The 130,923-nt window shown below is 44.3% G+C and overlaps 3 protein-coding genes across 13 annotated transcripts; all 3 read right to left on the bottom strand.

Annotated features, from left to right (window-relative positions):
- Positions 1-17,919: 17,919 nt before the first annotated feature.
- Positions 17,920-86,218, bottom strand: Gatad2b (GATA zinc finger domain containing 2B). Of its 3 annotated transcripts, none has more exons than XM_051199354.1 (11): positions 86,062-86,218; positions 38,732-39,067; positions 33,046-33,175; positions 32,285-32,416; positions 30,632-30,763; positions 28,872-29,042; positions 27,981-28,296; positions 24,835-25,037; positions 23,539-23,649; positions 23,278-23,395; positions 17,920-22,067 (listed from the first exon to the last, which is right to left on the bottom strand). In XM_051199354.1, the coding sequence occupies exons 2-11, from the start codon at positions 39,064-39,066 to the stop codon at positions 21,934-21,936; spliced, it is 1,782 nt and encodes a 593-aa protein (XP_051055311.1). In that variant the 5' UTR covers position 39,067; positions 86,062-86,218; the 3' UTR covers positions 17,920-21,933. The 3 variants fall into 3 exon arrangements, with proteins under 3 accessions (XP_051055311.1, XP_051055312.1, XP_051055313.1); XM_051199355.1 differs by having other exon boundaries at positions 27,981-28,293; XM_051199356.1 differs by having other exon boundaries at positions 28,920-29,042.
- Positions 86,219-95,371: 9,153 nt separating this feature from the next.
- Positions 95,372-110,712, bottom strand: Dennd4b (DENN domain containing 4B). Of its 3 annotated transcripts, none has more exons than XM_051199522.1 (28): positions 110,563-110,712; positions 108,352-108,691; positions 107,609-107,861; positions 107,344-107,413; positions 106,981-107,150; positions 106,664-106,908; positions 105,922-105,988; positions 105,772-105,830; positions 105,464-105,608; positions 105,054-105,229; positions 104,818-104,918; positions 103,900-104,115; positions 103,333-103,478; positions 102,871-103,010; positions 102,662-102,785; positions 101,806-102,012; positions 101,361-101,489; positions 100,336-100,522; positions 99,623-99,790; positions 98,728-99,116; positions 98,446-98,568; positions 98,098-98,267; positions 97,874-98,015; positions 97,437-97,673; positions 96,752-96,878; positions 96,495-96,660; positions 96,347-96,411; positions 95,372-96,254 (listed from the first exon to the last, which is right to left on the bottom strand). In XM_051199522.1, exons 2-28 carry the CDS (start codon positions 108,666-108,668, stop codon positions 96,109-96,111), a joined length of 4,485 nt encoding a protein of 1,494 aa, XP_051055479.1. In that variant the 5' UTR covers positions 108,669-108,691; positions 110,563-110,712; the 3' UTR covers positions 95,372-96,108. The 3 variants fall into 3 exon arrangements, with proteins under 3 accessions (XP_051055479.1, XP_051055480.1, XP_051055478.1); XM_051199523.1 differs by lacking the exon at positions 110,563-110,712 and adding an exon at positions 109,819-110,149; XM_051199521.1 differs by lacking the exon at positions 110,563-110,712 and adding an exon at positions 109,457-109,692.
- Positions 110,713-112,345: 1,633 nt separating this feature from the next.
- Positions 112,346-127,770, bottom strand: Crtc2 (CREB regulated transcription coactivator 2). 7 transcript variants are annotated; one of them, XM_051199295.1, is made up of 16 exons: positions 127,702-127,770; positions 126,819-127,034; positions 126,555-126,685; positions 119,180-119,281; positions 118,991-119,105; positions 117,877-117,940; positions 117,178-117,246; positions 116,912-117,015; positions 116,793-116,822; positions 116,578-116,642; positions 116,424-116,473; positions 116,080-116,324; positions 115,365-115,771; positions 113,723-113,986; positions 113,109-113,295; positions 112,346-112,990 (listed from the first exon to the last, which is right to left on the bottom strand). In XM_051199295.1, exons 2-16 carry the CDS (start codon positions 127,003-127,005, stop codon positions 112,770-112,772), a joined length of 2,241 nt encoding a protein of 746 aa, XP_051055252.1. In that variant the 5' UTR covers positions 127,006-127,034; positions 127,702-127,770; the 3' UTR covers positions 112,346-112,769. The 7 variants fall into 7 exon arrangements, 6 of the variants coding, with proteins under 6 accessions (XP_051055252.1, XP_051055251.1, XP_051055254.1 ...); XM_051199294.1 differs by lacking the exon at positions 127,702-127,770 and adding an exon at positions 127,258-127,389; XR_007835436.1 differs by lacking the exons at positions 112,346-112,990; positions 127,702-127,770 and adding exons at positions 113,458-113,524; positions 127,258-127,391 and having other exon boundaries at positions 113,147-113,295.
- Positions 127,771-130,923: the final 3,153 nt, after the last annotated feature.

Genomic DNA, 130,923 nt, shown 5'->3' with positions numbered 1-130,923 from the left:
ATGGTGGTCTCTTTCTTTAGAACCCCAAACTTATTTCCAGCATTAGGAACCTAAAAGACCCTTTACAGCCCATCCATGGTCAAGAGTTCATTACTTAGCCTTCTTCACAGGACTCCCCCGCCATGGAATGGCCTGCCCATAGTGGGCTGTCTTCCCACATCAGTGAGCATAGTCAAGATGATCTCATAGACAATGCCATAAACCAGCCTAATCTAAACAACCCCTCAGTGAGACTCTTCCCAAGGGATTCTAGATTGTGTCAAGTTAACAAGGGAAGCCATTACAGCGCCCCTTAGGCTAGCTCTCCTGGTTGCTCTGACTTGGTAGGCCCCTCTGGGGAGGGGCAGGAATGTTCAAGAGAGGTTCAGAGATAAGGGAGGAAGGCACAGTTAGGGAGGCTGTAAACGCATGCCTTCCTCTTTCCACAAAGGCCTAGGATGCAGACCCTGAGGATGGCTCATCTGGGAGAGGCAGGAAGCTAAGCTGGGCAAGGCTGTGAGAGATGGGAGGGGGAATGGAAGACAAATGGGGGTGAAGAGAGAGTGGAGCCAAACAGCAGGCCAGGACCAGACTAGACTAAGAAGACAATGGGATACAGAGACTAAGAAGACAATGGCCAGGCCTCCTCTGAGCCCAAAGTGTGCCGGCCGGAGCTGCATAGGCAGATCCACCTCCCCAGACACGGCTCCCTTTGAGTCACAGGCTCGGTTGGTAGCAGACAGCCCCACTTTTTGCTTGGATTAGGTGGCCAGTGGGGCTGGGATTGGAGGCCTTGGCTTTTTTCTTCTCTTTAGGATGGGGCCAGTGGAGGTCCCCAACAATCGGTGGCTGGCAGCCTCCTGACTCCAATGGCTCCATTCTGTTGTCCCGGTAAAAATAGAACAGCTTTGGGAAGTGACACTTATGAACAGTGAGCAGCTGGTCTGTGGCTGAGCTAATGGAATAATGAATGGTGTCACTCTTCCCCACCCCCAGGCCCTAGCTCAGAACCTGAGGCATCAGCTTTGCTCAGAGATTTGGGGCTTGGCACTCCTGCTCAAGACCCCTGAATTAGACCCCAAGCCACCCCTGACTAGGCCTTGGGTGCTCAGAGATGGACTTGGTAGAGCAGGTGACCCCGTCATCTGAACGGGGGTGAGCAGGAGTGGGTCTAAAGCTCTGGGGACTGTTATCATTCCTCTCCGCCCCCCTTCTGTTCTTCCTGCTCCAAATGTGTCTATGTGAGAAGACAGACAAGTCAGTGGAGGTAAGGAGTGTGGACGGGACTATGACTAAAAGCAGAGAGAGAGGCCTAGCTCCAGAGGACACAGGACAGAGGAAGCCTTAGCACCTGACCCTAGGATTTGACTCCCCAGATTCTGGGTTGGTGGGAATGCTGAAGGCCCCGGTAAGGGCTGCTTGAGAAGTGTGGGGTTGAGCGGGCAGGCAGGGTCTGGTAAGCATGGGGCTGCCCCCCCCACTATCTACTATAACGCTAAGGGTTGGGGGGAGCACTGGCTGTGATGGAAAATTAATAACTAAAAGAAGAAAGCCCATCACCAGCTGTCAACACCCCCTTGCCCCATTATCTTGAGAGAATAGACTGGTAGCCTCTAGACTTACCAGCCCACAGGTGTGCTGATCAGTCTCACCTAAACAGATGACAGATAGTGTTCTCTTTGATCCATGATAACCTTGTATGGAAACTTTGTACACTGTGAAATCTCTGTAAGAACCATGGAAACTCTGAAATGTGTGGCCTTCAGCCTGTGGTCAGCCCCTTTAAAAGCTCACCTTTATGGCTTGGTTGGCATCTCATTCCCCCACCATGGAGTGAGATCCAAGCTGGCCAGGGTAGTGCCTGTGCTATGATCTGTTCCACAAATCCAGCAAAGGCCTAGAGATTTAAATAAAAGACAAGACTGCAGGTCAAATTCGTGCAACAGGAATGCTGGAATGCTGAATGCAGTTTATTGATATACTGACTCATAGCACAGCAGAAAACAATCAAGGGTCAAGAGTGAAAGCTCTCAGGCTCAGTTCCTCCCCAGCAGATGTGTGCTAGCAAATCAAGAAGAGAACCAAGAACTACTCTGGTGCAAGCTTCAGGCTTGCTCAAGGTGCCTCGGGGGTCCATGCAGGGCCCTAAAGGCCAGCTTAAACAATAAAGAGAAACCTTTGTATTTGCATAGCAATTGTCTGACTCCTTGGGTTGGTCTGGGGCTCTGTGAACCTAGCACAACATTTTGGTTCCCTGACCGCGAATCCCAGGACCTCCCCAGGACTCCTAATCCTAAAGGTTTCAACCCCAACTGGATGGGTAAATGAACGTTGTTCTTTCTGTTTGTTAAATATATGTTGCTTTATGTGTCTCTGTCTGCTAAGGGGAGTTTGCTTCCTGTCTGTGAATCTGGTGTTTGCAAAACTCTGGTACGCTAGCAAAATCTGTAAAAAAAAAAAAAAAAAAAAAAAAAAAAAAACAGGCCAAGACGGCCTTGGCAGATATGCCTCTAAGGCCAGGCCTGGGGAAGCTGAGAGAGAGATGTTGGGTTTTGCATCTGGGGCAGAGATCTCGCTGTCTGAGTCTGAGTAGCTACAGGGGACCCAGGTCCCAGTTGGGGTAGGAATCCAGCTGAATGCTTGGGTTGGCCTGCCCTCTGAGCTCTAAGGGGAGTTTTGCTTTCCTCTGTTTTGCTCCCGTCTGTGAATTTGGTGCTTGCAAGACTCTACTGTGCTTGTTTGTCTTGTCTTGACAGATGCTGACTCGGGACAGAATCTAATTGGACAGACTTCCTACCGTGTGTAAAAACAAAATTTCCGGCCACAGCGGCTCCCAGGCTAGGAGGTTACAGCCTGCCTGGAACACCCCAGGCTCCTCGCGGTGCAGCGATCCTGAGCTGTGCTCAGCCTGAGACCCTCCTCTGCTACCGGCCTCCTAAGGGAGCCATGCTGGGTGGCTAGGGCCGAGGCGCATTGGGCCAAGCAAAAGCTCCTGCGAGCAGCTGATGGGCAGTTGGAGTGGAGAGGAATTCCGAATCCCAAGAGTTTGGTGGCCAAAGCTGTTCCCCGCCTTCCCTCCTCTCTACAGTGGCTGTGACTCAAGGGGCCTGCAGGCTTGAGCAGCGCAGGTACAGGGAAAAGGTGTATGTGTGTGTGAGGGGACTTTGGTAAAGATTTTTATGTCAACTAAAAAATAAGAACCGTATAAAGCTTTCCTGTGGGGCAGAGAGTGCAGTGTCAACACTGTGGTCCCCGCTGAAAACTACAGTTAAATTTTTTTTTTTTTTTTTTTAAATGAGGCTAAAAGAGATAGATGGTGTGTAGATGTGATGGCTATGTGCAGACTTGGTACAATCAGTCTGATACAAAGAAGATCAAATGTGATAAAACAGTGGATGTAGGAGACAGGTCAAATGGGGATGCAAATTTGGAGGTCCACAAAATACACCAAAGCCACACAGAGAACATTGGAAGGAGCTTCAGATGTTGAGAGTATGAGTCTACTTCTCTGGGCAATAAAAGGTAGAAGAGGAGAAAGGATTAGCCAGACCTAGAAGAGTAGTAAAGAGATTTAAAAAAAAAATTATAACAATTAAAAAAAAACCCCAAACATAAAAGGAGAGCTGGTAAATCCCACTTAAACATAACAGGGGCCAACAGTGGAGGCGTGGAGGGCACAAAAAGGCTCAGGATTTAGAGGGAAATAAAAAGATGAGGTGTTCATTTCAGCCATGCACCCCTGAGTGAGAGTCGCTGATAGAAGGGAGAAAAAAGAGAAAAAGAGAAAAGGAGAGGTTTGTCTGGGGTGTCATCAAAGGGTCAGAGGAGGATATAAACTGTTTGCTGTGGGCTCTTATATCTACAAATACTAAGTTTAAAATTAGTAATATGGGTTAAAAATTTTGATCATACCAGGTTAATTCTGTTTAAAAGTTCTATTTATTTCTCAAAAGGAAATTATGTATACTTGCTAAAAAGTTCTATCTGTGTTTTCTGGTATAAACGTAAGTTTTGTTACAAGCATAGAGCTAAAACAAAAATGGTTTGGATATTTTTGCTGTCTAATGCTAACAGCAATCAGTCATTTATGAACATAGCTCAAAATTTATCTCTGAGCTCTGGTCATTAAATTTGGATTATCAGAAATTCAGATGTCTTTTTGATGTAGATGGCATTAAAACTGTTTTATGGTTAAATCTGTTAAAATTTAAAAAACTAGTTATAAGGTTAAAACTAGTAACACTGGGAATTGATAACAAAAATTTATCAGTCATCCAGGTGATAATGGTTTTAAAGACATAAAGGGTGTTTTATTTTTGATATTGCAAAAAGACATTGAAGGAATTTTAATTGTTTTTAAAACAGTTTTTTAAAATATTTAAATTTATAAGGCTGTAAGATATTTATGTTTTTGTTATATTGTTAATGTTTGTACTTAAATCAAAAAAACTAAATTTAAGATCACAGCCATAAGCTCCATATGCTAACCAAAAGTTGAGATGTTCATTTTCTTTCTTTCTTTCTTTTTCTTTTTCTTTTTTCTTTTTCTTTCTTTTTTTTTTTTTTTTTTTTTTGTTGTTGTTTTGTTTTTGTTTTTTGAGACAGGTTTTCTCTGTGACTTTGGAGCCTATCATTGAACTAGCTCTTTTAGACCAGGCTGGTCTTGAACTCACAAAGATCCACCTGCCTCTGCCTCCCAAGTGCTGGAGATATTCATTTCTTATGATACAGTAAGGCAAAGCATCTTTGTTTTTGATAAATTTGGTAAGCTTAAGCTATTTAGATAAACTGATGTTTCATGTTTCACTAAAAAGAGCTTCAATTTAAAATTATTATTTTTAAAGCTTAACCTGACAGTGTAAAGTTCTAGTTTTATAGAAGCTGCTAACCTATTGTAAGATGTTAAGAAATACAAGTTACTAGCCGTCCTTATAAATAAACAAGTTTGTTAATTATAGTCAAACTAAGTACAAATGATTAATAATGGGGATAAACCTTACTCAGTCCCCTATCTATGTTTTCAAAGGTTAAGCTTAAAACAAGTAACTGAAAACAAAGTTGTCTATTCAGATCTACCTAGGCAGAGATCTATCAAATATGTCATTTAAAGTGTTAACTAAAAAGTTTATAATATCTGACAGAGAATCCCAGTCCTGACAGTGGCCCCAAGATTATGGGGCTGGGCATTGATGGCACACACCTTTAGTCCCAGCACTCTGGGAGGCAGAGGCAGGTAGATCTCTGTGAGTCGAGGCCAGCTTGGTCTACAGAGCTAGTTCCAGGACAACAGGCTCCAGAGCAATACAGAGAAACCCTATCTGGAAAAACCAAAAAAAAAAAAAAAAAAAAAAAAGGGTGGTGGTGGTGGTGGATTGTGCCAACACTGACCAGTGAGCAAGATGCTCAAATGCAATGCCTGCTGCCAGGCAGGACCTGGCTCACACTGTGGATAGGCCGCAGGGCAATGGAAAATTGAGTGCACCACCTTTTCCGAGACAAAATAAGGTCAGGCTTTTCCATGTCCCTCTTCCACAGAAAGAAAGAAAACTCTTACTTTATGAACCTGGAGAAGATTTACTTCTGCCCCCAATGCTATAGAAACTTGGTTATGGCTAACTGTATATGGACTGGTCCTTGTAATTTTTAAAAATGCATTCAAAAGTTACTATCCTTCTCAGATCTCTGATAGTATTGATGGCTAGCTATAACTTTGTCATCTTGACAGTATTAGGCACACTTGATATGGCTCCTAGATAAGGATCTGAGGATATAAAGACATATAAGTCTCTTAAGGATATAAATTAACTTCATATATAAAAATGCAGAGCTTAACACTTCATAAAGTTCTGATAAGATGATAGAGCGGTGGCTACCTGCTGTTCAGTCACAAGCTCAAGATTTTAAGATTTATTTTGGTTGTCATCTAAGTATAAATGCAAAGGGCTTTTCATCAGGCCTAAGCCACCTCTGTCCAATCTATACCTGGATCTCTCTGGACAGAAGAAAAATATACAAGCTTCTAATTCAAATCTGTAGTTCTTGCTAGGACTCAAAGTTATAAGTATATTCCTACTGTTCTACAGATACCCAATATCTGTTTTTTCTGTAATGTGAATTTCAGTACAGATTAGTAATGATAATATATCCAAAACATTGATGTCCTTTTATATAATAAAGTTTATATAGGCTTCAGAGGATCAAAGGTCATAAATCTTCTCACAGGATCCACTTCTCACAGGTCAAAAGGACTCCAGATAAGTACAGCTTTTGTTATCTCACCGGTCTGTTCCTGAGGATGGGATTTTCTCCCTGGTCTTGGGGCTCCTGTCCTTCTTGATCACTAAAACTTTGGGCCTAAGAGTTCCAATTGAGTATATTAAGTTTTAACTTCTGTTCTCAGTTTAACCATGTCTCAACAGATTTCCACTTCTGGCAGACGAGTATCAGTTGCTGAGTACAGCCTACTCCTAAAGACTGCCAGCCCAGCCAACCGTAAATCTTCAACAGAGTCTGTGAACTAATGCCTCTGAAAAATGCCTCATTTCCTGAATCTCCTTTTTTTTTTTTTTTTTTTTTTTTTTTTTTTTGACAACAACACCCCAAAAGTCAGCAGGAAATAGCACAGGAAAGAATATATCACCCCCTTTCCCTGGTTGAAATGCTAAGTCAAAAGAAAACTCCCATACATAGGGGACAACATGACAATAAATACAAATTTACTAACCTGTACCCCAAACTTACCTAGAGTTTTTTAAAATTGTCCATTGGTAACCCAAGATTAAGTTACTCATAAGAAAAGGGGTAAATGTGATGAAAAATTAATAACTAAAAGAAAACCAACCACCAGCTGTTTCAACATCCCCCTTGCCCCATTATCTTGAGAAAACAGAGAACTAGGTGGCCTATTGACCTACTAGTCACAGAAAAGAAACCCCTAGCCCACAGGTGTGCTAATCAATCTTGCCTAAATGAATGACAGTTACTTTTCTCTTTGATCCATGATAACCTTGTATGGAAACTTTGTACTCTGTGAACTCTCTATAAGAACCATGGAAAGTCTGAAATGTGTGGCCTTCAGCCTGTGGTCTGCCCCTTTAAAATCTCCCCTTTATGGCTGGTTGGTACCTCATTCCCCCACCATGGAGTGAGATCCCAAGCTGACCAGCTTGGACAATAAAGAGAGAAACCATTGCATTTGCATAGGAATTGTCTGACTCTTTGGGTTAGTCTGGGGCTCTGTGAACCTGGCACAACACTAGGGATCCAGGCAAACTGGATCTGAGAAGCAAGTTGGGTTGAAGGTGTTAGACAAGTAGCGGGAAGGAGAGACACAGAGGTGGGGCAGGTGGCCAAAGATGGCGAGAAGTAGAGGACAGGGTGACGGACTGCTGCACACAAAGGCCACACGAGGGAGCTAGGGACCAGGACCTTCTGGAAGCATGAAGTCACAGAGGTGTTCTTGGGGCCCAGACAACTGGAAGGTGAGCTGAAGGGTCATATGGCCAGTACCTGGGGCCTAAAATGGGGAAGAATATTCCTGGCAGAGACACAGGCCCATAGGCAGCTATTGCCCACCCATCTGTCCCAACGGTTAGTGCTGTACCACCCCACTCACAGGCTGGGTAATGGTTTGCGCTGTTTATGGAAGGTGTCTGTGCACACAGTCACACTGCTATGGTATGCTCCTGGGCTTCTAACATGGATGACTGTTGGTCCTAGCTTTTTGTGCTTTGATTCTGTAGAAGCATCCCCCAGTGACATATATCTGTGTCTTCTTTGACAGTTTATGTTGTCTGTTCCCTGGAGTCAGATGGGCTGTAAGGTTGTAATTTCTAGTATAGGTGTATGTTGTGGAATGATACTTTAACTATGCAAAGATGTGTTACATTTATATTTTTGGTTGTGAGCCTAGCCTTTAACAGCTGAGCCATCTCTCCAGCCCAAGATATGTTACATTATGTTGCAGAATATTCCTTTAACTATATAAAGGTGTGTTACATTTGTTTGTGTTGCATAATAATTGCTTGCTTAACTATGTAAAGATGTATTCTATTTGTGTATGCTGTATTTGTTTAACTATGTAAAGATGTATTGCCTTTATGTTGCATTTAACTATGCAAAGGTGTGTTGTTTTTGTTTATGCTACATTGTTTAATTATGTGAAGGTATGTTGTTTGACCTTGTCTGCCTAAGGCACCTGATTGGTCTAATAAAAAGCTGGGCAGCCAATAATTAGGTAGTAGAAGGATAGGGAGAGAATAAGTAGAAAGAGGAATCTAGGCTTGGAGAGAGAGAGAAAGAAGGGGTGAATAAGGGAGAAAGAGATGGAGGCGCTTTGGGCTAACCAGCCAGGTAGCCTGTCAGTCAGACAAGCAGTAGGACATACAGAATGAAAGAAAGGTAAAAATCTCTGAGGCAAAACATAGATGAAGAGAAACAGGTTAATTTGAGTTAAAGAAAAAAATAGGTAGCCAGAAGAGCTAAAGCCAAGGCAGAGCATTCAGAACTAATAAGTCTCCGTGTCATGATTTGGGGGCTGGCAGTCTGAGAACACCTGCTATAGGTATGTGCTTGTTTGTGCAAGCCTGAGTGTGTTCCTTCCCTATTGAGAGGCTAGTGTTAGGAGGGGCAGAGGAAAAGCCAGGAGTCCTGGGAAGCTGACCTCATATGTAGATAGGCAGATGGGCCCACAGGGAAAGGAGGAGGTGACTCCATTGTCTCCTAGGGAACACAATGCCCATGCCCCAGCTCCTAACCTCTCTATTGTGTCTGCCCTGGCCTCTGGCCTGTTGCCAGGGCTCAGCTAAATGAGGCCATCAATCAGGCCTGTCAGACATCAGTTCTAGTGATCTATCTCTGGGACAGCAGCCAGCTCTGATGACAACCAGGCTGCACTCTCCCTCCCCACTCCTCCCTTGGTACCTAGATTCCTCAAAGTCAAGTTCTGTCACTTTGTTCCATCCTCAGGCACAGAATAAGCCAAAGGCAAGAGGAGACTGAAGGTAGAGGAGGCCCTAGATCCCCACAGGCTGAACTACAGGATCTGAGCTGGCCTTTATGTGGGATTCAAGGGACTCAGTGGCCATGTGGGAAGGGAGCTGCCTGTGGCCATCTCATGACAGTAGGATGGGCTGGCCTTGGCCAATAACAGCAATGCCACCCTGACATCAAATGACTGCCTGCATATGAATACCCTGCCCTCCCATGAACACCCACAGGGTACAGAAGTACCCACAGTAGACCTGGGCAGGAATAGCTCATTCACTGGACTTTTGAGCACTTCTGTTCATCCAGAGAACCTGAGTTCAGTGCCCAGCGCCTGTGTCAACCCTTTCACATAGAGCCCCTGGCTTCACAATCACTGTGTCTGAGAATGGTCCTGTGCTTCTCATCCTCTCTGCTTCTACCCCCAGAGTGCTGGATTACAGGTGTGGACCACCACATCTGGTCTGTGCCACAGGTGTGCACCACATCTGGTCTGTGTCACAGGTGTGCGCCACCACATCTAGTCTGTCACAGGTGGGCCACTGCATCTGGTTTATGCATTACTGAGGACTGAACTTAGAGCTTTTACAATCTAAGCAAGCACTCTACCAACTCCACACCCCCAAGCTCCATAATTTCATTTCAAGAACTGGAAAAAGAAAAAAAAGAATAGTGGGTGTGTAATGTGTCCAATTTAGATTATTTTTGACTTGGTACCAACACATTGTATATATTTTTTCTTATTTAAAGACTTATTTATTATATATACAGTGTTCTGTTTGCATGTATACTACAGGCCAGAGGAGAGCACCAGATCTCATTACAGATGGTTGTGAGTCACCATGTGTTTGCTGGAAATTGAATGTAGGACCTTTGGAAGAGCAAGCAGCTCTTAACTGCTAAGCCATCTCTCCAGCCCATAATATGTATTTTTAAAAACCACAAGGAGCAAGGAATGGTTATAATCCTGGGATTCTGGAGGTTGAGAAAGGACTTCAAGTTTAGTGGTTTTGGCTAAAAACCTAGGAATTTTAATGAAGGAAAACAAAGTTTTAGAGTCCACCAAAGTCACAGAAAGGTGACTACATGATTGGGATGTGTGAGAGCAACAGGAAGTGGCAGAGCCCACACTGTATGGATGCTCACACTACCCCTATATCTATCCTACTTCCACCAATGTCCAGGGTGCCCCAGGAGGAGTAGGGTGGTGCTGGCTACTCCAGATGCCTGCCTAACAGTCCATTTCCTGCAGCACAGTGGGGTAGCCCTGGCTACCACTGGCTACTGTTGAGCAGGAGCCAGGAGTGTGCTGTTTGGTAGGCTGGGGCAGGATGCAGATTGTGGACTTGTGACTTCTCCATCTTCTGGGTCACACTGCTGTCTGGTGCAATTCTCCACATTACCAGTGTGAGCCAGGCTGATGTGATTACCTCCTGCTGTAGGTCATAAAATGTGGCCAGTATCTGCCATAGCCAGAGCCCTTGATTAAGAACCAGTGTGGACTCTGGGTACAGGGAGTGTTCTATCTGGATGAACATGATAGGATGCTTTGGAATTCTGAGCATCTCACTTTCTATATAGGGCAGAGAGATCCTGCTCCTTTATGGGGCACCCTAGAGCTCAGCACCTGCTACAAGTGCAGTGGGAAGCAGGCCTGGGCTTGGGAAAGGGACGGCCAGGGGCTTTCTGAGCTAGGTTGGGTCAAACTAAGTGTTGGTGGGTGAACAGAAAGAGTCAAGTGGAGGTCAGAGAGGCAGAAGGACAAATGCCCAGGACAGAACAGCACATTGCATGCAGGCAGCAGAGATGCTGACTCCAGAAATGGGTGCTGAGAAAAGGCAAGGCCTGATCCAGAGGACAGTAGGGAGACTTTGTGAGATAGAGGGCTCAGTCAGCATCTGCAAGTGCGTGAGCATTAGCGAGTGCCTCCTGGGAATGAAGTTGTAAAGTTTTGTAACTGAGAGGCAACATCCTAGGTGTTCAAGTCAGGCAGGAGATTTTGTTCCCTAAGTGAGCTCTGCAGCAAGGCTCTGAGGACACAGTGGGAGGCGGGACCTGTGGGTGCTGTTGATGAGGACGGTCATGCCTTAAAGAGCCACTAGAGGGCTCCTAGGTATAATAAGCAGGCACAGTCCCGTCCCGCACTGCTGTCTCACCAAAGGATACATATAACTGAACAAAACAACAAAACAAAACACAAAAGCCAACGGTGGTGTCACAGTTTTAGTTCCAGCATTCAGGAGGCAGAGGCACACGGACCTCTGAATTCAAGGACAGCCAGGACTACATAGAGAAACCCTGTCTCAAAAAAAAAAAAAAAAAAAAAAAAAAAAAAAGACAGGCAGGCAGGAAGGAAGCCTAACTGTTCCTGTTGTGGCAAGGAAAAGGGACCTGGGCAGGGTAACAGCTCTCTGCCTGGATGGTTTACGAATGGACTTGCCCCTGAGCCCCCTTCACATCCCATCTACATATGCTCATATGTAGACCATCTCGGGATGGGAAGATAGGATAAAAACTCTTCCAGCTGTGCCAGGCATGTGAGTTAAACCAATAAAAAGCTAGTTTTAGTCTTGAAAAGACGATAAATAAAAGAGAGCCTGGTGTGGTGGTTGCAAGTGCTGGGCAGGCAGAGTTAGGCAGAACTGTGAATCTCAAGCCAGCCAGACCCTGTGTCAAAACAAACAAGCAAGCAAGCACAGAAGAAATAGGGGAAAGACACGGGTCCTCTTAGAGCCCTGCATGTTGTCTGCCTCCAGTACCCTGCCAGAATCCTCCTTGGAGCACCCAAACTGCCACTGGTGTGTGCTGGTTTGAATGACAATGTTCTCCACAGACTCATAGGTTTGAAGGCTTGCTTCCTCAGCTGCTGGACCTCTTAGGGAAGGATTAAGTTTCAAAAGCCCATGCCTGACCAGTGACTCTGCCTGCTGCCTTCAGATCAAGAATGAAAGGCTCTCAGGTACTGTTCCAGTGCTGTCATGATCCCCACTGTGATGTGATGGTCAAAGGCTCTAACCATCTGGAAACCTGAGGCCCCAAATACCTTGTTTATGGTGTTTGTCACAACAATAGAAAAGAAACTTGGATACTATCTGTGCATGGCACTATTAACTCTTCTAATAAACTTATTCTCCCAGGGGTCGGGGGTTGGGGTAAGGATGGCAAATGAGATGGTTCAGCAGGTAAAAGCCCTTGTTGCCACATCCAAGGACCTGAGTACAATCCTTGGGAGTCAGACGGTGGATGGAGAGAACTGACCATCAAGAGTTGTCCTTTCCAGAGAGTGAATGTAATTAAAAACAAACAAACAGGGCTGGAGAGAAGGCTCAGTGGTTAAGAGCACTGGCTGCTCTTCCAGAAGCCCTTGAATTCAATTTCCAGTATCCACATGGTGGTTCACAACCATCTATAGTGGGATCAGATGCCCTCTTCTGGCATAAACTTGTAATATATAAAATAAATAAATCTTAAAAACAAATAAACAAAATCTGGGGCAGAAATGGGGGGATTGTTTTTATATGTAGCACAAGCTAGCCTCCATCTTCCTATTTCAATTGTCTGGGTGCTGCCATTACAGATTCGTACCTCCACCTCTAGGGTTAATATTTTTTAAATTAAAGATTGAGAAGGGAAAGGAGACACTGTGGGATCTCTGATCTGGAACTGATTCACAAATGCAAAGCAGCCAGGTGGTGGTGGCGCTCACCTTTAATCCCAGCACACGGGAGGCAGAGGCAGGCAGATCTCTGGGAGTTCGAGGCCAGCCTGGTCTTCCAGACCAGACTCCAAAGCAATACAGAGAAACCCTGTCTTGAAAAAACAAACAGAAAAAGGGAGGGAGGAAGGGAGAGAGAGAAATGCAAAGGGTGGGGAATGGGTTCTTCTGAGAAAGTAGTAGGAGCCCAGTGGGGGTCCTGAAGCCTATTATTCCCATTCCCACCTACCTTTCCACGTAAGACAAAAGGGCCAGCAGAGCAAGCTATCAAGCTTCCAAGATGTTAAATTCTCATGGCCAAGTTGCAGGCTATCAGGAGGCAAGCAAGCAAGAAAATGTCCTACCTGTGATTCCAGGGACATGAGTGACCAGTGAGCTTCAAGGGAGTCAGGAGGAGTAGGTGCCTGCCTGCCTATCTATCTGTTTTTCAAGACAGGGTTTCTCTGTGTAACATCTCTAGCTGTCCTGGAACTCGCTCTGTAGACCAGGCTGGCCTTGAATTCAGAGATCCCATGCTTCTGGGATTAAAGACATGTATCACCACCACCTGCCACAGGTGCCTATTTGTGGGGAGAAGAAAATCAGTAACCAGCATTCCAGGAAAGGAGCTGGTTGTGAAGAAACTCTGGGAAGAGCAGGGTCTGAACTCAAAACTACTCACTGGTACCTTGTTCACTTGTGGGGGACCCTGCCTGGAGCAGGCACTTTTTCTGGCATGACCAGGGTGAAAGACTTTCCCAGACTTTGAAGAAACTCAGTGGTTGGAGGGTGCTCTCCCTAAGTATCTACCCTATGCCTCAGTAAACACACACACACACACACACACACACACACACACACACACACCACAGAATCAGATTTTTCTTTGGGCTGCCGGGTCACAAATAATGACATGAAGACTTACATGTCTTAGCTAAGGTTTTTAACTAGCTCTAACTTAAATTAGTTCATTTCTATTGATCTACATTTTGCCATGAACTACACATCTGTGTCTCCTTCCATCTCTCTCATCCACGTAGATTCCTCCTACTTCCTCTCTCTGCCTGGAAGTCCCACCTACACCTCCTGCCTAGCTATGGACCATTCATTCTTCATTCGTGATTAAACCAATCATACTGATATCCCTTCACACAGTGTACAAATATATTCCACAACACAAGCCGGGTGGTGGTGGTGGCGCACGCCTTTGATCTTGGGACTTGGGAGGAAGTGGCAGGCAGATCTCTTTGAGTTCCAGGCCAGCCTGGTCTACAAAGCTACTCAGAGAAACCCTGTCTTGAAATAAAAAAATAAAAATTCCACAACCCCCCATCCCCCGTCATCACACACACTACCACACACACAGCCTTCTCTTTTCAGCAAGTACCTTCACATAACAGTGGCTCTGGCCTCTGCCTGCTCTACCAGTTACTGCTCCATACAAGAGATGTGCCTTTCTTTCCCTGAGTGGGTCTCAGTTTTATCCTTTAGGAACACTCCTTTAGCCTATGAATTTTGGCTGTTTGCTTTTCCTTTTTTGTTTTTCTGAGATAGGGTTTCTCTGTGTTACAGCCCTGGTTGTCATGGAACTCACTCTAGACCAGGCTGGCCTCAAACTCAAGAGATCCGCCTGCCTCTGCCTCCTGAGCGCTGGGAGTGCCACCACCACTGGGCCTGTTTTTCTTTAGCATACCAAGAGTCTCTGTTGAAGGTGAGGCTATTTACCAACTGGAGGCAAAAAACAGCATGGGTTCCAATCAGGCCAGTGGCCACAGGGCTATGCTAGGGAACCCAGGGATCTGCAAGGAATGGCTTTGTTCATCTCTGTGGAAGAGCTACCCCCTCTGGTGGACATGCCATTGCTTCACTTCTGGCCACTGCAAGCTGGTTGTGTAGGCGAGAAAGGCCTTCACTCAGATTGGGCACAAGGCCCAGGAGTACTTGGCTGTAGTCCAGCTCTGCCCAAATGATGTGCCCTTAAAAGTCACTCTATGGGCCCTACCTACTTCAGTCATACCCTTCTAGACTCTTGATGGGTCTTCCAGGAGATTGCTTGCCCTCTCTCAGGCTTCTTCATTGCTGTTCAGTTTGGCAGTCTCCTTCCCTAGCCCTGCTTCAGTTTCTGCAGCCACCTCTGCTTTCCTCGAGGAACTGGATGGATCAGACAGGTATCAAGAGGGGTCTAAGTTCCCTTATGGAGCTGGAGGCTTGTGGTTGGGCAGAGAATCCTGATGCCAAGCTGGTTTTGTTTCTCAAGACAGGGTTTCTCAGAACTCAGTGTAGACCAGGCTGGTCTTAAACTCAGAGATCTGCCTACCCTGCGTGTGTCACCACTGCCCAGCAGTCAGTTTTTAAGATTTGGCTAGGCAGTGGCAGCATGGGGCTCTCCAGTGTGCCAGCACTAGGGAAGTGGAGGCAGGCAGATCTGAGTTCAAAGCCAGCCTAGTCTATAGAATGAGTTCCAGACAACAAAGGCTACACAGAGCAAGTGTCTCAAAACAAAAAAACAACAACAACAACAAAAAAAAAAACCCAAACAACAAAACAAAAAACTTTATGGGAACGAATGCTTTGCCTGAATATACACCCATGCACATGCTGTGTGCATGCCTGGTGCTCTTGGACGTCCACATGGGTCCTGGGAATTGAACCCAAATACTCTACAAGAGGAGAAAGTGATCTTAACCTTAAGCCATTTCTGCAATCCCTTGATTTCTATTTCCTCTTGTTTTTCAAGACAGGGTTTTTCGGTATAATAGTCCTGGCTGTTCTGGAATTCACTTTGTAGACCAGGCTGGCCTCTGCCTCCCAACTGCTGGGATTAAAGGTGTGTACCAGCAAGTTAGGTGGGTTGATTTCTATTTCTAAAGGGAATAGTCAGAGTTTCAGTTCTAGAATCCCTTGCTAGAATAAGCAGAGGCTTTAGACACCTCAAAATTTTGACACCCCCATTTTCCAGTCTCTGATACCCAACAGCAAATGGTCACTTGTCACCTAGCTGTGTCTTCCTTTATAAAGACAAACCCTAGCCAGTACCTCACCAACCTTTCCCTTTGTCCCAGTGTAACCCAAAAGGGTCTGGTGGAAGGAAAAGCCCATGGCTTAAGGAACCACAAATACTGTTTCTTCTGTGCTCATGTAGCGTTAACACTAGGATCGACACAAGCTCCCAGTAAGCCTGGGCTCTGCTTTCCAAATCAGCTCCTCTAAAATGGCAGAGCATTAAGGGGCTAGACACAGTCCTGACTTTCAAGTATTCCAGGAAATGACACCCTCTTTTTTGACAGGGGGTCTTGCAGTTAAGGGCACTTGAGCTCTGGCTGCTCTTCTAGAGGAACTGGTTTCAATTACCAGCACCCACATAGCAGCTTAGACCTGTCTAGGGGATCTGATACCCTCACACCAATTCATACAAAACAAAATTACATAATTTAAAAAACAGAAGAAATAAAACATAATGAGGAATGAGGCCAAAATGATTGAGACAGCAATTCTAGGCCTTTCTGGGGAAGATGCACTTTGAATGTTAAGGTTTGGTGTTAATCTCTGATGGTAAGATCACTGTGTAGAGAAAGCCAACAGTTATACTCTACTGGACTAGTTCAAGTGTGTGAGGGTGGGGTGGGTAGGGCCAGTCAGGGTGTATATACCAAGTTTGACTCCTAATACCTCTGTACTCTGAGTCAGATAGTTCAAGTAGGGTCCTTGAGGTGAAAAGGAACAAAAGCAGAGGCGGGTAAGGGCTTTAATAGTCACAAGTTAAAAAAAAAAAAAAAAAAAAAAAAAAAAAGGCAGGAGCCAAAGGCTTCATGGTGGGACTGCAGGAGCACAAGCCATAGCTCATCCATCAATACTCCTCAGATTCTCCCACTAAACCACTCTCCCACCACAGCCACAACTAAAGCACAAGCCACAGGAAAACTTAGAAACCATTCCTTTCTTTATTAAACATAGCTTGCAAGTGATAAATATTACAAAGTTTTTTCTTTTAATCCTTTCTCCAAAAATTAGCTTATTATTTGAATCTTCACTGCTGAAATGTGCAGCAGCCTCTGAAACAGATGGGAGTGTATTTCCATTTTGAAAACCAGTTCCTATTAGTCTTAGTTTTTCCATTTTATTTCCCAAACACAATGCAGAAAATTAGAATGTTATTCAGAAAAAGAAAAAAAAAAAAACAAAAAAAGAAAAAACAAAACAAAAAAAAAACAACAACAATAAAAAAAAAAAAAAAAAAAAAAACAAAAAGGAAACTTAAGAGAGAGTTGTGCAAAAGGGTCTTGTTCCCCTCCCACCCACCCTACTCTGGGAAGGCCATTGCCCACCCCACCTCCCTGCTCCCCACCACCCACCCCAATCTATCCTCCACCTTCACCAAGGCCTCACCCATCAGCCTATGCTCTCTCCAGGCTTAAGAGTCAATAACTTAAGAGTAGAAACACTCAGCCTAGAAATTGGGCTTATGAAGGAGACACTCCTGAACAGTTGCCTTTGGGAGTTCTAACGAGATCTGAGAGAAGTTCAGAGAGAAGGAAAGATGTGGGCTCCATCTGAGCTCTCCTTGTCACCACGATGAGAGAAATTCCACATCCTATAGCTCACAAAGACAGCAACTAGATTACCAACCTGGGGTCATTCAGTGGTTAACCATCCTTAAGGACTCTGATGGTGAGGTGAGGCTTGGAGTCTGGTTCCTGTATGACATGGCTAGAACACAAAGGTCAAGATGCCACTGGTTTAATATCCTACAATCACTGTCACCTCTCCTAGATCAACACTGAAGCAGGGGGCCAGCAACTTTCCAAGGATATTGTCAACAAGTCAATCTTTACTTCCTCCCTGGTCCTTCAGCCCAGCGCTTCCCTCACCTCAAGGTGCTTTTTGTTTTTGGCAGACAAGAAAAGAATTGTGGAATTTTAAGCATGGAGGCCAGTGGCTTCCTCCCTCATTTCACAGGTTGAAGACACCGAGTTCCACCAAAGATCACACAGCAAGTCAGTAGGCCCCAGGTATCCACATTATGCCTCCCTCTGTCCTGGATTCTTACTTTACTACAATCTTGAAGCCCTGTAATTCCTAAGAGCCAGCCTCACCTCAATCCATACAGCCTACAGTACAGTTACCTGCAGGTAACTTCCTTAGAATGATTAGAATCCTTCCTTTCTACTACTATCTCCTGACAGCCCACCTTTCAGAGGTCCATGAGGTTCTTTTTCTGAAGGGTGGGGAAATCTCTTGCATAAGAAAGCTTTGACACTGGATTTTGTTATATAGGTATATTGTATATATGCTGATGCAATCAGAGGGGGAAAACAGTGCAAATACAATTACAATTCATAATAATACTTGGTTTCGATGCCCCCAGGAGCTGCCCCACTCCTCAGCTATCTCCCAACCTCCAGCACTTCCCCACAGTATCAACCTAATGCTGGGGGTAGGAAGAGTGAGCACATTAGGGTAGGGAGTGGGCTCTGCCAAGGCAGTGCTGGTGACCTGGAGGGATTACTCCAGGGTGGGGAGGGCAAGGCACAAATTAGGGGTGGGTGGTGGGGGAGGTGGCATCTTTAAGGAGGGATGGGTTTGGAGCAGCTGCCAGTCTCAGAGTGCTGGGTCCGGCCCACTCCTCTCCCCACCCTCCACAGCCCTGCCTCCCTACACCCTCCCCTTCCCCAGAAACCCTTTTGCACGGATCATACACAAACGGGCACATTACAAAATGACATAACACAGTTTCACAATATCCATGGCTAGGGCTTTTTTTTTTTTCTCTTTTTCAGTTTTTTTTTTTTTCTACACAATGTACAATTCCTTTTAAATGGATCAAGAAATAGCTTATATACACGAATGAGTCCTTGTTATAACATCTCGGCAGCAAATATCATAAGCTAATGAAGATCTTGATGGAAAGGAAGGGAGCCTAGGATGAGTGGGGGAAGGGGCTGTGGAGAGAAGGGTTACGCCTTCTAGAAAACAGGGAGAAATGGGAATGGTTTAGGGAGAGGAACAAAAAGTAAATATCAGGAAGCATCTTTACAAAGCAGTTCTATAGCTAATAACTTTGAAAGGGGCAAGGGAAGGTAACCAAGGCAGGAAAACATTTATCTCGGTGTCTTTAAAAAGAAATGTCTACCATACATATATCCCAAAATGCAAGAAAAATACTTATTTAGCGATGGGAGAAGTTCAGATGCTATGGTCAGTGACAAAAATAAAACTGACAAATAAGGACCTCTGTCTCCTAATTTCACCCCAGCCTTGCCACTAATCCACACATTTCAGGTTTCTACAGAGTAAGACACCATCCATGAATGACTGCTTTTAGTGCCTCAGGGTCTAGAGGAAGCCAGAGTTAGATCTTCACTCTACTGACACCTGAGTCAAAGTCCAATGGTACAGGACAGTTGAACTCAGGGCCTTTTCTCCCTATCCTTTGGGCATTAGGGTTAGTGTCTAAGGCCCATGGACTGAGGATAAAAGCTTAAAAAAAAATAAAAAATAAAAAAGGCTTGGAAGAACACAAGGCAATCAATGATATAAAATGTAGAGGCTTGAAGAAAGGGAGACAGGGGCAGGGAGTAAGGGAGAAGATGGAAGGCTAACACTTTACCATGATTAAGAAAGATTTCACCCCTCTCACTAATTCCTGGGAAGGACATGAAGATGGGGAAAAAGAGGAGGAGAAACCAAACCTCAGCGACTGAGCAAAGGGCCACAGAGCTATACGAGTTAATAAGCAGCTTCTATGTAATTGACCCTGAAGGGTAAAAACAGGGAAGATTCCACCCTCTGCCCTATGGCCTCAGCACCTACACAGGCACTGCACTATATGGGCTTTCCTTCCTCACCATTCCCCATTTCTATACACCTTACTTCCAAACCCTATTCAAAGTGGACTGGCTCCCATGGAGAGAACCTAGCTCAGGGCAGGGCAGGCCCCAGCTGGACAGTATTGCACATTCTCTGTTCCTTTTAATCTCAACTGACAAACTTGGGCACCTTGTACCTCTGAGCACCTCTCAGCTGGGGGTCAGGGAGACTTAACAGAAATGGCACTTCATCATGGGGTAGGGAGAGGTCAGACAGACATGCCACAAGGCAAGATGACTGCTAAGAAAAACATTTAAAAAATGGAGCAAAGGAAAAAAAAAAAAAACCTAAAATCTTCCCATTTTGTGGAAGAGAAAAACAAAATCAATTTATCCAGTGCTTTCAAAGCACAGAGGGCAAAGAAAAGATGTAAGAATATATCTTTATATATATATATATATGTATATAATTTTAAAATAATCCCGACCCAGCTCCATTAGCCCCCCCCCACCCCCCCACCACTTACAGTCAGGGACACCACATTCCCCAGAAAAATACTTGAAATGACCTGCTCAAACTACTTGTTACTAGCATCTAGCTTCCAGGTCACTTCACCACTCAGGGAGCCCAGACACAGCTGTATCTCTGCTCCTTTATTAAGTGCTCAATGAATTTGAAGGAAAGGGAGGAAAGAAAAAAGCCAGGAAGGCCCGTAGGGCCAGTATAATCACCCACAGTGGCACTGGAGTATTGGGAAAAGAGACCAAAGTAGGGAAGTTGAGCTTGATTTCAGCTTCTTTTTCCACCCTACCCCCAAATTTTATGGGAAAGGTGTGCAGTTTGTGTGAATAATTTTAAAAGTGCCTTCTTTAAAAAAATTATTTAGTTTTTAAAAATAAAAATGAGGGAATTTCCTCAGGTGGCTATCAAGGGCAAAACATCACACAACTCCTCATACATCTGCTCAGAGTGTCCCCAGTACACTCTGACGGCTTCTAGAGCTTCTAGAGGCAGGTGCATGTACACTCAGAGGAGAGCAGAAACCCTTCATTTTCAGGCTTCCCTTTCCTCAAAAACACCTTGGTCCCCTCCTCCTTGCCACAGTGTGGGCAAATAGGATGCTAACCTCCCTAACCCCAGAACAGCAACATTGCACAATTCAGTTCATTCTCTACACTAGTAGCGCCTAAGGGGGGGGGGGATGGCAAAATTAATAAATTTTTGGGGAGAGGAGCTTGAGGAAGACAATACTTATATAGCTGAGGTCCAAAGCTGGTTTGACAAGAGTTACTTGGCTCTGAGAGGTTGGATCTACAATGAGTATAGCAGAGGTGGAGCAGGACACCAACCTGATTAGGGGCCTATACCTATTTCTCTGCACTCAAGAGGGCACAGGGATAGAAAAATTTGAGGATCTCGACTGCTAGGAGGAACCTCTTCTTCCTCTATGTCTAATTTCTCTTTCTGTCACGTGATTCACTTATACCTATTCCAACTTCTAGGACACACAGCCACCTAAGGAAGATTAACATTTGTTAAGAGGGTATGAAGATGTGATGTGAGACAATTTTTACAAAGAAAATACAATGAACAATCTTGGGATGGTTAGCTTAGAACAAACTTCTGTGTCCTTACTGGGATTAGGAGACCAATCTTATACCCCAGCAACTAAAGGCCAGGACCTGATCGTAGTCCTCTTTGGGACACCATGTGTCACACCTCTTTCCCCATCTCCCTACAGGTAGTTTTATGTTTTAAGCTTCTCCTTCCAAGCTCTTTTCCTTATTCTGAAAGAGCCCAAGTTTATTACTAAAACATTGCCTCCCAAACTGTCCAGATCCTGACCAACCATAGCTGAGATGCTATTCCTACTTGCTTGATGATACCCACTCCATAACTCAGGTTAAGTGCACTCAAAATCTGTCCCTAACATTCTTAGTTATGTCCTATTTGACAGCTGAGGATCCACTGCAATCTGCATGTAGTCATTGAACTGTATATTTGTATTTTTTTTTAAAGAAGGAGTATTAGCAGAAGGGACATAGGGAAGGAGAGAAAACAGAAGATAGGGGGTGTTAACCGTCCACAGAACAAAGGGAAGACACGCAATATAATTAAAAATGATAATAATTATAGCATAAACAAACTTTAGAAACAAATATCAAAGGGCTTGGATTCTCCCCAGGACCTCATTCTAACCTCTATCAGAGGCAAAGGTCCACCTCACTGTTAAAGAAAATTGAAGAGAGAAGACAGAGCAGCAGGAGAACAGATCGCAGCAGTGTGAAATAAAGGGGAGGTGGCAGGGCGTGTGTTTTCTTGTTGATGTCTATTTTTGTCTTCTGTTTTTTCAGTTTTGCTTTCCGTGTATGGTAGGCACCAGTACAGGCACTGCATGCGACGGAAGTTGGGGGCAATAGGAAAAATGGGTAAAGGATTCAAGGATGGGCAGTACAAGTGAACAGGCGTTATTTCTGTCCACTGATAGACTGAGATATAGACCGGGGAGGGATCATGTCTAAAAGGTATTCACGCTGTCGGTCTGCCAAACTGGGGGCTTTATGTCCTCCGATGCCAGTGTTCAAATATGCAATGTTGACACCTAGATTCAGGAGACAAAAGAAGAGGACAGGTATTAAGAGAAGAAATGACATCGCCTTCTGTCCTATCCAGTTGTAGAGGTAGAGATGGGAGGAAACACCTGCAATGGCTGGCACTTGTCTAGCCTCAGCTGGTTTTATTTTAGCAGTAGCTAAACTCTTAACTCCCAAGTTTCAGGGGAAGAACTCCTCCAGGAATGTCAGCACTATCAGGAATAATGATACAGTACAGTATAGAAGAAAGAGGTTAAATAGTGGTGAGAGAAAAATGACTGAAAGGAATAGAAAGAATCAATGATCTGCTCTAAGGACAACTAAGTATGGAGAAGAATCTTAGATCATTCATGCTGGACAGGAGATACCACTGTTTTAGCCAACAGAAATAAAAACTCACATTATAATGAAAGCACATCAGGATTAAATATATAATGGTGGCGACCCTGCTGTTCTCACTACCAAAGTCCTAGCACACTTATATGACTTAGTAAAAATGTATTTATTGAATAACAAGAATACTTATACTGAGGAGAAAACAGCAAAGGAACAACAGGCCTAAAGGGGTTGCTCTTTCAGAGGACTAAGGTTTGATTCCCAGTACGCACATGATAGCTCATAAATGCATGCAACTCCAGTTCTAGGTGATCAGACACCCTACTGTGGCTTCTATGGACACTAGGTATTCAAGTGGTACACAGACATACATGCAGGTGAAATACTCATATACACTAACAAGAAAGAAAAGAATTGTACGCTAGACAGAAAGCCCAGTCAGCAAAGTGGCTGCCATGCAAGTATGAGGACCTGAGCTTGATCCCCAGCAGCCATACAAAAAAAGCTGGGTTTGGTAGTGCATGCTCATAATCTTAGCAATGGGAAGACGATCTCTGGAGCCTGTTGGCCAGCCAACCCACTCCATGAGCTGGAGCCCAATAAAAGACCCTACCACAAAAATCAAGTGGGTAGTACCCAAGGAGTAACACTCAATATTGACGTCTACCCTCTATACATGCACCCATACTACATGTATGTCCTGTGCACAAAAAGAACTGTCCACTAAAGCTAGGTACATGCCTGCAATTTCAGCACTTGGGTGGGGGAGTGGCAGAAGTAGGACAGCCTCAGTTACGTAGTAAGCTTAGCCAGCCTGAGCTATACAAAATCCTTAAAGCAAAGATTTGTGCACTAACTAGTCAATCCGGTGAGATATCTTACCTGGCATACCAAGGAGGCCACCTGGCACAGACAACTGAGGTGCCTGTGCAAAATTTGAAAGCATGGAGCGGGCAGATGTGGGTATACCACGCTGGAGGCTGCTCTGAGGCTGAGGAGCCTGCAACAAGGAGACAGCTGATGAAACCTTGCCATTACCTAAGTTCAAGTAGAAGACAAAGGCACAGGACAAAAAGAGGACAGAACCATTTCCTACAGAAGTGTAGTCCCCAAGAGAAAGCATGGTCGGGAAAAGTTCCTCACCTGCCGAAGTGTATGATGTCTCATGATGGTCTCCTGTTTACTGACACTGGATACAGCTGGAGCTGTAGTAGGGGAGAGTGCTGCCTGCTGCTGTAATCGCTGTTCAATTTCCTGTTGGGAGTTATTAGACGAGATTGGACAGGACAGCACCTAATTTTCTAACTAGAAAACGAAGGGTCTTGTATCTCTAATGATGCTAGCTAGTTACGGTAATTTAGAAAAGGCAAAAAGTATGGTGAGATGGCTACACTGAGATCTCCAGGTATAAGCAGTCAACATGTTTTATTGGTTAAAAGCATTCCCTTCTCTCCATAAAGCTGGCTCTCATGAGGATAACTGGGAGGACAATGGATGGTAATATAATTAAAGCTAATGAATCATCAAGGTCCTATTTATCTCTTTAATTTTTTAAAGAGATTCATTCATGCATTCATGTCTGCACATGGAGCGCTGAGTTAAACCACAGCCTCAGATATGGAAGTCAGTGCTCTACCATTAAACTAGGATCTTAGTTTTGATTCCTGCCTATCTATTTTCCACCAGGCTTATGATGCTACCTAAAGACTCTTGTGGTTAGTGGAGTGGGAAATGGAACAGAGAAAAGGATCTGAGCATCTTAACACATCATTCCCTTTGAAGAAACTAATTCTGTACTGAGCATCAAGGAATGCTCACATTCTTCTGTTACTGCTGAACTCCACTGGGCTACTTGAGCATCCATTCTTTCCTTTGCCATTTAGCTACAGACTTGAAAGTATGCAGCAAATTCCCCCAAAATCCATTTGTTTGACAAGAAAATCGAGTGAAGAATAGAGGGCCTGGATGTTGTGGAGCATGCCAGTAATCTCAGCTCTCAAGAGGAAAAGATGAGGAAACAAAAGTTACAGGCCATTCAGAGCTAATGGTGAGACTTTCTTCAGAGCTATGGAAAAGTCAAGTTTCAATCTTTAGAATGCTGGGATTAAAGGCATATGTCACCACACTTGGCAAGAAAAGGTGTGCTTTTCTGTTACTGTTGTTTTGATATACACCCCCACCCAGGGTTTCTTTGCATAGCTCTAGCTGTCCTAGAACTCTATAGACACTCTGGTCTTGAATTCACAGAGATCCCCCTATCTCTGCCTCCTAAATTCTGGGATTAAAGGTATTTGAGACCACACATGGCTTTTTAAGAAACCTAGGTTCCTAGGTTTATGATGGAACTACATGGGTAACCCCGCTAAAACTAGAACCAGCAGCCTTTTGAGAAAAGCAAACCTGTTCTGATGACTGTGGAGTAGGAACCAGAATTCTTACCTGTTCCTGCTGTAGGGCTTTAACAAAAGCATTTTTCAGTCGGTTGGTGTGTTCAGCTTTTAGAGCCTTTTTCTGGTTGGAAGTCATACACTGCTCACAGAGGATCTTACCATTCTTTTCTTGCTTCCAGTGAGGAGTGAAATCTGTGCGGCACTGAGCACATACAAAGGGTTCGACCCTCAGAAGTGAGGCACAGTTTTTGCCTAGATACCAATAAAAAGAATAATTAGTGGCGTGCCTCTCCCAGCTCTTCCGTTTCTCTTCATTTAAGTATCTTTTCCACAAGTTAATTCTGTTAACTCTAAGACTATACAGGTCAGTGAGATGGCTCAGAGAACAAAAGTGCTTTCTGGGCAATCCTAAAAGAACAGAGTTCCATCTTTGAAACCCAATGTAAAGGTAGAAGGAAAGAAATGACTTTCACAAAGCTGTCCTTGACCTCCCAATATGTTTGCTGGTACCCTCCACCCTGTTCTCTTTTCTCCCCACCAACAAAATTAAAAAACAAAACAGCTAGGTGGTGATGGTACATGCCTTTAATCCTAGCACTTGGGAGGCAGAGGCAGGCAGATCTCTGTGAGTTTAAGGCCAGGCTGGTCTACAAGGTGAGTTTCAGGACAGGCTCCAAAACTACATAAAGAAATCCTGGGGGCGGGGGGAGAGAACTATACAAAAACAAACAAACCAAACAATTCAGGGAACTGGAGTTCAGCAATTAAAAGTCCATTGTTGCCCTTACAGAGGATAGGAGTTTGGCTCCTTGCATGCATATAGTGGCTCACAACCACCCATAACTCCAGTTCAGAGACTCTGATGCACTCTTCTGAAGTGAGGGCACCAGGCAAGTATGGTAGATATACATACACTTAGGAAAAACACTCATCAAAATTCAATAAATGAATCTAAAATTTATTGTCTTATTTTAAGACAGGGTCTCACTATGCAGCCCAGGCTGTCCTGGAGCTCTGCTATCTTTGAATTCAGAGAGATTGCCTCTGCCTCCTGAGTTCTGCCCAGCTGTTTTCTGTTTTTAACATCACTTTATACTGAACTTTCCATTTACAGAAATCATATTTACAATACTCAGTTATCAGGGTCTAAATAGTTATTTTGGTTTTTCAAGACAGGGTTTCTCTGTAAAGCTTTGGACCCTGTCCTGGAAGTCACTCTGTAGACCAGGCTGACCTCAAACTCAGAGATCCACCTACCTCTGCCTCCCGATGCTGGGATCAAAGGCATGTATCAACACTGCCCAGCTGTGAAGGCTTCACATTGTAGCTCAGGTTGGCCTAGAACTCATGACTTAGTAGTCCAAGTGCTAGAATTATATAGGCATAAGTCACCATACCTGGCTGAACTGAAAGCACTGATTTGTTTATAGCTAATGCTTAGTCAGTCCTCTAGGGACTTTCTGATACTTTTTGGAAATTTAATATTATTAATGGCTGTTAGTATCACACTGCATGGTGTGAACATCAGGTTCAGTATTGACTTTCATTGTTATTTTCATATAAGTATATACAGTTTTTCAAATAGAAGCATTAAAAGGGCAGGGGCTGAATATAATAACTCAGAACAAAGAAATTCTATTCATCTAAAGAGCAGATATAGTGATATGTGCCTTTAATAGCAACACTCCATGGAGGCCAAGCCAGGGCAGATGCACTGAGTTCAAGGCTAGCTTGGTCTACACATAGTTCCAGACTAGCAAGAATTATAGAGTGAGACCCTATTTCAAGAAAACAAAACAAAAAGGAACTAAACAAGATGTATTCATTGTTCTGTTTCCTGACAATGGATGTGATGTGACTGTTGCTTTCAAGCTCCTGATGCCTTTCTTTGACTTGCCTATTATAGATTACAACACTCCAGAGCCAGAGAAAACACTCTTAAAAAGGAACTAAACAGTGCATTGAAGAAACAGAGAAAAACAACAAAACATACACTGCCCTCCCTCACCTCCCCCACTTATTTTTTTCTGGTGGTAGTGTGGGGTAGGATTCTATGTATTCCAGGGTGATCTAGAAATTGATTATGTATCTGAGGATACCCCTGAACATCTGATCCTCTTATCTCTACCTACCAGGAGAAACAACTATTCTACCAAGTGAACTACATCTCTAAATTCTACAGTGTTTTTAAGACTTACTTTTATATGTATGGGTGTCTTGCCTGCATGTATGACTATCTACCATATGTGTCCTGGGTGTCATGCCAGAAGATGGCATCAGATCCTCTGGAGTTATGGATGGTGGTGAGCCACCCACCTGGGTGCTAGAAATTCAATCCAGGTCTGCTGAAAGAGCAACAACTATTGCTCTTTGCCACTGAGCCATCTCTCTAGTCCTCTGTTTTGAGACATTGTTCCCCAACAGCTTGTATAACTAAGTGATGGGAGATGGTATGGCAGTAGCAATAATGGGGCAGATTTAATTTATTTGGACACAAGGTCTGTTATGTAACTCTGTGACCTCAAACTCAGACTCCTCCAGTCTCAGCCTCCTGAATACTAGTTACCTATGCATACCTCCACCTTTCTTTGTGAGACAGTGTCTTGATATATATGTCATTCAGGCTAGCCTCAAATTCTCAGTATTTTACAGTTCAGTCTCGGTGCTGGGGATATAAGCATGTGCCGATACACCTCGTTTAGGAGTACTAAATAAATTAAAAGATTTCAAGACAGGGCCAGGTGGTGGTGGCACACACCCTTAATCCCAGCACTCAGGAGACAGAAACAAGCTGATCTCTGTGAGTTCCAGGCCAGCCTGGTCTACAAAGCTACACACAGAGAAACCCTGTTTTGACACCAACCCCATCCTTTAAATAAAATCAAGACAGGGTCTAAGCTGTAGCCCAGGTTGGTCTTGGACTTGGGAGCAATCCTTCTGCCTCCCCCTACAAAGTGGTGTGATTATAAACAATAAACTATTAAGTCTTTGTTTTGTTTTTGAGACAGGGTTTTTCTGTACAGTCTTGGCTGTCCTAGGCTGACCTGTCTCCCAAGTGCTGGAATTAAAGGTGTGGGACACTACCGCCCAGCTTTAAGAGCAGTTATTTAATACTGCACAGTTCCCTGGAACACTTAAATACTCTGCCAGGGGCTTGGCAACCCCTTGCTTAGAGACTTAAGAAGGAAGTGTTACCTTGGCTGTCAATGACACTCTGTACGACTTCTTCCAAGCCTACCATGTAGATGAACTCGCTATTGGCTGCACTAGGCAGGAAGTGAAGCAAAGGAGCAGGAGGTTTTGGAGGTGGTATCTCCAACAGTGTCTTTTCCAGCTGTTTTCGAAGAGCCAATTTGGCTGCAGCCTGTGAGTTGGCGGCATCACTCATGGCACTGGGGCTAGGAAGTGGTGAGGACACTCTGTTCACAGTCCCTGGCTGGATATGGGAGGCGAGGTTCATGTAGATGGCAGAAGATGTTGTGCGCTGACAGGGAACAGAAGAACTTGACTGCTGAAAGGGAACAGAGAACAGGTGGCTGGTAATACTAATATTAAGCAGGTACTTCATGATCTCAGTCTGGGCTGCTTAGCTTCTTCAAAACAGCAAACTTTCCATTCACCACTGAAAGATAACCCTGGCACGTAAGAAAAAAAGAATGATGGCACCTATAAGCTAAACCTGCTTGAAAAAAAGACCAGGGATGATTTCTGTCATGTGCCTACATTTATTTTTGAGAATTTCATACATGACTACTATATTTATGTCATTTTCATCACATTCTCATCCCTAGGTTAAGATCTCTTTTTCATTTCTTTTTCTTTTTTTAAGACTTATTTATTTAGCTGGGCTTTGGTGGTGCATGGCTTTAATCCCAGCACCTGGGAGGCAGAGGCAGGCAGATCTCTGTGAGTTAGTTCGAGGCCAGCCTCTGCCTCCCGAGTGCTGGGATTAAAGGAACCACCAATGCCTGGCTCAAATCATTCATTTGTCCTAGTTTCTCTATATACAAAAACTTTAAACCTGTGGCTCTTAATAAGAAAAGCAAATAAGGATTTTTCTGTTTCTATACCAGTGCTTGCTCTTACTGGTTGGTAACTGATGGCGGGATTCATATTAGGTGTTGTGGTTCGTACAATGCCAGGCTTCGGTGGCCCCCGTTGACTCTGAAGTTGGGCTGGATTTGGTGCAATAACACGTTGAGACATCAACATGTGTGGAAGGGTGGTGTTGGTTGCTGAACGGATGACACTATGACCCTATAGGGGAAGAACAAGAAAAGAATTCACAGCATAATATCCATACAATGCAGAAGGGAGGTACTACTTATACTACTTACAATGGACAGGAAGTAGAACCATGGGAACACACATCTGATAATTTTGTCTAACAATCAATGGGATAAAAAGTTAAAAACTTTTTTTTCTTTTTTTGGTTTCTCAAGACAGGGTTTTTCTGTGTTTATAATTTTGTCTAACAAGCTGTCCTGGAAGTTACTTTGTAGACTAGGCTGGCCTTGAACTCAATGAGATCTGCCTGTCTTTGCCTCCCAAGTATAGGGATTAAAGGTGTGGGCTACCAGCAGCCCGTAAAGATTTGTTTAGTTTATGTATATTAATGCTTTATCTGCATATATGTATGACCAAAAGAGAGCATCTTATCTCACAAAAGGTTGTAAGCCAACATGTGGTTGCTGGGAAGTGAACTTAGGACCTCTGGAAGAGCAGCCAGTGCTCTTAACCCCTGAGCCATCTATCCAACCTCTTTTTAAAAAAAGATTTATTTACTTTTCATTTCATATGGATAAATATTCTACCTGCATGTATGTTTGTGCTCCACATTTCTGCACTGTTGTGGTCAGAAAAGGACGCCAGATTTCCTACAACTAGCTGTAGATGGCTGTGAGCTACCATGAGGGTTGTAGGAACAGGTCCTCTGCAAGATCACTAAGTGTTCTTAACCTTTGACGCCTCTCTCCAGGACCTCTGCCATTATTCTAAATGCTGCTTAATGGCTAGAAAGTTTTTGCCTTTTAAAAAATATTTTACTTTTAAAAATGTGTATGAATATTTGGCCTACACGTATTATCTATGCACCATGTTCATAGCTGGTGGCCTTGGAGATAAGAAGAGGGTGTTAGATCTCTTGAGATTAGAGTTACAGAAAGAAGTAAGCTTTTTGTGGGTGCTAGTAATTAAATCCAGGTCTTATGGAAGAGCAACTAGTGCTCTTAACCACTAAGCCATCTTTAAATTTTCTCTTCAAAAAATTTTTATTTATTGTGTATATAGTGTTTTATCTGTACATATGCCTGCATGCCAGAAGAGGGCATCAGATCTCACTATATGTTTGTGAGACACTATGCAATTGTTGGGAACTGAACTCAGGACCTCTAGAAGAATAGTCAATGCTCTTAACCACTGAACCATCTCCCCAGCCCCTCCAAATCTTCTTTAAAGATTTATTTTATTATTTATGTGTGTCTCTCTATGTATGTAAATGCATGTGAATGCCAATGCCTGAAGAAGCCAGAGGAGTGTTAGATTCCTTAATGCTGAAATTTACCAGCCACCTGAAGTGGGTTCTGCAAACAGAGCTCCATACATTCTTAATGGCTAAGCCATCTCTCAAGCTCCAAGACCCTGTCTCTCTCTCTCTCTGTGTCTGTCTGTCTGTCTGTTTGTCTCTCTCTGTGTCTGTCTGTCTGTCTGTCTCTTTAAAGGAAGTCAGGGACTATGTAGATAGGATGGCCCCATATTCAGATTCTTCTATAATATTCACAAAAGTTCCAATAAAGACAGGAGAGATATATGGCTCCAACAGCAAGATCCTACCATGGTTCATATACCTGTAATGTTCTCAAATTTTGAGGTTCAATCCCTTGAGCCCCAGGCCGGGAGGGAAGCTTAGATAAGCCTTGCTGTCCCACATGTGCAGGAGATGGCTGAACAATAGATGCTGCATTCTGTACAACTGGAGTCTGGAAGGGGAAATAGAAAACAAGACTATGGAAAAAAAAAAAAACAAAACAAAACAAAGCAATTACCTCCACCAAAACAAACAAACCCAAAAACCAGAGATAAAATTCAGTAAAGTTCTAGGCTTTTAAAATCTCCTAATGATTATAAAGATCGAATGTGAAGTGCCTACTGATAAAGAAGATGAGAAAAAATGAAATTATGGCATTTTGGTTTTTTTTGTTTGTTTCTTTGAGACTTGGTCTTGTTATGTGTAGCCTGAGCTGACCTAGATATCGATATATATAACAGGCTAGCCTCAAATTCACAGAGATCCACTCAGCTCTGGCTCCCAAATGCTAGGATTAAAGGCATGTGTCGATATGCCAGCTGTGTGCACTCTCTCACTCTCCCTCACTTTTGTATACGGTTTTGCCTTCACTTATGTCTTATGTAGAATGTTGTATACCACCTGGTGGCTGCAGGTCAAAAGGGCAGAAGAGAGCATCAAATCCTTGTAACTGTACTAATAGCTGGTTGTGAGCTGCCATGTTGGCACTGAGAACCAGAGCCAGGTTATCTACAAGAGCATTAAGTGCTCTTAACTGCTGAGCTACTGTAGGGCCCTGCATGGACCCCCGTGGCACCTTGTGCAAGCCTGAAGCTGTTGGCTGGAACTCCTTGCCCCAAAGCTGTTATTGGAACTCTTCCTGTTTTGATAACACACATGTCGTGGGGAGGAGCTAAGCCTAAATATCCTGTTATTTTCCACTGTGCTGTAAATCAGTATTTAAGCCCGTTTCTTCCGCTCAATAAACGGCATTTGGCGTTCGGCATTCCAACATTGCCATTGAACAAATGACCCGCTGTCTTGTCTCTTTATTTCCATCTCTAGGCTTTTGCCCAATTCATGGAACAGATAGTAGCTTGGGCACTACAAGCAACCTTTCCAGCTCCCTCAACTTTTCTTCTTCAAGACATCATTTCTCTGTCTATCTCTGGCTGTTCTGAAATTCACTCCATAGATCAGGCTGGCCTCGAACACAGAGATTCACCTGCCTCTGCTCCAAGTGCTGGGATTAAAGGCCTGTGCCATCATGCCTGGCATGAATTTAACTCTACTTTCCAAGTGCTGGCATTAAGAGATGTATATATACCACCATCCCAATTTAAGGTTTTCCTTGATTAATGCCTAAAGTAAAACAAAATTACTACTACTTTTTAGTCTCTCTACTTGGAGAAGCTAACTACAGAACCATAGAAGAATGGTCCACAAAGGTGAATCTACCTGGAGTCCAATCACAAACTAGACTTTTTCCCTCTTTCTAGAAATACTACTTTTTAAAAACATTTTTTTCTTAAAAATCTATTTTTATTATATGTACATTAGTGTTCTGCCTGCAGGTATGTCTGTGTAAGGGTGTCAGATCCACTGGAACTGAGGTGTGAGCTGCCATGTGGGTGCTGGGAATTGAACCTGGGTCCTTTGGAAGAGCAGCCAGCGCTCTTAAACTCTGAGGCATCTTGCTATCCTGAAATGCTACCTTTTGGACCACATTCTCTTTCTGTAGCTGACTCTGTCTCAGTTTCTTTAACAGCACCAGTCGAGCTTCTTCCAATCGAAGTTCATCCCTCAGTTGCTTGATAAGCTGCTGACGTTCCTCAATGCCTTTTCCCTAAGGAAACACGGAGATTGTAGGTCAGCATCAAGTACCCAGAATCCCTTTCTACAAGAAATGATCTATATTTCTCTTCTAAAACTTTCATTTTCTATAAGAAGCAGAAATGAAGATGTGACTAGATCTTTGTAGCTCTTCAGAGTGGCATTCAGGAGTAATCAGAAAGTACTTACAGACAATATATAAATGCCAATCAGATGTTTTCTTTTAATCTGTCCTCTAAATTTTTAAAAGTCATATTCGACACAGATATAATAAACAAGCAAGAATTCCTCTATATTCTGAGACTCTGGGTAGAGTAAAGGATATTGTTATACTTAAGGGTTTATTCTTTGTGATTTAAATTATGAAGTTCTATTTCATTTTCTAAAGATGATTATATTGGATACAATGTGCTTTAGCAAACTATCTTTTTTCTGCTCAGTTAAACAGCTACCTCTCAAGAGTGTAAACTGTGGAGAATAAGTATGAAGAACTTATGAAGTAAGTGGTTATTTAGACCCAAAAAGCAAATTAAAACAATAACATAGAACCAAACCAGGGAATTAAAAAGAATGTAAGGAACATGAGATTGAAAAAAACAAGAAACAAAAAGGAAGAAGAAAACAACTTCCTTTCTCTTTTACCTTAAACATCTCTAGGTTGGCTGCTTTGAGTCTTTCTTCCATCCGGGAGCTGGACCGGGGACTGGAAGCCTCATTATCAGACAAAACAATTATGTCTGGGGAAGGAGTTAACCTTCCTCGGTCTGGCTCACTGGATGAGAAAAGGAAAAAAATTACAGTATTTCCAACAATGACAGGTTCTTAAAAAGTTAAGAAAACTTCTTTACTACAACAAAGAAAGAAATCCAAAGGAACTTAGGTCTGTCCTGACTCAGCAAGAAAAAGATAAGAGACAATTCCCAGAATAAAGACACCAAGATATTAGTGAGGTCAAAACCCTAGCAAAATACTTTTCTATTCTTAATCTGTCAGGCCCAAATTGTAGGCACAAAAATATAAAGTGATGAGATGCTTTAAGAATTGGGGAATGAGGAGAAGGGCTGGCTAGAGAGGTAGCTCTTACAGAGGACCCAGGTTCAATTCTCAGCACCCACATGGTGGCTTACAATAAACTTCAGTCCCAGGGATCTGACTACCATGAACACTGTATACACATAGTACACAGATATAGCCATGCAAGCAAAATACTTACACACATAAAAAAATGACATGCTTGGTATGGTGGTTTACACCCTTAATTACTTCTAACATCCAAGGTAAGTCTAGTCTACATAGTGAGTTTAGGCCAGCCAGGCTACATAATGAGCCTTGTTTTAAAAATAAAATTAAAAACTGAGTTATGTCCTCTAATACCATATTTTAATTATAACAATTTTCCCTATTACCACAACATTGAGCTGGCATTAATAATTATTTCTCTAGAGGCCTAGAAAAGAGCAAGTAGTCATCATCTACTGATGAACAAAAAGGAAATAGCTCATTTTAACACTAATAAAATGGTTCTGGTAAGTGATAGTGTATCCTGTCAAGAGTGAGTCATAAAGAAAAGGCAAAAGAAGGTATGGACAATGACTTGAGAAGGTGAATACTATCAACTATAAGGTATACAGCCTCTTGGAAAAGGACTAAACTAAAGATACACTAGCCAGAGTTTCTAACATCTTCCCTGAAAAGAAACTAGCCAGGAACTACTTTGACATCTAAAATCTTTCACATGGACTTCTTTTCCTTCTAAAACTATTCACTAGATATTTCTACAGTCAAAATATAAAGGATCATGAAAAAATCTAATTGCCTTTCATTCAAAAATCACCAAATGTTGTTTTCTACCTGTCCTGAGTTTTAAATGTTTGTTTGTGAGACAGTCTCATGCAATTGACTGGCCTTAAGATTCCCGGCCTCTACTTCCCAAGCTCTAGGATCTCAAAAATGCAGCACACTGTGCCTGGCTGAAGCTATTTTCTCCATTTCTTTTGTGGTTAGAACTGGGGATAGAACTCCAGGCCTCAAAGATACCTAAGCATGCCTTCTATCATTGAGAATCTGCTACAGTTTTCTGTGATAAAACAGCATACAGGGCTAGGTTAGGTTGGTGTGGTTGTAGGTCTTATTTACTGCAAAATGTTTTAAGACCTTATCCATTCATTATATCTCTCTCTCTCTTTTTGTGGACTCAGGTCCTTTGGGGACATAAGGATTCTATGCATCCTAGACAAGTAGTCTACCATCAAGTAGGCCCAAGAAGCCTTTTATGTCTTTAATTTTAATAATTTATTATCTGTACATGCATATACATATGTGCCTATTTCTCATTCCATTGCAGGAGTTCCAAGAATTAAACTTAGATCATCATGTTGGTTACACCTGCCTTTATCCACTGAACCATCTTGGCTCATATTAACCTTGAATTTACAGTGATCACCTCTTGCTTCTGCTTCCTAAAGGCTAGAACTATAAGCACAGTGTGCCACCATTCCAGGCTTCACCTAAAGAAGTCTTTTGAACAAGTATCCCTGATGACTAAGATAAGTCTTTACTTTTCTCAACAGGGTAGATCTGAGTTACTACTAAGTTTGGATGAGAAAAAAACAGGAGAGGGAGTAAGGAAAATGACTACCTTGTGAATTAGTAAATGTGTCTGGATTGCACTGTAGCCACAAGTCAGACAGCAAGCTGAGAATATGAAGTTACAGAAATAAAAATGCCACTAGAGGGAGAAAGAGCTTTTAGTTCTCTAGACCAAACAGACCTAAATAAAGTGCCTGAATTTAATTTTGTGTTCATGTTTTACTTGTCATTTCTACATTCCTTAATCCTCTCACACTAAGTTTGTTATCGGTGAGCAATTATGAGGTATGGAAATTCCCTCCTTGATTCACCAATCAGCAGCTTTATGAAATTCTAGTCTTGGCTAGGTAAGTGCATTCTGTAAGAAGACTGTTTCTAAGGTAAAACATTATTCCCTATATAAATGATTGCCACTTATTGCTTAGAGACTACTCAGTACCATGCTGGGCAGAAATATTCTTGAATGAACATTTTGGAATTGTGTAACATTATCAGTAACTTACACTAGAAACAACACTAAACATTATATTATGCTTAGATACAACCAGACACATATTAGACAGATGACACAGATAAGGCAAAGCCCATCATCCCAGTTTGTTTTTTTTTTTTTTTGGTTTGTCCAACAGCTTTTTTACTGTGTAGCTCTGGCTGTCTTGAATCTGTAGACCAAGCTGGCCTCAAACTGAGAAATCCACCACCTCTGCCTCTCTCTGCCTCCCAAATGCTAGACTAAAGATATGTTCCATCATTGCCTGGTGTCCAGCATTTTTAAAATCTCTACTGGAGGCTTTTAAGTATTAAACTTTTATCTGTGAAAAGATTAAAGCTAAACACCACTTGTGCTTCAATCTGGCATATTCCCAGAGGCTATAGGCTCCTAATTCTTTGATTTTTAAAACAGGGTCTCTTTTTGTAGTCCTGGCTGGCCTCGAACTCACAGAGATCTGAATGCCTCTGTCCCTTGAGTGCTGGGATTAAAGGTACTCACCACTAGTGCCTACTTTAAAGCTCCTAATTCTTGTCCCAGTAATAAAACAAAACAAAACAAGTTTGCCTGGGTATGATGCAGCTCTAGGATCCAAGGGCAGTGGCAGATGGGTGACTATAGGTACAAGTACCACCACATATCAGAATAAGAAAAAAAAAAAAAAAAGTTGTTTTACATTACAAATTCCACCTTCCATGTTTTTCTTTTCATTCTTTCATTTTCTTTTAAAGATTTGTTTATTTAATGTGTATTGAGTGTTGCCTACAGACATATATGTTCACTACGTGCATGCCTGGTGTCCTCAGAGGTCAGAAGAGGGAGTTGAATCTCCTAGAACTGGAGTTACAGATGGTGTGGGTGCTGGAAACTCAACCCAGGTCCTCTGCAAGAGCAACAGTACTTTTAACCACTGAGCCACCTTATCTAGTGGCCTTATTTTTATTCATATCAAAGAGATCATGTCTCTCCTTCTTACAGAACAGCTCTTGAGGAAGTAGAAATAGATGCTATTATACTCAACGCTCACAACATCCAATGTATTTTATTTCCCAAGTTCATTATCCACAAATAAAATTAAATGGAATGGTTAAGTTTTCAGGGCTGATCCTGGCATCTTACACATTAAGTAGACACTGTACTCTTGAGCTGCATGACCAATACCATATTCCGATTTTAAAATAAATTAAAACAGCACAATGTAACAATGTTGTCTATGAAGAATTACTTAAATAGCTTTATTTTGAGACATGAAAAAAAATCTATCTAGTATTTCATTCACTTGCTCTGAAAGGCTGGATGATTATGGGCAAATGAGCCTCCTTGGCACATGTTCTCATTCCTTCAACACCATCCTTCCTGATGAATATAAACGGTTCAACACCATCTTTCCTGATGAATATAAACGGCTGATCTATTTATACCACATTTCTCCAAATCTACCTGTAGCTTCCAAGGAAATTTCTTCCAGGATCACTAAGGAATTTATCTGAAGTTTTTACAAGGGTTTCTAAATACTATTAAAAAGATTAACTATTTCATGTTTTACTTTTTTTTTCTTGTTTTGTTTTTTAAGAGTTCTGAGACAAGACTATCAAGATAAAAAAAAAAAACACATGTAAGACTGTTAACTACGCCTTCCTTTCACTCTTCCATTAGTCTAGCTTGATAAAGATCTTGCTTTGGATTAGTGCCAGTATAAAGTCAACAAAGTCAAATGGAAGGGCAAATAAATAAATAATTCTTACTTCTACCAACTTTTTCTGAGCTATTAATAAACTTAGTCCTCTTAAAACCAGGGGTGTCCACACTATGATTTAACAACTAGGCAGATTCAAGCCTTGGTTACCTCTAGATACTAGAGGTTACACAGATACTACAAAAGGGGGCCTGTGAAAGGAGTATGTGTGTGTATAAGAGACAAAGGCAGAGGGGGGTGAGAGAGAGGAAGAGAGAGAGAATAGGAATGAGCATGTGTGTACAAAGGAACCTGGGTATAGGGGTAGGGAAGTGGTATAGATACAGCAAGAATGCAGAGACCATGTGTGAATAGCTTTCCTTTAACACAACAAAAGCCAGGTCCATGGCTTTTTTTTTTTTTAACATAATAGAATCTGAGATTCTATGTAATAAATAGATAATTCCTAGAATGATGTGAAGATTGGTTTTTTTTTTTTTTTTTTGGTTTGTTTTATTATTATTATTTTGGCTTTTGGAGATAGGGCTTATCTATGTTACCCTGGTTGTCCTGGAATTTGCTCTGTAGAATAAGCTGGCCTCAAACTCAGTGATCTACCTGCCTCTGCCTCCTGAATGCTGGAATTAAAGTCATGCATTAGCACTACCTGGCCAGATTAATTACCCCCACCCCACCCCCCCAACAGGGTTTCTCTGTAATGCTTTGGGAGCCTGCCTGGAACTAGCTCTGTAGATCAGGCCAGCCTCTGCCTCCTGAGCGCTGGGACTAAAGGTGTGCGCCACCAATGCCCGGCAGATGTGACCTTTTTTAAAAAGGAAAAAGCGTCAGGTGTGATGACAAATGCCTTTAATGTGATCATTTGGGAGGCAGATGGATCTCTGTGAGTTCAAGGTCAGCCTACTCTACAGAGGAATTTCCAGACAGCCAAGACTATTATACATAGAAACACTCTTTTGAAAAAACCAGAAGGAGAGAGAGAGAGAGGGAGAGAGGGAGGGAGGGAGGGAGGGAGAGAAGATGATACATGTGCAGATACCCACAAAGGCTAGAAGAGGGTGTTGAAATCCTTAAACTGGATAGGTGGCTATGAACTATTAAATGTGGAAGCCAGGATTTGAACTCCAATCCTTATGACTGAGGAGCAAACGCTATTAATTATTTTATCACATCTCTGGCCCACAGAAATAATCATTTTATGTCAGGTAAGAACTATGACCCTCCATGTGAGCTACCTAGCTTCTCCTGGAAATGAGAGGAATTCATGGTCAATTCAAACCAGAGGACACTCACAGACCCTCTTTCAAGAAGCTTTAGGATATCATGTGGTAGCTCATACAAGTAATCCCAACACTGAGATACTGAGGCAAGAGGATGTCCAAAAGTTCAAGACCAGCATGGCTATAGTGTGAGACCCTGTTGCAAAACAAGAAAATACAAAAAACAAAGAAGGTAGCTTTAGGATGAAAAGCACCTCCCGTTCATTGGGATTCATCCCATTTTCACAAGTTTATTTTAAAGACTCTATTTCTGGAGGCAATTGAACTGCACCATACCTCCGTCTGGCACTCATATCCACAGGCTCATCATTGATGTTTTCTTTCCCTGGCCTTCCAGCAGTCCTGTTGTCTCCATGAGGCCTGAGATTCCCATTGAGTTTCTCTTCATAACCCTTAACACCACTGCCATCTTGTTTGGTAGGTAACTCATGTGGCACCTCAAGATTTGCCAAATCTTTCCTTTTGAGCAGTGCCAACATTTTCAAACGCTCCATGGCCTCATGCCCCTCCATTTTGAGTCGTTTTGCCAAGACATCATCTCGCTCATCTGCTGGGTCCAAACTCCTCTTCAAAAGATTCAGACGAAGAGCATCTTCTGTCATTCTATCCATCCTAAAGAAAGAAAAACACGAAAGATCAGAATAAAATTCCTTATGTAGGTCAAAAGGCACAAGTGTGAAGTATTAAGAAAAAAAAATTCATGTAACATTATCTTTAAAGTTACAGATAGCAGAGCTAATTACCAATGCTATCACTGTCCTACAATATCAGTATTATTTCTCCTGTCAACTTCAGTAATGAAAATAAACTTCAAATACACTGTAGTCACCAAGGCTTTAATTATAAAAAAGTATGTGAAATCAAACACTATGTTCATGTACACAGTTCTTTTAAAAAAAAAAAAGAAAAAGAAAAGAAAAACTGTAGCTGTCCAGGCATTGGTGGCACAAACCTTTAATCCCAGCACTCGGGAGGCAGAGGCAGGCAGATCTCTGAGTTCAAGACCAGCCTGGTCTACAGAGCAAGTTCCAGGAAAGCCTCCAAAGCCACAGAGAAACTTTGTGGGGGGGGGGGGGAGGGACAACCCCCCCCCAAAACAAACAAACAAAAAAATCATTGCAGCACACGCCTTTATTCCTAGCACTCAGGAGGAGGCAGAGGCAATTGGATCTCTGTGAGTTCCAGGCCAGTCTGGTTCTACAGAGAGTTCCAAGACAGTCAGGGCTACACGTAGAAACACAGTCTTGAAAAACAAAACAAACAAGATAACAGCAAAAATTAAAAGCAAAAGCACAAACATTCAAGCTAAGGGTGATATAACAGAGCTTGCATGTAATCCCAATACTTGAGAGTCTGGATCAGGAGGATCTAGAATTTAAGGTCAGCTAAATTGCCACACCCAGTTAACAAACAAACAAACAAACAAACCCAGGCTGGAGAAGTGATTAAGAACACCTGGAGCTGAACCCCAATGTAGCACATGGCAGCTTATAAGCATCAGTAAAACTCAAGGTCCAGGGAATACAGAGCCCTCTCTGATCTCTTTGTAGCCAAAACGCATGTACATAAAATTTTTAAAAAATTAAAGTGAAACAACTACAAATAGAGGCAGCAAGTTCAGTAGACAAAGGTGCTTGCTGCCAAGCCTGATGACCGGAGTTCAATCCTAGAGCACACATGGAAGAATTGATTCCTGAAATCCTCTGACATCCAAATAGATACATTTGTATATGCAACCCCCTATAAGCAAATTTTTAAAATGTAATATATATTATTTTATTTTTTTGAGACAGAGTCTCTCTACACAGTCCTGGAACTCACTGGGGGGGGGGGGGGAACATGCTTGGACTCAGTATCTGCCTGCCTATGCCTTTCCAAGTGCCAGGATTAAATTACTTTAATAAACCAGCATTATCCTAACTACATTTTAAATATTGTCCTTTTATCCACAGGTAAGTATGACCCTCATCCAGCATCAAGGAATCTTCTTTCTGTAATAGAGAGCAACCATTTCAGAAAAATCACAATCCATCAAAATGCAGAGTTCCAGAGTCCATCTACAACATAATTTCCCATACCTAAGGCTCAGGGATTGGAGAAGAAAAAAAATTTAAGAGCCAAAAAAACAAGGAGTTTTGCTATGAGGTTGTGTCTCCAACAAATGTGAGAAGGCAGTCCTGTTGGTGAGACAGGACTGCCTTAAAAAAGAGCTAAACAAGGATAACAAGAGATATGCTAATGTCAGCTAGGGAAAGTCCAAGAGGTCTCAAACCTATACAAACAGGATGGGAGGTGGTGGCTCATGCCTTTAATCCCAGCACTCAGGAGGCAGAGGCAGGTGGATCTCTGTGAGTTTGAGACCAGCCTGGTCTACAAGAGCTAGTTCCAGGACAGCCATCAAAGCCACAGAGAAACCCTGTCTCGAAAAACCAAAACAAAAAACAAAAAACAACCCTACACAAGCAACTACAGGCAACAGGCAACTAAAAGATGCTGTGAGCCAGAGAAATAGTCTTACCCTGGAAAGAGCACACCTATTGGTTAACCAATACCAAATAGTCAGCCCCCTAAAATGTACATTCAAGTAACATTATACAGGAAAGTCTTGTTATCTGCCCTCAATTCTACAGAAATCTAAAGTTAAAAAAGCAAAACTTAAGACTTTTCTCCTATATATCTCTACTAATATCACCAAACCTCTTCTCCTCCTTTTTTAGACTATATAAGCAGTAAAGATTACAGTCACTTCCAGACCTGCCAAACCTCCTGGAAGCAGAGACCAAAGAACTGCAAAGAACACTGGTTCTCAATTATCCTAATGCTGCTACCCTTTAATAGAGTTCCTCACGTTGTGGTGACCCTCAACCATAAAATAATCTTCAATGCTACTTCATAACCATAATTTCACTACTATTATAAACCATAATATAAATAAATACCTGTGTTTTCTGATAGTCTTAGATGACCCCTGTGAAAGGATTGTTCTACCCACAAAAGGGTTCCAACCCACAGGTTGAGAACCACTGGCCTAGAAAAAAACAAAGACCAGATGAGCTGCCTGAAAGATGCTCAGACCAACTGAGCCATCAGAAAGGACACTTCCAACCTATTGAGCTGCTCAAGGTTGTGCACTATGTTCATCTTTCCAGCTTTGGTGATGCAGCTGTCTTTGAATAATTTCTGCTATTAACCCCTCACCCATAACTAACCCTTTACCCATATTCCTGTAAGTAACCTCACTAAGGTGGACTTTGGGGGGTATCCATACTTTGGTCTGTCAATAGGCTCCCTATATAAGAAGAGATGTATGTGTTACATCTCCTCACGAAAAGTTTGTCATATAAACCCTTCCCAATCCTACAATAAAAATGTATAAAGGGACCAGGTGGTGGTAGCATACACTTTTAATCCCAGCACTCAGGAGGCAGAGGAAGTTGGATCTCTGGGTTTGAGGCCAGCCTGGTCCTTCCTACAGAGCAAGTTCCAGGACAGATTCAAAAACTACACAGAGGAACAAAAGAAGAATCAATTGTCTAGTTGTTGGTGGGACACACCTTTAATCCCAGGGGAGTCAGAAGCAGGCAGATCTCAGTGAGTCTGAGGCTAGCCTGGTCTACAAAGCAAGTTTCAAGACAGTCAGAGCTATTACACAGAGAATCCCTGTCTTGAAAAACCAAAAGCCAACCAAACAAAAACAAATCAAAATCACAAGGCAGAGCTGCATTTAACCTATTTAATTACCTTACTTTATATTCTATTACGTTGTTAGATTATCAGCTATCTTCTCTATGATCTTGTCATCTGTCTGGGAGATGGGGCATGATGCTGCCACTCTCCAGCAACTACCAGAATTACAAGTTGCTAGTCATCAATAAAGATCAAAATTCAAGCATGATTTTTACTAACTACAAATTGTTTTACATAATATATAAAAGCTGTTGTTTAAACCATCAAAAGTTAAGATATAATCTGAATATTGCTTTTCTTCCTAACTCAGATTGAGAGTTAGGAAGTAAAAACACAAAATTTTCTTTTACTTTCCTGGCTCTTAAAAACCCTTTCCAGGCTGGAGAGATGACTCAGTGGTTAAGAGCACTGGCTGCTCTTCCAGAGGACCCAGGTTCTGTTCCCAGCACCTACATGGCAACTCAAAACTGTCTATAACTTGAGTTCCAAGGGATCTGACACTGTCACACCAATGCACATAAAATATTAAGTTTAAAAAAATTAAAAATAAAACAAAACCCTTTTCTCGTGGCTGGAGAGATGGCTCAATGGTTAAGAACGCTAGCTAGTCTTCCAGAGGTCCTGAGTTCAAGTCCCAGCAACCACACATTGTGGCTCATAATCACCTGGTGCCCTCTTCTGACCTGCAGGGACACATACAGGCAAAACACAGCATATATAATCAATATTAAAAAACAAAAACCCTTTCCTCAGCCTAAAGGTGGTGTCTCATGCCTTTACTCACAGCACTTGGGTGGCAGAGGTAGGTGGATCTCATTAAGTTCAAGGCCAGCCTGGTCTACAAAGCAAATTCTAGGACAGCCACAATTATTAGACAGAGAAACCCTGTCTCCAAAAACCAAAGACAAAAAAACAAATAACTCAAAAAAACAAAAACAAAACCCTTTCTTCCTCATATTGCTTTCGATCACAGTGTTTTATCACAGCAACAGAAACCCTAAGACAGTACTAGTACTGTATAAAACAAATATGAACAATGAAAACTCAAACAACACCTAAGTCACTAAACACTATGAATTCTATTTCCTTCCACTGAACTTGGATGAGAAAATATTAGCTTTGATGTATTATTGCCAGCAGCCATCTTGTGACCAAGAGAGAAAACAGCCTGCCAGTAATAAAGTAGATACTGTGTATTACAAACACAGTGATTGGAGCGAATTACATAGCTGTGTCAATATGTCAAAGTACCCTGAAGCTAGTCTGTACATTCTAATTCCACTGGCCATTATGTTTAAGCTACTGTAAGTTGGGTTTTCTGTACCAAAACCAAGAACTTTTTTTTTTTTTTTTAAAGAGACAGTGTTTCTTTATGTGGCTTTGGCTGTCTTGGAACTCTGTACACCAGGCTGGCCTCAAACTGATGAGATCCTCCTGCCTTTGCCTCTTGAGTACTGGGATTAAAGGCATGCAGCACAACCACCTGGCTAACTAAGAAATCTGTTAAAAATGGCACCATGAGGGGCCTGGAGAGATAATAGCTCAACAGTTAAGAGCACTGACTTATTTTCCAGGGGTCCTGAGTTCAATTCCCAGCACCCACATGGTTGGTCACAACCATCTGTAATGAGTCCTAGTACCACTGGACACATAATAAATAAATCTTTTTAAAAAAATGGTACTATGGAATCAAGGTGAACATATTAAAAACCATTACATATGTGGCACAAACAAAAAACTCACAGCTTAGGCCAGAATTACATACATATTTGAACAGGCAAAGGAAGCCATTGAAGAAATGTGTTAAGAATGAATCAGAGTACTAAAAACAAAACACATATAGTTACAAAGAATGGAGCTAGGCTAGAACTTCCATTTAAGGGTAAACTAAGTCAGAAAGCATGGAACAAACCTAGAAAACCATGTCATGTTAACAAAGTGAAAATAATGACACACAAATCCAACAAAAGGACCAGAGAGACAGCTCAGCCAATAAAAAATGTTTACTGGTTAAGTTTAACAACCTGAGTCTTCCAGTCTTCCTACAGAATCCATGTAAAAAGGTCAGATACAGAGTGTACATCTCAACACTCCTAAGAATTTCCCAGAAGCCCACAGTCCAGCTATCCTGCAGCATACTGTAAAGCCATAGAAACATGAGACCCTGCCTGAAACAAGGTCCTGCATGATGACAACTGACTCCTGAAAGTTCTCCTCTGACCTTCTCAAACACCATTCACACAGATTATAAACATACCACACATAAAAACACATATATTCTGAATAAAAATTTTAAAAGTCTGAAACAAATGCAGTTGTATAGTAGGTTCCAGGCCAGTCTGAAATACTTGAACCCTACCAGAAAACAAAGCAAGTCAGGTGAAGTGGCATACATTTTTTAGTCTTAGAAGTAGCACTAGGGAGGCAAAAGCTGAATGAAACAGATGAATTTGGGAGTTGGAGGTCAAGCTAATCTACACAGCAAGCTCTAAGCCAGTTTGGGCAGCAGAATGAAGTTCCTGTCTCAAAAACAAAAACACCAAACAAGCATTACAAAATTGATCCCAGCAATCAGGAGGCAAGGACAGGTAGATCATATGTTTGAGGCCAGTCTGCTCTACAGAGTGAGTTCTAGGACAGCCAGGGCTACACAGAGAAATCCTGTCTTTAAAACAACTTAAAATTATAGTAACAAAATAATACAAAACTGGGGCTGGAAAGATGGCTCAGTGGTTAAGAGCACTGGCTACGACCTGGGTTCAATTCCCAGCACCCACATGGCAGCTTACAACTGTTTATAACTCTGATTCCAGGGGATCTTTATACCAATGCACATAAAATAAAGTTAAATAATTTATTTTAAAAATATACAAAACAAAGGAACCCTGAAAACATTATTCTAAGAGGGGGAGACAGTCACAAGAGGTGATGCCATGTGACTTGCTGTTGTTTCACTTTTTGGGATTTTCAATCCACAGTGGATTGTAGTCTCAAAATATTAAACAGAAAAAAAAAAAAAAAAGCAGCAATTTACCAATTTCAAATTATATAGTTCTCCTCTGATGGGAGATGTCATTCTGTAAATATGTTCCTCGTATTAGTTAATGAATAAAGCACTGTTGGCCAATAGGAAAGCAAGATAGGAGGAACTAGGAGACAAGGAGGTTTTGAGGAGTGGGAGGAGGAGATTCAACATGTAAGACCAATAGAGTAGAGGTCTGAATCCTTTTTCCAGTAAGATAAGACCATGTGGAAATACTTAGATCAAAAGAAAGGGGTTAATATTTAAGACAGAGCTAGTCAATAAGAAATGCTACTAAAGCCTAACAGTTTTATATCTACTACAGTGTCTGTGTGTGTTATTTGGAGCTGGCATGGCTGTGGGACCAGGCTGTTGGGAAAACCTGCTCATAACACTCCTCTCTCTCTCTCTCTCTCTCTCCCCTCTCTCTCCCCCCTTCCTCCCTCCCTCTCTCCCTCTCTCCCTCTCCCCCCCCCCTCTCTCTCTCTCTCTCTCTCTGGTTTTCAAGATAGGGTTTCTCTGTTTAACAGCCATAGCTGTCTTGGAACTAGCTCTATAGACCAGGGTAACCTAGAACTCAGAGATTCACCTGCCTCTGCTTCCCAAGTGCAAAAGGCATTTCATTTCTTCTTTCTTTCTTTCTTTCTTTCTTTCGTTTTGTTTTTTTCGAAACAGGGTTTCTCTGTGGCTTTGGAGCTTGTCCTGGAACTATCTCTGTAGACCAGGCTGGTCTTGAACTCACAAAGATCTGCCTGCCTCTGCTTCCTGAGTGCTGGGATTAAAGGCACCCGGCCAGAAGGCATTTCTTTAATAACTACAGTAACAGATGCTTCGGTTTCCATGAGACATGATCCTGTTATCACCTAATGATGATTATCAGTGCAATAGCAAGAAGGGTTAGGTTATATGGTTACCCTATCTATGAAATCTTGCCCTGTTCTCCCAGGCAGGTTTTCCTTACATTTCCTGTCAAGACATTTTGAACCTGCCAGTACCTAGTGAATTACTTACCCATTTCCCCTAAAAGAAAAAAAAAAAACAAAACAAAACAAACAAGCCCCCCCCAAAAAAACAAAACAAAAACCAACTAAGAACTCGAAAGATCAAGAAGGTAAGTAATAACTTCTTTCTTTCTTCTTTTTTTTAATATAGGGTATCTCTATAACCCAGGCCAATTTACTAAGATCCATGCTTGATTCTGCCCACTATCCCGAGTGCTGGGAGTAAAAACCTGCAACAGCACCCTTGGCTGTAATTCATTTTCTTACTGTTGGAACTAAGTTGTACACAGGAGGTACTCAAAATCATTTTTTTCCCTTGATTTAATTTCTGCCTTCAAAATTGTTTTCTGGAGAATGGAGATATGCCTCAACAATTAGGAGCACCAGCTGCTATTCCAGAGGACCTGAGTTTGATTCCCAGAAACCATTTGGTGGCTCACAACCATCTTAACTCTGGTTCTATGGCTCTCTTCTTACCTCTGCAGGCACAGCATGGACCTGATACACAAAATAACATCTATAATAACAGTAAAAACCTTGTCTTTTGCAAATACATCCTGAGAAAAGGAGCACAGTGTAAAAGAAAAAGGCCGTGGTTTAAGCAATCTTAAACCAGGAATCAGTTGAAAGATAGGATAATCTACTCTAGGATTAATTTTGTTTGTTTTTTTTTTTTTTCTTCTTCCCCCTTTTCTTTCCTTGAAACAGTGTTTCTCTGTGTAATAGGCTGTCTGTCCTGGAACTAGCTCTGTATACCAGGCTGGCCTTGAATGCTCAGAGATCTGCCTATCTGCCTGCTTCTTCTTCCTGAATGCTGGGATTAAAGGCAAGTGCCACTACCACCATTAAAAAAAAAAAAAAAAAAAAATGTTTTTTTTAAAAGAAATGGGCATGGAATCAGATCATGAAGGATCCTCTACACTGTAGGGTGTGTGTGTGTACATTTATATGTATAGGGTCGGGGTGTATCACATATAGAGAGTAGTTGTCTTCCTATTTCAGACAGGGTCTCTTTGTTCTTAACTACTGTGAACCCATATGTTCCAAGAATTCTCTTGGTGTTTTGCAGATGAGAAAACTGGAGTCCCTGGGACTTGTGAAGAGGCTACTTTCCAATTGTCAACAAAAAAAAATTCATTTTCTAGCTGGGTGGTGGTAGCACATGACATTAATCACTTAGGAGACAGAGGCAAGCAGATCTAAGTGAGTTCCAGGCCAGCCTGGTCTACAAAGCTAGCTCCAGGGCAGCCAGTACTATATATACATACATACATACACACACACACACACACACACACACACACACACACAAAACCCTATCTCCAAAAACAAAAAAAAAATTTTTTTTTTTCATTTTTCTGAACAGCAATACTATTCAAAGTAGTCTGCAGACTACTGCTGGTCTGTAGATTATAACTATTCCATAGTAATACATGAATCAACATGTATATACTTTTGTGATAATTAGGCCATCTGCCTGCTGAATCTCTAGCACTAAAAAATAACTAGGCTTGGGTTTTATGTATCTGTTTTGCTTTCACAATAATCCATCCAAATTGGATAATAGCTTTAATACATACCATGTTAGGGGGAAAAATGGGTTTTCATAATAGTGGACAATGTTGGCTAGACTGGGTAAACATAACTGTAATTCCAAATATTTGGGAAACAGAAGAAGTGTGTCCCAAGTTCAAGGCTTAGCCTCTGCAACTAAAGCAAAATTTAAAAATAATAATAATGGACCTGGATTGGGTTCCTAGAACCCTCATGGCAGTTTATAGCTGTATGTTTCAGGATGTTCAATGTTCTTTTCTACTCTCTGCTGGCAGTACAAGCACATGATGCATTTACATATGCTGCACGCAAATCACATGCACACATGAAAATAAATACATCTTTAAAATAAATTTAAAGGGCTGTAAGGGTATATTCAGTAGTAAAGACCTTGCTTATCAGCATGCAAGAAGCCTTGTCTTTGACCTCCAGAATAACACAAAAAATGAAAAATAAAAAGTATATATGGGAAAAATACAGACTTATGTGGGGACTGAAGTATGGGGAGATTACCACCCTTATATTATTCATTTATTTATTCATTCATCTATGTACCTATGTATCTATCTTTACCTAGCTAGCTACTACCTACCTACTTGTCTGTCTGTCTGTGTCTGTCTGTCTGTCTGTCTGTCTGTCTGTCTGTCTGTCTATCTGTCTATCTAAGGCAGAGTTTCACAGATAAGCTTGGCCCTGAAGTTGATATATCATAGGATGACCTAACTCTAACCCTCCTGTCTCACATACTCAAGTGGTGGAATCACAGGCATGGTCCACAACATCCAGTTTATAAAGTGCTGGGAATTGAGTCCAAGGCAAGCACTCTACCATTTGAATTATACGCCCACTTTTTTTATTTTTATTTTTATTTTTTGCTTTTGGAGACAAGGTTTTTCTGTGTAGCCCCTGCCATTCTGTAGACCAGGCTGGTTGGTCTCAAACTCTGTTGCCCAAGTGCTAGGATTAAAGGTGAGGGCCACCACCACTCAGCTTCCTGTACTTTAATACTTGTACATATCATGCCTGTGTGATTATGCACATACCATGGTGTGTAAGTGGAAGTCAAAGGAAAACCTGAGGGAATTAACTTCTTTCTTTCCACTCCATGGTTTGGGATATTAAACTTAATAATAGTCAGGCTTGGTAGTCAGAATCTTTAGCCACTGACTTATCTTGTCAGTTCCTTCTACTTTAAAGTAACATTTCTTTAAAATGCCACTTTAGACCACCTACATCTGAAATATACGGTAAAGACAGTTTCTTGGGACCACTTTATAGCAGCAAAAAAAAAAAAAAAAAATTATCTTGGGGTAGAGGGCTCAGGCACCAACATTCTATCAGCTTCTCCTACTAAAATTACTCAGTGTCTTAAAATATTTATTTGTATAGGTGTTTTGCCTGCATGTAATCTGTGCACCACTGTGCACCTGGTGCTCTTGGAGGTCAGAAGAGGGTACCAGATCCCCTGGAACTGGAAATATAGACAGTTATGAACCGCCATGTGAGTGCTGGGAATCAAACACAGGTCCTGAAAGGGAGAGCAGCAGATGCTCTTAACAGCGGAGCCATTTCTCCAGCCCCCAGTGTGTTGTGTTTTTGTTTTTGTTTTATGTTTGTTTGCTTGTTTGTTTTTTTGAGGATGGGGGTGGAAGTTTGTGTATTCAGCCCAAGTTGACCTAGAACTTCCTATTTAATCCAAACTGGTTTTGAATTCTCCATTTTTATACTTCAGCCTCTTAAATGCTGGGATTACAAGGTATATACCACAATGTCCACCTTCTCCAAATAATTATTAGTTTACTCAATAAACTTTCACAAAAGAAACAGACAATTAGCTGAATTGTATAAAAATAAAAGGTCTCCCTCAGGATGGCCTGGAAATCATGACTTTCCTGTCTCAAATCCCTAATACCACATCCAGCTAAATATTATTTTTAAATAAAAGGAAAACAAGTAATTCTTCATATTTCATTCATTCACATTCATTCACAGCACTAATAACAATGAGCACTAGGTGAAAGAAAGCATAGGAGAATCTTTCAGCCTACTCCTGCAAATAACTTTCTCCTAAGTACATACGCAAGAAAGACTTCTCAGAAAAAGTGCCTTCTAAGTGGCATATTGTCACAGTTAGATGCAAGAAAGCATACTCTATTGAGAAGAAAAGTAGTAGGTATGTGATTGAGGACAACAGGGACAAGGAAGAGAAAAGGGACCAACATTTGAGCAAATGCTAGAATGAGCTAAGAAGCAGACACACAAAAATCACTTCATTTCATTCTCACATTCCTATGGAGTTCAAATTATTCTCACTGTGTGAAAATGTGACTTAAGAAAAAATAAAACCTGACAACAAAGGAGTGATGAGCGAAGTCTATAAGTATTTCTAACAACCAGAACACTGTCCCTGCTCTCCCACATCAAGGCTATAAAAGGGTTTCAACTCTCAGCCAACACTGTTCTGGATGTTTTTCTGTACATTCTGCTTTGACAGGGGAAAAAAAAAAAAAAACCTAAGTCTTATTTGCTATAGATATAACATATGAAGACAGCGATGTACATTATAAACCATACATTCCCCAAAATTTACTCTCATAATCAGACTACTAATGCCAGGGACTTGAAAACTGTAGTCTTGAGGAAAATATGCTGGGAAATGGTGTGACAGGGAAAAGGAAATCATTCAAATCTTACATGAAAAAACTCAAATCTCAGCCAGGTGGTGTTGGCACACACCTCGGGAGACAGAGACATGCAGATCTCTGTAACTTAGAGGCTAGTCTGGTCTACAGAGTAAAATTCCAAGACAGCCAGGACTATTACAGGGAGAAACTTTGTCTCAAAAACCCTAAAAGCAAAAATAACAAGTAAACAAAAAATTCAGTGGTTCCCTCCCATTCATTCCCCTTCTCTGCCCTCCTTCCATCCCACCCCCACCCTATCCCTCTTTCTTCCATGTAGCCCTTAACTAATTTTGATCAAGAGGTAACCAAGAGGCCAACAAGCAGACTGTCACTAGATGGAGTCTTTAAATGTATTTTTTAAAGATATTTTTACGTATGAGTGCTCTGCATATATACCTGCATGCCAGAAGAGGGCGCCATCCTATGACAGATGGTTGCAAGGCACCATGTGGTTGCTGGGGATGGAATTCAGGACCTCTGGAAGAGCAGTCAGTGCTTTTAACCTCTGAGCCATCTCTCCGGCCTCAAGTTGTTCAATTTTAGACCTCTAAAAAAGTTATTATAAAGATTTAAAAAAAAATTCTCAAAAATGAACTAGGACTGGAGATGATGACAAATGCCTATAATCCCAGCATTAGGGAGGCAAGGGCAGAGTCAGGAAGATTGCAAAATTCCAACCCAGCCAGGCCCACATAGTGAGACTCTGTCTCTAAAAAATGAATGAATAAACAATCAAAAGGACCAGGCAGTCACCTTTAATCCCAGCACTAGGGAGGCAGGCAGATGTGGGCAGACCTTGGGAGTTCAAGGTCACTCTGGTTTTCAGAGTTCTAGTACAGCCAAAGCTACACAGAGAAACACTATCTCAAAACAAACAATTCTCAAATTGTTTTCAGGAAGTCCCGCCCCAAAAAGGCATGCATACAACCCTCCTCATAAAATGGAAAAATACATGTAATTATTTAAATTCTTTACAATAAAACATATGGCAGAGAAGGGAAATGGGGAAATGATATAATTTTGGTTGTGAGCCTAGTCTATAATAGCTGAGCTATCTCTCCAGCCCAGAAATGATATACTTTTATTAGCACCTCAAAAAATAAAAGAAAGTTAAAAAATAGCAACAGCTAGTAAGATGGCTCAGTGGGTAAAGGTGCCTGCTGTGAAGCCTGATGACCTTAGTTCAATCCTTAGGAACTAAGTAGTGGAAAAAAGAGAAGCAACTCTTAAAATGGTCCCCTGATCTTCATGTATGCTCTGCTCTCTCTCTCTCTCTCTCTCTCTCCACACACACACACACACACAGAGAGAGAGAGAGAGAGAGAGAGAGAGAGAGAGATAAAAAATAAAAAAAATTTAATTTTAAGTGGTTGGAGGGCCAGAGTTTTTTTTTTTTTTTTTTTTTTTTTTTGAGACAAGGCTTCTCTGTGTGAGTTCCAGGATAGTCAGGGCTATCTGTGTGTGTGTGTGGGGGGGGGGTATATGCATGTGTGTACATGTGTGCATGTGAAAGTGAAAGGACAACTTCAGGTGTCACTCCTTGGGTGTTATTTACCATGCTTTTTGAGACAGTCTCTCACTGGCCTAGAGCTGGCCAAGTAGGCTAGGGTGGCCAGCCAGCAAGCCCCAGGAATCTGTCTGTCCTTGTCTCCCAGTGCTAGGGTTTCTAATGGGAATTACCATACCCAACATTTTCACATGAGTCCTGGAGACTGAAGTCAGATCCTCTTACAGACTGAGCTTTTATCCAACAACCTATTTTTGTTTTGAAATAGGTTCTCACTGCTATGTCACCCAAGCTGACACAAAACTCTTCTTTTTCTTGAGAGAGGGTATTACAATGTAGCTCTGGCCTGCCTGGAATTCCCTATGTAGACTAGGCTGGCCTTGAACTCACAGAGAAAACACCTGCCTCAACCTCACAAATGCTGGGTTTAAAGGGGTGGGCCACCATGCTCTACCCTTATGGAATTCATACTATTGCCCAAATTGGTTAGAAACTCTAGAAGCTTCTGCTTCACAAGGGCTAGAATTTGAAGGCTGTATAATTACAACTGGCCAATTCACATATTTTAAAGGGAAAATTTAGTAATTGCCCAAATAATGTATCTCAATTATTCTTCAGTCCTCTACTTCCAAACTTCCAGGTAAAGAACTTGAGTGTGGCTCAGCTATAGAGCATTTGCAAGTTCCTAGAGTTGACTCCTAGCACACACACATATGGATATGGATATGATACCCCTTAGAGGGAAGGGAAGGACTGCTTTTCATGTCCTGGCAAAGACTACAGAACAATGGATACCATCGCTCACCATTTTCTCATTTCCTACCTACCCTACCCTAATGCAGACCAGATAGCTGAGCTCCTTCCAAGCTAACTAATGTTTCACATTGCCAACGGTTCCCAGCAATTAACTATGTACTTCCCAGGAGTATAACCTCTCCATTTCGTTTCCCTAAAGGAACTTAAACATACACAAACAAAACTGCAGAATAAATTCCTCAAATGGAGCTATAAAAGCTCCTAACAAAAAGTAAACTAGAGGAAGAACAAGTTTCATTTCAGAGTCTACAAGGAATAAAATTATCTCTAAATGTACCATTTTAATGAGATGACTTTAGAGGTTGCTTCTATACCATCCTAGAAGTAGTAATCTCTGGAACTTAGCAATTGTCAGAGTGAAATATTGACAATCCCCTGAGAAAAGCATGGTACCAAATGTGGGTCTATGAGTGCTATTGTTTCTCATTAAGAAGAGATTTACTCAACAAGGAAACAGAAGAAATCACCCTGGTCTCTTTACAAGGTAGTAATACAAAGGACATAAGCCCAAAGTGCTGCTTATATTATAATTGGCAAGGAGCTGGGTATGGTGGTTCAAGCCTGTAAACCTAGCATTGGGGAGGCTAAGACAAGGGGATTGCTGTTAAGTTCTTGGCCAGCCTAGACTGTATAAGTGAGTTCCAGAATAAGCTGTGTCTCAAAAACACAATTTAACAGTATTACTTGGCAATGATATTGTGGTGGTTTGAATTAAGAATGGTCTCCATTAGAAAGAATGAATGAAAGAAATAAAGAAAAGAAAGGAAGGAAGGAAGGAAGGTCCCCATAGGCTCATAAATTTGAATTCTTGGTCACCAGGATATGAAATTATTTGAAAGGATTAGGGGGTGTGGCCTTGTTGAAGGAAAAGTGTCAATGGTGGTGGGCTTTGAGGCCCAGTAGATTTTTCTTCCTGTTGCCTGCAGATCTCGATGTAGAAATGTCAAGCTACTTCTACAGTGCCATGACTACCTCCATGCTGCCACTGTCCTGTCCTCCTTGCCATTATGAAAACAAAACGGACTAACCCTCTGAACTGTCAGCCAGCCCCAATTAAATGCTTTCCTTTAGAAGAACTGCTGTGATCATGGTGTCTCTTAACAACAGAACAGTTACTAAGGCATATATCAACCAAGGTAAGCTGAAATGTAGTTCAGTGGTAGAGTACAAACATATCTAGTACTTGGTTTTGACCTGTGGCACAAAAGAAGGGAGAAAAGAGATTTGACAAACCAGAAAAAAAAAAAATAACCTGGCACAAGTATGGAAGATATTGGCAGATTGCTACAAATATCACCAGAGTTGCTATAAGGTATCAAGCTTAAGTGCTAATTCTAAAGAGAAGTATAATTTATTAACTCCTCTAAGAGAAATAATACTTCTCCAAGATTAAGTGGGCATATAAGAAGCTGTTTTAGAATCAATTTGTCTCAGGTTTTTATGAAAACTATCAACGGTCCTATTTAAACTGAAGCACACAGAAAATAATGGTTCCTTTTTCACAAAAACCTACTCCCACCCCCTCTTTTTTCTCCACTATATATTTGCTTGAACTGAGTATGGGTCAAAAAATATCTGGACAACTAACACCAAGGCATTAAGAACCCCTAAAGATTTTTATTTTTAATTACATGTATATGTCTCTGTCTATGTGAGTGTATATGTGCATGAATGCAAGCGCCTATGAAAGCCAAAACGGGGCATTGGGTACCTATGAGCTGGAGCTACAGGAGGCTTGTGTGGGTGCTAGAAACTGAACCCAAGCCCTCTCGAAGAGCAGCAATGTATGTTCTTAACCACTGAGCTCTCTCTCCAGGCCCCTAAATGGTTTTTGTGGTATGGCTTAAGGGATAAAATAATTATTCAGAGTATTACCAGAAAAAAATTCAAGACTTTAAAAAAGGGCAGTACAGCTTCTCAGCAGTTTTTTCCTTGCTGTTTTAGTTTAATAAAACTAAGACTTCTCCTGAGATTTTTTTTTTGTTGTTGTTTACATTTTTTCTCCTGCCCCTCCCTAGGGGCTTTTGTTTGTTTGGTGCGTGTTGTTTTGGCTTTTTATTTTTTTTGGGGGGGGGAGTTCAAGAGAAGGTTTCTCTGTGTAGCTTTGGAGCCTGTCCTAGAACTTGCTCCATAGACCAGGCTGGCCTCAAACTCACAGAGATCGGCCTGCCTCTGCCTCCCGAGTGTTGAGATTAAAGGTGTGTGGGTGTGCCACTATCACCCTGCCTCTTTCAAGGTTTTTAATATTTTCATTATAACTTATAGCCTCCATTTAACTCCCCTAACTAAACTTATCTGTCCCAATCTTCTGTAAGCGTCACTCTTATATTTGCATATACACTACTACCCTTTACCCCTTAAAATTCTACATAAACACCACATGATAAAACTAATAAAATGTATATTCACTCATTTTAAAAAAAAAAAAAAAGTATAAATAGACTGCTTTTTTTAAAAAAATTATTTTGGGTGCATTGGTGTTTCACCATGGCTGTTGGGTTCAGACAGTTGTGAGCTAGGAATTGAACCTGAAACCTCTGGAAAAGCAGTCAGTGCTCTTAACCACTGATCCATCCGTCCAGCCCCTATTCACCCAATTTTTTAATGACACTGCTGCTCATTGCCTACATAATTAACTTTCTGGGTTCAGTAGGTAAAATTACTTGGGACTAGTTTGGTGATTCCCAGGACTCATGTGGAAGGAGAAAACAACTCAGCACTCTGTCCTCTGACCTCCATGCGAGTGCCATACCTCTCCACCGATGTTAAAAACAACAACAACAACAATTAAACTTACCATTAAAACTCCCAAAAATCTAAGGAAGAAAATATGCTAAGGAGCTGAAGGGACAGACTTAGCAGACTTCCTAAGAGCGACCTTACCCTCTCCAAGGGGCAGATGTGAGGTGGGATAGGGGTAGGGAGAGTGGGAAGAGAGGAGGGAGTACTGGGATTGAAATGTAAAAATAATAATAATAATAATAATAATAAATTTAAAAATATAGAAACAACTGGGGGAAAAAAATCAGGTGATTCCAATAAACTCTAATGCCAGAAACACATGGTTCTCAGGATCAGCAAAACTTCAATGTAAAAGTAACTGGCATCTATAAATTACTGTATGGAACAACAAAGTAACAGGATAACTCAAACTGGGCAATCACAAGAAAAATCATTTTGTGTTTGATTTTGGTTTTTGGAGACAGGGTTTCTCGAAGTAGCCCTCACTATTCTTAACGTATTACTGCCTGTCTCTGCCTCCCAAGTGCTAGGATTAAAGGTATGCCCCCACCACCACCCAATGAAATACTTCTTTCTTGTTTGAGCCATGGAATTTTGGATCTCTGGTCTCAGGGTCTCTTTAAAAGAATATTCAAAGATCATAGAAAATCAGCACTCAACTGTAAACATGGTACCTGAGAGGTGGAGGTAAATAGATCAGCCGTAACTATAGAGTAAATTCAGTCCCTATCTCCTATCACTCCTAACTCTACTCAACAAATCAAAGAAAGAATATTCAAAGGCCAGGGCTACAGTCTGACAATAGAGCACATGCTCAGGAGTTTAGCATGAAGGAAGAGTTCAGCTGGAACTTCCAGCTTGATCCAAACCCCACCTTCTCAGAGAATCTCCAACAAAGAGGTGCCAAAAGCCCAGTTCCATATTCTTGAAGGATGCTCCCTCCTCCCCTAAGTTGCCAGCGGCCCAAGACCTGGCCTAAAGCACACCATACTTGGGCAACAACCAAGCTTATGGAGAATCCTCACCTATAGGGTATTTAAACTCCCTGCTTTATTTAGTTCAGACAAGTGATTTCTCTTGCCCCCTCTCCAGCCTCAATCTCTGGGGGGCTGGAGGACTTACCTAGGAACTGCTTTGCTCAAAATAACCCAGTTCTTTTACTTTTTCAATTCAACTTGATCTGTCACTATAGAAACCTACTATTGAGGTATGGAAAACCTATTAGGATGTGCTTGGTTCCATGTACCATCCCCATTACACACAACACTGTACCCTCAACACGATTCAAAGTAATAACAGTACAGCCACACAACACACTTCAGATAATGATACATAGTGTGGCCCCCTTAGACTCATGTGTATGAATATTTGGCCCATATGGAGTGTCACTATTAGGAGATGTGGCCTTGTTAGAAGAAGTGTGTCACTGTGGAGGTGGGCTTTGAGGTCTTAGGTGCTCAAGGCAGGCTTCATGACAGTTGCTTCTGCTGCCTGTGGAACAAGATGTAGAACTCTCAGCACCATGTCTGCCTGCATGGTGCCACAAAGATAATGGACTAAACCTCTAAAACTGTAAGACAACCCCAATTAACTGTTTTCCTTTATGAGTTATCAAGGTCATGGTGTCTCTTCACAGCAACAGAAACTCTTAAGACACACAGACAGCATATTATGATGGGCCACAACCAATGTCTAAGAGATTATAATGAATCTGCCAGGTATGGTGGCAAACCAACTACCTGGGAGGAGATAGCACAAGGATCACTTGAGCCCAAGAGGTCAAGGTCAACCTGGGAAAAGTATGAGACCTCCATTAAAAGAAGGGAAAAAAAACAACAACAAAAACAATGAGGGTCATTGAGATGATTCATCCATTAAAGACTCTTGCCAGGCAAGCCTGATTGATGATGACCTGTGCTCAATCCCCAGAATCCATCTAAAAATACAAAAGAACTGAGTCCATAGAGCTGTCCTCTGACCTCCACTATGGTACACGCACACAAACATACCATATACAAACATACAAAAACCAACATAAAAGGAGCTGGAGAGGTGGTTCAGGGGATAAGAGCACTTTTTGCTCTTTCAGGGGACCCAGGTTTGGTTCCCATCTACATGGTGGTTTCCATCTGATCTGTCTTTCTATGAAATCTGGCATCCCTTTTGACCTCCACAGGCACCAGACACAAATGTGTAAATATAAACATGAAGGCAAAACATTCATACACGAAAATAAGCAAATCTAAAATAGTAAACATTTTAAAAATTACAACAGCAGGCATGCACACATACATTTTTTGTCCTAACACTTGGGAGGTATGAGCAGGAGAAATCAAGAGTTAAAGGTCACATGAGGTATGTGTGCAGAGAATGGCAGTTGGAGAGATGATCAGCAGTTAAGAACAGTGGCTGCTCTTGCAGAAGAAGACATGGCCACATGGTGGTTTACAACCATCAGTTCCAAGGGATCCTGTTACGTGCAGGCAAACATTCATACACATAAAAATAAAATAAATAAATCTTTTTTAAAAAGTAATTTTAAACATCAAGGAACACCCCCACACTCCAGGCTAAAGACATGGCTCTGTACTTGTGTGTCTGGCAAGCATAAGGCCCTAGAGTCAATTCCCAGCACCAGGAGACCCGCAAATATATGGTTTGTATGCTATAGCTAAAATAACCAGAAAGTTAGAAAAAGAATCAAAGAGAAATGTTTTGTTTTTTCTTTCTTTTTAAATAATTTAAATACTTTCAGGCATTTGTTGGCTCATTCCTTTAATTCCAACACTCAGGAGGCAGGGACAGGTGTATCTCTGTGAATTGGAGGCCAGCCTGGACTACAGAATGAGTTCCAGGACAGCCTCCAAAGCTACACAGAGCAACCCTGTCACAAAACACCAAAGAAATTAAAAAATTTTATTTTCTTTGCAATGGTGTTTTGCCTACATGTATGTCTGTGTGAGGGTGTCAGATCTTGGAATTATAGACAGTTGTTAGCTCATTTGAGTGCTGGGAATTGAACCCACTGAGATATCTCTTCGCCCCTTGTTTTGGTTTTTCAATACAAGGTTTCTCTGTGTAGACCAGGCTGTCCTGGAACTCACTCTGTAGACCAGGCTTGCCTCAAAGTCAGAGATCTCCCTGCCTCTGCCTCCAGAGTGCTGGGATTAAAGGCATGTGCCACCAGGCCAGTCATCTTCTAGATCTTTAAAGAGTGATAACAGTACTAATTCTCAAATTGTTCTATAAAATAGAAGCCATTCTTTGAAACCAGTATTATCCTGATATCAATATCAGAAGCTTAACCAAAAAGGAGGGGGAAGAGAAGGAGGAGGGGGAAAAAAAAGTACCTACTTTCTCATTTCCAAACACAAAGCTACTTCAAACATACCACATCTAGGAAGAAAACACACATAGAATGTAAGCAAAGGAGTAGTGAATTAAATGACAGAACTATAATTTTTAAATGAATGTGATCTTAAAGTCAGAGAAAGATACATTCATTTCAAATGTATTCCAAAGTTGGAACACTGAAATGTTTAGGCTTAGGACAATTTCAAATTTATTCTTCCTTCCACATACTGTATTTCCTTGTGTATTAGACTATAGTGGACAGCAAAAACACCATGTTAAATACAAGATTAAAAAAAAGAAATCAAAAGAATAGCTTATAGATATTAATGGCTTTATAATTAGGCGTTTATACTTCTTAGTTAAGTGCAATCCCTTTCACGCAATCCCTTTCAGGCACCCCTCCAGAAACCTATGGGAATTCTCAATTAAAAACAGTACCAATTCCCCCAAAAGTACCTGAATAAATTATGCCTGTTCAATCTCAAAAGCTAATTTCTCTTAGAGTTATGACCTTCTCAAGTAAAAACATCTCCGAATGAGAGCAGAAAGCGGTCCAGAATAAACTGCCTCACCCTTATTCCCATTACCGTCTTACTTTCTAGTTTTGCTTTCTTTCAAGATACCGTTTCTCTGTGTAACAGCTCTGGCTACCCTGGAACTCACTTTATAGATCAAGCTGGCCTTGAACTCACAGAGATCCTCCTGCCTCTGCCTCCTGAACATCGGGATTAAAAGCATTTGCTATTACTGACCAGTTCTGCTTCACCTTCTTAAAGTTACTACTGCCCTATGAATATGTTTACTACTATCTGTACACAGCAGCATATTCTCTCTCATTTGCTGCAATACAAATACCTGCTGTTTTAAGACACAAAGAAAACATAAATGTGTGCATGTGTATCAAAAAGCTATCTTTCTGTGCTCTAACCCTCCTCCATCTCCTTGCTCATAGCACAAGCAAGCAGAGATGACGTAGACTTCCTTATATAAGAGCCTGTGATTTCCTAGACTGCAGGCCTTTCCCTTTGTGTCCTGTATATGCTTACACACACGAGAGCGCGCACATTCTCATTTCTTCTCACAAGCCCTTGGCATGATGCCAGCACTCAGTCAGCTGGTTGATTCCATTCACAGAGCAGGATTGAAGCTAACATGTAAGGGGGAGTAGCAGGGTAAGGGGAGCTAGAATCATCCTGCTACAGACAAAAGACATTTTTAAAATGAAAGGGGGAAGGGAGGGGGAAAGAAGGAAAGAGCTGAGAAGGGAGGCAGTAGGCTCAAGAGAAAATGAACCTTAACATCATTCTGTTTATAGCATCATCTTCAATAATGGAGCCAAAAGCCCTTACCATTACAGCAAATAGATATGGTAGAAGAGAAGATCCAAACAAAAAAGATTTTGTATGAGAAATAATTATTCCATAACAGATTTTGAAAAGCAATTCCACCAGAAACCACACAGTCAGGAAACTGTTGTGAAGTACTCTAAACAATTGAGTTTCTACTTTTAGATAAAGAAAAAGGTGTGGTGGGGGTGGAAAGACAGTTAAGGTACTTACATAATTTCTACTCTCTCCCCTGCCAAGAAACGTGGAGACAGAAAAGAGGGATATACAAGCATAAAAGGAAGAAAAGGAGAGATGGATTTAGATTGCTTGTTTCCTTTCCTTCCTAGTGTGTGTGGGGGTCCCTCATTCCCTTTCCTATTGTGTGTCTTTCCTATTCCAAGAGGAGCTCTCAGAAGTGACCCCATGCAAAGCTGCCTTTATATGAGAGATCTGCACAAACCTGGTCTCCAATCAGGTACAATACTATGCCAATCACATAGCGCACAGTTATATTAAACAAAAGAAACAGGGAGACGCTTACTTTTACCCATAATGCCTAGCAAGGGCGGAGGGAGCCAGCTGTAGCTGGTTTATAACCTCAGGATGAGGGATTGTCTCTTAATTTTAAGAAGTCGTTTGTAGAACAAAAGTCAGTTATTTTTCCCACCCTAACTCCCCCCCCTCCATTATTTTGGCCTACTGCCAAAGTTTGCTTTCATTCATGAGAGCTAGTTTCCTCTCAAATCATGACGCTTTAACTGTTTAGTTTCCAGAATCAACATACAAGGCTACAAAAAACCCCACAAAAATCAGTATCGAAGTATGCCCCCAAATACAAAATAAAGACACACTATCAACCTCCTTATTTAAGTTCCCCTTAGCACTACCACCCTACCACAAACCCTCAAACTCCAAGATCTTCTTGACAGGTTTTTTTGAGTACTAGATTGCAGGAGTGCGCCCTCAAGTCAGTTTCAAGCTAATTTTCTTCATCCATACCTAGAGTTCTGTATGTATGACAGGTACTGATAAAAGCAGCTGACATAGTCATCCAATTTAGTTTGTTTGAGGTAGGGTTTCATTATGTAGCTCTGGCTATCCTAAACTCACTATACAGAACAGGCTGGCCTCAAACTCATAAAGATACTCATAAAGAGCCCCTGCCTCTCTCAGTGCTGGGATTAAACGCACATGCCACCACATCCAGCTCAAACTTAGATAAAACCACACTGTAGTCTAAACTGACCTTGAACTGGCAGCAATCCTCTATCCAGTCTTAGCATCCTGAATTCTAGAATCACGGGTGTTAGCCACCACACCTTGCTTCATCAAAAATTTTTTCTATGAAGCTGTCCTACAAGTAAGAGCTGTCGTAGCCCTATCAACTTGTATCATTTGGGACAATTTAAACCAGATCAAACACAATCACAGCAAAGTAATATAAGAGCATATGCACAATCACACTCTGAGTTTGGAGTTGTACTTTTAGCAGAGCTGATGTGACATAAATGTCAGAAGTGCTAGACAAGTACCCTGCCAATGAGCTATACCCTCATCTTTTTTTGCTTTTGTGTTTGTGTTTATATTGGTAGTGGTGACCACCCAAAGCCTTGTACATGTTAAATGCGCCTTCAGTTCTGTGAATACTTTTTAGAAAGACTTTTTTTTTCTTTATTAACTTTTTTATTAATTTATTTTTTACATTCCAATCCCAGTTCCCCCTTCCTTCTCTCCTCCTACTCCCTTCACCCCCCCCATCTGCTCCTCAGAGATGGTAAGGCCTCCCCTAGGAAGTCTACTAAGTCTGTCCCATCATCTAGTTGAGGCAGAACCAAGGCACCTTTCCACCCCCACATCCTTGTGTCTAGGCTGGGCAAGTGGAGCCATATAGAATGGGCTCCACTAAGTCAGTTTGTGCATTAGTGTTAGATCTTGGACCCACTGCCATTGGCCTTATATTGTCCCAGTCATACTACTGTCACCTTTATTAAGGGAGTCTAGTTTGTTCTTATGCAGGTTTCCCATCTGTCAGATCTCAAAGACCTCAATATAAATCCACCCATACTGAACCTCATAGAAGAGAAAATGGGAAATACATTTGAACACATAGGCACAGGAGATCACTTCCTAAATAGAACACCAGCAGCACAGACATTGAGAGCAACAATTAATAAATGGGACCTACTGAAACTGGAAAGCTTCTATAATGCAAAGAAAATGATCAACAAGACAAAATGGCTCCCTATAAAATGGGAAAAGATCTTCACCAACCCCACATCTGACGGGGGGTGGGGGGCTGATCTCCAAAATACACAAAGAACTCAAGAAGCTAGAACTCAAACTACAAAACAAAATAATCCAATTAAAAAATGGGGTACAGATCTAAATAGAGAATTCTCAACAGAACAATCTCAAATGGCAGAAAGACAATTAAGGAAATGCTCAACATCCTTAGTCATCAGAGAAATGCAAATCAAAACCACTCTGAGATTCCATCTTACACTGGTCAAAATGGCTAAAATAGAAAGATTATTTTTATGTAAAAGTATGTATGTGTGCCTGCATGAATTTGTGTCAAGGCCAGAAGGCATGGATTCCCCTGGAGCTACAGTTACAGGTCACTATGAGCTGCCTACCAGATGTGGGTCCTCTGCAGAACTGAACCATCTCTCTAGCACCCCATGCATATACTTTAAAAATAGTTTATGCTGGGGCTGGAGAGATAGCTCAGCGTTTAAGAGCACTGGGTGTTCTTACAGAGGGTCCAGGTTCAATTCTCAGCACCCACATTGTAGCTCACAGCTGCCTGTAACTCCAGTCCCAGGGTACCTGACACCCTCATGCAGGTAAAACATGCAGGCAAGACACCAATGCATATAAATTAAAAAAAAGAAAAGAAAAGAAAGAGCTAGATGTTGGTGGCACACACCTTTAACCCCAGCGCTCGGGAGAGAGAGGCAAGCGGATCTCTATGAGTTTGAGGCCAGCCTGCTCTACAAGAGCTAGTTCCAGGACAGGCTCCAAAGTCACAGAGAAGACCTGTCTTGAAAACAAACAAACAAACAAAAAGGGGGTGGAGTAATGACTCAGCAGTTAAGAGACTTAATGCCTTTGCAGTGGACCCAGGTTTGGTTACTAGCACACAAACACACACACAGTGGTTCACAACCATCTGTAATTCTAGTTCCAGAGGATCCAAAAACCCCTTCTGACCTCTAAAGGCTACTTCATATACATGATACAGACGTACATTCATACACACACACAAGTAAATAAGACTAAATGCAGCAGGGTATCAATGGTGCCGGTGCCCTCCTTTAATCCCAGCCCTCAAAAGGTAAAGGCAATTGGATCTCTGTAAGTTTGGGGGCAGCATGTTCCACAGTGAGTTCCAGGACAATCAAGGCTACAGAGAGAAACCCTGTCTCAAAAACCAAAACCAAAACACCCCAAACAAACAACAAAAAAACAAAAAACTAAGTACACATGTGAAGAGCTTTAAAAAAAAATTTTCCCCCTTTAATATCAGCACTCAGGAAGTAGATGGGGACCTCTGTGAGTTCGAGGCCAGCATGAACTACAGTACAAAGTCAGTTCCAAGACAAGCTCCAAAGCTACAGAAACCAAAACAAAATTCAAGGCCCCCAAGACAGGGTGTGGCCCTGACTGCCTTGTTCCAGCTCTGAAGTGCTGGGATTAAAGACAAGCACCACTTCACTGAAGCTCTCTCTTAGCTGAGGGTATTTGTTCTAAGATCTTTGTCTACCCAGGAACTAAGACTTTTACAAACAGCAACAAGAAACAATGAGGGTGAGTGCTTTTTAACAGATACATACCATCAATATACCACCTCAAGAGCCTGCCTTTGATTCTTAAAATCAAAATATAATTACAAGAACTATGAGGAAGTTTCACAAAACTCTTTATTTCTCCCCAGTAGTAAAGTTCCTAAAATCACTAGTGAGTATACAGAAAAGTATACTCAAGAGACATTATTTTCTAAATTTATGATTCCCAAAGTAATACATTAAGCTTAAAATTTCAGAAAAGCTGGGAAATGGTATATAGCTATTGATACTGTTTACCTAGCATGTATAAGGAGGCCCAGGACTTACCTTAGGATGACTGATTTGAATCAGGGTCTTACTATGGAGTCCTAGATAGGTTTGAACTTGGTATATAGACTCAGCTCTGCCTGCCTCTGCCTCCTGAGTGCTGAGATTTAAAGGCAAGCACCACTGCTCCAGTCTAATTTATTATGTGTATATAGGTGTATCTACATGAAGGTTTGTGGATATATACAGCACCCTGGAGGCCACACTGAGGGTGCCTAGAGTTATAGGCAGTTATAAACCAAACTCTGCAAAAGTGGTACTTATAACACTCTTAAGTACTGAGCTATCTCTTCAGCCCCTCAGCAATTCAAACAAACAAAATCCTGTATCTACACCAAGTTAGCCACCAAGTGATTGAGTCTATTGCACTCAATAGGTCCCCAACACAGGTTTCCAGCCCTAGTTACTACTTTGATTTAAGAAGACAAGCATACATTTAATCCCAGAATTTAGGAGGCACAGGCAAGCAGATCTCTGTGGGTCAGATGCCAGCCTTGTCTAAATTGCAAGTTCCAAGCCAGCCAGGGTTCCAGGAGACCATCTCAAAGGGTATTTTCATATGGATAAAATTCTAGAAAGAAGGAAGGGAGGGAGGGAGAGAGAGAGGAAAGGATGGAGGGAGCATAAGTCTGGGAAGGATTGAAAGATAAGACTTATTGAAAGAGTTACTTACCAGGACATGTGCCAGGCCCTGATTCTAACCCCAGCATTCTTAGTACTTAATAAAAAACAAAAACAAAAAACCAGAGTAGCACTTTTTAAAAAGGTGTCTCCTTAATGTGCTCATTCAATAAGCCTTAATGTGCAGCTGAGGTTATAATAGCTCAATTAGCAAAGTACTTCCCTAGCATGCTCAAAGTCATGGTTCAATCTCCAGCACCAAGTAAAACTGCACACACCTGTAATTCCAGAACCTAGATAGTAGATAGTCGTCCTTCTATATAGTGAGCTAGTGGGCTAATGGACTAGTGGACAGCCTGAGCTAAAAGGAGGTTTACAGGGCTAACAAGATGGCTCAGAGGTTAAGAGCACTGGCTGCTTTTCTAGAGGACCCAGGTTCAGTTCCAAGCACCCACATATGGCTCACAACCATCTATAACTCTAGTTCCAAGGAATCTAATGCCCTCTTCTGGCCTCTGAAGGCATCAAGCATGCAAGTGGTCCACACACATACTACAAGCAAAACGCCCATATACATAAAATAAAAACTTTTTAATAGTTGGTCATACTCTATTCAATGTTTAATCATTGTATAGGAATAGAGAAATCATACCAGGTATAGTTGTTTCTAAACCAGACTTTTCTGTGAGGGAGTTTTCTTTCCCAAATGAACTGAGGAATTCCACGGTCTACTCCAAAAAAAACAAACATGATCACCTACAGCATTATAGTAGTTAACACTTATAAAATTAAAATTAATCTTCCCAGGAGGCAAAACAACTCTAACAGAGTCCACAAGACACTTAACTAGGACAGTCCTAAATTCCTGTCCTAGTCTTAGCCTTATATTCACAGCATACTATTAGTTATGGGTAACCAAGAGCCTTTACATCTAATTGCTTAGTACTTGGTGTCATTCTCTACTTCTGTCCTCTTATCTTTATAAAGACATCAAGTTCTATTATAGGCAAGTCACAAACGCTTACATTTATGACAAAAGAATTTAGCCCATGGCTAAATGGGATAATAAATATCCATAATTCCGCAACTGACAGAGGTAAGGATTGTCATATGTTCCAATCCAGTTTCATCTACAAAGCATCTTCTAGCCAAATCAGACCTTTACTGTTAAGACTCATCTCCAAAAATCAAAAGAGAGTACAGTGAGATGGCTGGGTGAGAAAAGGTTCTTGCCACAAACCTGATAACCCGAGTTTTATCACTCAAATCCGTATGATAGAAGAACACACTCCTGCATGTTGTAGCAGGTGTGTGTGTGTACACACACACTCACTATTCTCTCTGCTTCCCACTCCTTTCCCCCTTCCACTCCCTCAAGGACCAGAGAGATGTCTCAGCAGTTAAGAGTACTTGCTGCTCTTACAAGAAGATCTAAGTCTAGTTCCCACCCAGCTCCACAGGGATTCAAAATGCCTCTGGTCTCCACTGACACTACCACTCATGTGCACATTCTCAAACACAGACATATGTAAATTAAAAATAAATCTAAACAACAACCAAAAAACCCAACTCAATCCAAACACCTGAATGTTTTAATACTTGTCTGTCATCAACTAAGTACCACCTCAGAAAAGGAAGTAGAAAAGGTACTTTTAGTAGTCACATTATTGCCACATCTTTTAAAACATCAATTTTATTTTGGTGTGGCATTCTTCTAAGGCTCTCTACCTGGAGAGTATCTCCTGAGTACAACTTTTTGAGTTCTATGAACACCTTGGATTAGAGCTTCAGACATTTGTACTCTACACCTTAACCTCTCTCAATTTTCACTTGTGATTTATGATTTATTAAAGCTTGCTTAGGGATTCAGAAAGCAAAATTAGCCATAAGCCATGGAAGCCAGACACACACCTCTAATCCTAGGACTCAAGATCAAAAGATAGATGGATGGATCTCTCTGAGTTCAAGGCCACCCAGATGTACACAAGACTGATCCTAAAGAGAAAACAGCTCACACAGATGACATCAGCACCTGGGATCACACACCTTTAATCTCAGTATGAGGGAAGTATACAAGGTCTCAGTATAGGAGCATTCATTCTCCAGCTACGATGAGGAGAGGCAGCAGGATTAGCCCATTCAGCCTGAGGTACTGGTAAGAGCTATCAGCACAAGCTACTCTTTGTTAACAACTCTGGCTGTCCTAGAACCCTCTTTGTAGATCAGGCTGGACTCAAACTCACAGAGATCCTCCAGCCTCTGCCTCCCAAGTACTGAAATTAAGGGCATGCACTCTTGCCGCTACCACCACTACCAGCGCCACCACCCCCACAATAAAATATATTTTCAACAGCAAGCAAGATGGTTTAGTGGGTAAAGGCACTTGTCACCAAGTATGGGTTCAATCCTTGGATCTCACATGGTAAAAGGAAAACCAGCTCTGACAAACTATCCTGATGAGGGATGTCCTTCTGGATGTTGTGATTATGTGTTTTTCTTACTGGTTGATGAATAAAGCTGTTTTGGCCAATGAACAGGAAGGATTTAGCCAGGTGGGAAATCCAAACAGGGATAGAGAAAGGTAGCAGGTAGAGTCGGGGAGATGCCATGTAGCTGCCAAGGAAACAAGAGGCCCTGACACCACCAGTAGGCCAAGACCACATGGAGATACACAGATTAATAGGAATAGGTTAATAATTAAGAGAGAGCTAGCCAGTAAGAAGTCTGAGCCATCAGTCAAACAATTTATAATTAATTTAAGCCTGTGTGTTTATTTGGAACTGAGTGGAGGAGAAACTTCTATCTACACTATCCTCTGACGTAGTGGACAGCACACACCCACACAGACAGACATGCAAACACGCGCGCGCGCGCGCACGCGCACACACACACACACACACACACAGGCATATATGTAACAAAATAAACTCACAAAGCCTAGTAGCATAGGCCTGTCCTCTTAGCAACTTGAGAGACTGAAAGTAGGAGAATCACTGATTAAAGGGTCTGCCTAGGCTATAGAGTGAATTCAAGGCCAGCCTATGTAACTTACTGAGCCCCTGGGAAGGGGGGAAGAGAAGAAAGGAGGGATGAAAAAACAAAGAGTCAAGGGCAAAGGTCACTGATAAAAATTTGCCTAGTATGAATGAGGCAATGTTACAAATGCAGTACAGAGAAAATAAAAACTTACGCTACTAAAATGTGTGTCTTTAAAATATGCTTTTTAAAATATTTATCACAGGCTGGGTGTTGGTGACGCTCGTCTTTGATCCCAGCACTTGGGAGGCAGAGGCAGGTGGATCTCTGTGAGTTCCAGGACAGGATCCCAAGCAATAAAGAGAAACCCTATCTCGAAAAACCAAAATAAATAAATAAAGTGTTTATCACTAAAACTCATTATAAAGAATGATAATTTTGAAGCTTGATAGTAGGTACATGAAAATTATATTATTCTAGATTTGGATGTGTAATTGAAAGCTCCTTAAGGCATAAAGTTAAAAAAAAATGTGTGGGGGGATCATACTATCTGTAAAAAGATTCAAAAACAGACATGTTCTGCCTCTGTCTCTTTTTTTCTCCACTGTAAACCTATGTTTGGGTTGTAAATTTTCTACCATATACAACACCTATCAAAAACTGAGTCAGGATGCTGGAGAGAAAGCTACTCTTCCAGAGAACTTGGATTCAACTGCTAGCACCCACATGGCAACTCACAACCATCTGTATGTTAACTCCAGTTGTAGGGGATTCAATGCCCTCTTTCTGGCCTCTGCAGGCACCAGGCACAGTAGTAAGTTCACAGACACACACACACATAGAAAAAATTCCCATACATGTAAATAAAAAATATTTTACATACATGCACACACACGAAGACATGCACTTACCTTAACTGAGTAAAGCAGAGGCAGGAGGATCACTAAGTTACAAATAAGCTTGGTCTACATAGTGAGTTCCAGGCCAGCAAAGACTACACAGTGAAACCCACCTCAAAACAATTAGGGTTGGGTAAACTGCTCAAAGAGCAATACACTTGCCCCATAATAATTGTGGGATAACCTTTTTTGTACACTCTGAAAAAGTGTCTCTGCCTAATGCACCTTTGGATTGGTTTAAATGGCCAACAGCTAGGAAGAAGAGAATAGGCAGGAAATTCCAGGGACACACCGGAACTTGGGAAGAATCGAGGTGCACAGATTTCTCTAGGCAGACACAAGGGAGTCAGATATGCAGAATGGGTAAGTGGTAAAGAGCCTCATGGCAGAACATAATTAATAGAAACATAAGTTTTAAGAGCAAGTTGGGAACAAGCCTAAGATAAGGCCAAGCTTTCATAATTAATAATAAGTCTCTGTGTCATTATTTGGGGGCTGGCAGTCCAAAGAAAGTCCAACTATACATAACCATGAAAATCTGAATTCAAATCCTCAGAACATGTAAAACCCAGGTACAGTGAAATGCACCTATAACCAAAATGAGAAGCAAGACAGGAGATCTTTAGAAGCTCACTAGCCAGCTAGCCTAGCAAACACAGTGACAAAACAACAAAAAGACTCTGTGGCACTTGACCCTAAAAAAAAGGTTAATAACCATAATGTTGTTCTCTGACCTCTACGTTTGCTGTGGCATGAAAGCATCTGCACAAGTGTCCTTGCATACACACACACACACATGCACACCACACATACACTGAACACAAACACACACAAAGTAAAAAAGGTTAAAGAAAAAAAGAACCAATAAAATTTAACAGTGAAAGCCAGTCGTTGGTAGCATACACCTTTAATCCCAGCACTCAGGAGGCAGAGGCAGGTGGATCTCTGTGAGTTCCATGCCAGCCTGGTCTACACAGAGAAACCCTGTCTGGGGGGAGGGAGTGGTGTAAGCAAGCACACACAATGACACACACTGAAAGCAATAGTCAGTTTCCAAGCCTCAAGAAGGGCACAGACCATCAGAATGACCCAACAAGACAAATAGATAATAAGACTTAGCTCAGTTAAGACACCTGAAGATAAAAGATGAGAGGCCTAGGCCGAGTATGGCAGCACATGTCTTTAATTCCAGCACTGCTCTTGTACTGGGCCTAGGTTTGGGTCCTAAAACCCATATGGTGGCTCACAACTACCCATAACTTTATTTCCACAGGGTCCAATTCCTTTTTATGACCTCTGTAAGAACCAGGCACATATGTGATGCTCATACATACATGCAGGTAAAACATGCAAAAAAAAAATTTCAAAAATTAAATACAGTAATAAAGGGTCTTTGGTTCAAAGCAACATCAATCACCTAATTCAGAGTCTAAGGACAAACTATATTAACACATTCTATTTATAACAATTAACTTGTAAGTGGTCAAAATATTTAAAATCCAAAAGAAAAAAAGGCCGGGGGTTGATAGTGCACGACTTTGATCCCAGCACTTGGGAGGGAAGGGCAGGCAGACCTCTGTGAGTTCAAGGCCAGCCTGGTCTACAGAGCTAGTTCCAGGACAGGCTCCAGAGCAATACAGAGAAACCCTGCCTCAAAAACACAAAAATGAAAAAAGAGAAAACATTTAAAATCAGATGTGAGAGAGTAGGGCCAGAAAGATGGCTAAGTGAGAAAGGCACTTAACACCAGGCCTAATGACCAGATTTTGATTTCTGAAAACTACATGTTGGAAGGAGAGACCAGACTCCTAAAAACTGTCCTCTGGCCTACCACCATAAGCAGGCTATGGCAGACATGCAGTACATAGTCATACAAATTTTAAGAAAAAAAACATACAAGTATTACACATTCATACATAAAAATAAGTCTTTTGTTAAAAAAAAAAAAAATATTCATCATCCCAGTCCAGGAGTATTACAAGAAAGACTTTTTGGTTGCCAAAATAGATCCTAGATTTGACATATTTTATCCAGCAGCTCTGCGAAGAACTTTTTTGCAGAATTTCTCTGTGTAATAATCTTGCTCTCCTGTAACTCTCTTTGTAGACCAAGCTGGCCTCAAACCCACAGAGATCTGCCTGCCTCTGCCTCCCAAGTGCTGGGCACCAACATAATTGCAGCTAGGCATGGCATGGTGACTCAAATCCCAGCATCCACATAGTGGCTCACATCCATCTATCTGGCACCCTCTATTGGCCTGCAGTATACATGCAGGCAGAACACTGTATACATAATAATTACGTCTTTAAAAATAAATAAATTACATTTTACATATGCTTTGTATTTGTAGTACTGGGACATGAACTACTACTAAGCTACATCACCAGTCCTATTTGTTGCTTTTTATATCCAACGTAACTCTGCTAAGATTCCTTTTTGCTGCCTCTTCCCCCCCACCCCTTTTTGTTTTTTTCAAGACAGGGTTTCTCTGTGTAGCCTTGGCTGTCCTGGAACTCTCTTTGCAGTCCTGGATGGCCTTGAACTCAGAGACCCAGCTGCCTCTGTCTCCCTGAGTGTTGGGACTACAGACCTGGCTCTCATTTTCTTTTTATCTCAGTGTTTAAAACTTTCATTTGCATTTAATATTGCTACTAGTGATAATGACATTGTGTATTAACAAATCATATGTAGCTCTTCTATGAAAATTGTTTATTTCATATCATTCCAAACAATAGGTCTGGAGAAAGATAAAATTATGTCATAGCCAAGGGCTATGGATATAAGTCAGACGGTAGAATGCCTAGCATGTACAAAAGTTTAGGTTCCATCCCCAGCTCAGCATAAGCTCAATAAATTCCAAGGCTCCGTAAGTAAAGGCAAGAGGATCAGAAGTTCAGTATTATCCTTAGGCAGCATGAGATTAATCTTTTATTTTTTAAAACTATAAAGTAGAATACATATGCACAGGTGGAGGCCAGACTGACACCAATTTAAAAATTCCAAAATCATGGAAGAATCAGGGATGGGGAGATGAGACAGCTCCATTGATAAAGTGCAGTATAGGGGATTGAACCCAGAGCTTCATGAATGCTAGATGCCCTAATTAGGCTTACTATTGCTGTGATAAAATGCCATGGCCAAAAGCAAGTTGAAGAGGAAAGGGTTTTTTTTTTTTTTGTTGTTATTGTTGTTGTTTTGAACAAAGGGTTTATTTAGTTTACACTTCACTGAAGTCATTCAGGGCAGGTACTCAAATAGGGCAGAAGCCTACAAGCAGGAGATGACTCAGAGGCCATGGAGGGGTGCTGCTTACTGGCCTGCTCAGTCTGCTTTCTTAAACAACCCAGACCACTAGCCAAGGGTAGCACCACCCTCAATGGGCTGGGCCTCCTCCATCAATCACTAAGAAAATGGCCTACAGGTTTGCCTACAACTCAATCCCATGGAAGCATTTTCTAATTGTGACGATCTCCTCTCTAGTGACTTTAGGTATGTCAAGTTTAAATAAAACTAGCCAACATAATTGACTCCATATCAACTTGATACACAAACACACCTTTCTTTTCTTTTTCACCCCCCAAATCACACATTAATAAACTTTAAAAAGTCCCACAGCCTTACAATCTCAAACACTTAAAGTTGTCTCTTTACCACATGTCTTTAATCCCAACACTCATGAGGCAGAGGCTGGTGAAATCTCTGTGAGTTCCAGAACAGCCTGGTCTACAAAGTGAGTTCCAGGATAGCCAGGGTTGTTACAGAGGAACTGTCTCCAAAAAAAAAAAAAAAAAAGAAAAGAAAAAAATAAAAAGTTTTGTGTTTAAAAGTATCCAGCTTCTTTTAAAATCCAAAGTCTCTGTAAAACTACAAAATCATTTTTTTAAAAGTTTAAATTCAATTGTGGGCTCCTGTTAAAATAAAAAGTAATATTTTCTTACTTCAAAGGAAAGAACCAGGACACAGTAACAAGCTGAACAAAGCAAAACCATTTGTGTAAATAACTCAAAGTCCAGTATCTGGGTTTGACTCCCAATCTTCTGGTCTCCTTCAAGGGGCTTGGGTCACCTCTCTGGCTCTGTCCTCTGAAGCAACACAGCTTTTGTCTTCAAAGTTCAGGCAGGCTCCACTGCACCATTAACACTGCTCTTGGTGGTCATCCCATGGTACATAGTGCCATCTCTAAAATGCTGGGGTTTTCCACTGTAAACGGCCTGCACTTTCACCAATAGCCTCTCCTAGGCTCTTTTCATGGTGCCAAATCTCAAAGTCTCTACATGTCCCCTTCAATCCTGGGCCTTTGACTGCAACTGAGAATTTTACCTTCATCAACGGCCTTTCCTAGCCTCACACAGTGCCAAGCCTCAGCTGTTCTCCATGACCTGTTTGTTTTCAAAACCAGTACCACCTGGGTAACTCTTACAGTACCAAGCTCCACTGCCAGGATGAGGTACAACCTTGATCACTTCTGGAACATAGCTTCTGTGTGATGACTCTGAGGAAACACTTCCAAGTGGATTTCACCTCCATGAAGCTGGACTCCTCTTAATCACTGTTAATTTCTCAGTTCTACCTGATTGGCATCAATTGTCCCAGGAACACAAAGGCTTTACTTAAATGATGCTGATCTCTTGTTAATCAGAGCCAATTCTTCAGCTCCAGCTAACCAGAGACAACAGAATCTTCACAGAAATAACCTGGTAGCTATATAGCCTTTGCTTCCTTCTAAAATGTCACAAGCCAGGCCTTCATCCACTACATTTTTCTCAACATTCATATGTTCTAAGCTCCCACAAAACAACTCACCAAGCTTTGAACACTCAATGGCTTTTCTAAGCCAATGTTCCAAAGTCCTTCAACAACCCTCCCAAAAACATATGGTCTTTGACAGCATAGTCCACTATCCTGGTACTAGTATTTGTCCTAGTTAGGGTTATTATTGCTGTGATAAAACACTATGACCAAAAGTAAGTTGAGGAGAAAAGTGTTTATTTGGTTTATACTTCTAACATCACTGTTCAACTAAAGTCAGGGCAGGAACTCAAATAGGACTATTGCTTATTGGCTTGTATGGCATGTTCAACCTGCTTTCTTACAGAACCAAAGGTGGTATCACCCACAGTAGGCTGGGCCCTCCTCCACCAATTACTAATTAAGAAAATGTTTTACAGGCTTGTAAGCAACTCAATCTTATGGAGGTATTTCCTCAAATGAGGTTCCCTCCTCTCAGATATTTTAGCTTGTGTCAAGATGACATAAAACTAGCCAGCACACCAGACAAGCATTCTATTAACTGAGCTACATCCCCACGAAAAAAAGGGATTTTTCTTTTTCTTTTTTTTGGGGGGGGCAGACCATTAAGTGCCTACTATACACACCTGAAGACCAGTGTGCAGATTCACAGCACCAATGTAAAAGCTGGGTCAGAATTTACAATATAAATAGGTACTCTAGCTCTGGTAGTGGTGGTGGAAGAAGGCTGGGGAAGACATGGGACAAAGGATAGATGGGATCCCTGGAGATCACCAGCCAGGCAGTTTCAATGAGAGACCCTATCTCAAAAACATGAAGAGCAGGGAAGCCTTACCCTTTCTGAGGAGTGGATGGGAGGAGGGGCGGAAAGAAGTTGGGGGAAGGAACTTCGGAACAGGAAAAGAGGGAGAGAAAACTGTGGATGGCATGTAAAATAAATTTTAAAAAGTTAATTAAAACTTTTTTAAAAATTAACATAGAAAAAAAAGAGCTATAGATCTTTGGGCTATACACAGCCACACCATACATATGTGGAGACCTACACCAACACATATACTAGATATGCAAACACAAAGGTACCTTTAATATGTACAAACAAAAGTCTCAAAAGTTCTAAGTAATACCATTCTTAGTGCTGTACACCTTTAGTTTAATCCCAGTACTCAGGAGGCAGATTCCTATTGAGTTCAAAGCCAGCCTGATCTAGAGAGAGTGTTCCCGGCCAGCCAGGGCTGTACAGAGAAACTCTGTCTTAAACCAACACTCCTGCCCTCCCCCCTCCACACACACACGGTTCTAAGTAAGGCTGGAGAGATGGCTCGGCTCATATTGCTCTTACAGAGAATCTGAGTTTGTCCCCAATACTTCTATCAGACAATTGTAAATTCCAGCTCCAGAGGGATTTGACACCTCTAACTTCCACAGGTACCTGTACCCATGCAGGCAGGCAAAGACACACAGACACACAGACACAGACACACACACACACACACACTTACTTTTTAAACAAAGATTTCACATGTGTGCTGAGGTCAGAAGGTGTCAGATCTCCTGGTTTTGAATTACAGATGATGAGACACCCAATAGAGGTGCTGAGAACCAAACACAGGCCCTTTGGAAAAAGCAGCAAATGCTCTTAACTGCTAAGCCATTTCTCCAGCACCATATACATATAACTAAAAATAAAAATCTTCAAGTGCCTTAGAGTTTACAAAACAACTCTACATGCATAATCTTTTTTCTTAACATAAAAACTTAGTAGACAAAGTAGTCATCATTTCTAAATTTAAGAAATTAAGGCTTAGGCCTGGAGAGATGGTTAAGAGCACTGGCTGCTCTTCCAGAGGTCCTGAGTTCAATTCCCAGCAACCACCTGGTAGCTCACAACCATCTGTAATAAGATCTGGTGCCCTCTTCTGACATTCAGGCATATAGACAGACAGGACACTATATACCTAATAAATAAATAAATATTAAAAAAAAAAGAAATTAAGGCTTATGCTAGGTGATGGCTCAGGCCTTTAATCCCACAGCACTTGGGAGGCAGAAGCAGGCGGATCTCTGTGAGTACAAGGCCAGTCTGGTGTACTGATATGAGTTTCAAAACAGCCTCTAAAGCCACAGAGAAACCCTGACTTGGGGGGGGAAAAAAATTAAGGCTTAAAGATATCAAATGACCCAACTAAGATCACACAAATTGTAGATGAACCAATACTCCACCTTTAGAAGGAACATCTTCTAAATTCATGTAGCATGCTCTAAACCTAGAGATGTTCATTTATTCAACAAATGTTCCTGAATGTCTTTTAGAAAACAGCATTTTAGGCACTGAAAATACATAGTTTTTTAAATTTTGTATTTTATTATTTTATATATGTGGATGTTTTGGGGACATGAATGTCTATATGCATGCAGTGCCCATGGAAACCAAAAGAGGGCATCAGATCCCCAAAGACTGTAGTTACAGAGTTTTGAGCCATCTTGAGAGTTCTAGCAAGCAATTGGACTCATCAGGTACTCTAGATACAGCCAATGCTTTAACCCCTAAACTACCTTTCCAGGCACTGTGTTTTGCTTTTAGGATACTAATAGAGTACTGAGAAATTATAAGGTATAGTGAGATCAAATAAAAAGTATTTAAATTTTGCCGGGAGATAGTGGCACACACCTTTAATCCCAGCACTCAGGAGACAGAGGCAGGCGATCTCAGTGAGTTAGGCCAGCCTGAACTACAAAGTGAATTCCAGGACAGGCAGGGTAGGGCTGTTATACAGAGAAACCCTGTCAAAGAAGGAAAAAAAAAAAAAAAAAAAAAAAAAAAAAAACAAAAACGACAACCCCCTCACACACATAAACAGGCCAGGCATGGTGGCACATGACTTTAATACTAACACTTGGACTTGGGAGACAGGGGCAAGTGGCTATATCTAGGAGTTCCAGGCCCAAAGCTACACAGTTAAGACTGTCTCAAAAACAAACATCAGGACTTGCAGAGAAGACAGACAACACTCACTCCTTTAATTCCACAGCACTCGGGAGACAAAGGCAGGCAGAAACCAGAAACATCACAGAAAAACCATGCCTCAAAACCCTGCTCATTACCACCCCCCAAAAAATCTACACACAAACAGAAGACTTTGTGACAATATTCTATATCAGATGATGGACATGATCAGGTGATGGACAAGAATCAGTGAACCAGCAGTGAAGATTCAAAAGAAACCAAAGATTGAGAAATAAACACAAAACAACAAATAAAAGTAATGGGCCTACTGGCACATGTAAACTAAACAATCCTGGCATTTAAGAGGCTGAGGCAAGAGGACTATGAATTAAGATCAGCCCGGTTTACATAGCTGGTACAAAAAAAAGGGACAGAGAATTGGAGGGGATAAATGGATGTTATGGTAAAAAATACATTGTATACACTTTCAAAGAATACATAAAAATTATTTATTTAAAAAAAATAATAAAGGGCCAGGCATTGGTGGTACAAGCCTTTGATCCCAGCACTCAGGAGGCAGAGGCAGGCAGATTTCTGTAAGTTTGAGGCCAGCCCGGTCTACAGAATTCCAAAACAATACCCTGTCTCAAAAAACCAATAAATAAATAAATAAATAAATTTTCAAAAAAAGACGTGACAATGATGCTCATATTTCTGGCTTTGACGATTTACAAAAAGGAAACGACATTGATGGGAGTATTATATTTGAAATAAGAGTAGGATATGGAGGGAGACATATCTAGCTTTAGGTGGGATGTGATGATATACAAGAATAAATAAGTAAATAGTTTTCTTATGATTAATCCATTTATTTCAATGGGAAGGCAATCATTTTGTCACTATATAATTCTTTAAGTTTACAAAACATTTTACAAGAGCTAGAGATGACTCAATGGTTTAGTGCATGTACAGCTCTTCCAGAGGACCAGAATTCAGTTTCCAATACCCACATCTGGCATCTTGCAACCACATGTAACTCCCCTTTCAGGGGATCCAATCTTTTTTAGTCTTTCTGGGCACTGCATGCATATCACAGGTACACAAACAATTTTTAAAAATAAAATCTGAAAACATTTTGCAATTCCATATTTATGAAATTTCATACTTTGTTGTAAATGAAGTTTATATTTAGTTAAGAAGAGAGATTATTATTCCAATTTGATAAGCAAATATTTAGGTTGGGCATAGTGGCACAATCCTTTAAGCCTAAGCAATTGGAAGGCAAAGACAAGCAATCTCTTTGAGTTCAAGGATAGCCTGGTCTACAGAGCAAGTTCCAGGACGCTAGGGCTATTACACAGAAAAACCCTGTCTTGAAAAAAAAAAAAACAAAAAAACAAAAAAAGAAAAAGAAAAAGAAAAACTTGATATGGCAGTGCATACCTGTAATTTCAGTATTTGTAAGGTAGAGTCAAGAGAATCAGAACTTCAAGGATATCCTCAATTCCATAGTAAGTTTAAGGCCAGCCCAAGAGAGGTTAAGACCCTGTCAAGAATGAATGAATGACTGAACGAACGAACAGACCGGTGAGATGGCTCAGTAAGTAAAGGCGTTTGAGAGACAGAGAGAGAGAACTCAATACTTATGAGCATTGGCTGTTGTTCCAGGGGACCTGCATTCAGTTCCTATCACCTACTTTGTGGCTCCTAACTGTTAACTCTAGTTTTGGGGTACCCAATGACTTCTTCTGAACTCCACAGGCACCAGATACACATAGTCCATACAATTACAGAGACAAAACACTTAAATACATAAAAATGATAAAAATATGCCTTATTGAAAAGATGATATTTAAGCCTTCTGGTGGTAGTGCACGCCTTTAATACCAGCACACCAGAGGCAGAGGCAGGCAGATCTCTGTAAGTTCGAGGCCAGCCTCTAAACCTACAGAGAAACCCTGTCTCAAAAAACCAAATAAATAAATAGCTAGATAGATGACATGGTGGTCCATGTCTGTAATCCCAGTACCTTAGAGGCTGAAGCAACAGGATCCTAAATTCAAGGCTACCTCAGGCAACATAGTGAATTCAGGCTACAGAGTGAAACCTTGCCTCAAAAATAAATAAAACAAGGAACTGGAGAAATGGCTCAGTGGTTGCAAACACTGGCTACTTGTTGCACGGGGCCCAGGTTCAATTCCTAGCACTCACTTGGCAGCTAACAACTGTCTAACTCCAGTTCCAAGGGGTTCTGACACCCTCTTCTGGCCTCCAAAGGCACCAGGCATATAAATGGTACAGACATTTATGCAGGCAAGACACCCACACATATAAAATAATATGACATTGAAGCAAATATTTGAAAGAGATGCACAATAAGCTGTATTACCTCAGTGTAGAAAACAACTATTTTTTTAATCTTAGTGCTTGGGAGGCTGAGACAGAAAGATCAGTAATTACAGGTCAGCCTGAATTATGTGGCAAGTCATAAACAAACCATAGTTTGTGAAAAGATAAAACAGGCCGAGTGGTGGTGGTATAAACCTTTGATCCCAGCACTAAGGAGGCAAAAAAAAGGCAGATCTGTTAATTTGAGACCAGCCTGGTCTACCAAGTTCCATAATAGGTTCCAAAGCTACACAAAGAAACCTTGTCTTGAGGAAAAAAAGAGGGGGGGGAAAAAAAAAAAAGATAAACAGCGTAAGAGGCTAGAGATTTAGCTCAGTTGTAGGGCCCAACATGGGACAGGCCTGGGTTCTAACCCAAACACCTTCAAAAAAGAAAGAGGGGTTTAAAAAAAATAAAAAAAGCATGCCTAAAATCCCAGAACTTGGGAGACTGAGACAGATACAAGTAGCTCTCTGAAAAACCTCCTCTTAAAAAAAAACTCTCGGGTGTTGGTGGAATACGCCTTTATTCCTGGCAGATCTCTGTGAGTTCAAGGCCAGCCTGGTCTACAGAGTGAGTTCCAGGACAGGCTCCAAAGCTACATTGAGAAACTCTGTCTGAAAAACCAAAAAGAAAAAAAGATGCTCTACATTTATTCTTCAGTATTATTACTTTGCAACGTATTAGTCTATTCCCTTCTTCCAGAATTCTAGATCTATTTATTCTCAAAAAACTCACTATAAATAACCCTCCAGTTAACACTTGCAATCCCTCACAATTACACTAAGAATTTATTATTCCTGATGCCTAATACAAATTTTTCTCATGTCCCATCTACATTTTAGAAGATTATGAATTTTACTCTCCCCTATACAACCCAAATAAGACAGAATCAACTAGTTTTGATCAGGAGTCTTTTTCTGTTTTTTTTTTTTTTTTTTTTTTGTATTTTCAAGACACGGTTTCTCTGTGTAGACCAGATTGGTCCTTGAATTCAGAGAGATCCCAGAACCTCCACCTCTCAATACCTCTACCCCTCAAGTGCTGGGATTTAAAGGCCTATGCTACCACTATCACTACCACCACTGGCTGATCAGACATCTTAAAGTCGGCCAGGCTTAGGTAATGGTTAACATGTGTTATCTAAAAGATGTGTATCTGTCAGGTGTAATATACAGTAAGAGGTTTAAACAATTAACACTTGGCTTAATTTCTTTGGCAATCTACTGGATAATATAAAAAAAAAAAAACAAAAAAAAAAAAAAACCTTGCTGCTGGAGAGATGGCTCAGTGGTTAAGAACACTGGCTGCTCTTCCAAAGGACTTGAGTTCAAATCCCAGCACCCACATGGCAGCTAACAACTGTCTGTAACTGCAAGATCTGACACCCTCACAGACATATATGCAGACAATACAAAACACCAATGCAAATGAAATATAAGAAAATAAATTATTTGGGCTCAGTGAAAAGCACTGGTTGCTCTTCCAGAGGACCTTCATTCTATCCCCAGTATCCACATGGCAGTTACTAGGGATTTGATGATACCCCACACAGGCATACATGCAGGTAAAACACCAATGCACATAAAATAAAATCTTTAAAAAGAAATCACAATAAATAAATGAGTTAATAATTGCAGGGTATGATCTCGGGCACCTTTAGTCCCAGAACTTAGGTGACAAAGTTGGACAGACCTCTATGACTTTGAGGCTAGCCTGGTCTATGCAATGAGATCCAGGCATAATGAGACCCTGTCTCAAATATTACTACTACTACTACTACTACTACTGATTTAACTAATTAAAATCAAAGGTGGGTGTAAGCACATACACCTGTAATCCCAGGATTTGTGAGGCTGTGTAAGGAGGAGCAGGAATGCCAGGTCAGCCTGGACTTCGTAGGAAGGTCCTAACTAAAACACCTAAATAAGCAAACACTCCAGGTGACAGTGGCACACATCTTTAATCTCAGCACTGGAAAGGCAGAGATAAGCAGATCCAGTGAGTTCAAGGCCAGCCTGGTCTACAAAGTCAGTTCCAGGACAGCCAGAGCTATTGTTACACAAAGGACACAAAAGGCAAAACACACCAGGTAGGATGGCACACACCTTTAATCTTAACACTTGGAAGGTTAACACAGAAGGATCACACTAGCAGTTGAAGACTGTCGTGGGCTACATAAGAAACTGTCCCCACTGAGCGGTGATGACACACAACTTTAGTCCCAGCACTCAGGAGGCAGAGGCAGGTGGATCTCTGTGAGTTCCAGACCAGCCTGGTCTACAAGAGCTAGTTCCAAGACAGACTCCCAATCCACAGAGAGACCCTGTCTCAAAATACCAAAAAATAAACTATCCCAAGCTGGGCGATGGTGGTGCACTACTTTAATCCCAGCACTTGGGGGGGCAGAAGCTGGCAGACCTCTGTGATTTTGAGGCCAGCCCTGATCTACAGAGTGAGATCCAGGACAAGCTCCAAAGCTACATAGAAACACTACCTCGGAAAACAAAACAAAAACACCTGTCCCAAAAGTTCACATCAAAGATGTGCAATTACTGTGACTCTTTTATATCTGGGATTTGAACATTTCATACATCAGAAGAAACAAAATGGTTAGGCATGATGGCATAGGCTTTTAATCCCAGCACTCAGAAAGCATATGCAGGCCAATATATGAGAGTTCCAGACCAGTCTACATAGTAAGTTTAAGGCCAGATTCTGTCTCAAAAAAAAAAAGAAAAGAAAAAAAAAAAGAGACAGAATGAAACATCTCATACTCTTGCTACTATTATCCCAAACACTTGATAAGTTTCTGGTCAGTTGATGGCAATCCAAGGTAGTAGCAAATTAAGGGACTCTAGGAAAACACTACACATCACAGAGCCAACCTATTAAGTCTTAATGATCATGTGTCATTCCTCTATTTTATCAACTCAGTTTGCACTGAAGTAGTCCATGAATTGACCAAAGAGAAGGTAAAAGATAACAGATGAAAAGGGGTCCACTTCAAATCTAGACCTATTTGAAGGAGCTTTTGTCACTGTTACAAGAGAGAAGGATCCCTGCTTCACCAATTGAAGTCACTAAAAGTCCCCAAATAGTATATAGAAAAAGCTTCAGACTACTGAATATAAACAAGACACTTCCTCTCTCAAAACCAAGCTTTTTCACAAAAACAAAATCATTTTCTGCGCTTAGCCAAAAGCAAGTGAACTACAACTGTGTGGCATCATCTTTGAGGGATTTTTTCCTAAGCAATACTATACAAGGACAGTTTTATGCTAGAACTAGAATTGGAATCCGGGGTGTATCTTTTTTTTCTCCTTATCATTCAATGTACCTCAGAAATGCTTGGTATTATACGCTGACATCTTAAGGATACTGGGTTTAAGTCCTACTAAGGTCTGAAAAACTTGAACCCATTTATGGGTTAATCTCATGATTTCTCTAGCAGCTGTTTTCATCAACCAAACCTATCTGTTACTTCTCAATAAGCTAAGCAACATGAGCCTCCTGAGGTAAGTACAGAGGGGGGCTGCTTGTTAGCATGTCTCCTAATACAGTAGCTAACTCAGAATATGCTCCAGAGCCTAAAAACTAGTACAGCACAGCTGCTCTTTCCCTACACAGCTTGAGGAGTGAGAAGGAAAAAATTAGCTAAACTAAGGTGAGAGGTCTGTTTGGCAAACAACATATATAGCTCACTGCTTAAAACAAGGAGAGACAGCAGTGGTGGGCCATACCTTTAGTTCTAGTATTTACTCAGGAAGGCAGAGGCAGTCAGATCTCTGAGTTCTAAACCAACCAGGTCTACAGAGTGAGTTCCAGGACCACCAGGACTACATAGAGAAACCCTGTCTCAAAGGAAAAAGACAAGGATGAATCCCTTTACAGGCACGGTGACACCTTTTCAACCCTGATGCTGTAACCAGGGCCCAATCTAGAAAGTCCAGCTAGGCCTAATGGAACCAAGAGAGGAAAACACACAGACCTTATGGGGGGTAGGGGGGGAGAGAAGGGGATGACCTTGAACTCCTGATCCCTTGCTCAGGATGAAAAGCCTCAACCAGTTTTTTGTTTGTTTGTTTGGTTTTTTTTTTTTTGTTTTGTTTTTTTAGTTTTAAGAAAAGGTCTTAGAACAGAGCATTGGTGGTGCACGCCTTTGATCCCAGCACTTGGGAGGCAGAGGCAAGAGGCAAGGGCAGGAGGATCTCTGTGAGGCCAGCCTGGTCTACACAGCTAATTCCAGGAGAGTCAAGAGTACACAGAGAAACCCTATCTCGGAAAAAAAGAAAGAAAGAAAACGAAAAGAAAAGGTAGCTCTAGGGTATCCCTAACTAACTATCATGAACTCACTATGTACTCCATGCTGCTTCAAATTGTCACAATCCACTCTGTTTCCTACGAGTTAGGATTATAGTCATGAGCCCAGAGAACACAGATGATAGAAAGTAGTTTAAAACATCGATGGTCAGAAAAAATTTCTCACACATCTCTCTCCCTGTGGCCCATAAACACAGTTTGAGTTACTGCCATTGAGTGTCTGGAGAGAAGGCTCAGTCATTAAGGCCACTGACTGCTCTTCCAGAGCTCTTCCCAGCACCCACACAGCAGCTCACAACTGTCTGTAACTCCAGGATCTGGATCCACCACCCTCACACAGACATACATGCAGGCAAAACACACCAATGCACACAAAATAAGTACAAATAAATTACAAAGAAGTTACTGCCAGGACTTATATTTGAAGGGCTGTCCAGGGAACCAGGGTAAGTTTCTAAGACAAGTATTTAATATAGCTTCTATTCAGACCCTGTTGAGAATATATCTAAACAGGAAGTTAACAGACATGACATAGGGGAAGCAAACCACAGTGCCATAAAGATGGATGCTGCTGTCGAGCACAAATCATTCTCACCTCATTAAAAATGTTCTGAACTAAGGAATAGGCAGCATAAAAGTCTATAAACCTCATCTCTTCTCAAACTAGGTCATTCAACCTACAGGTCCAGCTTTCTGATTCCTTTTGATTAATACTTATCTCTTTCCATGATTACTTTCATTACTCCCAGACTGAAAATCCTATCATCAGTCATATCAGACCAATGGTCACAACCATGAACTATTTATATAAACCTATCTTCTTAAAAAACCCAAGGAAAGTCTATGCCTGACTCAGCCAAGAGATATAAGCCTTCCCTCAAAATGAGCTTAACCCCTCCACACCACTATCTTTACTATCACCAGAAGTCGCTACTCTCTAGGACAATATTCTGTTTCTCTCTGTGTGTCTCTCTCTCTTTTAGTGTGTCAGATGCCCTGGAACTGAAGTTAAGACAGACACATGGGTGATGAGAATTGGGTCCTCTGGGAAAAGCAGCCAGTACTCTTAACCGGAACCATTTCTCCAGCTCCCTTCTAGGACAATTCTTATCAAGACTTCTTCCACACCAAAATATAAATCAAAGTGGTTATCTGACTTCAAGGAAGAATTTAAGTCCATGTACCAAAGAAAGAACAATATAGAAATCACTAAATTCTCAGCCAGGCAGTAGTGGCACGGGCCTTCAATCCCAGCACTCAGGAGACAGAAGCAGGTGGTTGGTTCTCTGTGAGTTCGAAGCCAGCCTGGTCTACAAAGAGTATTCCAGGACAGTCTCCAAACCTACAGAGAAACCAAACCCTGTCTCGAAAAAACAAAAACAAAAAACAGAAAAAAAAAAAAAAAAAAAAGAAAGAAAGAAAGAAATCACTAAATTCTCAAACAGGATAATCTCTAACTACATACAGACACTACACATGCCAAAAAGAACAACCACCTGGTGTTGCAGGAGGGACACTAACTAGATGGCTTAAGGACAGAGGTGGGAGGGAAGATTTCTTTCGACTTTGTACCACATTCATCCCTTGCTATTCAAATTATAAATTTCTAGAAAAGAAAATGTCCTAAAACTACAAAAGCACCAGCTCTTCTCCAGCCCACATGGTTTGTAAAACCTACTTTTACTCCAGCATCAAGCACCAATTCAAATCTTTTGCATACTGGCATGAAAACACTGCCTCTTTGGTAAAATGGGTTCTAATTTATATCATCCCCACCTCTAAAACGCATACTAAAGCCCTTCAAGCAATCATTTACCAGATGAGAAAACTGGGTCTCAGGAAGCTACCTTACTCTCCAGAAGAGAACAGAGAAACACTGTTAACTTCAGCATGCACATGCTACCCGCCAGTAATGCCTCCTCAGTGCCAGTCCTTAGAACTAACATCTTATGTTTGGAGGGAATTCGGTACTGGGGACGATGTCAAAGAGAGCACCTTACCTTTATAAAGTAGGGAAGCTATCCCGGGACAGCGTCTAACATCTACATCTCTGTCTGCATTCACCGGAGTGACTAGCTTCTTCAGAAACTGAGCCCAAGGAGGCAAAAAGTTCTGGTTTGGTCGGGAAAGGTAAGTTCTAGTTCCATCAATTCTCAGGAACTGAACTGGGTAACAAACCCAGTGTGTCCAAGAAGCCCAGCTGAGAAAATGGGTGGTTTAGTTGCTATTCAAGGTAAGTAACCCACACAAGTCAAGACAATTCCCTTTTCTTACGGAGGGCAAGGGAACGGTGGACGAAGAAATAAAGGGGTAAGGTTCTGCACTCCTGATCCTTTCCCCCAAATAAAGATTAATTATCCTGTGTTTCCTTCACGCGTAAGAATCCCCCTTTCGTCCTATCCGCCGTCAAACACAAGACAGTGCAGGGAGCGGCCCCCGCACCCTGAGGGCACCACTGGGGGCGGAGAGTTACAAACACGGAGGGGAAGACGCTCGGGTGGAAAAGAGGGGAGCATGGCGGGCATGAGGTACTGAGTGAAAAGGGGGATGGCAAGGGAAACGGGGAGCGAGGGAGGGGAGAAAGAGTAAAAAAGGAGACACGAACGGACACCAGCCGGGTCGCGCGAGGCCTAAGTGAAAGACCCGGGCGCGCGCGTGGAGGGGGAGGGGAAGAGGTGAAGGGGAGCGCGAGGCGGGGGCGCGCGGGCCGGGCTGGGGGAGGGGACGCCAGGCGGGGGCGCGCGGGCGGGCGTCGGCTCGCGGGCGCTTCCCCTCCCCCCGCCCTCCACCTTTCCCTTCCCCCACCGCCGCCTCTTCGCAGCCTCGCTCCCTCCGTCGCTCCTCACCGCCCCCGGGCGGGCTGGCGGCCAGGCTGGCCTAGGCCAGAGCTCCTCACCTGGCAGCAGCGGCGGAACTCCCGACTAGGTCGCCTCCTCAGGCGGCGGCGAAGGCGTCGAAAAAAGAGGCGGCGACGGCACAGTGGGATCCAGACCCCACTGGCGGGTCCAGGAACGGGGGTGGGGGAGGGGGCGGGCCGGGTCGGGGAGGGCGGGCGGGCGGAGCAGACACTGCGGTACAGACAGGGGCAGCAGCGGCGGCGGCGGCTGCACCGGCGGCGGCGGCACCACACAAACAAGGACGCTGATTGGGCAGCTGCCAAGCGCCTCGACTCCGCCTTAACCACACGCCACGACGCCCATTGGAGGGCCTTAGCCGGCTGCCCGCCCTTCTCTTCCTGCTGCTACCAATAGGAAGCGGGATACCGAGACTTCACCCCACCCTTGAGGAGTGGGTGGCTGGAGAGGTAGTGATTGGCGTCCAGTGGACCCAGTCATAAATGGAGAAGGGGGATGGTCTAGCGGGGGCGCGTTAATGGGTACCTCGGCCAGTCCCAGACACATCCGGGTCTTCGACAGCCCATTAAGTGTCGGGGGTCAAAAAATCGCTTCAGGCTGCAACTTTACCTTGGAGACGTTTTGGTCCCCAGGCAGCCGCCGTACCACCTAGTCTCTCAAAAACCGGGATTCTCCTTTGGCCAGCTCTCGTTCTTTCACGTCTAAAGATGGAGACTGGGAACGGTGCTGGGCTCTGCGTTTGGGTGGGTGGTGTTTCATCGCGACAGAATCCATGAATTTAAGGACAGAACTAGCTTTTAGGGGCTTGGGCCTTGTTGTCTCTCTGGGGTGTGGTCTGCCTCGTTCTGCCAAAGGCCTTGGGCTCCTGGTGTTAATTTGCTCCTGGTCGGTCCTTAATTGACTGTACCATAACAGCAGGAAAAAAAGAAAAGAAAAGAAAAACTAACAATTTACTGATAAATGACGGTGTTCATAGCATCTTCTCTGGAATCGGGTCTTTTTCTGCTCACAGTGAGGAAACAGTTTCACACCCCACCCGATTGCACTAGCCAAGTCAGGGCCCAGCTTCTCTTGCTAGCCTGGCGACTTCCTCGAAGCAGTTAGGCCCGCCTACATTCAGCGTTTCTAGAGCACTTAACCATAAGTGTTCTTTCTGAGCGCCTTGGAGATGAGAACTAATTATCACAAAAATAAACACGTTGAAGGGATAACATTTCGGGCGGACAAGAGACTGTGGGGCACTGTGCTGAGACCTTTAGAGGAATTCTTACCCTGTGAGGTAGGTACTGGTCATCCTATCTTACAGAAGAGGAAAATGAGGTGTAGACCAAAAGACTTTCCAAAATTACACATGTGGCAGATTGAAATTTAAACCTGGGTTTATTAAAGAACAGGGTCAGCGAGATTAAGCAACTTGCCAAAGGTAGACTGCTAGCAAGCAAGCAGTAGTTAAAAGCAAGAAATAACTAGTTCCAGAGATACCAAGACAGAAACTTTTTGTTGTTGTTTTTGGTTTTTTGAGACAGGATTCCTCTGTGTAGTCCTGGCTGTCTTGGAACTTGCTGTGTAGACCAAGCTAGACTCGGACTCAAAAGATCTGCCCGCTTCTGCTTCCCAAATGGTGAAGACGAGCATCACCATCACTGACACCACCTATTTAGAACACATATTTCAAATCAATGTAGAAATGGAATCCTAAGGCTGACCTGGTAGTACACAGTGAAACCACTGGATTTGGGACTGAGGTTTCAGATTAGCCTGTCAGATACAAAGGCGCTGTTTCAAAACTTTCTTTAAATGAAGAGACAGCTCAATGATTAAACACTTGTTGCTCTTCCAAGGGACCCAGGTTCCGTTCCCTGCCCCGACCTGGTAGTTCATAACTATTTGTTAACTCCAGTTCCAGGAGATCCATAGCTCTCCTCTGACTTTCCTGAGCACCAGACACTAATATTATGGTGCATATACATACATGCAAGCAAAACACATGCATGAGGGCTGGAGAGATGGCTTATAGTTTAAGAGCACTGCCAGCTCTTCAAGTTCATCAATTCCCAGCAATCACATGGTGGCTCACAACCATCTGTAATGAGGTCTTGTGCCCTCTTCTGGCCTGCAGGCATACATGCAGGCAGAATACTGTATTCATAATAAATAAAATCTTTTTTAAAATACCTAAAATAATTTTTAAAAATTTGTTTGTTTTGGTTTTTGAGAGTTTCTCTGTGTACTCCTGACTGTCCTGGAACTCACGCTGTAGAATAGGCTGGCCTTGAACTCAGAGATCTGCCTGCCTCTGCCTCCACCTCCCAGCCTCAAAGTGATGTTTTTAAATACCTGATTTTTTAGGTTGGACTGGAGAATATATCTAAATAGTAGAATACTAGTTCATATGTTCAACCCTTAGTACACACACGCACACACACACACACACACATATATATATATATATAAAAAGTTAGGAGCTGGATGGTGGTGACATATACCTTTAATCTCAAGAGGCAGAGGCAGGCAGATCTCTCCAAGTTTCAGGCCAGCCTGGTCTACAGAGCAAGTTCCAGGACAGCCAGAGCTGTTACACAAAGAAACCCTGTTTCAAAAAAAAAAAAAAAAAAAAAAAAGATTATTATGGAGCCTAGATGCCCAGCCTCACTCCCTCCTAGCACTTGGGTTGGGAGGCCTAGTCTGCACAAGTCCCAGGAGAAATAGGCTACACAGAGAAACTCTGTCTCGAAAAGCAAAACAAAAAAGATATGTAGGGGGAAAAAATTAAAAAGAACAGACTCAGAAACCATACAAAAAAGAAAAACCTACAAATACACAGGTACCAATTTGTGTGTGTACACATGCATCTATGGACATCAGAGGGCATGGGGGATGTTCTAAAGTTGTTCTCCATCTATTTTTTGAGACAGGGTCTCTCACTGAACCCAGAGATTGAAGAGTGAGACTGACAGAGCAACAAACCCTAGGGATCCTCCTATCTCTTCCTCCTCTTCCTCAGCTTTAGGGTTATAGATACATACAAGACCAACTTTTAAGTGAATGCTGAGGGTCAGAACTCATGCTCGGCACCAACTGAGCCATCTCCACAGTCCTCCATTATTTATTTATTTATTTGTTTATTTATTACCTGTGTGTATGGGCCCATGTGCTGCATCCCACATATGGAGGTCAAGGGACAGTTTACAGGAGTCTGTCCTCTCTTTCCACCATATGGATCCCAGGAATGGGACTCAGATTGCCAGAGTGCATGACAAGTGCCTTGACCTTCTGAGCCATCTTGCTATACCCTCATTTTTGGTTTGTTTGAAACTAGAACTCTCAACTTGGCCTTAAACTTGTGAGAATCATCCTGCCTCAGCCTCCTATTGTTGAGATTACAATACTGAACTGTGACAACTGGACCATGAACCTAATTCTTATTTTAAGGTTAAGCAAACATACAAAAAACCTGTTTGCATTCTAGTATTGGGCTCAAATGAATAAATAACATGACCTTGAGTTAAAGTACTTAGGTTTAGATCTTGGCTCTGCATCTTACCAGTTCTATGATTGTAGTATGTGTGCAAATTACTTTTTTGTTATCTATGCCCTTGTTTACCCAGCCATACAATGAAGAATGCTGAATATATATCATATGATTATTGTTGGGATTATAAAATAACACATCTTAAATGTTTAGGGCAGTGCCAAAACCAAGAATGTAGTATTTGGGACTGGAGAGCTGGCTCAGCAGTCAACCTTGGCTGTTCCTCCAGAGGACCCACTTTCTAGCCCCCACATGGCAGCTCATGACCATCTGTAATTCAGGGATTTGATGCCCTCTTCTGGCCTCCTCAGGCACCAGGCACACAAGTGGTACACAGACACTGCAGGCAAAACACCCATACACACAAAATTTCATTAAAAAAAAAAAAAAAAAGATGTAATATTGTAATATTTGATACATATAGTAAACAGCAACTATGAGACTATTTCTAATATTCCAGCAATTTCACAATCTTAGCTCCAGATTCAGCTTGTTTATATTCTCCATCATCTTCAGATTTTGCTGACTCTTTTGAGTCACTGAACACATGTGATAAAAACACCTATTGTAGATCTGGTGTTTGTTGTTAAAGGAGTCCTACACTACACTATGCCGGGCATCCCTGCTGTTCCATCTGGTGGGAATGAGATAAACCCATTGCTCTTACAGAGTAAATTCTTCATTAATTTGTAGGTGATGGGGTGAACATGCCACAGTATGTATGTGGAGGTCAGAGGACTCTGGGAGTCTGCTGCCTCCCTCTACCATGTGGATCTTGTATATCAAACTTAGGCCCACAGACTGTTATCAAGTGCTTCAACCTGCTGGGCCAAGCAGCCCAGAGTAAATTCTTAACTACAAGCTTTATCCGTGATCATTAACTGCTGTCTGAAGGACCAACCATCCTCTAAGGCTTTGAAAAAACATGTGAGACATGGTAGAATATGATACCAACCTAAAGAAGGAAACACAAATACTAAGAAAATGCCTTCCAACAAAATAAAAAGCAGGCCATGGGCTTTGTACTAGAAGCAATCAAGCTCTAAGAAAGAAAAGTAAATGAGGCCAGGAATGTAAACTCTGACTTTGTTTGATTTGGTTTGGTAGTTTTCCGTTTTTTTGTTTTTAATCTCCTTATATATCTCCATTTAGCCTTGGACTTGTGGTCAGCCTCCTGCCTCTGCTTCCCAGTGCCCAGATCTCTTTTCTCTGTGAAACTGACTTTTTTTTTTTAACTGAATCTAGACTCCTTTTTTTTTTGGGGGGGGGGCAGGCAGTGGTGGTGCACACTTTAATCCCAGCACTCAGGAGGCAGAGGAAGGAAGATCTCTGCATTCGAGGCCAGCCTGGTCTACAGAGTGTATTTCAGGACAGCCAGGGCTACAGAGAAACCCTGTCTTGGAAAAACAAAAAAGTTTTTTTTTTTTTTTCATACAATATATTCTAATTGTGGTTTCCCCTTTCCCAACTCCTCCCAGATCCTTCCTACTTGCCTAAATCCACACCCTTTCTTTTCCTCTCATTAGAAAACAGGCATCTAAAAATAAAAATAAGCCAGAATAGCACAAAACAAACAAACAGAAAAGAATCAAAGGGGAAAACACAAGAAATACACACTCCCCCACACACAAATTCCAGAAAAACACAAAATCGGAGACCATAACATATAAGCAAAAGATATAAGGTTAAAAAAAAAATGCCAGGCAATGCTGGCATACACTTTTAATTCCAGAAGGCAGAAGCAGGCAGATCTTTGAATTCAAGGCCAGCCTGGTCTACAGATTGAGTTCCAAAACTGCCAGGGCTACACAGAGAAACCCTGTCATTAAAATAAAAAAGAAAAAAAAAAAAGGAAAGAAAAGAAAAATGACTAGACAAAGCATTATAACAAAAAACAAAACAAAAAAACATCAATAATACCATTGAATTCATTTTGTGTTGGTTGGGCATGTGGCCTGCCTGTAAATGTGATTGTAGATCTGAGACTGTTGGAAATTAACCTTTTTTCTAAACAGAATCTCATTATCCAAGTTTGGCTGGTCTGGAACTCACTATGTAGACTAGACTGGCCTTGAATTCACAGAGCTCCTTAGCTGACATACCAACTTTTTCAAAAATATTTTTTAAAATATATAGATAGATGGTTGGTGGTGGCACTCATCTTTAACCTCAGCATTCGGGCAGGCAGATCTCTGAGAGTTCAAGGCCAGTATGGCCTACAGAGTGAGTTTCAGGACAGGCTCCAAAGCTACACAAAGAAACCCTGTCTCAAAAACAAACAACAAAGAATACATCTCCATGTATTTATTTGGGAGCTGGGTGAAGGACCCCCAAAGATTGAAGAATAAAAACAACCAACTCCAGGTGATGATGTGGCTGACAGAGCTGGGTTGCTGAAGTCTGGCTGGAGGAGCACACAGTTCTGGAATGTGTGGTTCTTAGATTACCAAAACCCCCAACTGCCACTGCCAGGAGCCCCACAAAACATTCAGCCATTCAGCCATTCAGCCATAAAGTAAATGCAGAGGACCCAGCCCAGACCCACTCAGGGTCCTTGATTGTCCTTTCAGTGACTCCCCAAGAGCTCTGCTTAATGGATAGACTCTGTGGGTGGTGCTCTCACATGCATATGGGCCCCTGGGTTCTTGCAATCCCTTACCCCTTCCTTTACAAGGTTGCCCTGGCTCTGCCCAGTACCAACAAACAATCATCCAGCCATCTCCAGGTCCTAAAGCCAACTTTTTTTTTTTTTTTTAAATCTGGAAAAAATTTAGAATTTTTTTAATGTTTTATTAATTTTTTGGTTTTTCAAGACAGGGTTTCTCTATATAATTTTGGAGACTATCCTGGCACTCACTCTGTAGACCAGGCTAGCCTGGAACTCACTGAGATCTGCCTGCTTCTGCCTCCCCAGTGCTGGAATTAAAAGTGTACAGCACCACAGCTGCGATGGCTCAGCAAGTGATGTTAAACAATGAACCATCTCTCCACCCCAAGAAACCAGCATTATTGAGCATGCTTAGCATTTTGTGTAGATTATCTGTGTTACAGGAATTGAACTAAGCTATAACCATAGCTCTCTTTTAAATTGTTTTGTGGATTTATTTTATTTTGAGACAAGAGTGGTACTAAAATGCCCAGACTAGCCTGGCACTTACTTTGAAGTCTAGACAGGCCCCGAAAAACTAGTAACTCTACCAAGCCTCTGGAGTAGTTGAGATTATAGATCTGTACCAGCAGATCCAGCTTTCATGCAAATTATATAATTGTTCTTTAAATGACAAACCCCCCCCCCCGTATTTGCACATGAGGAAAAGCTGAGACACAGCAGCAATGATTCACCCCAGATCTGCTCTCCTTCAGCCTGTATACTCCAAAGTCTGGAAAGAGAAGTTGGGTCAGATAATTTGGGCATCTTTGCAACTCTCAAAACCACAGTTATCCCCTAAATTAATAAATCCTGTAGTTCTCTTTGGAAGACTTGTACCTCCAGCACTTGGAGGGAGAGGCAGGATCACAAAGGTCACTTTGACTACATAAGGAGTTCTAGTCCAACTTGAGCCCAAAAGAATACTCTAGACCAGTAAGATTCTGTATTCCTTGGGTGGTGGTGACCCCCAAGATTAAAAAAAAAAAAAAAATGATGCCTGGGGAAGCAGAGGCAGGCCGATTTCTGAGTTTGAGGCCAGCCTGATCAACAGACTGAGTTCCAGAACAGCCAGGGCTACACAGAGAAACCCTGTGTGGAAACCACCCCATCAAAACAAACACCTCCACAGCCTTCTAGGGAAGGGACTGAACTCTAAAACCATATTGCTACTGGCCAGTGCAGTGCTAAACATACTACAAACAGAAACTTATTTTAAGAGGACATGTGAAGACAAGGGATATAGTTCAGTGTTAGTTTGGCATTCAGAAGGCTCCTGGGTTCAGTCTCTCCTTTGAAAAAGTGATGGATAGCTGTGATATAGCATAGGTTAAGGATAAGATGAAAGCATTTATCTAGTATGTATAAGGTCCATCAAAACACAGACACACACACACACACACACACACACACACACACGATGTAGTCTGATCAGAAATTAAATGCAATGGGAGTAAAATAGAATTTATTTCATTTTAATCTTTATTTTTATTTGTTTGGTTTTTGTTTTGTTTTGCTTTTTGAGACAGGGTTTCTCTGTGTATCACTGGCTGACCTGGAACTCATTCTGTAGACCAGGCTGGCCTTGAACTCAGAGATCCCTCTACCTCTGTCTTCTGAGTACTGGGATTACAGGCATGTTCACCATCTCCTGACAAGACAAAATTTCTGAAACCCCTTTATTCCCCTCTTTACTCCTTTAGGATACTGGAAAAGCATCTTCAGGATAGACTGGGAAGGGTTCTTTGGCTTCAAGTCTTAATAATTAGAAGTAACTTTTTTTTTAAGGTCTCACTGAAGTGCCCTGGCTAGCCTGGAATTACCAATGTAGATCAGATTAGCTAGCCCACAGCTCACAGATCACCTGCCTCTAACTAGCATGCTGGGACTAAAAGGGTGTGCCACCACCCCTAGCCTGCATTCTTTTCATCTGCTGATTATCACCTCCCAGGAATCTGCACTGATATTTTATGTAAATCATGTCCTTCATGAATACCCCTGCACTTCTTCCCCAAGGATCTGTGTTAGCTGATTCCCTTTAGTAACTGGTTTTGTAAGCTCTGCTAGGAGTCATTTCCTGTGTTTATTTCATTATACAGGAAAAAGAGAAATTTCCAGATGGGCCTGAGATTAGAAAAATGATGCCTGGGGAGTGACATAGATAGCTCAGCAGTTAAGAGTGCTTACAGATCTTTCAGGACTCAAGTTCAGTTCCCAGCACCCACACCTGGCAGCTCACAACTGCCTGCTCCAAGAGACCCAACCCTCTGTTCTGGCTGCTGTGGACACCTATATATTTGGTGCATGTGCATACATATACATAGGCACAGGCACGCACAGGCACACACACACACACACACACAGAGACACACACACAATTTTAAAAGGAGCTGGAGACTGGAGAGATACAGCTCAGCAGTTAAAAGCACTTGCTTCTTGCTTCTCTTGCAGAGGATCTGGGTTCTGTTCCTAGCATCAACATGGTGACTCTAGTTCCAGAATATCCAACACCCTCTTCTGGCGTCTGTTGGTACTGCATGCACGTGGTGTACATATATATTTTTAAGACAGACTGACAGACAGACAGACACACACCCACACCCACACACCTACCTCACATAACCATAAAATAATCTAAAAACTGAAGAAAAATGATGCCCATCTCCCTGGCATTCACACACAGCAAGACTCCTTGCTTCTTCCCACTGCTGCCTCCAAGTTTAGATGACAGTGAGGAGCACTGTCTGGAGCCAAAGCAACCAAGGAGAGCTGGGATGATAGCCAGGACTTCTGATATACAAGAGGGCTGGAAATGGCAGTGAGTGAGGAGAGCTATCGTCTTTATGAAGGTACAGAAGACGCTGGGGTCAGGGAGGGGACAGGAGGAGAGGAAAGAAGGCAAAGATGAGCTCAGGGCCCCCAGAGAATAGAGCCTTTGTGTGGGGTACAGATGAGGGACAAGGGGGTGATTGTGTGGGAGGGCCGGAAGTGCCACCAAGACTGGCACTGCCATAGCTAGCACTGGATTCGCCCTGCTGCTCCAACAACTCCTTATATACCAAGTGGCTGGGATGTACCTGATGGTCACAAAGAATGGAAAGGCAGCAAAGAAAATGTGAAGCCAGGAAAAATAAGGTATCACCCCAAATCCAGAGAACAGGAGGCATAAGGAAAAAAAGACAGAAGCAGCTTTTACTATATTTACATACAACAAAACTTTGCAGAGAACAATTCTTATTGCACAGGTCAAGGCCATGGACAAGAGAGGCATTCCCCAAGGTGGAGTGGACAAGAAGGATGGGGACTAGAAGAGGCACCAATTCTTCCCGAGGGAAGCTTGGGATTCCTCTGGATCCCAGTGCATGGCTCTCAGGGAACTACAAACCTCATCCCCTTCTCTTTCTTATGCTCCTTGAGAATCTCAAAAGTATAGGATCTGTGGCCTCAGAATAAATAACTAAATAAAATACAGCACTAAGATTGCCTTGGGCTCCTTTAGCAATGTCAGGGAAGGGAGGTGGGGAATGAAATTCCTCCCTCCCATTCAGGGCAAAGACTCAGGAACTCTAAATCTTTCCAGTTGTTTTTTAAAACAAAAACTTCTAATTCTACCAGGGCGCTGCAGATCTGAGGGTACCCTGGAGAAGAGTCCCTGGAATAGGATGGAGAAAGAATGGAATTGTGCCAGCTTCCCCAGCTCTCCCCAACATTAGTATGAACAAATTCGGCAGGTTGGAGCTAGGGGAATTGTGACTTTTGGTAACAGTGAGTTCCTCTTCCTGCTATTTCCACTTGGCTGAACAGCCTGTTTCCAATTCCTCTATGAAGGGAATAGGGCGTCAAGCTACATCTAGAATCCACTCTTCCTCACCTCTCCACCCAAGGTAGGAGAGGGAAACTTAAGGGTCCCTAACATTCCAGAGGTGCTCCAAAACATTTTCGGCAGTCAATGGCCTTGGGAGTAGGCATCTGTGCCCGCCGCTGCCTCAGTTCCTCCTTGCCCATGCTGCTGGCCAGCTTGTTAAAGGCAGACTTGTACTTCTTGTCGAAAGCCACTAGGGTAGAGGACGGAAATTGGTGCATTAGGACTTCCTTTCATGTCTGGTCCCACATCCTTTATCCCTTCAACACCTGATTGCGCCCTTACCTATGTCCACATGGTCCTTGCCCAGAGCAGCCATTGTCAGGAATAAGATCTCACGGTAGATTCCCCTGTAGTAAACATAGAAGTGTGTCAAAGACAAGAGGTGCAAAGGACAGGTAGGGGGTCACGTAGGTGAGAGAGAGCATCATACCTCTGCAGGTGCAGGCCAGTGGGAGGAGGCCCTAGAGTTTCCAGCAGGAGCCCAACAGCTTTATGAACTTCGTTGAGTCCAACATGGCGCAGCACTGACTCCAGTAATGCCAAGCTAAGACAAGAGGGTACTGGGCCTGGCCATACTACTCGCTGTGGGATCTGGCCTGGGTGAAAGGAAGGAAAGTTTTACCAGGATCACCAAACTCTCTAGGTGAGGAGCCCAACCCTTCCACCCTGGATCAAGTACCAACTCACTGTGGACCTTCCAGAGCACATACAGAGGCGGGCAGCTGTGGGGATCTGGGGTCAGGACATCCCATAGCAGACGCACATGCACAGAGGCTGGGTCAGGGGTGAGCAAAGGAGATGGTCCCTGGGAGGACTGAGAGAAGAAAAAATTCAGAATGAGAGGCAGAGGACAAGAAAAGGACAATGTTCAGAGAAACAGAGGGACACTACAGGGCATAATAAAAGAGAAAGGGAAAGAACTTATTTTGGCTGTTATTGGTATTTGAGACAGGGTCTCACTATGCAGATTGGCAGGCCTTAAATTCACAGAGGCCTACCTGCATACCTCCTCCCAAGTGTTGGGATTAAAGACTGGAGCCACCACGTCCTAAGGAAAGAAATTCTCCTCTCCCAGTTCTTAATGAACTTTGTTATGAACCTAGCACCTGGACCCTAAAATGTATGCAATAAATATTGGAATCAACAGAAAAGCATGAATCATTTTTTAGGTACTAGTCACTAAATCAAGTACCTATCCTGTTAGGTTACTGCTTATGCCATGTGACAGATGATGAAATGGAGGGTCCGAGCAGCAAACGTGCCTGGTAAAATGGCTTTTCTACACTGCTAAGGGCTGAGAGGACTAGGAGACAAAGAGCTGAGAGGTTAGGAGGGAAGCACTCGGGAGGAAGAACTACGCAGTGGCACTGACCTGGTGGGGTGCAGGCTCATCGTAGGAGGCCAACACCAAGCCTGGTAGAATACTAGGCAGGCGCAGCCGCTGGAAATACCACAGGAGGTTCCAGAAGATGATGGGGTGGGCAGCGGGCAATTCAGGCAATGCCAACACCTCGCTGCCCTCATTGTCTACCAGGGACTCTAGCTCCTTCCGAAGCACCAGAGGGCTCAGGTATGCCCATGCTCCATTCTCAACTCTACGGGAAGCACTCTGTAGGCACAAGTAGGGGAGCGGTCAGAAAAGATATACTGAAGGCTCACACCCAGAGACTTGCCTCCCAGTAACTTAGCAAGTCCCAAAGCCTCTTGCATGCCCCTCATCCTCAATGCCTATCTACTTAGCACCCCTTGACCTCCCCTCAACAGACAGCACACGGCCACTCCGTCACGTTCCTCTGGCCCAGTCCTTACCCCCATATGCCCATTGCAGAGCTGGGGTTCATCCAGGGCAAGGCAGAGCCTCCGGTCACTGAGCACAGGGCCAGGACCTCCAGGGACAGGAGCATCCTTGCTGCCACTGGCACCAGCAAGGGCAGACTTTGGGCTAGGGGCACTGCAGGGGAACAGCAGGAGGTGTCAGCTCTTGGAGTACCATCTGCCTGTCCCTCCCATAGCACTTTTCCTGCTTTGAGCACCTGGGTCGAGAATCAAGGGTCTGAACACTGAGCAGGGGCACAAAGGGACAGGCGCAGAAGGGGCAAGTTGTATTGAGGTTAGAATCGTCAGGTGCCCAGCCAGCCATGATTTCCTCATCATACACCAGCGAATCACAGGCGCGACACAAGGAGCAGCTAGACAGCAGAATCTGTAGGCAAGGAGACTCCAGGAAATGAGCCCCAAAGCCCATGCTCTTCCCTGTCCCTGACATCTCTAAAGCACAGCCACGCCTCCTTTTACCTCCTCCCCTTCCCCTGCCTTTCCAGGATGGGATATGAACTGTGTGTGTTCCAGCATAATGGTGTAGATAGGGGTAGTATGCTCACTTCCAGGGAGGGTAGTTGGAAAGGTCCAGGGGTGTCACTGAGGCGCTCCGAGGAACGGCGAAGACTCAGGCTGCTGAGAGAAGACTCTGAGAGATCCCACTCACTGCCCAGAGAAGCGGAACTCTGCCATTACAATAGAAAGCACAGTCAGCTAGTCCTTCGTTCCTCTCACATAGAATGCTGGTTTCAGTCATGCTCAGAGTCGCCTTTAAGGCCATTCTCCCAGTCAGCAGCCCCTCCCCTCCTGACAGATAGTAAGGTATCTCCTCTCTCACTGGCTACCTCAGAAGCAGTGGATCCAGGGCGTTCTCGGGGCCACAGAAGACTATCCATGGGACTTCGGCGGGCCACAGGAGGCAGGTCAGGGGGCAACTCAGGCTGGGGGATGCGGGAGGCAGAGGAGCGGCGGGAAGGGGTGAGCAGCTGTTGGAGGCGGGCACCCAGCCCTTTTCTGGGGGTGCCCACCTCCTCCTGACATCTACTAGTTTTGGGACCCCGCCCACTCATCCCTTCTAGGGCCTCTGTAGACTGGGCACTCAGGGCAGAGCCTGAGCCCCCTGGGCTTCCTCCAGGTGCCAGCTCTTCCCCTGTCAGACTCAGGTCTGAGAGACTTCCATCCTGCCAAGGCACAGGTGATCCACGGGGTTCAAGGACCCCCAAGGCTTCTATCACTGCAAGTCAAAAGAGAATTGAGAGATGAAACCCTGCACTCTTCCAGTGGCTCTTTTCCTGAGTATATGCAATTCTTGCAGGTTAAAAAAAAAAATTCTAGCATCAGTAATGGGAAAGATGGTTAAGCAGTTAGGAGCACTGCTCTTCCTGAGACCTGGGTTCAACTCCCAGCACCCACATGGCAGCTCACAACCTCGTGTAACTTCAGTTCCAGGGGATCTGATAGCCTCTTCTGGCCTCCACGAGCACCAGGGATTCAGGTGATACACTGACATAGATGCATACACATGAAATAAAAATTTTAGAACACAAACTGTATAAACCAACAAACTCTAACATCACAATTCACCATAACATAGATGCAATATTGCCTCAAGGGCCTACAGGATCACTAACCATTACATGGAGCTGCCCTAATCACAGCCCTAGTCTTCCCATCTCTAGCTGAAAAGTTGTTAGAAAAGCTCAATGGGAGGTGGAGGGAAGGTCAAATAAGGGTACTCACTGTGAGCCACACCAGCCTCCACAGTGGGCTGTGCCCCTCGGGCACTGCCTAGGCTGCCACTCTTGACCAAACGCCCAGTGGGTGAGGATGGTTCCCGAAGACTTCGCCCTGCCCAAGTAGTCTGGCGCTGAAGAGGGCGTGTTGGGGAGGGGCGCTCCAGACAGGGCTCTGTAGAAAGCACAAGAATTTAGCCCCAGACTGAAACGGCCCCTTGGGTGAACCCGGGTTTTGCAGGGTTTCTCCTAGGTAGAACTTTACACCTTGCTACCAAACAATTTCAAGTTTATCCACACAAAGGCCTGCCAGTCCTAGTTTTCTGGGTCTCTTCCCATCTGAACCTAACTAACTCATCCAGCCCTGTCATTTTTGTTGTTGTTTTTCAAGACAGGGTTTCTCTGTGTAGCCTTGGCTGCCCTGGAACTCACTGTGTAGACCAGGCTGGCCAAGAATGCACAGAAATCTGCCCCACTCTGCCTCTGCCTCTGCCTCGTGAGTGCTGGGATGAAAGGCTTCTGCCACCACTACCCCTCCCCCTGTTTTTCTTTTGATATACATTCTCACTGTGTATTCCAATCTGGCATGGAACTCACTAAATTCAAGGTAGCCTTGAATTTTCAACAGTCAGTCACCCTGTCTTAGCTACCCAAGTGCTAGGACTGCAGGTGCGAACCATCATGTCTGACACCACAGCTGTCTTGCCAGTCCCTACCAACCTGTCTGAGAGCTGCCCGACTCTTGATGCACAGCCACCTGTTGCTGCTGCCGCCACTGCTGTTGTTGCTGCCTTCTGTCCTTCAAAGGTTGGCGGAACTGAGCGGCCCCCAAGACAACATTCCGGAGCTTGGCCCAGCGTAGGCGTCCACCCGGTGTACCAGATGGCCATTTGCTTTCCAGCACAGCCTGTCAATCACAGTGCTGGTCTAGTGATGCCTTACCTCCTGTCCTTAATCCTAGAGATGACCTTTTTCTCCAAACATGCTGGCTAGGACTATCTAGTCAATAGCTCACCCAGAAACAGGATCCCCAAAGAGGCATTGTCAGTAATAATGGAGTAACGAAGAAAAGTGTATGGAGCCTCTACTATCCATCCATCCATCCATCCATCCATCCATTGATATAGGATCTCACTATGTAGCCCTGGCTGGCCTGGAACTCACTCTGTAGACCGGAATGGCCTTGAACTCACAGAGATCTTCCTGCTTCTGCCTCTTGAGTGCTGGGATTAAAATTATGCATCATCATGCCCAGCTAGACTCTACAAACTGAATGGCTTTGAAGAAATAATCTCAACTGCTTGACTATTTAGTTTCCTTATCTGAAAAACAGGAGACAGTTTAGTATTATGGTTAAGATGCTGAATTCTGAATATAATTTTGCTTATATTCTGACTCCCTAACTTGCTTACTGTGGGACCTAGAGCAAGTTATGAATTCTCTGCAACCTCAATTCCTATAATACAAGGGATGACCATTCTATGCCATGGGGCACAGTGGAGATAAAATGATTCAAAATGTATATAGAACAGCATGGAGTTTAAGGTTGTTGTAAATAAGAATAAAAGTAGAAAAAAAAAAGAATCAAAGTAGCTAAGTCTGAAAAAAAATAAACAAATGAAAAGACCTTTTATTTATGCAAAGGCAACAGAAGCACAAAGATGACAAGGACTACAGGACCAAGCACAGGGACAGCCAGCAGCTGTCAAGATCCCAGCACAGACTGCCATCCCCAAATTAAGTACCTTGTTGTAGTAACCGTAGGTGATGGTGTTGGGCACAATGCCTGCCCGACGCATCTCTAGCATGACTCGCACAGACAGCACGGGCTGCCCATAGTGTGAGCAGAGCTGCATTAACACCCGGTAACACACCTAGGCCAAGAGAGTCATAGGCTCTAAGGGATTTACTCCAACTCAAATCCATGAGTCTCAGCAAGCACCCTCTTCCAGCCTCCTAATTCTCAGACACACTGGCTCCTGGTAGTTCCTTCCTGCTGCTCCTGATGCCCTGCAGTCTCCACTCTTTCATCCTGCACATGTTCATGCAATGTGTGATTGTTGATGGAACAGCTCCTCAACTCTGGGCTGCCCATCCACTTTACCTGCTCTCCACCAAGTTTCCCTCTCACAGTGCCTAGAGCTGCTGGGATTAGGGGTGGCTATAAACACACAGGTAGTGAATGCCTACCTCATCAGGGAGCACCACCTTGCGGCTCTCCATCTCACGCAACACATGGTAGGCTGTATGCAGTGCTCGCACTCGGGAGGGTGCTGAACGCACATAGGCAGGCAGGCACAGGAACCACAGTCCATAACAGTGACCCAGTAGGCACCGGGCCCACAGCTCAGGCACGGCAGCTGACTTCTGTGCCATTCGCTGTGCAACCTTCATCTCCTAGGTGGGGCAAGGGACACACTAAGGTAAATACAATGCCAAGGCCAGTACAGATCTTTTTCTTTTTCCTGAGATGGAGTCTGAAGCCAGACTCAAACACCAGATCTTGCCTCAACCTCCTGAGTAAAACACAGTGTGAGAAGCAACACTTTTCCTGAGACTAAGAGTCTGTGTTCCAAGGATGTATGTGGTCTGAGGCACTGCCTAAGCTATATCCCTCCTTAGAGCCTCAGTAGGACAGAGTAGCCTGGCTCTGGAGCATGGGTGGGCACCTTTCAAGATGTAGCTCAGGTCCTCCTCAGAAGATGATGGTAAATGACAATGGTAACAAAAGCTAGTATTTGTGCAGCATTCTGTTGTTGTTTGGTTTTTGAGACAGGGTCTCACTATATAGTTTTGGCTGTCCTGGAACCCATTATGGAGACCAGGCCGATCTCAAACTCAAGACATCTGCCTTCCTCTGCCTCCCAAGTACTGAAATCAAAGGCATGCATTACTATCCCTGGCTGTACAGTATGGGGTTTTTGCTCGCTTGTTTTTTTATGAAACCTCACAGCAGCTTTATGGGATAAGCACTATTCATGTCCTCATTTGCCATAAATCAATAACCACTGTGCTAATTTCCCCTATGGGGCCCACTGCTCGTTACCTGTTTGGTACGACGAGGTGCAGGACTGCTCGGAGCACTGCGTGATGGGCCCGGCACAGGTAGGGCTCCCTGTTCCTGAGGAGACTCAAATAGCTCCGCTCTTAGCTCTGGAAAGCCATCATAACTGGAGAGACAGAGACAACATGGGGACAGTTAGCACAGGGCTGAGCATGGGCCTTGAGACAGGTGAAAGGGAGAGCCACTCTTACCAGTACTGGGGAGTCGATTCGCTGCCTTCCAGTACCGGGGGCTCCTCTGGGGGGGTGATGAAGACAGTCAGCTCACTTCCTGATAGCTCCTCCAGCTCCACTAAGGGTGTTGACTCAGGTTTCTCCTGTTCTGGGTGGACCTGGGACGGGATGGAAAAAAAGAGTTAAGAGTGAACAGAACCAGGGTCCCCAGAAAGAAGAGGGCCTCTCCCCAAGAAACACATTCACCGGGGAGGAGTCCTAGAGATCTATCTGGAGGAGAAGAGTCAAGAATGAAAAGATAGTAAAACCAATGAAGCTGGCCATGTATGGCTGCCCATGTGGTGATCTGTCTAACTCCAGCAGTTAATCCATCACAGGCGTGGCTGAGAAACACAGTGAACAGTGGCCTGGGGACAACTGAGACAGCCAGGGGGAACTCAGTGGTCATTGGGTACATACAGGAGGGACAATGCCCAATACCTTATCAACACAAGAGTCAAAGAATTCAAGGGCAGCATGCCGGGCAGAGCCAAAAGAGCATTCTTCGATGAACTGTGAGAACATCTGTGTGTGCAGCAGCTGAGAGTACAGCTTGTGGCTTGAGCGCTCCCGGGACTTGAGGAACCCTGACGGGGAGTGAGGACGGGTCAGAAGTGGGTTACCACAATTCTCTGTCTACCTGTACTCAGCTCTTAGCTCTCGCCGTTTGGCTCTCAGAGTCACATCTCTCCCACAGACCAGTTCAGCTTTCCAACACCACAGTTTTGCAGTCCCTTCCATTCACCTGCTTGTATCTACTGCTGCAGACTGCGAATTCCCCAAGGGCAGGTTCCTCAACAGAACAGACCTGTACCCTTGACTGCTGTCCACCTTGTGCCAAGGGCTCCCACATAGTGGCACACATCCACTGCTATACCCTTATTGCCTCCCAGACAAGAAGAGTGGCAGAATAAGCAATCTTTCTGCTCTCAGCCATGGAGCCCAAGGCCCTGACCATGTCCTCACCCCCAAACCTTTTACAAACAAACTCAGACCCTCTATATTTACCCTGAAGGTAGAAAAGGTTGTCGACATCTCGAGACCCTTCAGAGGGGGCCTGGGTGAGAGGGCGCAGGAAGTCCCTGTAGCCTTTGAGCAGACAAGCCATGAAACGCAGGAAGGCTCCCTGAACTTCGCGCTCCAGGCGTGTGCGGCGGCCACACACTGCCTCATAATCTGTCAGCAGGAATTCCAGGGAAGCCTCCTCTTCTGGTCCAGTGTAAGCTGGGAATCAATATGTCTGAGAGTCAAGGTTGGCAGTCACCCTGTTTTTCACACAAATGTCTCCAGCTCTAAAACCAACCTCTGACAGGTTTTGTCACAACCTTGTAACAGGAGTGACAAAAAACATACCTTTGGGCACCACTTCTAAGCCTCTCCAGTGACAGGCTCAACTGTTTTTGTTTGTTTTTAGATAACAGCTCTGGCTATCCTGGAACTCGCTTTGTAGACCAGACTGGCCTCGAACTCATAGAGCTCTGTCTGCCCCTGTCTCCCAAGTGCTGGGACTAAAGGCATGTGTCCCCATTGCCCAGCAGGTTCAACTAACTTTCTTTCCTTTCTTCCTTCCTCCCTTCCTTTCTAAATAATTCTAAATAACTTCATTTTATGTGCATTGGTATCAAGGTGTCAGATTCCCCTGGAACTGGAGTTACAGACAGGTGTGAGCTGCCATGTGGGTGCTGGGAATTGAACCCAGGTCCTCTGGAAGAGCAGCCAGTGCTCTTTACCACTGTCCCTCAACTTTCTTTATAGGTTCAGGAGTGCTGCTGCCCTGCCCCTGCCTCTGGCTTCATTTCAATTCCACCAAATCCAAACTCCTCTAAACACTTCAGAGAAAATCTATTGTCCCCTGGACCTTCCCCTCAGACTGGAGATCTGAGGCCAACAACAGCTTCCAGCCTCCCAAGCCCTCAGGGTTCTCACTCTGATCCAGCTGCTGGTACAAATTTGTCAGTGTGGCCAGCAAAAGCTTGTATGGTCTGCGGGGCAGGGTCCTAGCAGAGAGGGGCTTCTTCTCCTCTGTTCTAAGAGATAACATAAGGAGAAAGCATGTTGGGGCTTCTACAAAGTCTAAAAGTCCCTTTGAGCCAATAATAACCCCACACACCAGCCCTTGCCTGTCTTCCTCCCTAGCCCTCAAATGATACTTAGCCTCATACTGGAAGAGTGTATTGGTATCAAGATCAACGCAGATGACATCAGCAGGTGGGTCATGCAGATCAAAATAACTGGAGTGGATACCCACAATGAAGGGCACAGGGGCACTCAGCACATCCGCCAGCACCAGCGGGCACAGCGGGATGTAGGGGCACTGCCAGTGCAGAGGGAAGATCATCTAAAGACCAAGGAGTGAGACCCAGTGAGCACAGGGGCCCTGGCCTTGGGGAGGTCGGGCCTATTGAAAGAAGCTACTGGAGCTAAAGAAAACCGCTTTCTCTAACAAGTAAACCCAGGCAGAGAGACTGGAGACCCTCTCCTAAGGAAGGAAAAGGGGAGTCCAGTTCTGGATGGAGGGGCACCAGAAAAGACAGCAGTCCTGGAGTAGTAGACTAGATAACGCAGTACTCACGGAGACAAGGGCCTCGCAGACACTGGTGAGCAGATCCGGCCGCAGCGAGTGAACCAGCAATTTGTGCTCTGTGAGCACAGCCAGCAGCAATGTAATAGACAATTCGGGGCCCAGGTTCTGCAGCAGCTGCAGAAAACTAGCACCACTGGAGGAGGTAAAAGGAGAAAAGGGTCACCAGCAGACTGGCGAGCTGCACAGACACCACCTGGGCCAATCTGCAAAGGCCAACAGCTGTACTCATCTGACTCAAACCTCTACTATGCCCCATGTCATCAAGGTCCAACCCCCCCTCCCATTTAGGCACATACCTGAGGGGCAGGGGTGAGGAAACAGGTTGACAGAGGAGCAGGTTGTCATAGGGAGACATCTGGGAGAGGAGCCACAGGTCAGGATGCTCATGGCTAGCCCCTGCCGACTCCTCTCCTCTCATCCAGCCCAACCCTAGGCTCACCTCTCACCTGCACTAGGATGCGTGGTCTCTGTGGGGAAGGGAACGGGACGTTGTGAATGAAGTGGGAGATGTGCCTAGGGAGAGAGGAAGAAGTTGAGGCTGACTGTTTAGTCTGTCCCTGTCCTAACCCTCCACATATTCTCATTTCTTTATCCTATCCTCAAAAACCCTCATTCCTCCCTGAACCCTATCCCTTGACTTGGATCAGCTTTATATATATATATATATATATATATATATATATATATATATATATTAGAAAAGAGTTTCCCTTGCCTGAAATTCACTCATCTACACAGAGTTCCAGGCCAGCCAGGGCTACCATAAGAACTTCCCTAAAAGAAATAGTAATAACAATAAAAACTGGGCATGGTGGCACATGCCTTTAACCGCAGTACTCAGGAAGTCACCTCTGTGACTCTGAGGCCAGCCTGGTCTATGTGGAGCGATAGGCCACCCAGGGCTATATAGTAAGCCCTGTCTTATAAGTAAATAAATAAAAAAATAAAAATAAGAAACAGATCTGTGCTGGGCATACATAGACCTAGCCAAGACCCAACTATGAAGGGCAGGCTAGATTCCAGGCTTCACTTACCTCTAGCCAGTAGCTTTCTTAATGGATAAACTACATAACCATACACCACAGACCTGTTCTCTGGGTGCTCAGTGTACGTGCCCCACCCCTGATTCCATTCTAACATCCTCTCTAATGCCTCATAACTCCCCAGGATCGGGAGAGCCGTGCTCACGCTTCCAAGGGCAGACGATGCGGGCCTGAGACGGAGTAGCGGTAAAGGAAGGTGAGGAAGGCTCTGAAGGCTGGGAAGGCTGGCCAGCGGGACAGCACAGCAATGGCTCGCCGGCTGCGCACCGCTCGGCCCCCCAGTGCCCGGCCCCGTTCCACAGCACTCAGCAGGCCCAGTGCCCGTGCCTGCCTCTCTGACAGCCTGGCCCTCGGGAACGCTTCATAGAACTGCAAGGCGGCACCATACACCTGGCAGGGGCATAGGGATGATCAGATGGGCTCTGCGATGCATGGACCCCTTCCCACACTCCACATACCCACCTTGTCACCAGCAGCACCCGTGAGCACAAAGGTGGAGAAGACAGGCACCGGGTATTTGGTCTGGGCAGGCCAGCACTCGATAGTGGCTCCCATGGGCAGGCAGAAGACTGGCACTGACTCGGGCAGCGGGAATGCCTCGTTGTCTTTTTCTGGGTAGCGGCCCAGCAGCTCTATACCCCAGCAGAATTAAAAGCACCCCTTAGAGTGAAGAGGTCCATTAGATTACAGAGAAACTAGAGGATCCCAGAGAAGGTCTAGATGGCAAAGGGAAGTGAGTTCTGGGATCACTGAAATTACCAACCAAGAAGTACCAAGCAGAGGAACGGAGGGGCAAAGAATAGGAAGGACAAAAGGACCACTCACCTGCCTCATACACCAGTGTGTTGGCTTTGGCCAGGCCCACCTTGTAGCACAGGTACACCGCTGGGCCCCACTGCCCCAGAAATCACAAGAGATAAGCAGACACATCACTACCAAAGGTTTCTGGGGTCCATTTCTTTCTCCCTTCAGTGTCTTTTTTTGTCTTCAGAGCTGCCCCTAATTCCAGTCCTCCCAGCCAAGCCACCTCTGTCTACACCCTTACACTAATGGCTCAGGTTGTAGCTCTCAATACCACAGTACCACTCACCATGCCAGGGTTGAGGTTGCGGGGCAACCGGCAGTAAGTGTGAGGAGTGCCTTCACCCTTGCTGGGCAGAACCAGGCAAAGGTCAGTGATGCCCAGGGCATGCAACCCTGCCCCCTCTGCTGCCCGCCGGTACATGAGGTAGGTGCGGGGGTGTCCAGGGCCTGGAGGCGCCAGGTTGGCTGAGTGACTATATGGTGTCGTGTCAAGCACTTGGAAGCCAGGTTTGAGTCGTTCCTTCCCTTCATAGAACACCCTTGGCATAGGGAGTAAAGACATCAGGAGGTCAGGGTAGAAAGACTTGATCGTACGGATCTGCCTACCAAGCCGCCTAAGCCTGTCTTGTTCTCTTAGCTTTGTCAGACTCCCGTAGTACAGCCCACCACTTTCTACTTAGCTCTGTCCTCTAGGATTCTTGCCTTGGCTTTACTTCTCAGTCAGGAACCATCCCTTCAAGCTCAAGAGTAAGCACCAAGAACCGACAGACTGACTCTTCGCTAAGTTCTGCACGTTTTATCCCACCTGACATCCTGAACGAGCCCGTGAGGCATCACTATCCTCCTTTTACAGACGAAGAAACATTCACCGGCTAGGAAGCAGCAGCACAGGCAGTAAGCCCCTCCCCTCTAGTCCATCCTGCTACTCTTCCCATATTCCTCCTTTCAACTCAAACCCTCACCTCTTCTTAGCTCACTCAAAAGTCCCTCCCAGCTGCCCCTAGCACCAGCATTGTTAGGGGTACACACCCAAGCTCAACCAGGGGGGGCTTGTCCCGCCCCCTGCGGTAGCAGATGACTGGTTGAGTTCCACCCAGAAGCCCAGCACTGAGCTCCAAGGGGTGGCCACCAGCAGAAGTCTGGATGCATGTATAGCCCTGGGGCACTTCCTCGCCCAGTGCTCTAGCGATGACTGCCACATCTGTAATAGGTTCAGCTGGCCGGGGTGGGCGCAGGGGCCCAGTAGGTTCAGGAACCCATGTCCCCTCAGGTATAGGTGCTCCATTCCCTGCAAGCCCAGCCACCACAAAGTAATCCACCAACCGGGGAGGCCGCTCATCCGCCATTGCCCCCCCTTCACTCACGGCATCTGGAATGGTCAATTGAGAAAAAGATGAAGCAAGAGAAGTTAGCATTCCCATGGCAACCAGAGGCTAGTGTTCCCATGGTTCCCATGAAGCCCCCTTCTTTCCTCTTCCTAGTTCTTCCAAGGAAAGGATAAATGATCAGCCAATCCTGAACTCTCCCACCTGTGACATCACCGGACTCTCAAGATCCCACTACAGCTCCTTAGAAACCACTAGGTCCCTCCTTCTTAGTGACATCAGCCCTCTCTTCCCAAAGAGCCCGAACTCCACTTTACAACGCACATCCGATATATTGCTCACCCATTCCTTAGAGGGCCTGCCCTCTTCACACTCTACAATCACATCTCAGAGAACATAGTATTTTCTACAAAGGCTTGCAATGACATCATTCACTCTGGCTACATCATACCAGCCTTAGCCTTCTCACAAGTCTCTGACCTTCCTGGTAGTTACAGCACAAGAACCTTCTGAAACAGCTAATGCTCTTAAATCACCCACCCTTATATGTTTTGACACAGGTTTCTGGGAAGGCCTGCAAAACCCACGAGTCAGCTTCTGCTCAAACTTCAAATATATATATATATATATTCATTCATTCTATCTTAGCTTTACCTATTTGGCCAAGCAACCAGGACTCTCCCATCTCCAAGTGTTTGTAGTTAGGCACAAAGGGACGATGGGAGATAGTTCCAGCCATTCCATGCCCATGCCACCCAGACCCGGACAGAATCAGGCCCACAACAGTCTGTTGGTAACTGTTTTCTCACCTGCGTCCATGGCCTGACCCTGGGGAGTGGGAGCCCTAAGGGTCCTGAGGTACCCCAGGGTGCTGCAGGTGGGAAGAAGCCTGGTGGGTGGCTTGCAAGGGGCTGGAGGCTGGGAGAGTGCTTCAGAGGGGAAGGGAGGTTACTTCCTGAAAGAGCTGCAAAGGGGAAGCTGCAGCTCGCTCAGCTTATGTCAGCCTATGGGTGTGTGGTAGGGATGGGAGGGGGACCGCGCTGTAGAAGGTGCCAGCACAGTATCAGATAAAGGCAAGCCTCACACTAAGGATCCTGGGCAAAGCTGGGGAAATTCTCAATGCCTCCAGGATACACACAGTCTATTTAACCTCCCACTATTCCTCAGAGACCTGGAGCCAAGCGGGCTGTCTTCTTAACCTGGCCTCTGGACACACATGCTCCAACTCAAGCTAAATTTAGCTCGAGCTTCTCCACATCTGAGAGGTGAAGCCAGAAGTCAGCGTCAGACTCCTGATTTAACTCCAGGACACAGCTCCCTCTCTCATCCACTGCAAGCCAGTAAGAGTTCTGTGCCCCAAGGCAAGAGGCAAAAGCCGTTAGATGAGACCCTCTATAGGCAAGCGGGTGGCTCCGGATCAACAGGACTTGTGCATCCCGGCCTACCCTCACCCAGCCAGAGTAGAGTCCTATAGAATACAAGCCCTTCTCCCTTGGGGAAAACAACGGCATTGGAGCCACATTAGTCCCCAACGCCCACATGCCGGAGGACGGGAAGTCGGGGCTGGAGCAGAGGACGCGCCGCGGGGGAGGTGGCTGAGCAAGGGGCCAGAGGGCCGAGAGAAGCGCGCGCACAGACTGCCGAGAACGTGACGGCAGCAGCGCCAGCAGCCGCGTGACCGTAGCAGGAAGGAGGGGTGTTCTGACTCGAGCCCCCACGGGAGCTCCAGGGTGTAGGGTGCCCGGCACAGCTAGCTAGCTTCGGGTTGCGCCCTCCCCTCCACTTTCACTTCCCTGGGAGGGAGGAAGCGGAACCAGATGCGAAGCGCAGAACAGCTGGGGACAGTCCCTCGCGCCGCCCGCCCGCCCTCCGCCCGCCCTTCCCCGCCTGCCGCCCCGCCCGGTCCGGCCCCTACCTGCCTGCCCTGGGACTCCCCAGCCAGCCCGCTGCCGGGTGGCTTGGAGGGCGGGCTGGCGGGCCGGCGGGCAGCCGGGCTGCTATCCAGCTCCGGACATGGCGCGCTCTACTTGGGAGCGGCTCGCGCCGCGGGCTGGAGGAAGAGGAGGCGGCCGAGGGCTCCGGGCACCGTGGAGAGAGATCTGGGCGGTCCCAGCGTCCCCGCGCGCTGCGCCACGCGGGGACTGCCGCCGCGCTAGCTCCCAGCGCGCGGTCCTCCGGCTCCCGCGGTGCTGGGGACCCCGCGCTCTTCTGCGCTCCCTGCTTTCTCCACTCACCCCCCCGCCCCCACCCAAGAGTCGCGGGCGCCGCCGCTATTTCACCGTTCGCCCCCCCCAACCCGGGCCTGCGGCCGTGACCCTGGCTAGCGCTGGCCCAGAACCTTGCCGCCCGCAGCGCGACCTCTGGTGGCTGGGAGGGTCCCCTGCAACCAAGCAGATTTCCCACCACCCAGCCGACAAGCAAGACACTGACCCCAGGTGGCCCCGAAGTCAGAGCCGGTGCTCCTCCAGTCATGCCCTCCAGTCCTACAGTCAGATATGGTCACTGTCACAGTAAAGGCCCTGAAGACCTAGACCTGGAAAACCCAGGTGACTCTTCACTTCCAGGTTTAGAACCCACTGGCCAGAGCCAGAAGTTCTCAGTTCTGCTTTCGAAAAATGACAAGAGCGTTGAAAAAGAGGAAGGGAGGCATGAAGCCGAATAGTGGAGGTGGGGAGGAGCAGCAACTCCTTTCACCGTGATGGGTGAAGGCGAAAAACATATGCAGAACGTGGTTGTCTCCCAAGATGTATTGAGTTAAACTCAACTGGAGTAGTGAAATGGATGAATTCATATACAATGGTTATGTTCTAAGAACAAGGAGTTGCATAGCCTACCCCCCCCCCCAAGCTTAAATGACCGCAGAAGCCCCAATACTGGGAATAGCTACCCCCAGCAGAGTTGAGGTTATTCTACTAGAAACACCTGTGACCTGGGCCAACAGCTATCTCCTTATCCCAGGCCTCAGGTTGAGGAAGAGTAACTTGTCTGGCCAGTCAGGGTGCCCCCTCCCCTGATGCTGCAGCAGAGCCTTAGACAAACATGAGGGCACATAGGGTGACTTCCTGCTGCCATTGGTGAAGTCTGTATTGGCTCTGGGATATGTCCAATTTGGGGCTCAAATCTAATGCTGGTGGCCCTCCACAAACCATAACAATGCTAATGAAAACACGGCTACAATGATAGCACTCAGGAAACAAAGGTGAGAAAACCAGGCATAACTTCTAGGTAGCCTGGAATATATAAAAGAAATCCTGCCTCAAACAACAAAATAATAGCAGGGCAGTGGCGCATGTCTTTAATCCCAGCACTCAGGAGGCAGAGGCAGGTGGGTCTCTGAGTTCCAGGACAGCCTGACCAGAGCTGTTACACAGAGAAACTTTGTCTCCAAAAAATAGGTAAGTAAATGAATAAATAAATAAGAAGAAAATAAGAACCCCCCACCTGCTGGAGAGATGGCTCAGTGGTTAAGAGCATTGACTGCTCTTTCAGAAGACTGGGGTTCAATACCCAGCACCCACATAGCAGCTCACAACTGTCTATAATTCTTGTTCCTGTTTGGGGTTCCAGGGTACCAAACACTCATGGCAAAACACCAATGCACATAAAAGTAAATAAATTAAAAAAAAAAAAAAAGCACCTATAGCATCAAATCCCCTTAGGTCCCCAGTCATCTATCAAACAGCCAACCACACAAAAGGTTTGTTAGGATTTTTTATTAACATATAATATATTTAATAAAAAATAATATCCACTCTGGTTCTCTCCTCCATTGCAAGGGGAAGAGAGATAGGGAGGGGTTGGTAATGCCCACCCTTATCTGGACAAGCCCTACCTCCAAGATTCCCCTCTACACCTTGCTTCCCAACAGGCTCTGACCTCCAGACAGACCATTTTCAAAGTTACAAGTGCTTTAGGCCCTCCCTTGAGCTCCTCCTGCCCACCAGATGTACAGTGTTCAGGGGCCACCTGGCCAAGCCCCTTCCCTTTCCTCATTTTTAGGACCCTTCATTCATATTAGAAAAAGGATCTGGGGGCAGAGAATAGTCTCTCCTAGCCAGGGGGAAGGGACGAAAAGAACAGTGATGAGTACAGGACGTGAAGAAGGGTGGCAGTCAAGTCCCCTCACTGTAGCCGGTCACTACGGAATGAATCCTCCACAGCAGGGTCAGGCAGCAGGGCACAGGGGTCACTCAGCATGGTTAGTCCTTCCAGGCCCAGCGGTTCCATGCGCAGCTCATCTTCCAGCCCCAGCCCCAGCTCCAACCCAGATGCTGACACCTCAAAGCCCGGTACTCCAGCCAAGGCTGCTGCAATCTCCTTAGAGAAACCTGGGGAGGAGTCTCCTGTGTTTAGAAGAGATAGGTAAGGATTAGATGCCACACACCTCCGAATTCCTCAATCTCCTACTACCTCAGTGAAGCTGTCATGCTTCCTTCCAATCTCCACCATCATCCACCTCACCTGTGAGTATGATATTGGGTCCTGAGCCTTGGCGGGAACAGTGGGTCAAGTTCTGGTGGTTGAGGACATGAGGATCCTGGGGGCCACTAACTGGTCCCTCACTCCCTAAATATCCAGGCCCTTCGGGAAAGGCCGGGGGATCCAGCACCAGGCTGGCTGATGAGCTGTCCACGTTGAACTGCTCCAGCTAGGGACACACAGACAGACTTTAAGGAACTGGGCTTCAGAACAGGTGTCCTGCCTAGCAAGCCCCGCCCACCCCAGGAAGAGAAGCAAAGACAGAGGGAGGTGACAGCAAGCAGAGCAACAGAAGCGAGCACGGGGCCCGAATTAAACGTGGGCACCGTACCTGCTGGGCCAGAGCATGTGCATGCCAGGAAGAGAACGGGTCAAGGCAGGAGTCATCAAAGAGCAAGCTGAGCGGAAACAGAGGGGCAGGAGTAGGGGTCAAACACAGGAAGACAGGAGCCCCAAGCTGGCAGTGCTATGTTACCTGGGGGAAAAGGAGGTCCCCACCCCCATCTCCCAATTCAGTGTACCGGACACCCTGGTGTCCAAGTACCTGGCTCACCCTCGGCCCCTCCCACTTCAGAGCTATGAGTCTGTATACTCACGTTCCCCAGGCTGAAGTCATTTATTGGCCGGTGGTAAGGCTGCTGCCCATGCCCACTGGACCCAGGTGGGTACAGTGCCCCATAATGTGGCGGCCTGCCTGGGGGTTGTCCACCTGAGGGTTGCACTAAGCAGGCCTGAGAGGGCAACTGCTGTAGAGATTTTGGGGTGGATGGATGGGTGGGTATAACCAAACTTGGAGGGCTATATGGGTATGGGGGCAATCGCTGGTCAGTAGGCAGTTTACTGGTATCCAAGGGGACGCCCTGAAAAGAAAAAAGGGGGAAATTTATTCTTTACTGTGACCCCTTCAAAAGAATTCTTAGCCAGAGTTCTCCCCTTTAAGCTACACTTGACAATGCTCCAAGCCAGGTATAGTGGTGTAACATCTGTAAACTCAGCACTCAGGAGCTGTGAGACTGGATCTGACAGGCTAGCAGTGGGAGTTGTCTCCCAAATCTTCCCCCAAAAAACAACACCCTATGCTCCCATGGGCACTCTGGGAGTTGGTGGAAATTACACAGAATGCCTATCAAAATGTAGGTGCTAAATGAGGCTAACAACAAATTCACTCCACGAGCGATGGTTGTTAAACCCCGGTACTTGAGTATCAATAACTGAGTACTGTGACACCTCACAAGGGACTGACTGTTAATTTATGAACACTGCTCTTCTGAAGCCTGGAAGAGGCCAGGGAACGAGAGGAAGGAAGCAAAAGCGATGCAGAGGGCAAACTGCCCTCACTGGTACGGATAGTCTTCCCTATAGGAAGGGTAAAGATGGAACACAGAACATACATCCAGGAAACAGTAATGGAGCAGGACAGAGGGGGAAAGGAACAGGATGAAGGAAAGTGGGGAAGCTTTTTTCTTTTTTTTTTTTTTAAGATGGAAAGGGAAGAAAGGCCTCCCTTAGCATGGAGGCAAGCCCGAAAAGGAAAAAGAAAACAAACTGGGCATGGTAGGTCATGCCTGTAATCGAAGTCCTTAGGAGGCAGAGCGTGAAGGATCAGATGTTCCAGGCCAGCCTCAACTATTAGTGAGTTCAAGGCCAGATGAGCTACAAGAGACACTATCTCAAGCACCTCTTCCTCACTGGCTTTGTAAATCTAATTTTCACTCCAGGCACCAGTTCTTTCATCTGAACAGTGTGAAAAGGACTGGGCTTGCTGCTGAGATTCTTGGACTCGAATTTTAGTAAAGAAGAAGGGGAAATGGTAGAAGGACGGATAGGACAGAAGTGATGGGGGAAAAGGTGAGCTAGCAAAGGGAGGATTAGAACAAAGAAAGGAGGAAGACAGACGGGAAAGCTATACTGGCATCTGTGCTACGTGTGATACTAAATAGTTCGTGTATGCTATTGTATCTGGTGCTCACAATAGCATCTTTGTTTTTTCAATGAGACTGCTGAGGCTCAGAGGAGAAGTTCAATAACTTGTGACTGGAGACAAGTTTCAAGAGGCAGAACTGTGATGCGAAATCAAAAGGCTGAATACCAGAGTTGGTACTCTTAAGCAAAGAGGGACAAGATAGATAAAAGATGGGTTAGGATAGGACAGAGGAATGGCAGGGGCGGATGAGACAAGGGGCACGGCACAGGAAGGAGAAGAAGGGAAACAAATGGAGGGAAGGTGGCCACGCATACCTGAGTGATGGAAGACAAGGTGGGTGACATTGTTGGCGAAAACTGTTTGGGCAGCTGCTGTTGGGACCTTCTGGCGTCGGCTGGGCCCGCAGGCAAGCTCAGGGGGCTGAGGGGCACACGGCGGTGACGGGGAGAGGCCCCAGGAGTAGAAGCTGGGTAAGGGGGGCCGCTCAGGACAGGAGATGAAGTAGATGAAGAGGAAGAGGAGGAGGAAAGGGCTGGGGCACTAAGTGACGGGTGGCCCAGGGAGGTGGTGGGCAGTGCATGATGGGCCAAGGAGGAGGCAGGCAGTGATGGGTGACTATGGGAACCCTGGAGCTGGGGTTGAGGACTGCTTAGGGAAGCCTGGAGGTTGGGATTACTTAGGGAGGACTGCAGGGATGGATGGCTAAGAGGTGAGTGAAGTCCTGCAGACACAGACAAAAAACCAGAGATGCCAACATTACTGATGGGAACTGGGCCCTTTCCACCCACAATGGGTGGCAGTGACCAGACTATGGCGACACAAGGTCCTCCCTACTCTGTCCCTGACAGTGAGATTGGCACTACCCATTTGGGGGTGATTTTTCCATCTTTTTCCTAGGAAAAGCCAGACCTACCCATTCTTGCTAGGTGAGGATTACAATGAGGGGATATGCACTATGGGGGTTGGTGGGCAGTCAAGGGATCCCAGATCAAGCCTCCTTCCCCTTCAACCTCTGGCCAGGACACTCACCTGGTACATCATAGCTGGGTCCCAAACCCAGACCTCCACTGATGCCCAAATGGGTCATAGTATGGGTCAAATTGGAGGTACTGTTGCCCCCACTCAGGCTGGGGTAGACTGTCTCCTCAGGGTCCAAGGGAGTGGGCAATGGAGGGGGGAAGTGCAGGTTGGTGAGGTCAGGTAGGGAGCCCCCCGTGTTCATGGCCGGTGGGAGGACAGGCACATTGGCAGGCTGGTCAGGAGATGGAAAGATGCTACAGAGAACAAAAGTGGTCAGAGAAGAACAAAATCAGTCTTCCACATCTCTGTCCTTCCCTCCCTCAATTTCACTGGGGCTCTAAAGTGGTATTTACTTGATTCCAGGGACTTCACAGGATCGAGGTCGAGAGGAAGATGAGGACAGCTGAGGAGAGAAGGAAGAAGGTTAGAAATGAGAACAGATCTCAGTGGGGACCCTTGAAGGGCTGTCTCAGGGATAGTGGAAGACAGCCAATGGCCGTTACCTACCTTCCTAGCATCCCAAGGTTTCAACAAATGCTTGTCATCTATCAAGTTCTCCTCAATAGCAGGAACTTGAAAGAGAAAAGACTGGTGATGGGAAGGCTAGAGGAGGAGCCAGTAAGACAAGACAAGACAAGGCAAGAGGGAATCCTATTCCTTGACCCCACACAAAGTCCCCAAAATCTGGCATTCATTACCCACAACTGGTAAAGAGCACATACCTTTAGCATCCATCTCACCATCCAGAAAACCTGCATGGATGCAATGGAGTTGGTTGCTGTGCCTACTTGTTTGCTTGCTTTAGTAAAAAGCTCTACAGCTACTCCCTGGGGCCACCTACCTCCTCGGCGACTGGGCAGGACACTGGGAGGTGTGGGGCCTGAATAAGTGTCTTGGGGGTTGGGGTTCATCACACTTGTGTGAAGAGCAGAGTCAGAACTCGTCCTGTTGGAGGAGCAGAGATGAGTAGGAGTAATAGTCTTCTAGGTACCAAAACACAGCCCATCAGAGGGTTACTCAAGCTGGGCTAGCAAAGAAGGGGAAGTAGAGTAGGCCCCCAGGAAGTACAGGAAAGAGATGTAGACAAAAGAAGTCAAGGACCATCACCTGTTAAGTGCAGATGGCAGTCGGAACAACTGCCCCTTCTCAGCTGGGAGGTTGCCCCAGGGCATCATCCTAGGACAGAAAAGTTATGAGGAGGAAGAATGTGGCTGGCAAAGGACGAGAAAGACATAGGGGTGGGCAAATGTGTGACAGCAAGGGTTACCATGAAAAGGCCTTAATACAGTAGCGTGCCTCTTTCTTTCTGGTTCTTCCAATGCCTGTGATCCATAAACCCCCGCCCCTCCTCAATCTAAAAGATCTGGAAACAGAAAGGCCTCTACCAAGATAAGCTGAGTAGAAATGCTGAAGCCTAGCAAGTTTCCTGGGTACAAGTATTGGAGCTGAGACAGAGAGAGGAGGGGTTCAAAGATCCAACAGTTACAGCACTACACCTGGCACCCACTACTACGAGAAAGGAGCCATTTTCACCTGCCACCCTGCCATCCTCCCCTCCCCCTCACTTACACACACCCCAGCTTGGCTATAGTTCCATTGGTTCTGCTAGATGGACTAGGAGGCTTGGCCACTCGTGTCAACATGGCCAAGACTGGACTCTGACCACCTACCCAGGTGCCCCACCCTCTCAGCTTAGCCCTTAGTAGAGGAGGTACTGTTGAGAACTCAGCCCAGCACCTAGCCCTGGACTACCTCAGCCCCTCTAGAATACCAGATGGGTGAGAAATTCCACCTGCATGGACTCACCTTCGCCAGCCAGACTCTGGGGGAGGAGATAGGTAGGCAGGGCTATAGGGAGAACTGTCAATGTAAATAGCTATGGTTAAGGAAAAAAGTAGAGAGAGAACAGATGAAAGAATAAGGGAGGCAGCAAATAATCATACACGTAAGCTGGGTATTGGTGGCTCATGTCTGTAATCCCAATAGTTGGCAGACTAAAGGATGAGGTTTTTCAGCTCTAGGCCAGTCAGTGATGCATAGTGAGATGCTGTCTCAAACACACACACACACACACACACACACACACACACACACACACACACTCACTCACTCACTCAAGGAAGAGCAGAAGAAAAGCCAGGGGTTGTATGTCAGAAGAAGGCCACCTAACATTTTAGGCCCTAGCAACACAAAACAAGCAAGCAAAACAACAAAATGGAACAAAAATAGGTATGGTGGTCTACAATTGTAATCCCAATACTTAGGAAGCAGTGCAAAGAGATTTCCAAAAATTTGAACCCTCCCTGATTTACCTATCAAGTATCCCAGACTACAGAATGACCGCCCCCCCATTACACAAACACACACACACACACACACACAGCAGGACTGGTGCTGGCGCTGGCCTTTAATCTCAGCACTCAGGAAGCAGAATCAGGCAGATATCCATCTGGTCTATACAGGTCAGCCTGGTCTACACAGCAAACTCCAGGACAACCAGGACTACATAGAGACCCCCTCAGAAAGCAAAAAAACAAAACAGAAAAACAGGCCAAGCTTAGCAGAGCTGGAACAATCTAAGCAAATGCCTAGGTGGGGTTAGTAGATATCAGTCTCTAGGAATGAAGTTCACAGCAGAATAAGAAAAGAGGACAAATCTCATTTCCAGGTAACAGAGAACAGAATAAAGTGAGCATAAGTAAGGCTAGCCAGGACCAGCACTAAAAAGGGCATAGCCACAAGAACACAAACTGTATGTCACAAGAGCTTGTGCTGACACACAAGTCGTGGTCACTTTTCAAGAAGACCAGGTAAAAGAACTGAACAAGCATATAAAGTTGAAAGCTCCTTCCCACTATGAGTCTCTAAAGAGCCCCTTCCTATCATTCCTTTGCCCTTAAATCATTGGTGAAGGATATGTGGCGGGGGTATCGGCGAAGTGGGGACACCATTCTGCGGGGGTCTCGCTGTACCCGTTCCACCAACCCATGGTGCCTAGTGCTCCGAGATGAATCCAAAGGTGAATGGAGGGGGCTCTGCCAAAACGGACAGGTGAATCAGCAGGGGGAGTAGCCCAAGAGCCTACACTCCTTGGCTGGTGTCCACTCACCTGGAACTCAGCCAGGCCACAGCCAATCTGGTTAACATTGGGCAGAGAACCACCATAATGGGAGCTCCTTGTATAAGCCAGTCGCAGTTTTTGGGCCTGTAACTGAGATAAAAGAGACAAACGGGTATGTCAGGGAAGGTCCTGAGCACTGTTCCTTTTGGCCATCTTTGACATTTCTGTCACCAGAACATACTACTGCTTTCAAGGTATCAGCCAGTACAAAGACAGTGATAGAGAAACATTAGGAAGACCTGGTACAGATGACCCACCCCAGCCCTTATGCTAATTTCTTATCAGTGAGCTCCCTACTGCCTGACAGAACCCTGCTAAACAGGGCCTGACACTGTGCAAGGCCTGCTTCTCTGTCTGTCTGTTGGTATCCCTACTGAGACAAGTTGTAGGATGGTGGCCCATTAGGCACCTCTGTCTTCATTTCCAGATGTCTCCAAGACTAATTGGAAGGTGAGGGGAAGACCAGAAGTCGATCCCAAAGATTCATTATTGCCAGTTTCTTCACACTCTGAAGAGCAGAAGCTTCTGGGACCCGCTGCTTTTCCAGCTTTAGAACAAGGCCACACAAGTCTGCACATCCCAAACTATACAACCTGAAAAGTGATGACTCTTCTTCTAAAAGAGAGGTCCCCAAATCAAGTATTCTACTGAATGCTAAGATGGCAGAGGAGGGAAAGGGCACTAGTAGCCTAGTCCTCCTGCCAGTTTGTTGAGATGTCTGCTAAGGAAGTGAGACAAAATAACCCTCAGTTGGTCATAGTTTTAGTCTCTCTGTATATCTCATGTCCCTCTGTGTGAGAGATAAGTAGCTACTTCCAAGGCTCACAACTGACTGTAGCCAAATAAGTAGAGCCAGGATAAGGGCATGGAAATGAGGAAAGCAACCAAGGAAGGGAAAATTCTGAGAGCTCAGAGAGTCACTCTGTAGCACAGAACTAATCAGAATTGGCTTTCTGTTCCAGACCAGCTCAGTGATTTCAGCGGGTGATGCTGAGCTCTGGACTTAATGGATGGAAACTTCAAACCTTCTGGTGGTCTATTCCTCATGGCTTTATCTGCCTCTGGCATGCCCTCTCAGCTACCCAGGAAACAAATTAAGCATTGCACTCCAAGCTCAAGATCCTTGGATCTCCAGGCTCTGGCTATGAATGCTCTGCTGTGTATCAGAGATGTCAATCAACAAAAGAAAAGAAGGTAGAAATGCCTTTTGATAACCAAAGCATAACAAAATAGAAGCCCTAGCTCTTCCTTCCTCACAGCTCTGGCTTGCACACACAAGCTCTGATAGAAACATGGTCCAGAGGACAGAGCCTCAAGCTCTCCACTGGAAATAAGTCTCCCTCCCATCTTGTCTCTGACCCCCACTATGATCTAAAGATGTTACAGGGGGAAGTCAAGGGCTCACAGTCCTCATGATGGTTAAGAGCAGGTTATACAAGGGTGTGCAGACACACATACATATCAGATTTGCCTCCCCACTTATCTTTCTTGAGCTTCCACAAAGTAGAGCATGTAGTCCCTAGAAAATCAGAGGAGACAGACACACACACACACCTCAAAAGAGGCAAGGGTGATCCACACAAAATGCAAGCGGTCACAGCCATACACAGAACCACGGGGGGGGGGGGGGCGCTTGTAACGTGGTATTTATGTTCCACCGTTTCCCCTTGCGCTTCCAGCTCCTTTCCATGAGAGATCACTTCAATTTTAAAAATAACCGTGTCCCTAACTTAGGGCTGTTTACCTGCAAACTCCTGCCAGCCCACCCCACCCCTCAATCTAGCCCTGGGAAGCAAGACACCAAGGGTGGAGAGGGGGGGTCTGTTCCCAAAACAACTTGGCAGAACTCTGAAAATTCTTTGTGGAACTTCCTAGGAATGACTATTTTCCACACACAGAGGATTCTAAAAGGCACTCCACAAACTGACTCACAGGTAGCACCATCTCCCTAGAAAATTGAGCACATCACCAATGAAAGAATAAGGCAATCCTTTACCCAATTTGGGGATTCAAATCTCTACCTTTCCTCCCAGGCGACCAGGGCCAAACACCAAGCACCATTCTGTGAGCAATGGTCCTCACCTTGACTCAAGTCAGGAAACCACACGAAATATTTGAAAAAGGAAGCAAAGGGACGGGACACAGGAGGGGACTTCCTGTCCCAATATACCCAGCACAGCTAGATCAAACCACTCGAGGGGCCCTTTCCCTTGGGAACCCAGACACCGTCAGTGTCCCAACAGAGCACAGGCACTAGTCTGGCAATCACAAGCTCAAAAGGGGGGCCAGATTAGGAACAAGTAGACTATGCTCCCAACCCATAATCCATAATTGAGGATGCTTCAGTGGAGTCCGTGAAAGGACTCGGCCAGAGATGCACAAGGACCGTTCCTCGGGCGCTGGACTTCGGCAGCCCATTTTCCCTCTTCCGCCAGTCCTGCCTCACGTCTTTCCAACTCCCCCAATCTCCCCGATGTTTCTGATTTCCCGGCAAAATTCGTTTAGCTGACCCTCGGCCCTCACTCCGCGCCACCCAGACGGCAGCGCCCACTGCCCCAGCCGCGTTCCGCCTCCTGCCCAGCGGCTCCCGCCCCCGCCCCGCCTATCCGCTTGGCGACCGCTCCTCTGTGCTCCGGCACCCCGGCACGGCCCCTTACCCGTGTGGACCCGATGTCCATCATCACCTCTTCGAAGGCCGCCGTCTCCTCGGCCTGACGCTGCTTCTGCAGCGCGATCTTCTCACTAAACTTGCGTGGATTGGACGCTGAGGCTGTGGCGGAGCCCGGCCCGTTCGCCCCCGACGTCGCCATCTTACCCCCGCGTCCCTCCCCGCCACTTTCCCAGTTCCAGCCACGGCCTCCGCGGGCCCGGCTCAGCTCCTCCAGCCGTAGCAGCAGCCGCCGCCGCCTCCGCGAGCCCGGCGGCTCGGCCCCAGCCTAGTCCTGACCCACGATGCACTGCTTGCCGGGACTTGTAGTTTGTTTACGGGCTTCCTCCACGCCCGCAACCATGCAACCAGGGGAGGAAGCGGACTCTACTTCCCAGCAGTCCTTCCGACCCCGGGAGGCCAGCACGCGCACCACCCCTCACCTACTCCCGGCGGCACCGCAAGCCGGGAAAGGTAGTTCTACCACAGTTCCGAGCCTACGAACGGGAAGGGGCGAAGGATTCGCAAAGGAAGACAGAGAAAACATAGAGGAAGGGAAGGGGTGGAGACAGAAAGGGAAGAAGGAAGAGACAAAAGAAAAAGTTTGGTCATCCTCAGGAAAAGAGACAAGTGGAGCGAGTGAAAACAAGGTTCTTAAAGCAAGTGTGAGCGTCTGGGATTCAGGTCCTCTCAGGTTGGCTACAACACACACACCACCCACCAAATGAATCAGATACCGTACAGGGAGGGGTATAGAAATATCTTTTATTTGGGTAACATGTCCCAAAACAGGTCAGTTAGTAAAATAGATTCTACAGAGTACGGTCCTATGCACAACCCTCCCTCCCCCAAAATAATCCTGGGGCGGGGTAGGGACGAGATTTGGCCCCCAGATATAAAAAGTTTTGGCAGGTCAATGTTTATTGTTTAGGTATGGGGCACCATGTCCACCTTCTGTAGTGGTTGGTGTCAAAAGTTGTACCTACTTTCCCTTTACTTCAGACCAGTTCAGCAAACATTTCTGCCCCACCCAAATTGTGGAGCTCAAATTTAGAGCAAATAGGTCTCCTCCACTGAGGTGCTGGGCAGGGCCCAGTGCCACCCAACTGTGCTTTCTTTCATACAGGGAGCAGGTGAGCACACACCTTTAATCCCAGTGCTCAGGAAGCAGAGGCAAGCGGACCTCTGAATTTGAAACCAGCCTGGTCTACAGAGCTAGTTCCAAGACAGCCAGGGCTATACAGAGAAACCCTGCCTCAAAAAAAAAAAAAAAAAAAAAACTAAAAAGGGGGGGGCGCAGATGGGTTTTGGCACTTTAAAAATAGAGGCGTGAGCTGGGTGTAGTGGCACAGCACCCTTATAACTGCAGCACTCAGGAGGCAGAGGCATGCAAACCTCTGAGTTGGAGGTCAGCCTAGTCTACAGAGCAAGTGCCAGGACAAGGGATACACAGAGAAGCCATGTCTCAAAAAGAAAAAAAAAAAGAGAGAGAGAGTGAGCAGGACACTCAAGGCCAGACAAATTATAAAAACTGGCAAAGAGACCATTTGGCACTCGTCCCTTGGTAGAAAAGAGAGATATTCCATATCTCTTCCGAGTAGGAGGCAAAAAAGTAGGAGGAACCACTTCATTTGGCAGAGTGCTGAAACGGGCTAGAACCAGCAGGATACTGACTTTGACCTATACCCTCTGCATCCTATCCCCAAGACACCGGATGCCCATCTCCATTTCTTCTGTCAGTTTGTCTCTAGATGTAGTGCCTGACCTGATTCTTAGACAGATCGTGTCGCTAGTAAGTTGGCCATTTCTTGTTCTTTGGGCCTGTGGCTAGCCCCTTACCTGCCCTCTTCCCTTTCATTATTCATAGTCCAAATGCCCCGTCCCTATCTCTCAGAGAACTCACTGGTCCTCACTACTTCCCACAGACTGGGGAGGACAGGGGCACCTGACAGTTTACCTCCCCTGCCCTTTCTCTTTAAGCACCTTAAATTTGGATAAAGAGCAGGCCAGTGAGCAGGGCAAAGCCTGCTAGGAGCAGAATGACCTTGAGGATCCTCTGCTCAGAAGTGGCCAGCTCCTGGGGTAAGATTTCCAGGAAGGTGATATAGAGGAAGGTGCCAGCTGCCATGCCCTCCAGCACAGACTGGGCCAGCTGGTGTAGAGGCCCAGCTGACTCTGACAGAGCTGCACCCAGCCCAATGCCCAGAGGTGTCATACATGAGAAGAGGATCCCACAGCCAGCCACCACCTGTACCCGTAGGTGGCTCTGTAGCAGCCTCAGGGACAGGCTGACTGCCAGAATACCCTTGTGGAGCAGCAAAGCTAGGCACAGCTCCATTGCCCGAGCCCTGTCCCGCTGCAACCCCACAGCCAGGCCCTCAAACACTGAGTGCAAGGCTAGGGAGAAGACCAGTACACAGGCACGGAGGGCTGAGGGAGCTGCTGGAGTCCCGCTGGCCTGGGGGATCCCTGGTCCATCATGCCAGTGTTGAGGCCCACCATTCACTGTTCCCAGCAGAGCCCTGGTCTCTTCCGGATGTGGTGGACTGGACTGCTCCTTGTAAGCCAATGTGATCTGCTCCATCACCAAGACCAGGAAGAAACCCATGGCCAGGATGAACTCTTGCAAAGGGAACTGAAGCTGTGAACAGAGGTGGCAACAGAGTTCAGGAAACAGGACAAGAATGGAAGGTATCAGATGCAAAGCCTGGTAAAGCCCCAGTATACACATTTGAAATCCCACACAGGCCCAGTGTCCCTACTGGTCACACAGTAACAAGTCATTTTGTGCCACTGACACAGAGCACATAATGGAACAGAAACGGTATCACACCACATTAAATGCAGATCTAAGTATCTCAACTTTGGCACTAATAACATTTTTGGATAAACAATTCTGTCATCACTGTCATCAAACTAAGTGAGCTGCTCCCCTGACTTCTACCCACCAGATGTCAATAGTATCACCACCACCACCACCACTATGCTGTGAGAACCAAGACTGTCTCCTGTTAGTGTTTCCTAAGGGGCAAAATTTCCCCTGGTTCAGGGTCATGAACATAGATGCACACAGTGTTACATGTACACACACAAAGGATCACATCTGGGCTCATCTTCCCAAATGTTCACACACAAAGAAAGCTACATGTCACAGGGACATGCACAGTCATATGGAGGCACAGGTCACTCAGTCACAGATACACAGAGGTTAGCAGCCATTACTACTTCCTCAGTCACAGGGAAAAAAGAGAAGAGCTTGGGATGACTGCTGAACCTAACTGTCTCAGGTTTCCCTATACTGTGTTTTTGGGGGATGTTTTTGTTTGGGAAATAGGCAGGGGGTTGAGACAGGTCTCACTCTGAAGCCCAAACTGGCCTGAAAGATACTACACAGTCCAAGCTGGCCTCAAAACCCTCATGATCATCCTGCCTCAGCCTTGACTGTGCTGAAACTACTGCTTCCAGCTTTATAGAGTTTTTCTATGCCTTGGACCCAATCATTCCCCACATCCCACTTCCTGGAGAACACCAGACTCCTGGAAATTGCTGCCTACTCCCCCAGATCTGTAGTGATCTGTCTCCAGCCTTCCACGGGAGGACGAAACAGCTATTGCTGGTGCACACCTGTATCCATGACATTGCGACAGGAGAACCGAAAGCTTCAGTAGTCTGGACTACAGAGAAAGAAAAGGGCCCTCACCAATTACACTCATGGGGTCAAGCTCACACACACATACACACAGGAAAATAGAAGGGGGCTAGTTGGTAGCTGGGAAGATGGTCAGTGGGAAGGGGACAAGAATGGGGTAAATATAGTGAAGATATTTTATGTATGAAAATGTAATAATAAATTACTATGCATAATTTATGCAAATAAAATAAAATCTAGCCAGGGAGGTAATTCCTTTAATGCCAACACTTAGGAGGCAGAGGCAGATGATCTCTGAGTTCCAGAATAGCAAGGACTACATAATAGAGAGACCCTGTCCTGAAAAAATAAAATAAGTTATAAAGGGAAGAAAGAGAATTCTAGGTAACGTGGCACAAACCTGTAGTTCAGCATTTGGGAGGCAGAGACAGGAAGATCACTGCAAATTTGAGGCACGTCTACATAACAAGTACCAGGCCTGCCAGGGTTACACAGTGAGAACCTGTCTCAAAGAAAGAAAAGGAGAAAATGAAAAGGGAGGGAGAGCCGGGTGGTGCACACCTTTAGTACCAGCACTCAGGAGGCGGAGGTAGAGGCAGGTGGATCTCTGTGAGTTCAAGGCCAGCCTGGTATAGTGAGTTCCAGGAAGGCTCCAAAGCAATACAGAAAAACCCTGTCTCGAAAAAAAAAAAAAAAAAAAAAAAAAAAACCAACAAAAAAAAAAGAAAGAAAAGAAAAAAGAAAAAGAAAAGGGAGAATGGGTGAAACATGATTCTTAGAACATTGTTAACTTCCTGGTAACGGCAACTGCAAAATCCAGAGTCGTTCACACACCTAATAAGGTTCCTCACACTATCTCAAATATCTCAAAGAATACAGAGGGGTCACACCAGGTCCAGTACCCAGGAAAGAATGCACAGAAATGTATACCCTGTTGCTGAAATCCATAACTCACAGGCTCACAGACTAAGGCCTTCCAGTCATGGAGTGATCTCTGTAACTATATAACCGTGTTTTCTATTAGCTAGTCCAGCACTCTGTGGGTCACGTGCTGAGGCAGTGCTCACCGTCACATGAAGGGCCGCCAACGCCTCATCTATGGCAGCTAGGTAGTCGGGCAGCAGGTCCAGGAGACAGGTAGCCAAAAAGACGCCTCCTGCGAAGCAGCTTACCAGGCTTAGGGTTTTCTGGCCTGAGGCTGAGCAAGAGTGAAGTGCAAAAGGAGTTATAACCAACCAACTCAAACCCCTGCGAAGTCCCACTCCAACAATAGTGGCCACTGCCTCCCTCCTCCGTGGCTACCCCTCCCACCTGCAAAGTAGCAGACTCACCGGAGGCTTCATGGCTAGCTCCTGGCCTCCGAAGCACACAGACGGGCACCAGGCTGCAGACAAGTGTCAACAGCAGCAGCAGTACCAGAGCCCCCAGCTTCACCTCCAACCCCACTGGCACTGAGGGCTCTGAAGCTATCGCCTCGGGGCGCCACACAAGGAGCTCTGGCTCCCCCCAGGGCACCATGGTGGTTGTGGGATCAATGACTCTCAGACCTACAAAGAAAACAACTAGCATGGGTGAGAACGGTCACACAGGAAAGAAGGGGTCAAGGAGAAGGGAAGGCTGGTCAGCAGACGTACTTCCCTCAGCCCAGCCACTTTCTGGCCTTTCCCAACTGGGGTGACTCATCCATTCCAACACCAGGAGCATTGCATTTCCTCCGACCATCAAGGAGGAAACTGAGGCACAAGAAGGCCAATATAAATATGTCATTACCCTTTCACTTGGAGCCCGCAAAAAACTAGGGACAGACTCCAGGTGAGACCTTGAACTGGAGCTGGGGTCCCCTAAGGAAGGTAGAGACCACTTTCTCACACATAGTCCACTGTGCGTTGGTAGAAAAGAGAGGTTGGAGCTGTGGAGAGAGATGTCCAGGATGCCTTCACGGATCTGAAACTGGACGAACTTGGGTGCTGGTGACTCTCATTGCCCACTATCTCCCGGAAATAACAGGTAGACAGGGCAGATAGCCAAAATAAAGGGGCTTGGGACGAGCTAAGACCAAACTGAGGGCGGGGTCTGGAAGTCTCGACGGCGAGGTCAGAGGTCGTCTGCATCGCAGGACGCAGATGAAAAATGCTAAAATGGGAGACCCCAGCTCCTAGCCTGGGAGGCCTTAGAAGACGACTTACACCCCTGGCCCAGGGAGGCCGCACTCACCTCCCGAGGGTCTCACTCCATCGCAGACGCTGAGTTCCGGCCTCGCGTCGGGAATTCCCGCCCCCTCCCCACCCCTGCCCCCTCCCCCCCACCGCCTCCGCGTGCACCGGGCTGCCAATGACTGCACTCGGTGGGAGGAGCCTATCCTGGAGTGACGTGCGTTAAGAGCAATTAGAATCTGGAACAGGAGAGGGCTAGGCAGGCGGCGAGCTGAGACCGAGCCAAAGCCGGGAGGGGACTAGCGGGAAGACCCGAGGGCGGTGGGTCTGGCGCGCATCTACGGAGCAGCTGGCCGCTGGAACCCGCCAGTCACAAAGACTTTGATAAAAGTGGGAACTCTGCGAGCAAGGACTGTTCTCTATCCTTACTCTCAAGTATCTCTCCCCACATCTCTCAGGATAGCTGTCTGGCCTTGGCCCCGGAGTCTTACATCTCAGGCTCTATTAGTGCATTAGTGTGTAACTGGGCCAGAGGGGAATCATTACCTTTTTGGGAAGTGGCCTAGCCAGCCCACACAAAAAAAAGATGAGACAGAATTGGGAGAAAATGAAGGCATTATTTAAAAAGGATCCTTTCTAAAAATTAATTAATTTAAATAAATAAATAAAACAATCCTTTCTAGACTACTCATGGCCCATTTGACTTCTAAGCAACCTCCTGCCTCCCCAGAGTCTGCAAAGAAATGGTGGGACCCCAAGTAGCATACTTCTGTTTCCTATTATTGATCATGCCTTTGGGCATCGTGCCAAGACTTTTCTCCAACTTCATTTTGTGTTCTTCAGCTCCCCCACCCCAAGTCCTAAAGGTCTGTTTTCTGTTCCTTGCATGTACAGTGTTTTCTCCCTTTTCTTATTTACTTATTGTCTTAGATCTCACATTTAAAACTTCATACTGGCCTGCAAATCACTATGTGGGCAAACTGTTCTCAACTCGTAACAATCATGCCTCAGCCTCCCAAGTGCTGAGATTACTGCAGGTGCCACCATGCCCGCTCACCAATGTATTTTTCTCTCCATACCTTCACTGTTTGCTCAGCCTAGGTTTTCTTGATCCCACAACATGTGTTCTATGAATCCCCTTCTGAGCCAATGAGGAGATGGCTCAGCTGTTACAGGGGCTTGCCATCAAGCCTGGGTTTTTAAATTGAATTCCACCCACCCTCAACCAAGACCGTGGAAGAAGAGGTCCAACTCCCACAAACTATCTATCCTCTGACTCCACGTATGTGTCCAGTGGCACCACACAGACAGACAGACAGACACAAACACACACACAATAAGTGAAAATTTGCTGGGTTATCTCTATGAGTTCAAGGCTAGCTTGGGCTCAATAACTAAGAGCATGCAGTCATGCAGTGTTCTTTGCAGCACCTTGCCCAGCACTAGCACACATGACATGCAGCTTGCAACTGCTTGTAACTTTGGTTCCATGGGGAGCAAAGGAATCTGACCTGGCTGTGTACTTACCCACACAGGCATGTACACATAATTTAAAATAAAATCTTGTAAACCTTGACTAGAAGACTGGAGAGATAGCACCTCAATGTTTAAGAGCATTTGCTGTTCTTCCAGAGGACCCAAATTTGAATTTCAGCAATCAAATCAGTCTATAACTCCTGATCTGGGGCATTCAACACCTCTGACCTCTGTAGCCATGTGCATTCATGTGCACATATCCACATGCAGACAGACATACCTACACATAACTAAAAAAAATAAAATTAATTTTTATTTATTTATTTTATGTGAATGTCTAAGCAGCATGTAAATGCCTGCAGAATGCAGAAGAAGGTATCAGACCCCCTGGAACTGGATTTACAGACATCTGTGAACTGCCATGTGGGAGCTGGAATGAAACCAGGGTTCTCTGGAAGAGCAAACAGTGCTCTTAACCGCTGAGCCATTTCTCCAGCCCCAAATTTTACTTAATTAATTTATTGATTTGTTTTTATTTTAATTTTTGGTGGGGGGGTTGAGACAGGGTTTCTCTGTGTAGTTTTGGAGACAGTTCTAGAACAAGCTCTTGTAGAACAGATTGATCTCAAACTCAAAGAGATCCACCTGCCTCTGCCTCCCAAGTGATGCCCAAATTTTATTTTAAAAATTAAATGTGCCAAGCAGTGATGACACATGCCTTTAATCCCAGTACTGCAGAGGCAGGGGCAGGTCCATCTCTGTAAGTTTGATGCCATCCTGGTCTACAGAGCAAATTCCAGAATAGCCAGGGCTACACAGAGAAACCCTGCCTCACAAAAGAAAATTAAATAAAATTTTTATTGGCCGGACAGTGGTGATAACTACCTTTAATCCCAGCACTTGGGAGGCAGAGGCAGGCAGATATATGTGAATTTGAGGCTGGCCCACTCTACAGAGCAAGTTCCAGGTCAGGTAGGGCAGTAACGAAGAGAAACCTATCTCAAAAAAAAAAAAAAAAGTATTTATGGTATACAAGATGATACTTTGAAATATATGGTGTTTGTATATCTACATATTGCAAAATGGCTAGCTCAAGCTAAACAACTTATTTATTACCTTATATATTAATTTATGATGAGAATGCCTAACATGCACTTTGAGCAATTGATTTCAAGTAGATCAAATATAGATAGATTAAGGGAAAGTTGGGCAGAATTCCTGAGAGTGGGAGGAATTCCAAGGAAAGAACACCCTCTCAGTAGTTTTGAACTGGGCAATGCATCCATCATTACTGATTCTAGTCACCTGGAGTTATACAGCAGCTCTGTTGGACTTTACCTTCGTCTGACATGGGACCAAGAAAGTTATTTTTTTCCTCTGCAAAACTTGATCCATCAGGGAGAAGAGGGAAGCTAATGGAGAAGAAGCAGAAGTTCCTTCCAGGTCTAGCACAAACAGCAGCTGACTCTATTTCCTGTTCCATCAACCCTGCATGGAGCAGCCTGCTGGAAAGCCCCTTGACATGCATTTAACCACATTTCTCGGTCTCCAAAGATGTCAGCAAAAATAACTGTGCTTTCTTCCAAGCCCTGCATCAATCCAAGCAATCTGCTTCCATCAAGTTACAGCAGGAACAGAAGAGACAGGCTTGGGAAATTCAAGAAAGCCTAACCAGGCAGTTTGGTTTGTATTTGGGGCTGGAGAGGATAAGAGTGCTTCTTGCTCTTAGAAAGGACCTGAGTTCAGATCTCAGTTCCCACATTGGGGAGGAGGCTCACAACTACCTGTAACTCCAGCTCCAGGTGAT

This window comes from Phodopus roborovskii, unplaced genomic scaffold (genome assembly GCF_943737965.1).
Source record: "Phodopus roborovskii unplaced genomic scaffold, PHOROB, whole genome shotgun sequence".
Lineage (NCBI taxonomy): Eukaryota > Metazoa > Chordata > Mammalia > Rodentia > Cricetidae > Phodopus > Phodopus roborovskii.
The sequence above is the reverse complement of the archived record's forward strand: the minus strand, read 5'-3'. Positions and strand labels throughout refer to the sequence as shown.

Bases quoted from the DNA above. Each gene is read 5' to 3' on its own strand.
- Gatad2b (XM_051199354.1), bottom strand. From the start codon at position 39,066: ATGGATAGAATGACAGAAGATGCTCTTCGTCTGAATCTTTTGAAGAGG. The intron at 25,038-27,980 runs GTAACACTTCCT...ATTGGTATCTAG, and splicing joins GAGTGTCATTGACAGCCAAG to GCAAAAACTGTGCCTCACTT. The intron at 22,068-23,277 runs GTAAGATATCTC...TCCTGAATCTAG, and splicing joins TGGCCTCCTTGGTATGCCAG to GTGTCAACATTGCATATTTG.
- Crtc2 (XM_051199295.1), bottom strand. From the start codon at position 127,005: ATGGTGCCCTGGGGGGAGCCAGAGCTCCTTGTGTGGCGCCCCGAGGCG. The intron at 117,016-117,177 runs GTGATGGTCCTT...CTCCTCCAACAG, and splicing joins CTGCCATCTGCACTTAACAG to GACGAGTTCTGACTCTGCTC. The intron at 113,987-115,364 runs GTATGCGTGGCC...TTTTCTTTTCAG, and splicing joins CCTTGTCTTCCATCACTCAG to GGCGTCCCCTTGGATACCAG.
- Dennd4b (XM_051199521.1), bottom strand. The intron at 103,011-103,332 runs GTATTGGGCATT...ATCCCGTCCCAG, and splicing joins TTGACTCTTGTGTTGATAAG to GTCCACCCAGAACAGGAGAA. The intron at 98,016-98,097 runs GTGCTCAAAGCA...GTTCCCCTGCAG, and splicing joins ACCCTTGATTCTCGACCCAG to TGCCCCTAGCCCAAAGTCTG.